Here is a 116265-nt window from a genome sequence, read left to right on the forward strand (position 1 = left end):
ACCGTGACACGGTGATTCAAATAACAACTCGTTTGGCGGCAATTTTTAATTATTATTTTTTTGAAAATAGCATAGCATTTAGATATGTATTTTATCATAAATAGAATACTATAATAAAGTCAATTTTTTTGTTGAAATAAAATAAAAATTATGTTGAAAACCATAAGTGGTAATGGTAATTTTAAAATACAATATAAGGTAAAAGTTTATACAGAAAAAAAACGCATTTAACGAAACCATAAAAGTATTAGCATTAATTATTATTTACTAATGTTGTTAAAAAATAATTAAGTAATTGCTTTTACAATTTGTGTGCCTGTATTTTGTCGCACTCTCAAAAACTGATTAGTAAAATAAAAATAAAATTTTAAACATAACGTTAATAATGCCTTGGTTTTATAAAAGTGGTTTAAAAAAAACAACATATAATTAAAACCTAAAATATTTTAATATATCATAGATAAATAATTAACTTGTCACTGATATCTCTCGAAACATATATATTGCAATGTTTGAAAATAAATATAAAATTTTAAACATACCATTTCATTATTAATATTTCATAGATATATAATTAAATGAGCGCACGTTTGCGAGCTGATATTTCTTATAGCAATGTTTTAAGTTTTTTACTTCACGGCACAACCTAGTCTACAAATTAAAAACAAATTAGCACTATTGTCTTGTTTTCACTTTAATTACTGTTCAGAAAACAACAAATAAAAACAACAATTCCATATATAGTATGTGTATATACAAATGTATACTGCGTAGCGGCTTTGTATCTCTGTGACTTTTTCGTGAGGTGATTGGGCGATTTGATAATAATTGCGAGAAAGTAACAGATACGTATTATATTTCCCACCACTATTTTGGCTAAAATCAGGAAGCGACGCGCCTGCAATTCTCTGGCGAGGTCGGGGCGCGTGAGAAATGTGCAACAAATGCGAAATTATTTAAGCTGCGTTTTAATATAAAAACGATTAAATATTGCGTGTGTGTGTGTATATGTGTTTTACTGCTTTAAGTAAAAATATAACACAAAAACGGAGACGGAGAGATGAGCGACGAGCGCGAAGAGAACGAAAAGTCCGTCGCCGCTGCTGCCACCGCCTTGCCGTCGAAAACTGCATCAACGGTGGCGATGACGTTGGCGTCGGCTGCCTTGGAAACGCACAGTAATGTTGCTGCTGGACAGCAGCAGCAACAACAACATCAGGAGCAGCAGCAGCAGCAACAGCAACAACAAGTACAGCATGAGATGCCAACAACTAGTTACGCTTCAGGTTCGGCGAGGGGGGGATTGGCGCGCTATTTCCAGGACGATATGCGAGAATTGGGAGAAATCCAACAGTTGCTTTGGGGGGACAATGTGCTCGAAGATGTATTCAACCGTTGGTCTCAAGGTGTGTAACTGCGCTTCCAATTGACATCATGCTCTGTGTCTGTATTTGTTTTTTTTTTCCCCTCTCTCTATCTGTGTATGTATGTATATACATACATATATATATATATATATGTGTGTGTGTGCGTTTGTGTAGGTTTCGAGTTCAGCGATGTGGAGCCCTCGGCTTTGGTGCAAAAGCAGGGCGGTCCTTGTGCTGTGATAGCGCCCGTGCAGGCGTACTTGCTTAAAATAATTATCATGGACATGCCAAGCGTCAAGCTGACGGAGGTGAGCTCGAACGAACAGCAATAATAATAATTGAATTATTAATGAAAATATAAATGTGCATTAAGCAGCTAACACCTGACAGATGCCAGAGCCTGCTGATTCAAGCGCTGTGCAACATCTTGAAGAACTGCCGTGCGCCTCGTTATCGTATCGTCACTCTGCTGCGTCGTCGCCTAGCCAGCGAGGGCGGTGAGCCAACCAAAGAGCGTCACCAGTCCGAGGAGACGCCCACTGGCGATGATGCCGCCGTCGATGTGGATGAGGCATCCAATATTGCTGCTGGCGCTGCTGCCCCACCAACTGGCAGTGCCTCCGCTACCGCAGCTGCCGCCGTTGCTGCTGCCAATACGGTCATCGATTTGACCCAAGGAAGCAGCAACAGCGCATCGATTAATTCGGCGGATGTGAGTGGTGGCGCCGGCTTGGATATGGGAATTGGATTGGGATTGGAACTGACGCCCAATGAGTTTCACGATAACCTGCGCACAGTTTACTTTGATGATATTAAAGGAGTGGCCCGGTATTATGACGAGAACTATAGTCAACTATCGAACACATACGGAGTGCTGATATTTATGTATTCCGTCTTCCTGACAAAGGGCATTGAGCAGGTGACGGCAGAGATTTCGGACACATCCGAATCACTGATACATAATACCTATGGCTATGGCGCACAATCCCTAATCAATCTGATGCTGACCGGTCGCGCGGTTGCCCATGTCTGGGACAATGAGCAGGATGTCGGCGGTCTTAAGTTGCGCGGCATTTGCGAGCAGAGCGATATCGGATTTATAACCCTAATGGAGCAAATGCGTTATTGCACTGTCGGCTCCTTCTTCAAGAATCCGCGCTTTCCCGTCTGGGTGATGGGCTCCGACACGCATTTAACTGGTGAGTCACCATCGACTCTTTCTTAAATACTTTGTTATTATTATAATTCTCGTTTTGTGTGCACAGTTCTGTTTAGCAAAGAAAAGAGGCTCGTTTCACCAGAAACACCGTCGGAGACGGGACGTCGCATCTTTAAGTCATTCGATCCCGAGGGCAATAATTTCATATCGAGTTCAGTGCTGCGCGATGTGTTGGCCGCTTTAAATTTGGTCAGCGAGCCGGCCTAGTAAGTACTTTTGAAAAATCTTTGCAGAACACAGAAGAGAGCATAGGAATTATAGGAATTTATTATCTACATCTAATTCATAACTTCACAAGTTCCTTCAAAAACACATCTCATACTGTCTTTTTTCTCCAAACCAATGCTATTGAGTTGATTAGGAACGACTCCTTTTCTTAGAAGACTCGAAAACCAATTAGAACATAACCAGAATTAAGTGAGCTCACCTTTCAGAAGGTTTAGCTTTATAAGAATTTAATATTACCTATTAATTTAATACTAGAAGAATTAAAATTCGAATATCTACATATATTTAAAAAACTTTACAAGTCCACTATAGAGTTTATTTATTTGTATTTCTCAAAAAAATAACTGGAAGAATTTAAGCTTCAATATCTACATCTATTTGAAAACTCTACAATTTATTAGATGTTTTAAAAACGACTATAGAATTGATTGATTCTTACAGCTCAAAATAATCACTCAAAGGAATTTACTCTGACTATTTTTAAAATATCTATAACTTTTTGAACAACCTGTTCCATCATTTCAATATTTCCATATATTGTTTGTTACAAATTAAAATAATGGCATAAATTTCGCTCAACTTAATTAGATGATCTATTTGAAATCCTTAAAACTTCTCAGATCACATCTTTTAACTAAGCCCATATATCATTCCTAAATCACGAAATAAATGCTGGTTTTGATTTTTGTAACTATTTAAAGCATCGCAAATAGTTAAACATTTGAGGGGGTTGGAGTCTTTTCAGTTATTGCTTTAAATTTTGCAATCCCTTCATAATTTGGAATTCCCCATAATTTTCTTAGGGTAAAAACATAGCGAGCGCTGAGACGTATCCTTACTTCTAGAAACTATATAGAAAATCTTTCAATAAAGTGCAGTATCTTTTTAATGTAAGACTTGCCTTTAATGTTGTACATTTTAAGAGTATTTTTATGGCTTTCAATTTTTTATTTAATGCTCCTAGACTCGACTTTATCAATGAAGCGTTATTTAATTACTTGAACTATCTAAAATATTTGAAAATACAAATATTACAATTTTAGACAAAATCTATAATAGGAAGCATCTCTTTTGAAGAAAATCTCAACTCTTAACCTTGCAACTCTTTAAAGGTAGTAATACTTTCTGACTTTTATCTGAAGTGAATTGTTTAAAATACTCTTATTTTTAGGGATAATTTTACAGTCTTACCACTGTTTTCAAATCGAATTGTCTAAAATATTCCTAACCTTACGCAGTCTTTCGACCTTTTTAAAGACTCCGATTAGTGGTTAGAAATATTATAAATTTTTAAAGCATTAGCATTACCATCTGCTTAAAGGAACATTTCCTAAGCATTTCACAGCGTTATCTGGCTGTCATCATTATACTTTTGGCAAAATCTGGATATGTTTTATGATCATGGAAGAATTGAAGAATCTTAGAATCCTTATCCCTGAACAACAGAACTCTATAACACTCTCCGATTGTCAGCGCTTTCGAAAGTAAGGACAGCTTAATGACCAACGAATTGTTCAAAATATATTTATAACTTTTGGCAACATCTGTGGACCTTTTATGATAGAACAGTGTAGAAAATTTAATTTCAGAATTCGGCTACCTGATTCCACTAAAATGGAACATTTTGAGGGTATATATAGACTTTGTAACACTCTCTGACTGTCATCTCTTTCGAAAATAGTGTTAGTTTGATGACGAAACGCTTGGATCCGGAAAATTTGGGCATTATATTGCTGAATGCGTTCATGGACGAGTTCTTTCCACTGGAGCGTCGCTCTACCCCGGACACCTTCGAGCTGATGCACTATAATGGCATTCCCGGCTCGAATGAGAACAACAAGGTATTTCAGATTGGAATATACTGAGCAACCAGCAACCAACCTTCCCTCTCATCTATTACAGGTGCGCTACTATTGTGGCTCGGCCATATTGCTGGAAGGGGATCTCAAGTCGATATGCACCTCAAATCCGATGGTCACCTGTTTGCAGACCAAATGGCCAAACATTGAGATCAATTGGCATGATGCGCATATGCCGTCATTGAATTGACGACGCCATCGCCGCCGCCAGTAAACAACAATAACAACAACAACAGTAGCAACAGCATGCAGTTGAAGATTCAATGCAGAAACAAAGCAGGAGAGGAACCGTAGGAAGCCAAAAGGCGCCGTGCTGCACATTTTTATTTCAAACACAAAATTGTTTAAAAACAAAAAACTGAAATTAATTTATTGAAGATACAGCAACAAACAAAAAAATAATAATAATAAAAAAAAGAAAGAACAAAAAGGAAAAAAGTTTGTAAAACAAAACTAACAAAAGAAAAAACACAACAAATATTACAGAGAGAGACACACACACACACACATTTATGTATCCTACTTTCCAGTTTCAAAAGAGAGACGACGCCAAGCGTGGTCGCCAAAGGCAGGAATGTAATGCCCATTAAATAACATCCAGAAACAAACCCCACACATGCTTCAAAATATGCTTCAATTTTCAATAAAGAACAAAACACAAAACTATACTAAAAACCAGATAAAATAACAATAAAGCAAATAAATAAACAAACACACACATACATATATGTATATATATTTATGTGTAATTATTTTTTGCCATTGTAATTAAACACTGAAATTATTTATAGCATTAAATTTAATTATTGTATTTAACTATCGAATGGAAAACCTAAAATCAACACACAACTTTAAATGCAAAATAAAAACAAAACAACAATTAAAACATAATAATGTTAATTCAAACTGCAACAGCAAAAACAACAGCAAAGGGGCAACAAGAAGAACACTAAATTAGACATTTTCGAGCAAAGAACAAAGAACGGAACAAAATTTGTTTATGGCCTTTTAAAGAGAAAAAAAAAACACAAAAGAAAAACAAAAACAATTACTTGTAGTGTTAAATGAAAAGTAAAACAAAAATGAAAACTATTTAATAAAAACAATACACAAGAATTTAATGCTTAACTTAATTTATGTGTAAAACTATTAGAGCGAGAAAGCAGGCCACATGAAACAGAATGAATGAGAGAGAGAGAGAGAGAGAAGGGAAGAGCAGAGCGAAAGAAAGCAAGAACGAGAATAAAACTATAAATGGAAATTTAATTCAAATATAAAAACAAACAAGCTAGTCTCCTTTTTTGGAACATACAAACAATTCACAGGAAATCAAATCGGGCACGGGATATAGAAACCCATAGCCTTAAACATTTATTTTTAAATAGAAAAAACCTTCTCAGTAAAGCACATTTCCGCAGGCTCTGAAGTTCTACAAAAGAAATTAATTTGTCTGATCTGTTTGGAATATGACTATAGTATACATATATTTGTTTTTTTTTTAGATTTCTATTTCTTGTGAATTACCACAGGGCTTACAATTATAATTTTTTAAAATATATATATGTGGGGCGTATAGTTACTCGGTTGTATTTTCTTGAGACAAGTACTGGGATTTTCGTTTGGAAGCTTGCTGATACAGAATTTGGCTTTGCAAATTGTTGTCAATTCCGCAAAACGATTTCCCTTTTTATAGAGAATTGTAAGCATTTCTATATCGCTTGATTCAATCGAGTTCAAACACGAGATCGAAAAACTGTCTTAAATGAAAACTTTTTCAATTTCGCAAAGAAATTTAGCTTTTTGGGTTTTAAAACCACTTTTGATAGAGAATTGTAAGCATTTCTATATCGCTTGATTCAATCGAGTTGGAAAACGAGAACGAAAAACTGTTTAAAATTAAAACTTTCTGAACTCCGCAAAGAGATTAACCTTTTTTAAACCACTTTTGATAGAGAATTGTAAACATTTCTATACCACTTGATTCAATCGAATTCGAAAACAAAAACTATTTAAAACGAAACCTTACTCAATTCCGCAAAGAGATTTAGCCTTTTGGTTTTTTAATGAAGAATTGCGAACAATTCTATATCGCTTCATTCAATCGAAAACAAGGACGAAAAACAGTTGAAAATAAAAACTTTTCAAAGGCTGAACTATTTCTCTTATCCCGATAAGGAAAATTATGTGCTTACTTACGTTTTAACATATTTCGCACTGTCGCAAGGTCGCAAGAAAGTAAATCCAGGCCGAATATTCTCTTTAAAAAAAAAAAAAAAATGCGAGTCATCTTTCATGGTTGATTCAGTTTTACACATTCTGAACTTCTATTGTATTGCTATTGTAATTCAAATAGTTTTTATTGTGGTATATAGGCGATTTTGATTTAATTCACTTTATATGGTTATTTAAGTGCAGTCTTTTTATTATCCTTTATATCTTGATGGTAATTAGAAATAAATCCATTGTCTCTGCCTTTAAACGCAGATTTACACACTTGCGATTGTTCGTTCTCTTAAGATTGCAGCATTCTTTATCTTAATTTTCAGATCAGCTTGAGCTTTTTGCGTTTTTTAAGACTATGCTTCTAAGTTCTATAACTATTTATATTTTGATTGCAGTCTGTTTATTCTGATTCTGTACGAAATAGAAGATCTCTTAAGTTTGTGGCATTCTTCAGTTAATTTTTAAATTAGCTTGAGGCTTAAAGTATAGAACAATTTATTATCCGCTGAATATGAAGCTCTAGTTTTTGAATCAGATTTAAAAGTAAAAAAATAATTTTTTACATCTGCTCTCGCTGTAGTGTCTTCAGCTTATTACTCAGTTCCATTTTTGTAAAGTTGATTGTCCATTAAACCAAGATGTTCAACTTAAAGCTGTTTCTGTAACAGATCTTTTGAGTTGGCTTTTTGTCCATTGTCTTGTTATTCAGTTGATAGATTCGAGTGAAGAGTATTTATCTCTCTTGTTGTGGAGTCTTGAGCTTTAGTTCTTGGGTCAAGTTAGGTTATCAAAGAACTCTTGAAATAACGCCATTCTGTACCTCAGTTTTGAGATGTTCACCGAGCATATTGTGTAGTTCTTCAGCTGATTGATATTTTACTGATTTATCCAATGAAATAATATTTAATCTTCGTTTCAGAACTAACTTCTCCTCGGCCTAACTCATTTCCGTAACCCAAAATTCCCTGAATGTGTTGAGAAATATGGTTTATTAAGCTAGAGGCGATACATTTTCTTACATATGTACATCTATATATAATTTTATTTAGAACATATTTTTTGTATTAGCGTTCAAAATGGAAATGGAATCGGTGCCTTTTATTCGCATTTTGTTCCTCAACAGCATGTGTGCATATATATGGGGGGAGTTATTGAGTTTTGAGAACATTTTTCAATAACAGATTTAACAATATAGTATATTTAGCAGTTGTATAATTCTGCAGACTATATTGTTTCAATTCTTCAGTTAGCTTTTGATGTCGAGCGAACGCTGAAACATTTGGAGGGAAATACAACGCAGGGTTTCGCTCACGATGGGCAGATTGCGTGGAAAGTCGCATTCGCGAGCGGGCAGGCCGCACAATTGGCGACGCAAGCGCAAATCCTGTCGAGCGCTAAGGGCGCGACTATTCAGGCCGCAGACATTTCCCACCAAACGCTGACGCTCAGCGGCCGTAGTTCGTATGCCGAGCTGGACACAGGCCAGGGGCTCCACATGCTCCGTGGCGAGAATCTCCCGATAGTCGTGGGCCGGCGTCTGCAAGTGGAAGCTTGTCGGAGAGCCACCATTCTGATTTGCATCGCCACAGACATCGCCATTCTGTTCGAGTTGCAGTTGTTGGCGTGCATCCTCGATGAGATGACGTGCGTATTGGGCACCTGCCATCTCAAAGGATATGCCCATGTTCAGGAGGACGCGATGCGGCTGCCAGCGTTGCTTGGCGGAGGTGTTGCGATCCGCGCCCTGTTGTGTGGCGTATTCGGTGGCCTGTTGGCGCGTCTCCGCTATCAGACCCTGCCAGTCCACACCCAGAGCATCGCCTATGCCTGCAAATGGAAGAGAGAGGGAGAGATTACGAGTGTCTGCGTGCAGTTTTGGATGCACCGCTTACTCTTGTGTCGCGCATCCTCTTCCAGCTCGCCATCGGATATCTCTTCAAAGTCCAGCACCTCATCCTCCTCGACTTTTATGGTCGTAGCGGCAGCGCCAGTTTTGTTGCTCTCTGTGCTTTCAGTTTTGATCTCCTCATTGGAGAGCGTATCTGTGGACAGCTCCTGTGTGCCCGCCAACGCGCTCTCCAGCTGCGACTCACACTTGGGCTTCACCTTATCCGTCTTGTTGAGTATGTCGTCATCACTGTCGCTAATCTCGCTCAGCTCACCATTATTATTGACCTTATCATCGTCATCGACGCTTGCGACGACTGCTGTGCCTGTTGCTATGCCCGTTCCCGTGCCCGCTGCCGTTCCCTGATCGGCTACAGTCTCGCTGTTGGCCGTGTCCGGCGCGTTGGCCACCAGCGCCAAGGATTCTTCGGCATTTTCTAGCGCGCCGGGATGGCCACCAGCGGCAGCAGCTGAGCTCGTTATTTTACTGCTGCTTACCTGACCCAATATGCCGGGATTTGTGGTGGCATTGGCGGCGCTTTGAGCTGCCGCCTTAGCTGCAGCCACCGCTGTGGTGGCAGCGGCCACTGCGCTGGCCTGCGCCGCCGCTGTGGGCGGTTTCGGTGTGTGCTGCATTAGGAGTAAGGACGAGTGCTGCTGCGACTGCATTGGGCCGCCATGGCCGCCATGTTTCTTCAGAAAGGAGCCACCACCACCGCCGCCGTAGGGCATGCGCTTGTGTGGGAAGCCACGCGAGCTGCCGGCTCCATGGTACCCACCCGGCGGCTGCACGGGCAGCGTCATCAGAGGCGGCGGATGCTGACGATAAGAGCCGGGACCGCCGCGTTCGCCCATATCGTGAGCACCACCGCCGCGGCGAAAGCCGCGACCGCCACCGCGTTCGCCACGCGGATGCGGATGCAGCGGATGATGGTGTGGCGAGGAGGGATGGTGGTTGGACTCACTGTTGGAGGCACCGGGACCGGGGCGGCCAAAACTCGGCTCTTCGCTGTCGCGCCAGTCGTTGGACGGCTGCCAGGAACGTGGCGGTGGTTTCTCGCGCTGGTCATGTTCCAGCCAAGCGGGCTCGTTTTTGACACCAACGTTGCCGGCAGCCTCCTGTTCGTCCGCGTCCCAGTCGGGCTCTGAGGCCGAATGGTGCTGCTGTGGCGTCTGCTGCTGTTTGTTGGACAGACCCAGACGCTTGGGTCCACCTATGAAGCCGCTGGCGCGTCCGGGCGTGCCGCTAGCACCGCCATTCTCCTCATCCCAGTCGCGTTCCCAATCGCTGCGATACTCACCGCGCCCCACAGGCGGCGGCGGACCGCGCTCTCTGTCCCGCAGCATGCGTTCCCGTTCGTCCGCATAGAGTGCATCTTCGGGATCTAGCTCTCGGTATTCACGACCTTGCAGCTCGCGTTCGCGCAACTCACGCGCTTCCAGCCAAGCCTCACGTTCGCGGGAGGAGTAGCGCGCGTCCAAATAGGCACGTTTGTAGGCTCTACAAGCAGAAAGGCAGCAATTATTCCATTTCTTCTCTTTTTTTTTTAAGTTCAGCACTTACCGTTCACGATCGTCCTCGGCATACAGATCGCGTGGATCACGCATGCGTGGCGTATAATGCTCAGGCAGTGGACTAAGATCGCGTCGTCGATGACCACCATAGCGTCGCATCTCATCCATCATGCCATGTCGGTCCGCCTCTATATATTCCTGCTCTCGATCGTAGACATCGACAATTTCCCTCTTATCGCGCACATGTCGCCCGACGACGCCACGTTCTACCGTCTCTAGCGAACGCTCTCGACTGCCGTACGATCCCATATCCAAGTCCCGTTCGACAACAGCTCCTCGTCCATATTTCTTGTCCTCCTCCTCCTGACGCCGCATCTTTTCGCGCGCCAACCGTTCTCGCTCGCGCTGCCGTTCCTGGCAACGCGCCAACGCCTCTGCTCGCTCCTTATCTCGTGCTGCCTCACGTTCCGCACGCTCACGTTCGCGCTCACGCCGATCGCGATCACGCAAGGAGAGATCATCGTGACGCTGTTGCAGTTTGTGCTCATGTCGTTGATGCTCACGTTCCCGCTCGCGTTCGCGTTCTCTCTCCCGCTCCAATGACGTGGGGGTGCGGCCACGGGTGCGCGTTTGTATGATGATCTTCTCACGGGACATCAGCTGGTGATGCATGCGCGATGAGGAGGCGGAGCTGGAGCCAAGGCCGGGGCCTGGACTCTTTGCTGCCCGCTTGCCCACATCCTGGTGTATGCGTATTTTTGTGGTGGTCGTTGTGGACGACGAGGGCGGTGGCGAACGACTGCCCAAACGATGATGGTCCCGCTCTCGATCCCGCTGCACAGCACGCAGCTTCTCGCGCTCCCTTTGCTCCTTGCTGGTTGCACGCAAATGCTTTCGCTCGGCCAGCTTTTTCAGCTTGGCTTGCGTTGCTGGCGATAATGCACGATGTCCATGGCCACTGAGCGCTGCGGCAGCGGCAGCTGCGCGCTTCTTGAGACGCGCCTCCTTCAGCTTCCGCTTGATGTGATTACGTTTGGCGACCAGTTTCCTTTGGACATGATCGCGTTTGTCGCGCTTTCGACGATCGTCCCCCGACGACGATGCAGCGCGACGGGAACTTTTCTTTTTGCGATGCCGCTCGCTAGAGCGCTGATGATGCTCGCTGTCGGAGCTGGAGTAGCTGCTGGAGGTGCCCGTGTCCGTGTCAGAGCTGGAGCTATCGGTGCTAGAGTGTGCGTGCTGGCGCGACTTTTTGTAGCGACGCAGCGCGTCTTTAGACTTTTTTTCCATGTCCCGTATCTTATGCTACAAATGTGCAGATACCTGCATATACATATAAACCTCTCAATTGATGTCAAAAAATGGTCTCCAGCTAGTTAGAGATGAGCGCATTTCGGCAGCTGTCACGAGTATTGTGCAGCCAGAAGTCACTTAATAATAAATTGCTGTACAGAACTAATCAACACTGTTGATATTAGCTAGAACCATTGTTTAATATTAATAAATGACTTTATTCAAAACACTTGCAGCAAATTAATGAACCAACCAATTACATTAAATTGTCACAGTCACTGCAGTATCCCAATCGCAGTCATCGTGAGAGAACAGTTCGTGCCATTGTCACCGTATTTGTCAGCAGTGAGAAACAGTGCTGCACAACGTTATAGTAGCGCGAATGTGTCCAGCACTGGGTGGACAGTTATTTGAAATAAAATATGATTGAAAATCAAATAATATACACGAACGATGCATTTTTATTTTCAGTTTTGGTTGTTTGTCTTTCTGTTTGTGTGTGTGTGTGTGTGTGTTTGTTGCATTCGTTCGTTCGTTTCTTTATGGTATGCTCATTAATAAACATCTATGTATGTATGTACATAAATACTATGATACAACATTTGTAAAGATGCAATTGCAAAAACATAAGAGATATACTTATGTTGATTTGGTTTAAAGCTTGTTCAACTTGTTGGCAATAACGACCGGATTGGCGCGACGAATCTCATCAGCGCCCATTTCGCGATAATCAAAGGTACAATTATGACGATCGCTATAGCGATGGAAGCCACAGAAGGAGAGGCCACAGCGACATGGATAGCCGCCAATGATGCCCAACTTCTTGTTGCACGTGGCACAGCGATTCTTTTTTGTGGTGTCCGGCATATCCACAGAAGTGTCGACTTTCTTGTCAACAGCTTGTCCCTCCTCCGCCTCCACCTTCCAGGCACCCACTTCGTCGTCCATCGGCTGATTGATGGCAAGTAGTTCATCGCCGCTATTTTTGCTCAGTTGCTCAGTATCCGGACGAGCCGATAGCCCGATGGTGTCCTTATAGTTTTTGATTGCCAGCTCGCTGTGCCGAATGGTGATAGTACTGTTGCTATCGCTGTCGGAGCTGGTGTCGTCGTCAATGCGACTGTCGTAGGGATGTACGGTACAGTTGGGAACGCCGCATCGGCATATTTTCCCAAGTAGAGCCAACTTCATGCGGCACTCGAGACAGATTATCTTTCGTTGTGGTGCTGGCTTCATCTCAGCTTCCACAGTTGCTTTCTGATTGACTGCTGAGCCGCCATTCGAGGGGTTCGGCCCCTCAGTTCCTGGTTCAGCCAGTTTCCTGGAATTCCTGATTGGCAGCCCTAGTTTTGGGGTGTTGCGGTTGTTGTTGGTGCCACTACCGCTGCCACCGCTAGTGCCACTGCTGCTCGCCATCGAGTCCATGGAGTCGTCCTCCGGCTGTGGGTAATCCCTAGTGTTTTTGTCTTTCATCTTTACTTGTGTATCATCAATAACTCTGTATTTTTGTTCTGTTAAATGCGTTAAGTTGTGAGCTCTGAAGTACAAAAAACGGCTGCCTACGATTGACGACAAGCAATGCCTCAGCATTTTGAGGCAAATCTTTAAAACCAGACGGAAAACTAATAACCTAATAATAATCCTTTACCAAATAGTTTTTCAAAATAAATAATCTAAAAAGAATGAATACTCTTTAAATACTACAAGTAATTTAATTGATTAGCATGGATATATATGTACATATACTTGTAGTTAACAGATATGAATGTAACTTTAGATTATGGTGAGGGACTGACTAGGTTCCGGTTCAAAGATTTATTTTTGGACCGATCGTCCCTATGACAGCTATATGATATAGAGCACCGCTTTTGATGAAACTTTATATAATGATGAGAAACTTTACAAAACTCATAAATACCAAATTAGGTTACGATCTTTGTTTTTGGTACTTAGATTGATTATTGCACCGATCGCTAATATGCCAGTTGTATGATATAGTCAACCGAATTCGAGTAAACTTTACAATATTATGAAACATGAGTTTTGACTAGAACTCATAAATACCAGATTAGCTCTAAATATCGAATTATCATACTAAGAGTGATTTTAATACTGAAAACTATATAAAGTAACGAGGCTATATATTGTTTATAATAATAATTCTCTGTTTATCGATGAGACAAGTTTATTGTTCCTGGCTGTTATGGTTCAGAAATAATCGAAGTTCATACAGTCGAACAGTCTACATCAATTCCCCTCGTCATGCTGATCTTTTATGTAGCTACCTGTATGGATTCAGCCGCTCCTGTTTGTGCGTGTTACTAAATTTGACGTTTAGACTACTATACAGTCTAACCCTTTTACACTTTTTTGTTCTTGTTGTTGCTTTAAAAATTTTGTAAAACTTTATATATTGAGCTATACAATTTGTAAGCCCATTACCGTTGATCAGTTGGAAATTAATTTAAGAAGTTGAATCTGAGTTATGGGGAGTTCTATCAGGCGTCGTTGAACTAGAAGCTATGGTCCCCGAGAAATTGATCCAGTTTTCTGCCATGACACCTACGTTACTTTAATAAAACCAAACCGAATTCCATGCTAAATTGTGGAAATTTCTTTTAAACACTTCATACAAATTTGCTTGCAAATTATTTGCATGTCTGACCATAGTTTTAGCCATCACGCGTTGCCATTAAGAACATCAGACATGTAGCGTCGATACCAAACACCGACCGGCGTGCGCAGCACACAGACAAAGGCCTCGTAGCACCATTTTTGTGGTGATGCCACCGTTCGGTTGGAACGGGCACTCGCATTACAGCCGTTAATGGCGGGCACCGCCTGCTCGACATTGACGTGTTCCGGGCCCCCGAACATGTAGACGATGGCCTGGACATTGAAGCCGTGGGCGTCTTGCCACAGATGGAGGCGTGTCCAGAAGCAATGGACATAGCTACGCACATCCGGCCGGTCTGGGAACTCGTGGCGGTCTACGTGCCGGCGCTGCTCCGGACGGAGTCTTCCGCTGCTAAAGCACTGCTCACGAGCCTGCATTACCAGTCGGGACGGACGCCTTTGAGCATCCAGCATCGTTGTCGCCAACAGCTATGGGGATAGAGAGAGAGAGAGAGCGCATGAATGTTAGCAAGTGGGGGAGAAGGCGCCAGTAATCACCATTAGGCAGAGACATCGAACAATGGGCATCATCGTCACTGCACCTACGCAACTGCACTAAGCTGAGAGCAACTGTGGATGGGGCTGTGATTGGGGCTGCTACTTGGACTTGATATTGCGATAAACCAGCTGACAGACGACAAGGGAGATAAGACAGAGTGCTAGATGCTCGAGGTTGGTTCGAAAAGTGGGAAAGCAGCCAATCAAGAACCTTAAGAATCTTAATGAAAAATATCACTGACTCGAAAACTGAGCAATTTCTAAAATACAAGTAATCAACATTATCAAAACAAACTATAATATTTAGTAATAGAAGCGATATAAATATGTACGCCTATTCGTCCGCCTATCTGTTCATCTATTCGACTGTATGAACATCGATTCTTCCCGACCCATAGCAGCTAAAGACAACAAACTTGATAAGTGGGCTTGTCCTATCGATACACAGAGGATGTATTTTACAAACAATATATAGCCCCATTATTTTATATAGCTTCCATAGAACCGATCAGTGTTAAAATCACACTTAGTATGATAGTTCAGTTTGTTTGTAACGATATTTAGAACTAATCTGGTATTTATGAGTTTTGAGTAGATTCTCATTATATTGTAAAGTTTCATAAAAATCGGGGAACTATATCATATGGCTGCCTTTGGAACGATCGATGGAAAAATCAACCTTAGTCCAAAAACATTTTTTTTATAAAGATATCTTAAACAAATGTGGCATTCATAAATTTTCTACAGTGCCTTACCATAGTCTGAAGTTTCATTCAAATCGGTGGACTTTATTATATAGCTGTAGGGGCCTTTGACGTTGTACTTATTCAAGCTCATATTTTGTACACTTTGAACCCATTTAAGAATTCATGAATGCAATCTCGTTTGGGTTTTTAGCTTCTGGAATAACGCTTATCGTAATCATGGGCGTTATAGAGATATCCTAAACAAATCTGGTGTTTATAAATTTTCTGTAGTGACTCACCACATTCCATAGGAACAATGGGATTAGAAATAAATTTTGTTCCTTGTTTGTTTCAGAATATAGCTTAAGGAAACGACTTATTTATGTGTTTCTATAGTGACTCACCATAATCTGAACCATTGCTGCAAGATAGTATATTTTAGTTAAAAATCTGACGTTCCACTTGCTCAAGCTATTAGCTACTAGACTACTATTATTAAAGAGGAAAGATTTGATTGTTGGTTTGTTTGGATTGAATAGGCTCAGAAACAACTGGACCGATTTAAAAATTTCTTTCACTGTTGGAAAGCGGGGATAACCCCCGGGCGAAATATAGGGTTTATTATATTTGCGGGAGATGAAAAATGTAGCAGGCAGAAGTATATATATTCTTGATCAGCATGACAAGTCAAGTCAAGTCCGAGTCAATCTAGCCCTGTCTATCTGTCCGTCCGTCCGTCCGTATGAACACCTGGATCTCAGACTCTATAAGAGCTAGAGACACCAAATTTTGCAGAAACATACCTTATGTGTGTAGGCTATACGAGTTTTTTTTTTTTTTATACCTCTTATCCGATAATAGGGCTTTTTTAGTAACGACGTTCGTATAATCGTATAATCGCCTATATCTCGGAGACTATAAGAGCTAGAGACACCAAATTTGTAATCCAAGATGTCTTATATGATACGCAATTCATTATTTTCCATAACTCCAGTAACTTTTTGACTAAACTTTAGCAAATATATGTATCTAGTTAGTGATTATAAGTCCGTGTTAACAGGATGTTATATATATGACCAAGCACTGCCCGCAATTGTTGCTGCTTTGCACAGACTCACGAGCTGCACACAGACACGCACAAACATGCATAGACACGCACAAACATGCATAGACATGCTTAGAGACGCATAGATACGCACACTATGTTAATGTGCACTTATAAACCGTTAACGTGAGTTCGAAATCGGTAAAATCGATCAAAATTCTTTTTACTGTTTTTTTTTTTTTAATTTTCTTTATTTCCCCTTGTTTCTTTTATAATTTTAAAAATTTTTGTTTTTGTTATTTATGAATTGTTGAATGCCACCTCGTTTGGGTTTCTAGTCTAGTTTCTGGAACAGCGCTTTTATCGTAATCATGGGCGTTGATTGCAATATGCACATTACTCACAATTGTCGAGAGAAGAGCCCCCTCCACCTGCCCCACCTCCAGTCCGCACACCAAGCAGGCCGGCGAGCGAGCAGTTCGGACCGCTTGGCAGAGCTCCAGCAGATCATGGCCAGCCTAATTGGCAGTCACAGCAGCTGCGCGTCATCTGTTTTATGTTAACATAAGTCGTCTGTTCATATTGCATATCGAAACAAGTTGAGAGCATTTGGATTGGCCGAGATTTTCGTAACATTCCACACTTGGGATTTTGTTGTAAACAACAAGGTTTTTTTTTTCTTCCCGTGTGTCCTCCCCACCCAACCACCTCCCTACATGGCCCGATGGTGCTCAACATTTTGGCGAAAATTGCGCAAAAGCCAAATCCAAATCCAAATCCAAATCGAAAAGCAAAGCAAATCAAATCGAATTTGTTTCGACTGGCAACCGAAACCGCTACCGCAACCGCAATAAAATTGATTGCGTTTAAGTTTATTAAAATCAAATAGAATATTCTGGTCGGGACGCAATCAAAGCGTTCAATAATGTCCATGCCGACAGATTCCGAATCAGATTCTAATTCAAATTCAAATTCCGATTCAGATTGCGATTGCGAGCGACATTGAACCAAATGAAGTTTGGCATGGCCAATACTATACGAGTATGTATGTATATAGTATACTTAGTATTCTAGACTGTGCCACATATGCGGGGACTAAAAATAAAAGCACCAGATGCAGATGCGCTCGTACCCCGCACCACCACCACCCACAAATCTTGAGTTCCACATGCTGTTCAGTATGGAGAGCATCAGATATCGGCATCAGAATCTGGAAGTGAGGTCCTAAACCTCAATATACATTCTCGTATGTAAATAACAATTTATGAGAAGCGAAGAGAGGGGCTGCTCTACAAAGCAGCTGAGATCTGAAAAGCTTCTTCCCAGAGCACATCAGCCATGGCTTGAAAATAAAAGAATGTGCCACTTAGTGCCCCATAAAGTCAAGATGGCGTCATAATATCGAACACCTAGAAGTAAACATTTAGAAATTTGCAGCAACCCAAATATCTCATTATTTTAAAGAACCTTAAGGATAGTGGAGTCGAAATAAAGTCGAAAACCCAACAGATTTGAAATAAAAATAATGAGCTGATTTTTTGGACTTGCTTTATAAAGTTATTGGTACATCGGAGGACTGTCCTCGGAGCTGTATTTCTCCACAAACTAATTGTCGATTCTCCTTTCCTATTAGGTCGTCTTCATTTCTCAGTTCCTTTTAGAACGACAAGAAATTATCATCCCCTGCTGCTTGGTAGTACTTTTCGGGTTTTATGCTCAACTTATAACGATTATTTTCACCTGCTCTCAACCGAACTGTCTCTTCCTCTAATAAAAACCGTTCTTTTCAGCCACCTCAGGAATCTCTGACCAGGAATGGCTGTGAGACGGGGCATAGCTTGTCGGACTGGCTAATAAATCTTCCCCCACCCATCGGAAATTCCATTTCTTTTTTGTTTTTTTTTTTTTTCTCTTTCAAAAATTAACTCTTAAGTAATTCTAAAGTTCTTTTCTCTGTTAAATTTTTATTTTCATATACATTGAGTCTGAGTTCCAATCCCCATTTTATTCTGACGATGAATTACAGATGGATGAACGCGACTTAGGATAATCTAAGAGCTTGATAAAATATACGCTGTAGAACCTTTCCAGGAGGCGTATAGTGAAGAAAATTTTAGTCCACACAGATCTAAGTTCCATTCCTCACTTCATTCTAGAGATGAGTTCCATTCCACGCCAAAATAAAAATGGTCAGGAGTCTTATGTTCCTATCTGCTTTGGGTTTTAAAAGCTGATTCGAATCAAGTCGTGGTGGTATGTGAGTTACCAAACGAAAATTCGGGACTCAGTTTATGACACGAAGAGCAAAATGAAGGAGTTGTTTCAAAGCCGAACCAATCCGTTCCAAAAAAAAAGAGCACTTTTTTCTAGCCGCAATGCTTTCGGTACCAAAAGCTATAGCTCACAAATATTTCATAGTTTCCATGGACTCTTCGACTTTTAAATTTGTTTAACAATCTGTAGAAGAATTGAAAAGAGATAAGAGTGCACATAAATCTATCTACTGGCGTTACCCATTAAGAGTAAAATATAATTGATTGAAGGATGATATTGAACCCGTTTCGGCTTCCATAAAGTGCAGAACTTGACTGAAAAACTATATAACATTAAAACGTTTTGAGCCTCAAGACAAAACTAATTACAGATAAGGCTGCTATAAGACTTAATATTTACGACTCTTTGCAAAGTCTTTGCCTATATAATGGGGGACTTGGCCCAACCAGAGATCATTGGGAATACAACTCCTTCAAGGCTTGGAAATGCTAATCAAGTGTTTTCTTCTGCTCTCAGCGATTTGCTGGTGCTCTGCTGACTTGAGGACCTCATGGGGGAGTCGGTATCATGGGAGGAAACGCCATATCCATTGAAGACACGCCCTGGATAGCAGCAATATTAAATGAAAGAGGCAAACAAAACTGTGGCGGTGCGATCTACGACGACAGAGTTATCGTAACAGCTGCACATTGCTTGGAGGGACTTGTGCCTCAAGATCTGCGTGTTCGGATTGGTTCCAGCAACAAGACTGATGGTGGCATTTTATTAAATGTGGATCGGTTCATAATTCACAAGGACTATGATAAAAAAAGTAACTTTTCCGTTGACATTGGAGTTCTTCTTTTGAGCTCATCAATCAATCTGAAGGACAATGCAAACGTGAAACCCATAGAGTTGGCCAAAACCGCACCAGATGTGGGAACCCAGGCATTTCTTTCCGGTTGGGGACGCACTGGATATGGAGAAACGGACGTACTTAAAGGGGTCACCATCGACATTGTAGATATGGCGCTGTGCGAAGAAGAGCATCCTCAGGATAAACTGATCAATGAATTGCTATGCGCTGGACGTCTTGGATCCAAGGATGCGTGTGTGGGTGACTCTGGCAGTCCTTTGGTTGCGAATGGCAAACTCATTGGAGTTGTATCGACGGGCCCGGAGTGCCCGCACAATACAGTTGGAGGTGTGTATGCCAACGTGGCTGTACTTCATGACTGGATTGTTGCTAACGCTAAGGTAATCAGAAATCTCAGAAATTATTAAACGAATAAAGATGTTTAAATGAAGCATAAATGCTCTGGAGATCACTGATTTGAGTTGAAGTTCTAATATCATTTATAAATACGCCTGCCAGTTCAACTATTCAGCATTTTGTGAAGCTTTGCATATGATATTGGCTAAAAAGTTTCAACTTGAATTTCTTATAAAGCAAATGAAAATGTTAAAAAAAAAACACACACACACACAAATCCTACAGCTCTGTATGAACCATTTATCATTTTTTGTATTTAAATAATATTCTAAGCCATAACACACAACTTTAACAAACATAAACGAGAACAATGGACTTGACCTTTGGCGAATTTATAGTAATTACCAACGAGTTGGCGTTTTCCAAACAGGCTCTTTATTATACTCTCTCTTATTGTACGATCTCCCTTCTACTATATCTTGTCGCATTCCTGCAAGCTCATGCTTATGTGAATCCAATAGAAATTTGAAGCTTTGGTGCTAAGTTAACCATTTGCAGCTCAACTGAGATCCTAATTAGTCACTTATTATACTCGTACATGATTTATTAACATTCGCATATCTACTTCCAAATTTATTCCAAATATTGCTTTCTTCTCTACATATCTACCATCGTTAGCAAGGCTAAGGGTGTTCTTGTATTCGTTAAATCAAAATACCATTACATCATCTTAATTTATCAGCACCTTATAGACCAAGATGAAACTTTTCCGGTTTTATAATATCGGTTTTTCGCAGCCTCTATCTTTAAAGACTTGCTGGCCGGATTCTTCAACGATATTGTTGTAATGTTGTTGGACCCTCTCTTAGGCTTTCTTTCCTCGTTTCTTTTCATACATATATGTGTGTATTTAAATACTTTGTGGGACTATGTTTAATTTAAATGCAATGAGACATTTAGTTACAGTTCGTTAGAATCTTAAACTAGCCAACTAATTAACGTAACAGAGAAAACACAAAAAATTTAGGAAAAATTATATTTATTTAGTTTTCTACATAGACTCGATATACCTTTCCCAGCGAGTTAAACTCGTTACCCCGTCTATAGTGAGAAACGTTGAGTTGCAGATGAAAATGGCTTTCTCCTCATTTTTTCAAAATTGAAAAAAGAAAATAATTCGAATATGGTGTGTGAGTAAGCAGTTCGAAACTTGGATGAAATGGTTGGTCTTAATGGAACAACTTTGCTTCGCCAAATGCGATCATTTATTATTATTTATATTCTTAATCAGCATGACGAAACGTCTGTCTGTATGACCGCCGGGATTTCGGAAACGGCTGAGTCCATATTTACCAATCTTTGTATTTGGACTCTTCTAATATTCAAGTAACACGAGTATATTTATTTATTTTATTTTTTCTTTGTTGATCGCAGCAGTTCTGAAGAAATCGAGCCTAGAAAAACTTTAAGATATGCTTTTCAAATTCAAATCTGCTCATCGAAAGGGAACGTTTAAAAAAATAAACCCTGTAATCGAAAAAGAATGAAGCCGGAATAAACCACAAAAAAACAAAAATTTTTTTTTTTTAATACCAATAAAAAGTTACAATATAAATGCCAATCAATCTGTTTAATGTTTAATAGTTTAATATTTGAAACTTGAAGTAACTTTCTGTTCATTTTAAAAATGTTTTGAAAACTTTAATGAACTTAAAGTTTTAGCCTTTGTTGAAATCTAAGAAAACGAGGAATTCTAGGGAGGTAACTCCCCTTGTCAAGGGAGAGCTAGGCCTTCTCTACCATAACTACATATTTGTTCAGACAACTATCAGAGGAACCATACGTCAGGTCGGGTACCCCACAGTATAATATTATTTAAACATATTTTGTGTAGTTTTCATAAATTGTTATTCCTTATTTTTACAGAGAACTGTTTCAGTTGCAATCTGTATACAAGTATATAGTAAGAAAGATTTGATGTGAACTTAAGTTATTTATTAATGTCGAGAATGTGCTAAGAATTTGTTGAATGGCCAAGTCAAGCACTCACACACACACACACATATTACGCACACACGCCTCAGAAGTCAGTCAACGCCAAATTTGTTCCATACACCCATTCGCCTCCCTCCCGCCCACCACCTCCCACCTCCCACCACCCACTCTTCTGCCAGGCGTCTTCGTTGTGACAAAGTCGAGCAAAAATTTTAATTGCAATTTTTCAACGTTTCTTTTTTTTCATTCGTTTGTTTCTATTTTTTTTGGTGCTTGTCGCTTCGTCGTCGTCGTCGTCGTCGTCGCATTGCATTTTGCTTACCTTAAAATTTTAAGTTAAATTTACATTTTTTAATTGACTCTGAAAATTTAGAAAATAATAACAACAGCAACAGCAAATGTGCAACATTCTGGTGGGCTGCAAAATTTGTAGCGCTCGCTTTCTGTGCATTTTTCAGCAAATTTTCACAGATATATGTATGTACACGAACGAGTATTTCGTGTAATAAATTGCAAAAATATTATTTTTATTTTGTAAAATTTGTTGTTTTCGCCTCACGCTTGTTTATTTGGGCATACAGTAGTAGTAGTGTTGTGCCTGCTGTTATTCTTCTTCTTTGGCAAGTGTGTGAACGATGCGCTCACATGGCGTATACTTGATTTTTTGTTGGCATTTCAACATTGCAGGCGGAAGCAATTTTCGCCACTTGGCCAATGGGGCGTATGCGCAACGCGACCAGCCTGGTCACAAAAAATGCCAAAACAACCAAACCACAAGTGATGTGACAAATAACAAAATACTGAAGAATCGAAAAGTTTTTTATAATAGTAATAATAATAAGTTCAACGTCAATCTGAAGCTTTAGAGGCTATGGCCGATTACAAATGTAAATCAGTGCGATTAAGGCAAATAGTTTATGTTTTTAAGAAAGAAGAAATTAACATTTTCCCCTAAAAAGGGTTTAATTTAATGTCAAATGTCAAAAAAAAAATTGGTTTCGTTTTGCCAGTTGTTTGACAATCTTTCAAACAAAATGAATTGACAATGTTATAAAAGTAAATCAATGCGATTAAGGCAAATAGTTTGTGTATAAACACAATGAAAGAAAGGCTGTCTACCTACAAATTAAAATTTTCCCCTAAATAGGGCTTAAGTTACAAATGTCAAAAAATTGGCACGAAACCAATTTACCAGTTATTTGACAATCTTTCAAACAAAATGAATTGACAATGTTAAAAAGATAGAAAGTGTTCGACAATTTTTTATAAAGTAATATATTTAGTTCGAGACAAACATTGGGGACTTCAAACGATCATCGATAGGCGGGGAATACCCATTTCATAACAACTATTTCCCCTAAAAGGGGGCAGCCTTAGAGTCTTATAAAAGTAAATCAATCAGAAAGAAATGACAATGTTAAAAAGAAAAGTTACATACATTGGGGACATCAAGTAATCTAAATAGGCGGTTGAAGGAACACCCTTTTAATTATAACTATTTCCCCTAAAAGGGAGAACAAAGAGTCCTTAGTGTTGTCAGTGTTTGGATATAGCTTAGGAAAGCGTTTTTTTTTATCCCTCAGCCCATTTAGCCGCCTTCTTCTTTTAGTCAAGGATCATTTTCATTAGCTTGCTTCTCTTCTTGGGCGACCCCTGATTTGTATGCCACCTTTTGTCTTTTTAGGGACCCCTTATGTTCCGTCCTGAAGCAGATCAGAATGTGATCGTCGAAACATAATTTTTTGGCTTGCTATCTTTGATCCTATCCTGTCGTAGGACTTGATATACACAGCGTGTAATTTATTGGCGACGAATAACAACAATGTGTTGCCATTATTTTCATACTTTTATTGAAATTCTTTTGGATTTGGACATAGTATGTTTAGGTTCGCCCTAATGTGATGCGTTCCCAGTTCTTGGTTAATATTGTTGAACTAATTATATTGGTTGTTTGTCTAGTTGTTGTCGCCATTGCTTTTGGCATTAGTCAGTCATTAGTTGGGCGCTCATTTGGCAGCTTTTGGCCAATTTATTATTGTTTGGCAACGGCTCACGTGCAAAAATTTGTATACATTTCAACAAAAGGAACAATCAGATGATATATAGTACTAAGTTGAGGCGGCAGGCTCTGTGCATTTTCAATAAGTACGAGCATGTTTATTTTAACTTTGGTTTGGCAAGTCTAGTAAACAATTACAGATCGTATAGATAATTATAATGTTCGTAAGCAGCTTATAATTCAAATATAAATGTTTATGCAAAAATTACAAATAGTACAACAAACCGATCAAAGCCATAAATAATAACCCACTTGGTTCAAAAACGCAATTAACTTTTTTACATTTCGAGCAACGCAAGTACTTGAACTTTTATGATTGATGTAATGCCATGATTTATGAGCACTTTCCACTTCCTCCGACAATCTCAGACATTTCTCGCTTGCACCATAATGCGGCACGGCATGAGGGCAATCATTTGACATGAGGTGTCACGTGTTGTCATGAGATGCGACAGGCGCCTCCCAAAGCACTCACACTACTCGTACACTCGGAAAAGTGTTGGCACAATTTTAGTGACTAAGATTTTTAAATAGTATACAAACAAATAAAACGTTCATTTTAGAATTCTGCAGAATTTCTTGAATTCTTGAACATCCGGTAGCCGCCTCTACACAATCAATTGTTGCTAAGAGTCGTTGCTCTGACATGGATGCATAGTGCACCGATTTTGATGGAACTTCAGATTGGTAAAACACACTTCAATAAATTTATAAATATTGATAAAACTTCAAATTAAGGAAAGGCATTACAAAAGAGAAATAGACGCTTGACTTTATTACGATATTCTGCCAAGAGCGTCTGTTCAACCGATCGTTCCTATGGCAACTATATAAAATATTGAAGATAATTATGATTTCTAATAAACTTGCTTTGCGCATAAGTAAGACAAGTCTTCGTGCCCAGTTTGGTATTTCTAGCGACCAAAGTGCAAAAATTGTAGGCGTTCATACGGACAGAATATACTATTAAAATAGGAAATCCTTTCACCCGCCTTCGAGTTCAGTCGCTAATAAAAGGGAAAAACGGAATTCTATGCAATCAAACTTAAAGAGGCGTATATGGTGGTGGTTATTCTTCCAGTGTACATTTTAGGCATTGGGTGTGACGATGTCTTCTCCTGTTCGGTCAACTGTTTCACCTGTGATGGGACATCAGTTGGCTAAGTCGTGTCACAGCTAATACCACCGAACAGCAGCAACAACAACAACAAAATTTAAGTCATTTAGGTGTCTGCCTGCCACAGCCCAACCCCAACCCCACACTCATCTCTCCATCGGCCCTTCCCCCAGTGCAGAACGCCTCTCTGCGTTTTAGATGCGCGGCATTCTTGGCGCAACTCCAGCGTGCTGTCAAGAAAATGCACAAATCCATGCGTCCGTTTCTCGATTCGGTCGTCGGACCGTTCATCCATTCAGTCACCCGGTTTCCCGTCCCCTCCCCTCACCTCACCATACACCTACGTGCGTTTCTTCGAGCGGCATTCATTCAGTGTTTCTCCTCCACACCGTCGTGGCAGTGGCGATCGCTCGATCAGCCGTACATACGAGTACAAACGGAGAGACCGACAGACAGACCGACAGACAGACAGACAGACAAGCAAACATACTCGTACATACATATGTGTGTACGTTCAACGGACCGTGCGTTTGCTCCCGTAGACATTGCCCGTATTCCAATCCGTTCGTCATCATCCGCCCATCCAAGCGTCTAGGCGATCAGGCGGCCAGGCGAGAACTCGAAACATTGTAGACAACCGTGCAGTCCCATCCCAGTCAGCCGTGCAGCTTACACGAAGCGGAATTGGAGATGGTCGCGTGACCAAAAAGTTGAAGCATTTTTCTGAAATATCATATCCGTATTAGGCAGACTAAAGCCGTATAACAACATTCTTCAAACTTACACTGTTCGATCGAACTTGAAATTATAAATGGACTTGAATATAGTTAATGTATTAGTTCTTCATTTAATAATAATAGAAATAATAATAATAAAAAAATGATAATAATTTTAAATGTGTATTAAAGAAAAATATCAAAGATTTATGCAAGAAGAAAATTATGATTAAATAAGTTCGACGTTTGAACAGAAGAATCATATTATACTACAATTCCGATTATTATGACAATAGTTGTACTTTTCTTCTAATTTCGAAAAGTTCAAAATTTTTTTTTTTTTTCTGTTTTTATTACAATAACTTTCTGTAATGTGTTTACAAATAATTAGGACTGGAGGACTCTTTTTTTTTGTAAAATAATACTATGGTGCAAAATAAATAGGAAACATTACACCAAAAGGTGTTTTTCTCTTGTTTTGCAAAGATTGAACAACCCTTGTATGGAAGAATCAGCTTTATACTGCTCTTTATACCCAGTAGTCTAAGCTTTCTAAGGTATACTAGAAAATACACAAGTCAAATGTGGGAACATGACGAAACGAACCGATATAGACATATTCATTTGTGCGCCTTGCCGTTTGTCCATCTGTTTGACTGTATGAACACCGAGAAAATTTGATCTATAAGAGATACGGATACCAAACTTGGTATTTATTTTGATTTTATCCATATGCAGATCACGTGTATTACAAATAATAAATAATGATTTCATAAAGCTGTCATGGGACCGATAGTCGTAATAATCACTCTTTGTAAAATAACCTTTTGGCTTATGAAAATATCTTAAGAGTTTTGTGTAGTGCCTATTAAAATTCTGAAATTTCCTTGAAATCAGTGAAGTATATCACATAGCTGCCATAGAAAAGATCGGTGCTAAAATCGCTCTTAGGATGATAACTGATTTATTTATAAAGATATTTTGGAAAATTCGAGCTCCAAAGGAGGAAAACAGGCTCTAATGTTTGTATGGAAAATCTACAATTTCATCTGATTAACTTTAAACTCAGTTTGTACACTCCCAGAAATTTCTCTTGGGGACTGAAATATTCGTAAAAAATTTTGGGGCACTAAAGGAAACACAACAGCCCACAGCCCCAACGCGTTCCCATCATAATGTAGATGCGCGGAAAATTCGAGCTCCAAAGGGGGAAAACGAGCTCCAAAATTTGTTTGAAAAACCTTCAGTTTTCCACCGATGAACTTCATATTTGGTTTGTGATCTATAAAAGAATACATATAAAACTGCATAGTTGGTTTTTTGAAATTAGTCTTGGAGCTTGAATTATTGGAGTTTTAATATTTCTTCAACTTTTTTCAAATGAAAAGTTTGTGTTACAAATGTTGTCCGATCGATTTCAAACTTGGGCTCCGTAATCAACATAACCATATCTACAAATGGGCATTCAACGATTTTCAAAATATAGAAACACGTTTTTCACTTTACAAATGCAGCAAACGGTTTCGACAGCTAACAACAAATGTATTCTGAAGAATTCTGTTAGTCATTTAGCGTAAAGCCCAACATTCATATTTAAAATTGAAAACTATTGAAATATATTATATAGATGTCGTAGAAACAATCATTGTAATTGAATTAAATTTGTATAACTCTTTATTTTAGTTGATGAACTGAGGGCATGAAAACGCTCTTCTTCTTTTATTTATCACGCGCCCATCTCTAGCCTGGCTGATGTTTTTGTTTTTCTCTATCCATTTCGCACAAATCTTTGCGTTTAACACTTGTAATCTCCCCGTTGCCATCTCCCAAAACAACTAACCCAACCCAACCCAAGCTAACCCAAGCCAACCCATCCATCCAATGACCCACCTACGAATGCAAGGTGTCCATGGCAAGTGGGGCTGACAGTCAGTTGTTGTTATTGCTGTTTTAGATGCACTTTCGAAAAGCGGTTCGCACTTGTTCAATATTCCCACCCCAACAACAACAACAACAACAAAAATCGAAAGCACAGACACAGAAAATCTGTAGAAATCGCCACCACCATCACCACCACCGCCGCCTCATAAAAAAAAATCAACCGCTCGTCCACGCTTTTCACGCCCACATCGAGTTGCGTTTCGATCGTGTTGGGATCTTCGTGATCGTCGTGCTCGGGCGGTTCGGCTTTTTCAACATTTCGACCGAATCGAATAATTCAGCGTGAATTTTTCAAATAAAAATCATGTAAGGCTGGAAAACGGCGACAGTTTGCGAACGGCAGTCGCGATAGACGCGCAGGCAAAAGCAAAACCAAAGAAAAGGAAACACAAAAACAAGAAGAAAGAAATTGATAATTAATAATAATAATACAAATAATTATTAATACTATCTGTATTGAGAGTAAATATATTAATTGGAAGCGTGTCGGGCGAGCTATTGTGCGAGAAAATTTCATTGAAAGAAATACACTTTTTTTTGTCCGATTTCAATTTAGAAATTAAAAAAAAAAAAAAACAAAAGAAACGAAACTTTTTTTTTGGCTATTGTGCAGCAGAGTGTTTTTGTTGTTGTTGTTGTGTTTTTTGATATTTCGTGTTAATTGTGTCCGACGTCTCAAAATGATTTGTCCGAAACGCACCTCCGAGCTGCTCGATCTCCATCTAGCCCCATTCAAGGATAAGGATCCCGCCTGGGAAATTGGAGTCTCAAAGATAGCGGGACGGGGCGTTATGGCCACCCGTGCTTTGAAACGCGGTGAGATTATCTTCACGGACAGTCCCCTGCTGATTGGATTGGCCGCCCTCGAGGAGGACTCCCTGAACGCCTGCTCTGTGTGCTTCAAGGCTCTGCCCGATACGCGATTCATGTGCCGGCAGGGATGCGGCCTGCCAGTTTGCAATTTGTGTGGCAAGAAGAAGCAGCATAAGACGGACTGTGATTTGTTCAAGTCGTGGGCCCCCAACGAACCGGATGTGGCCAACTCTGTGATCATACGACTGTTGTGCGTGGCCCGAGCCATCAATCTGACCAAGGATCAGCGCGATCTCATCTACTGTTTGCAGGCCAATCTGGACAACAATCATCGGACCGAGGTGCGGAATGCGGCCAAATGCTTCAAGAGCTTCCCCACCGACAAGAAGGTGATCGAGATCATGAATCGAACTGTCGCCGTCCTGCGCACCGATGGCTTCGATAAGACCACCGATCGCACCAACGACAATCAGGAGTTCTTCTACCGTGCTCTCTTCCCGCTGTTCGCCGTCATGAATCACGACTGCATTCCCAACTCGTACTACACCTTCGATGAGAAGACCAACAACATGATTGTCCGTGCCGCCGTAGATATTGCCGAGGGGGCCGAAATCACCACCACCTACACCAAACTCTTCACCGGCAACATTGCCCGACACTTGTTTCTCAAAATGAAGAAGGGCTTCTCATGCAAATGTCCACGCTGTTCCGATCCGACGGTGAGTGTGAAATTGTGAAATCAATTGCGAGCGAATAATTATCGATGATCAGTTCCTCTTTAAGTCGAATTCTCAAGACAACCAAATACTTGTAAATTGAAAACAAATTCGATGCACTTTATTAAGTACTCGTAAATCCCGAAAACTTTTCTTCTTATAGCAAAATGTCTTTGTTGATGTACTAGTCTCTCAACACTAGGCATAAATTTTGTTCTTAATGTCGGCGTCCATTAATGTTGCACACAATTCCATTGCCAAGTGCGATTTAAAGAGCGAGCTACATAACGCGCATATAATTTCATAGAATTGTGCTTTTAAATGATTTAATTTACATGTGTTGTTTAATTCCCCCATTTGGGGGTCGAATTTATCAAGACAGAAAATGCAAATATGTTGAATACTTGTAATGAATAACAGCAATTACTTTTTTATTTGAAATAACAAGTATTTACTTTGATGCAAAAGTTACAAACAAATTTAATTAAATTTTAAAAAATTTTCTTTTTCTATTTTAAAATATCTCACATAATTAAATCGATTCAATGAATTACTGATTATAAGTAAACATTGATTTTTGCTCTCAACATGTGCCCAAATTCTAGGCTTTAAGCGAGCAATACGTTCACCTTTAAAAAAGGTTTGGAAAACTAATTAATTAGTTAAAAAGGTGTAAAACGATATATTGGATCAAAGTAAGGTTGAAAACTACTTTCATAGTCATAGAAGAAATCTACTTATTAAGCATATATACGAATAATTACTTCGGAATGTTTAAGTAGAAAGATTTTGAATAACAAACTAGTTTCGAAAGACACAATTTTATAAATTCGAGTAGTGGCTTTTAGTTTCTGCTTCTTTTCAGTAAAAGTTGCGCTAAATAATGTAAGAAATATAAATAAAATGCTTTAAGCAATGGTCTATTCTCACTTAATACGTGTATTCAGATCAGGGCTAAGTTGTGGGTTTCGGAGATATAGGAAGTATTTGATATTATTTTATCTACAGGTGCGGTGCAAGAAAATAGCACTATTATAAAAATTTGTCTTTGACAAACTAAAATAGGTCTCTGAAATATCATTATTTTTTGTACGAAACATTATTATTCGACAAAACAGCACCCGATCATGTTAACTTCGGCATGGGGGTTTCCCTCTAGATTTTATTTGGGGGTCGAATTTATCAACAAGCAAACAACAGAAGGCGTGCATTGAGCAGAAACTGTGCCTCTTCTCTTTTCATACTCCTCCCAAAGTTACAAAGTATATGTCAGAGTGAAAAGCAAATCTTAAAAGCTAACTACATACGATAATAGCTCCTGATTAGGCAAAGTTTCAAAATAATGAGAGAAAGACACTTTTTCCAGAGAATAAGCATTTAACATATTACAGTGCTATTTTTTTCTGTCGCTAGTGTTAGTGTTAATGCAGTTCAGATAGCAGAAGAAGTTATATACAACTAATTCTGTTTTTACACGGTAGATTGGTTCCAGAAAAAGTCGTGTAAAAAAGACATCGATCAGATGTTATTTTGAATCGTGCTAAATGGAATTAACTCGTGTAACCATATATGCAATTTTTAATTTTCAAACCATGTAAAAACAGAATTAGGTGTACTTAGATAAAAATTTATTTATTTTTGTATACTGCATTTTATTCCAGTTGTCAAAGCTCTAATTGATTGCTTTTCTTAAGCTACGACGGAACGGTCAGACATACAAATTATTTGCTCAACAATTTGTGTTTTGTTTGAAGAAACTTTACAACAAATTTTCAATGCTGATCAGACATAAAATATGAAAGCAGGCTACCGTGAAGAGGAACTGCTTGGATACTGTTTGAATAAAAATAATTACAAAATTAGCACCAACATTTCATAAATGTATTTTTGTTTGTTAGTATTTTTATTTTGAACTACAAATTAGTGAATTGAAAGTATTCGTATAAGTCTAGAAAGGAAGATAGAAATTCACATGAACTGCTTGGAAGAAGAAAATTATCTTAGTTATGGCCATCATTCTATACTTATTTTTGTAAGTACTATTTTGTACTGCAAATTATTGAATTGGAAATATTTGTTTAAGTCTTCGAAGAAGATAGAAAATAAACAAGAATAGACTTTGGTTTTTAAGCCAAATCGTATTGCAAAAAAAAAACACACAAGCAATTAATAAAAAGATAATGTTATTAATTATTCTTAAGAGTAAAGTCTATTCATTCTATTCTGTCAAAAAAAAACATTTTCTTTAGTTTTGCTGGCATTTTAAGAATTTAAAGTCTGCCTTAAAATATGTTTAGTAGAACTATTCCAAATATTTGTATCAAATGTTCACACAATTAATAAAAAGCGAAGACAATGTTATTAATTATTCTCAAAAGTTAAGTCTATTCATTCTATTCTGTTTCCAAGTCAATCAATTGTATAAGAAATCTCTCAAAAAACGAAAAAGCATTGAGTATAATATTATATCTTGTTCGATTGTACAGTTTTGTAGAACTAATCATTAATATTGGTTTCCAAACCAAAAATTGTAAACATTTTATAGCGAAATCTTCACACGGTAAAAAAAAAACATTTTCTTTAGTTTTGCTGGCATTTTAAGAATTTGAAGTCTGCCTTAAAATATGTTCACACAATGAATAAAAAGCGAAGCTAATGTTAATTTTTATTGCATTCAAATACATTTTGTTCAGTTTGGCGGGCACTATACGAATTCAAAAGTATGTCTGTGGATCATAAATTCAGCACATTATGCGAAAACTGCGATCCATCAAAGACAAAGCGTTTTTGATCGAAACAAACAAACAAAAAAAAGGGAAAAGAAATCTCATTAAGGATTTCCTGTGCGCAGCGTTTTCATCCGAAAACAATTAAACAACTTTTTGCACGCACATTGTTTTTGTTATTGCAGGCTGTTGTTGCTCCATTTTTGTTATTGTTGGCCACAAATAAGTGGCACAAACAATAATGTGGGCTAACAACAAGTGGTGGCTGAGCCCAGACCCTGCTCGCTGCCTGCCCCTCCTGATTGGTTGCAACTGTGAAAAACGCGCCTCTCTTTTTTTATTAAAAAAAAAAAAAACAATAAATTAAGCAGCAACAAATAACGACAAAACATATTTATTATTTATGAACATCTGTAGAAACAAAATCATAACTTTGGAGCGCAGCAGGCGGGACGGCAATCACAACAATTTTCCGGCACGTTTACCACACCTCGTTGTTTATTCAAATCGCGCGAAAATAAATAAATAAAATATTTTTGTATTTAAAAAAAAGGGCGAACAGAAAGGAAAGAAATTTAATTAAATCAAAACTAAATATATTCAAGAGATTTGAACAGTTTTTAATTAAATGAGCGCCACACAGCCAGTAGCTATAGAACACATATATAGCAAGATATATGAATGCTTAGATATATTAATATGCAACCCATATATATATATATATATATATTTATACCAAGTATATATATAGATAGATTTAGTTTGCACATATATTTTGCACTCGCCGTTTATGATTTTTCGACTTCGACGGACTGAACATCAACAGCAGATTTGTCGCGCTTTTATTATTATTTTATGTATAAACATATATGTCTATATATATGTATATAAGTACTAAATGCATATACATATATACAATTCGTATTGTATAAACATTTTCTTGGCCATGGCCACGCATTTTCTGGTATGTTGGCGGCGCCCATTATTTTCCGTTTGACATCAGCTTCTCAGATATTAGATATAGAAAGTGTACCGACAAGTGGCCAACTAGCCGGGCCGTCAAGTAGCCGGGCGATCCAATCATAAAAGCCACTTAATTCACTTGAAAATGTTGCGAACGATGCTAATCAGATACAGCTATATAGTGTGTATACATATCTCTACATATATCGCACAAATGGGCGCAAATATTTCAAATTGTCAGCAAGTTCACTGGCCTTTGACAATGTCTAAGGGCCAATGGGCGACTATAAATACTCAAGAGTATAGTGTGTATATTCATAATCATCCACATATATGTATCTTTCAGATAGTTGCAATTTTTTAAAACACTTTATTGCATTGCCTTTCAAATCGGACAAGGACTGACACTTTTAAATCCAAGTATCGCTTTCGTCATTGTCACAAAATTCGATTTTCTGCGAGACTTCGAACAGCGAATTATTTCGAAAACACTTGGAAACATTTCTCAGCTAATCATCATGTCTAATGTTTTCGAAAAGTACGACTAACACTTACGTATACAAGTAGTATACGAAATACTTAGAAAACACAAAAACAAATATGACACCAAATAAATGCATACATTAGAAAGCTCGCTAAAGTCAAACTGAAAATACTATATATCTGAAATATTAATATATAGTATATATTTTTCAAAATTTGTAGTAGAAGCAAGTTTTTTTTTTCATATCTAATTAAAAAATGAACAAACATTTTGTAATTATACATATATAGTTCTGTAGTTGCTTGGTTTTAAAGCAAGGGCTTTATCTTCTAGTTGTATCTGCTCCCTAGAGTTCAATGCGTGTTTTAAATAATTTGAACCACTTAGGAGGCCTATCTAAGATAGTCATGTAGGTGTTGAGATCTTATCTCGATTGTACATATAGTGATGAAAAGTGCAATATTTTCTGCGCCTTCAAGATTAAGGAAACATACTATATAGTTCAAGGGCCATATTTCAGATTAGGGATATCTCTGGATATATTATTCCATGATAATAGTTTGCCTCTTCAAGATATGTATCTAGCATTCTATATATCCATGTCTTTGGACTGAGTTTTAGAGAGTCAGATATCAGATATCTCCAAGTAGTTTGGAAAAAGTTTGCCTCTTCAAAATATTTATCTAGTATTTTACATATCCATGTCTTTGGATTGAGTTTTAGAGAGTCAGATATCAGATATCTCCAAGTAGTTTGGAAATAGTTTGCCTCTTAAAGATATTTATCTAGTATTCTACATATCCATGTCTTTGGATTGAGTTTTAGAGAGTCAGATATCAGATATCTCCAAGTAGTTTGGAAAAAGTTTGCCTCTTCAAAATATTTATCTAGTATTTTACATATCCATGTCTTTGGATTGAGTTTTAGAGAGTCAGATATCAGATATCTCCAAGTAGTTTGGAAATAGTTTGCCTCTTAAAGATATTTATCTAGTATTCTACATATCCATGTCTTTGGATTGAGTTTTAGAGAGTCAGATATCAGATATCTCCAAGTAGTTTGGAAAAAGTTTGCCTCTTCAAAATATTTATCTAGTATTCTACATATCCATGTCTTTGGATTGAGTTTTAAAGAGTCAGATATCAGATATCTCCAAGTAGTTTGGAAATAGTTTGCCTCTTCAAAATATTTATCTAGCATTCTATATATCCATGTCTTTGGACTGAGTATTGGAGAGTCAGATATCAGATATCTCCAAGTAGTTTGGAAATAGTTTGCCTCTTAAAGATATTTATCTAGTATTCTACATATCCATGTCTTTGGATTGAGTTTTAAAGAGTCAGATATCAGATATCTCCAAGTAGTTTGGAAATAGTTTGCCTCTTAAAGATATTTATCTAGTATTCTACATATCTATTTGGATTGAGTTTTAGAGAGTCAGATATCAGATATCTCCAAGTAGTTTGGAAATAGTTTGCCTCTTCAAGATATGTATCTAGCATTCTATATATCCATGTCTTTGGATTGAGTTTTAAAGAGTCAGATATCAGATATCTCCAAGTAGTTTGGAAATAGTTTGCCTCTTCAAAATATTTATCTAGTATTTTACATATCCATGTCTTTGGATTGAGTTTTAGAGAGTCAGATATCAGATATCTCCAAGTAGTTTGGAAATAGTTTGCCTCTTAAAGATATTTATCTAGTATTCTACATATCCATGTCTTTGGATTGAGTTTTAAAGAGTCAGATATCAGATATCTCCAAGTAGTTTGGAAATAGTTTGCCTCTTAAAGATATTTATCTAGTATTCTACATATCTATTTGGATTGAGTTTTAGAGAGTCAGATATCAGATATCTCCAAGTAGTTTGGAAATAGTTTGCCTCTTCAAGATATGTATCTAGCATTCTATATATCCATGTCTTTGGACTGAGTATTGGAGAGTCAGATATGAGATATCGCCATTAGTTTGGAAATAGTTTGCCTCTTCAAGATATTTATCTACTATTCTAAATATCTATTTGGATTGAGTTTTAGAGAGTCAGATATCAGATATCTCCAAGTAGTTTGGAAATAGATTGCCTCTTAAAGATATTTATCTAGTATTCTACATATCCATGTCTTTGGATTGAGTTTTAGAGAGCCAGATATCAGATATCTCCATTAGTTTGGAAAAAGTTTGCCTCTTCAAAATATTTATCTAGTATTCTATATATCCATGTCTTTGGACTGAGTATTGGAGAATCAGATATGAGATATCTCCATTAGTTTGGAAATAGTTTGCCTCTTCAAGATATTTATCTAGTATTCTACATATCTATTTGGATTGAGTTTTAGAGAGTCAGATATGAGATATCTCCATTAGTTTGGAAATAGTTTGCCTCTTCAAGATATTTATCTAGTATTCTACATATGTATTTGGATTGAGTTTTAGAGAGTCAGATATCAGATATCTCCAAAGCGACACTATATTCATTGGCCAGGCTCTGGCATTTAAAAAAAATGGCTTGATTCAAGCTTCTGCAGAAATAATAATTTGTAACAAAAATCGGCATAAGCATGATTTAGGCGTTATGGTGCAATTTTTTAACTTCTTCCCAATACGTGTGTTCTAAAAAGGTTGAGGCTTTTACTTTCAAAGAAATTTCATTGCTAACTGCTGTTCAAGTCTTTTTTGAGTCAGTGTATGCCAAAAATAAACCATTACAACCATAATTTGTATTTATTATTTGTATTATTTATTGTAAACAATTTTATTAATACTATTTATGGAAATAAATGCAAGCTTTAATCTTATCTGATTTGCAAGAATTGCTGAAGTTTCTAATTGTATTTTTCTTTTGTTTTCTAAATATTATGAAAACCAGCAGTATTTATAAATATTTACAATTTAAATTTCATTTTATTTTTTTTGATTAGAATTAATCGAAATTAATCATTAAAATGGTACAAACTTCCTAACCTAATAAAGTCCAGTTCAATCCAAACTTTGCGGATGCTGGAGTTAGATTTTAACATCCTTACAATTATTCTCTGCCTATTTATGAAAATGTATTTTGTATATTCTCTTATATGCCGGGTTGGAAAGCTATAGGGTTCCTATAATAAACATAGCTTTTCAAGAAACTATCATAATTGGTGAATGTTCTTAAGAGATGACAGCACAGCAATGCATTAAATAGTTGTTAAATATTTATTTATTTTTATTTATTATTTATTATAAATTTAAAATGAATTATCAAAGAGAAGGCAAGAAAATAAACATTTGGAGGATGCCACAACAAAATAACAAATCAATATTATAATTACATCTCCTTTGAGTTGATAACAACTATATTATTTTCACCAGATATCCTTTCTTCGCTATTGATTCTACACAGATTGGATGATTCACAATTTATATGTCTAATTAGTGTAAACTATAAAAAATATGCAACTAATTCTTTTGTGGCCAAAGCTTTTGCATTTGGGATATATGTAAATATATATTTTCGAGAAATCAAAGAATTGTTTATTCTACAGTGGATAACAACTATGAATATTCACATTTAATATCCTTTGATTGCGATATCTAATTTCCAAATCGAAACAGATCTCTCTCGCTCTCTGTCTGTCTGTCGGTCTGTCGGTCTGTCTCTCTCGGGTATGCCCTCATCATTGGGGCCCATTTATTTATGAGTACAATATCTGGCACTGAAATTTATGGCAAACAAATTAGTCGAATTCCAAACAGTCGACAAGTCGACCACGAGTCGATATGGCTATGAGGCTATGCGGCTATGAGCCAACAATGACGGCACGAGCCATGGGTAACAACGACAACAACAACAATAAGAACAACCACAACCACAACAACAACGACAGCACTTGCTTCCCGCTGCCTGTTGCCAACACTCTCCCATTGGTATTTAAGAGCTGTCAGATATACAAGTATTCGCATAATCCGGCCGATTGTTAGTCATCTTATTTATCGATCGTTGAGCGAAACGCGCCTATGTTAGAGCGACTACGGGAAGGGGGAGGAGTGACGGCATAAAGTTAATTAAAGAAATATTTTTATATGTGTCAATTTATTTACGATTTCTTCTCTATATGCATTGCGTATTTTTAGACAGCGCTTCCAACGCATTTTTCTTGTCTTCTCTGCAGAAACAACAAACAACAATAACAACAACAACAACAAAAAGTATGCCAAGAATTTCGGGAGGTGAGGAGGAGGCTTTTATCGTCTTAAGTTCAGTCATTCGAGGCAACGATTCTTACGCCTCCCTAACTAATTGAAATACATTTTAATGATGGATTTTCTATTTCAAATAGTTTAATCATTTAATTGTTTTATAAACTCCATTTGAAGTCGGTAGGGATCGTCACATGTGATCTTTCTTTTAGTGACCCCGATGCCTGCTAAGCTAATTGGAATAACATGATGGATTTCAATTCATTGTAATATTTATGTACATTTCAGACGACTTCTATTTTAGTGATCCCGACCCCTGATAGACTACTTGGTATTCAAATTAGCACTAAGTGATGTTTTCAATAAAATTATTGAAGTAGGGATCGTCACATGTGATCTTTTTTTAGTGACCCCGACGCCTGCTAAGCTAATTGGAATAACATGATGGATTTCAATTCATTGTAATATTTATGTACATTTCAGACGACTTCTATTTTAGTGATCCCGACCCCTGATAGACTACTTGGTATTCAAATTAGCACTAAGTGATGTTTTCAATCAAATTATTGAAGTGAGTCTTCTTATGTTAGGGTTTTGAATGCTAGATCGGCAACCTTTTCTGTGACGGCAGCAATAGCACGGCAGCAATAGCACGCACATAAATGACCAGCAAGTAGCCTAGCTGGCGAAATTGAAATTATGAATGTAAACAAAAATCAGCTGTGGTTTGAAGATGCGTGCATGAACCTTACGGTACAATCTGAAATGTAAACAAACTTGGAGTTCTGGTAGGTCTTGATTTTTAAGTTCTTGCAGGTCTTGCGGTTTTCGCGGGAATACAGGAATATTTTTAATAGAAATAGAATAGCGTTTTCTGAGGCTCTTAAAAGCTGGATCGGCAACTATCAGTGACCGCGGGTTCTCTATCTGTTTTCTAGCGGGTCTTATAAATATTTATTGCGGTGTTTCTATAAATTTCTAGCGGTTCTTTTATTTTTCAATTTCTAGCATATTCTACCCATTTTTGGCTGGGTTTCTAACAATTTTTAGTGCGTTTTTTTGCCTTTCTCGGACTTTTTTGCTATTTATATCGGATTTTTTTTAGAGATTTTCTGGCTGGTTTCTACCTACATATCTTCGATAACCGACAGCGATCGAAGATCAACAAAAATTAACTCAAATTAAATTACTCTAATATAATCACTTTTACTTCGCCCTGACACATAATTTTATATATATAGAAACAGCTAAGCTACGTAGAATATCATTTAGTGCTAGTTTTCATTTTATAGTATTGTTGCATCTAAATGAATTTCCAATTTCTTTTGCTTGTTTTTTAGGAGCGTAATGCGTTCATCTCGGCTCTCTATTGTCGCGATACAAACTGCAGTGGTCTGGTAGTGCCAGAGATTACCGGTCTGCCCCATCCCAATTGGAACTGCCTGGCCTGCAAGCAGAAGTCTACGCATGCGCAGATGATGAAGTCGCAGGACTTTGCGAGCGGCGCCATTAATGCCAAAGTCAACTCAAACTCTTTGCGCACACTGGTCCAGTATTTGAATGAGAAGAGCGACAGCTTTATACCGAACAGCAATTACGTGATCATTGATGCCAAAATGGCGGTTCTCAATCGCCTTAACCAGGGTCGCGAGGACTGCAGTCTCGATCTGGCCAATGAGACGCGTGTGCGGTACAGTCGCGACATCATGGAGATTATGGATAAGCTGGGTCTGGGCGACTCTATATTGCGCAGCCAGTTGGAGACAAAGCTGCGTCAGGCCGAGGAGAAACAGGCCAAGAAGCTGCAGGCCGAGGCCGAAAAACAGGCCAAAAAGCTGGCCGCCGAACAGCAGAAGAAGCAGCAGGCAAATGGCCAAGCGGAAGCAGGAGAGGCGGCATCAGAGGCAGCATCAGAGGCGACACCAGCGACCTCCGAGCCATCAGGGGGACCAGCACCTACGCCGCCTGCAGCCTCAGCCGCTGCAGCAACGGAACAGGCTTAGGTCTATAATAGATGATCAATCTAATATGTTCTGATTTAGTCAAATTGTGTTAGCAGCCAGCTTACAACTTGGATAGCAACTGGAATTTTGTTTGTAACTATCAAAATATTTTGAGATAATATTTGAGAATAGTCAGTTATAAAAGAATCTTTATCGCCAATATACACAAGACATGAGACCCAATTTTCAGTTCTGAGCCCAATAATATGTGATTGTAAAAACCATTAGAAGTTTTAATAAAAACCAAAAAACAAATCTTTGACTGATGTGTGGGTCTGAGAAACTCTTCTGATTGCAAAATCAGAATATCCATTAGAAGTTTTTTTAACAACAACAAAGAAGAAGAAGAATAGAATGACTAATTAGTTGCATTCTGTGCCCAAAGTTTTTCTACATAAGTGACTCGTTTCATAAGTATTTCTTTTTCAAAGAATCTTTCCATCTATCGATCGGAGCTCTAAGAGTTTTTAAAATTAAAAAAATTCATGTAATCTTCTTAATCACAATATCGTTTAGAGTTTCATAAACAACATGTTTGGAAAAACAGAACATCCATTAAAAGTTTTGTTAACCACAAAGCCAGTCTATGATTGATGTAAAGATCAGAGAAACGTATTCGATTGGAAGACCAGAATAACTAATTAGTTGCATTCTGTGGCCAAAGTCTTTCTACATAAATGATAGCTTTTTTGGGTGCTCTAAGGGTTTGCTTTGCAACGAAAGAATTCTAATTTTTTCGTAGAACCTCTCCATCTATCATTCGGAACTCATAAAATTCGAAATACAAAAAGTATTGAATCTATTGCCCAAAATTATTCTAAAAATTGTTGGTTTTTTAATCACAATATTGTTTATAGTCTGAAAACAATAAATCCATCTGAAAGTTAGTGTAAAAAATGAATTTTGAACGATTCTAGCCGCTATCCAGGCCAATAGTCCCCCTTAGAAGTGGTTGCACTCCATACACAAATCTGACGCTCTCTGTACTAAATGTAATTGTATTTGTATTTATTTAAAATAAATTAAAAATATATCTATAAAAAAAAAACAAAAATGTTTCGAGCATTTGCCAACTTATTTCTACAGAATGAATATCCAAACATTCCTAAGTATATGGACTCATAGATATACTTGTATAAGCGTATGGTGGTATTATGGCTGGCTTTACGGCCGATTTGTCAAATGATCTACAAACGTTTTTAACAACAACAACAATGTGTCGCAAGGTTCATTGGTTTCTAATCCCGGTGCTGAAATAAATTCGTTCAGCTCGTGAAGAACAGAACATTATCATTTTGGAGATAGCGCATAAATTATTTTTGAATATCAACAGTATTCAGTTGTCTGAATTTTTCTACGCTTTGTTGATTTTTCGCTATTCTTATTATATCTGTATCGTCTCGGCATTTATTTTATTTGCCATAAAAAGATTCGGTCGTAAACTTCGCAAGGCTTTTCTGAACAACATTTGACCATTTGGCAGCTTATAAGTTCCAATGAGTTATTCATATACAATATTTACATATAATTGCTTTGCTGAATTGTTTATTAATTTCGACTCTACATGTGCGTGCATCGTAATACCCATTGAAGGAGAACGAATTGTGCTAACATCTGGCGCATAAAACTCGTGGCTGAACCAAGAAAATGTCGGGCAATGTCGAATCTATAGACAGAATTATTGAAATAAAAAATAATAATAGAATAGACAAAAATTGAATGTATAGTTAAGTAGTTAAGTTAAGTTATGTAAGCTATATTAAGAGGAGTAAATGAAATAGAATAGAATATAATGATATGGAACAAAATGAATAGAATAGAATTATGTAGTAGAATAGACAAAACTATGTAAATAAAATATGAAACAATGCAATAAAATGGAGTAGTGCATAATATAAAGAGAAATTAGAACAGACTTGAAAGAAATAGAATAGAATTGAATGAAAAGAACAAAATGGAACAGAAAGGAATATATGCTCTCTTCAAATAGAATAGAAATAAAAGGAATAGAATGGAATAGAACAAAATGAAACAGAAAGAAATAAAGTTGTGTAGAATAAAAGAGAATGGAATGATAAAGAATGATACAGAAAAGACAGGATTAGAGGATATTAGAACACTAAATAAGATATTTGAAAATAGAATAGTAGTAATATATTTAAATGTAATAGTTGTAAGGAAACGGTAACCAGACAACTATTACATTCATACTCTACGTGTATGTAAAGGTTCTGATAATAATAATTGAATGTGTGGCGACCACAAAATTCTTCTTCCACTATTTGAATAATTAAAAAATATTTAGTATGTAAATAATATGAAATAAAATTTTAGATATTTAAGGGAGCTACGTAGCTTGTAATAAACTTGATCTGTGTATGGATGACTCAAGTCTGCGTACCAAGTTTGCTGTCCTAGCTGCTATGGAAAAAGTTCTCGATGTTCATACAGTCGAACAGATGGACAAGCGGTTAGACGGGGAAACTGATATGTCTTTCTCAATTCGTCTCGCCACGCATTTCATATACACATACATCTGTTAAATCTTGGCATCTTACTAATTTCTAATTTAATCAATTTTAATCTTCAAATTAATAATCAATTTTTTGTTATAATATTAAAACAACATTTCAGAAATAGATAAAACAATTAATAAATAACAAAATTTGGATATGTCCTCAATATTATTTTCATTTTACAGGTTTGTGTGTGACGCGATAATCCGAAATTTTCGGTCCACTGAACACTAATTGTCCGAATTATCGAGGTTAAACTATCTATAGATAGATAAATAGATATGCGGAGCAAATCCGTCAGATAGACGCGGTCATAAACGAGGTGGCCAGCGATTTGCCGATTCGCCAATCCACCAATAGATATATACTATATGTATATATGAACACTTGTATATTATGTTAATTTATTGAAATGTTTATTGTAGTTTTATTTATGCTAAGCTACTTAAGCGATCCTATGTTGACACCTTTCGCTTCTTCTTCAACTACTGCTTCTTAACAAAATCATTTGAACTTTTATAGTATATAGCTTCTCTGGATAAGTTGTACAATTATAGGTATTAATATTAGTATACTATTAGTATTAGTATTAGCTAGTTCTCATAACGTTCAACATTGTCTAATTTATTGATTCATTTTCAATGTTAATCCTCTTATTCTTCTTCGCCTCGCCCACTATTTTCTTTAACAATTCCTCTCCCTTCTCTGTTCTCGTTCCTATCCATCCATCAGCCAAGTGCCTGGCTTTGCAAGCACAGTCACACACCGTAATTAATTGCCTGTCTTTTGTTAGTACATATTTTTAAAATATAATGAGCATATTATGCATACACCGCGATACAAACTTGTGGTGACCCCGCCGCTTGGTAAAGTATTGCATTCATTAAAAACAGACTTCGAGTACAGCAAATAAATTTGAATATCTGTAGTATTTATTAAACAAGAATGGAATGGTAGAGTGGAGCAGACCCAATACCATATAGCCACGTTTCAAGAAATACGGGAGCTTAAAAAAAAAACGTTTCTCGAATATTAAAAAACCTGTATATCAAATCTGGATAATCTAGCTCTTGTACTTTCCGAGATTCGTGCGTGCATACTGTCAGGCAGAAGGACATGGCTGTATCGACTCGTCTTGTCATGCTGATCAAAAATATATTATATACGTATATACTTTGTGGAGGCCTGCCACGTTTCTTCCTGGATGCAAAAATATAAACTACAAAGAATTGTTGATCATTCTTCAGTAGTCGACTAACAAAAGTATATTATTTCCCAATTAAGTAATTAATGAATTCTTTGGAATAAGAAATTAAATGCAAAGGAAAAAGAATATGATCTGGATTTTTTTCATCAAAAACATATAAATTGTGTTCCACTTCAGATGATTTTTAATGATTTTTGCTTCGAACATTGGTCTCATAATTTGCGATAAAAAACATAAATGTATTACAAAGGAAATTTAGAGAAGTGATAATTTCGAAAAAAAGGCGATGATAGCTTTTTATTATTTTTGTCACTGTGTAGACTATATCTAATGGAATGAGTCTAAATCTCAGGCCAGTGTTCCACAATGCGTCATTGTTGTTGTCGTCGTTTGTATTACAAATGTACATACATATGTCTACAATTTTCACGGCATATGTGTATGTTTTGAAATTTTTGTGAAAATTTCCGAAAAGTGTCTGCATTTTCTATGTTTTCAGCTAAGATATCTGTTTGAGGGAAAATGTAAATCTGAATGAATATGAATTTAAATACCGACAAATTACCCTTCCCCTCCAGGCTACTAATACAGCCCTGAGGCAAAAAGACACTACTGCCTAGAGGGACGTATCTAAATAGCTTGGAAGGTTACTTCGCCTTGAGTGTGAAGCCCTGATTTACACGTAGTAATATCTTACGCCAGAAATACCAACTGAGAAACAGTAGACGGCGAAAACTTATTCAAGACAAGAAGACACTTGATTCTTCAGAATAACGACAAGGACAGAATCGATATGCCATTCGTTTCCTTTAGTCCTGGGAAAGTACAAGCCTGGGCGTTCGACATAAGGATCGCAACACAGAAACACCATCAGACTTGGTATTCAGCAGAAGCTGTGAAGCCGAGTAAGAGGATCAAAAGACTGATCTTTCGATAAATGATCTTAGCAGCATAGAGCTGTTATGGTCCAGTCTAATCCAAAATGATCTCACAATTCTCCAGCCATCCCAACATACAAGCCAAACATCTTGTTTAGCTCTCCTTGGTACAATTTTTAAATTATTCGATATTTTCATTTAATATTCAAAATGATGATTGTAAGAATAAGTGTGGGGGAGGGGGGACGGACGGGGTCCGATCATTAGCCATCTGTCGGCAGCGGTTGGCGCCCTCGTGTCGTCTCACAGTTGTTGTTTTTGTTGCTGTTTTTGTTGTCTTCATTGTCGCTAACAATTCAATTTTTGGTGCCGACTTGTGTCGCAAATTGAAAGTGAAATTGTTCAAAAGCGATTTGCAAATTGGGTTGCTCGCTCATTTTCATTTTCATTTTGATTTTCATTTTATCTGAATGCTTTTTTTGCCAGAATTTATGTTGATGGCGCAGGATTGTAATGAGGTCCGTCAATTTTGCACGCGCCTTTTCACTGAGTTACTTGATTAACTGCCTTGTTTGTTCACCATCTTGTCATTGCTTTAAGACGCTTTCTCCCCTCCCCTCTGGTTGACTAAAATTTATGCATTTTTAATGAACGACCGCCAAAATGGGAATGTTTTCATATATTTTGACATTGCACTGCCAGCGACGCAAAACCCCAGTGCCTTGGCTCGGGATCGTTGTCTACACATCTCCGCATCACCGATTTCTGTTGATGTCGCTGTCTCTGAGAATTTTGGGCAACTAACTAAGCGTTTAGTGCCACATTTTATCTGCCATAAGCAATTAAATGTTGCATCTGCACTTTATGGCCCGACAAGTTCAATTTCAATTTGGCCTTCCGTTCCCATATATAGATATATGTATATTCTACCACATAAGCCTCTGTGTGTCTTTCATTTTGCAGATATTAAAAAACTGAACTTAAGTGAGATATCCACTATTCAAAAGATATTATATTATAAATGATTAAAATTGGAAATATAAATATATTTCGTACTCGTACATGCTATAAAAAACTCATAAATTAAAAATGTTTTCAGATATACTTATATTACTAAGACGGATTTTTCACCGATCGGTGCTACTTCAACTAAATAAAATAATAATACTATATATGTATGGATGAGACAAGTCTGCAGAAAAAGTTTGGTGTATCTAGGCGTTACGGTTCAAAAGTTCACGACGTTCATACAGTCGAACACACGAACAGACTAAAAGACGAATAAATAAGCATGTCCAATTTTTTAATATTTATTATATGCTTTCTATTAATCTAGACTTAGCATAAAACATTTGTTGAAAACGTTTTTAAAATTTCTTATTAGATGTGAGGCCCTTAATTCATTTATGGTTATAAGAATTATGGGTGGAATTATTGTGTTAAATATAAAATAAATTCTATGAGTCTTAGTTTTAGTCTTATTTCATCATTCTGCAGTTACGTTCTGATGTTAAGCCCAAGTCTAGTGCAATATTTTTGAAAATCCACAAATAGTACAAGCGTATCTGAGAACTTTGTCGAATAAAGCTTTTAGTTTTTCCATTCACTTTGCAATTTAGTTTCTTAAAAAATTCTTCCAGTTTGAAAGCTTCGTGTGCTTTGCAACATACTTTTTAAAACCAAAAGCATATCTGCTAAAGATAGATGGCGCTAGCAAAAACATTTGTAAATATTGCCAACTAACGACCTTTTCCTTAATTTACGAAAGTCGCCAATTGGTTCTATAATTTCCCAACTCCTCTCCACTTCTTAATTAATGTTGATATGATATTCAAGTTTCTAATAGATAAATATTTGTAAGTTTATCGCGACTATATAATAATATATGTATGTTGAATACTGAAGCCGAATTTTAAATTTGAAAAAAAAAATAGCCTTAATAAAAACGATTGACTTCAAATCCAATACAAAATACAAACATTCTCTCTTCTTCTTTTCCGAACTTCATCAATCAAATTTTAACCTTTTTTTTAAATTGTTATATTTATATATAAAATGAAAGGATTAAAGTGGAATAAAGCTATCAATGTAATATGCCAAAAGTGGTAAGTATTTCCATTCCACATGAAAATCCTGCACTCGTACTATGAATTCAAATATACAAGTTTCATAATTTTCCGCATATTGAAGGTTCACTGTGGTTCTAGTACGATAAGTAGTTATGTACTGTAAATATGTAATTATATATGCACTGAGCACAATGTTGACTAAGCTAAGCTATGGATACCCAGTAGGATTTTTTTTGAAGATAAGCCTTTTGCTTTTTATACAAACTACAATATAATTTTCTTATTTACAGGAATGAATATTTGCATCGGTGTCACCTTCTATATCCGGTACTATAAAAATTAAACGAAACTTGTGTGTACGGACTGGATTATTCCAAACGTTTTTCAATCTTGCAATCTTCATTGGGGGTCTTATTGGCAACAATGTGTCAAGAATGTTTAGAATAATACGAGATAAAATTTAAAATTGTTTAATATTGTACTATACATATTGTAATAAAGAAAATAGTTGTTGCTACTAAAAATTATTTTCTCGCCGATGGTTTCTATGGCAGGCTGATAAAATAATGAGATTATGTTTAACACAAACAAACTTGATGTGCGCATGGGTCGGACAAGTCTGCATGACTAGTTGTTATGGAATAAGAGTTCATGACGGATAGTCGGACAAAAGAACAGACTGACATAGCTAATGAGTGGTATTGTGCTGATAAGCAAAAGTTTTAGAAATAATTGTATTTATGTAACGCCTGTTTCTTCATAAAATACCACTACGCCCATTGGATTTGTGACCGCCATGTTCCTACTGGGTATGCATGTCTGTGTGTTTGGCTGTGTTGTATGTGTGTTTGCAGATAACCCAACCAGCGACGTTGACGTCGACGTCGGCGCTGCGATCACTTCATGATCTGGACAGTTCATGAGCGCGAAAATAAATGTTTATTCTGTATTTGGCGTTTCCAGTGTGAAGACCAAGTTTTTTTTTGTGTATTGTGCGGTTTTCCAGCAGACGGTTTTTTTTGCTACTTTTTGTCTTTAGTTTGGTGTTTGGTTTCGAGTGTGTGCAGCATTCAAAGAAATGCTTAGCTAAATCAATTTGTTGCTATTGGAAAACAAGCTCAAGCAAATAAACCAGAATATTGCAATAGTTATTGAACAAGTTTAACAATAGACATCTCTTTTGGCTTCGCGAAAAAAAAAAACCATCAACAAGTCAAGTAAGAAATACACATACTTAGGTACAAGTTTATCTACAAATTTGTATGTTTAATTAAGTTATCATAATCGCATTAAAAAATTGCGCTAATCACGCACTTGGTGGCATCGAATCGAATCGAATTCCGGGACCACACCCCAAGGGGTATAGAAATATCGACAGCTGAGCAAGAAACTCGCACTGAGGGCTATCAATAATAACAGCAGCTGATGCTTAACTGAATAGGGCATTTGCTGTTGTTGCACAGTGGGCCGAATACCCATTGGAAATGGTGCAAAAAAATATATTTAATTCCAATTTGTAAATTAATATTTTAGTTTTAAGTACATATATAAACATTTCATAATACATAGAATATTCAATAAATAAGTACAATAAAAAAGTCATAGCTTCACGAGGCTGTTATATCCGTACTTGTTGATTAGAAAAACGAAATAAAATAAAATAATATACATCGATATTAGCGCTCTGAATAAATAATAAATATTAATAGTAAAATAATAATAAAAAATACTAATAAATAAAAATAATAAGTAATAACAAAACATACAACTAATAAATAAATAAAAAATGATAAAAAATAGAAGTATTAATAAATAGTTAGTGCTCATAAATACAAATAAATATTAATAAATGATAATGAAAATTAGTAGGAAATATATGATAAAAAAAATGAATAAATAAGAAAAATAATTATAAATACTTGTAACAAATACAAGCAAAAAAAATAGAAATAAATAATAAAAAAGTAATAAATAAAAATATATCATAAACAAATTATAAGAATTTAAAAAAAATAATAATAAAAACAATGATAACCAATATAATAATACAAATTAATTTTAATAATTTTAATATATTTTTTTTTGGTTGAGGATAAGAAATGGTTTATGAGTTTTATACATAATATGAGTCTCGCACCCACAAAAGCCCTTCCTCATCGCGGACGTACCACCAGTTCGGGAAATCTTTCGCAATTCAAATGGAAACAAATAGAAAGGTCTTAAACCATCCCATAATATGCTTAGGCACGTACTCCTAAAGTTTGAAATTGTGTTTCTAAATTAAATTAATAATAATAATGATATTATATGGATGTAAAATATAATACATATATTATTATAAGTTGCTGAAACTGCTTCCTTCCATTTTTCAGTAAAATGTTATATTCGTTACCTATAACCTGATCATCAGGTTTTTATAGAAATTCATATATTGATGGTTGAAAAAGATTGCCGAATATTTCAAAATTATATGCGGGAAGTATTGCAAACATTGCTTTTGAGATTTCACTTTCAAATCTTTATTTAAATAAACTATAGTATGAGTCAGCATTAGGATTCACACAAACAAAAATGATTTGTAAAGAGATACATATTATGTGTTGGATATGAATCAGTGTGACAAAGTTCATAGTTTCTTATACTATAGGTGTGTGTCTCACATTCTATGTGTTAATAATACTGCGCATTACATTCAATAATAATAATAATAATAATACGAAGAAGAAGAATTACAAAACCAACAGGCCACACATGTGTCAAGAAAATTGCCATGCATAAGCAGCAATAAATTTTTTTTTTTTTTTTTGTTACATTGTAAGTGCTTAAGTATATATACTTAGTATACATATGTAAAAATATACACAGACGAGTATACTAGATGTTAATATGAACAAAAATTGGACTTGATTGGATTTAAAGAGATGTGGGGGGAGAGTGCGTGACTTTAAGACGCATTCGCATAGGTCAGGTCGTGTCTAATAATTGCTTTAATTGAAATAAAACGACTGTTGTATACCCTGTACCCATTCTTTTTCCCGCTAAAACTTTTCAATTATATTATATAGCTGTTTGATTTTTATTTTGTGATTTCTAATTGTCGTGGGGCATTGAAAAAACTCATAAAGACCAAATTTGTTTACGTTTTGAAAAACATAAAAGTTTTTTAGGTACTAAGTAGCTATATTATATAGTTATCCGATTATGATGAAACTTCAGATTTTTGAGACACTGTACTAGATGCAAAAAAATACTCATTTCAAGAACGATATAGAAATAAGCAGAAAAGTTGTAAACACTAAGATTGATTTTAAAACCGATCATTTCTATGGCAGGTATACGATATAGTGCACCGATTCTAATGAAGCTTCTGAATGTAGTTAAATGCTAAACCTTCTTAAAAAACAAAAAAGCTATTTCCTTAAAGGTTATTTCCACTCCGATAGTTCCTATGGCAACTATATATAATGAGCCTAAACATAGTTTTAATTAAACCTCATCGGTGTATGGATAAGAGAAGTCTATGTATAAAGCTTTCTGATCCTAGCTGATATGGTTTTAATTTTCTTGATGCTCATATAGACGGACAGATGGACAAACGTTCGAACCGGTCATGAAATATAAAGCTCATGAAGTAAATAAATAAAGAATCTCGAGTGTAATATAAGATATTACCTATTTTTGAAGGCAGTTAGATCATAAAACGGTTGAAAATATTTAGGAGTATTTCAGTATAATGTGAAGAGTTAAAAATTTCCCGACATAAAAGTCATTCCAATCATTTACTAATACTTTGGGCTCAATACAGGAAGGCTAGGGAAATAATCATAAAATATACAAAGAAGAAGAATTCAAATATTTTAAAAATAATAATATACTATATTTCAGAGCTAAAGTATATTCTTAGCTCAAATAAGAAAAAAGTACTATCAAGAACATCATAAGCTTTCATTCAAAACATTTTTTCAACATCAATTTCCTATATATAATGTACATTATACGGTACATTATAGTTACGTCAGATCAACTGTTTTGCCAATCATTAATTTTTTTTTTTTTTTTTTGCGACAACAGCCACATTTCCATCCATGTGGGGGGCAAAGCTCTTAATTATAGTATTGTATAGTTCACATGTACATATGCGTGTACTTTTTGTATTTTAGTCCAAAACATGTGGGGCTATGGCCTAACAGCAGCGACAACTACCGCTACAACCTTGACTGATAGTGATAAGGAGTCGGCCGAAAATCCAACAAAATCCCGCACTTAGACAAACATATATACCGCTGATAAGTTAAATAACAAATTTGGACTGTCGTGGCCTAACTTTTTGTATAGTATAAATATGTTTCGAGCCGATTAATAATTTTTCTTCAATACAAAAATTAAGTACTTCTCCATTGAATCGATTTACTTTTTAAACATTATATCATTACATCATTATTTGTATGATGTTCTTGATAAGCTGGGTGTGGTGGACGTATCGCTCTCGGTATATACACGCCAGGGTTGATCAAAACTAATTGTGTTAGGTATTATATTTTTACTCTCATACTCTTTCTTTTAAAAAAAGGCACATTGGAAAACATAAAGAAGAGGTTTTCCCTTTCCTCGATTTCTAATCATATTAAATCTCTCTGTGATCTTTCATTCGTTCTGCAAATAGTCGTTGCTTCACTATCTGGCCTACAATAAGATATCTTGGTAGGTTATACGTTGCCGACTCTCAGCATCAAGGTTTTGTCGTTACCATTGGATCAGCAGACCATAACTGGAGAGCAACTTGAGTCCCCCCTGGACAGAATCTCAGTTTATATTAATCTATTATTATTCTAGAAAGAAACTCTGCTTCTCTTCATATCCCTATTTTCTTGAGAAATCCCCCTTTTGATATAGTCTGAGAACTGTGCCCTAATTAGGTACAATACGCAGTCCTCTCGTCTATGCAACGCAGCTGATAGATACAAGTATACCCTCGTACTTACATACTACCTATGTATGTGTAGTGTATACTCTCCATATATGATGTATGTATGAGTGTAGATACTGCTGTTCTATATATACGCACAGCTACAATATTTAGCAGTAGTGCTCAGGGTTATGCGCGATGGCTGTAAAAGCGAGCGTGTGTCCATGTGTCGGTGGGCTAGGAAGGGGGAGGTGTAGCCGATAGGAAGCTGAAGTTTTGAGTACCGCTGATAAGGCGTGTTGTCAACGCCTTCCAACGGGCCGTAAGCAACATATAAACATGTGTATAAACAAACAATCGAAGCCCTTACTTGTGAACACTTGTCCATAAATTCAATTTATTGGCGCACGTTCAACGATTAGATGAGAATTTGTGTGTGGCCATTAAAGCGGCGGATAACCGTTTCGAATTGCGCAGTTTTAAGACCCGGAAAATATTAAGTACGATCAATTTCTTGAGAAAGATGTGAAGAACTTTTAAGAAATACATTGAATATAGAATTGGGAATCCCCGAGTAGGAACGCAAGATTATTGTAAGTATGTATTTGAGCTGCTCGCATATTCTATAAGGCGCTTCATTTGTATACCCTACGAGTACAGGGTATAACAAGAGAGAACGCTACAGTCGAGCAAGCCCGACAGTGTAATACCCTGTACCCAGGTAAACTTCCGTCACAGAGTTATATGCGCCCATAGCAGCAGCAAAAAGAGGAAGAAGAAGAGCGAACTTGTTGCGACAGTTTGGGGGGGTTGTACTGGCGAGAATTTGTTTTGCTAATAACTTTATTTAAAATTGACCGAATTGAATAAAATTTTTAACAACAGTAGACAATTATATATAAATTATGTGTGCAAAGTTTGGTTTAGGTAGCATTTGAAATGTGGACGCTATTGACGAAATTCTTTAGCGGGGGAAGGGGGGGGGGGGGGGGGGGGGGAATTAAAAAAAATAAAATAAACTCGTCCTTACTCGGACCTAAAAGAATCTGGATGCCAACTTTGGTTATTCTAGCTTTTATAGTTTCTGAGATCTTTGCGTTCATCCAGACGGACAGACGGACGGACAGACGGACGGACATGTCTAGATCGATTTCTCTCGTCATGCTGATCAAGAATATATATACTTTATGGGGTCGGAGATGCTTCCTTCTGCATGTTACATACTTTGCACAAACCTAATATACCCTTTTTACCCTACGAGTACAGGGTATAAAAAGACTAGACATGCCCGTCCGTCCATCCGTCTGGATGAGCTATCATTAACCAAACTTGGTATGTAGACGCTCCTTGTTCCTAGTTAATGCGTGTTCATTTTATTTTTTTATACATATACATACTCAGTGCCGGAAGTTTGTCCCGATACAGGGTTTTTCACTGTCGGGCTTGGTCAACTGTAGCGTTATCTCTTGTTCTGTTTTTTAGAAACAACATCTTCGAATAGTGATATCACTCAATGAACCTAGAATGTTATTCGACTGTCTCCCCTTACTCTTTACAGGCTTTGAGGTTTAAGGAGACCAGCCCTCTACACAGCCTTCACGATGAGTCCACCGGCTTTGCTTAGCAAAGATTCACCCGACATTGAGGTTGGTCCAAGCCTGCGCCTAGTATTCCTTAAGCTTAACTAATTCGTCTTGCAGGATCTGCTGTCGCTGAATCCACGCGTCAAGACCCAATGTACCGTCTTACCTACGCAACAGACGAAGGTAAATAAGAAGCACTGGAAGCGCAATGCCGATCATATGGCTACGCCCTGCACCACGCTCTCCAACAACTTTGCGGACATCAAGCACACTACTTTGTCGGAGCGTGGAGCCCTCCTGGAGGCCCAACGTTGTCTGAAGTGCGTCGATGCGCCCTGTCAGAAATCGTGTCCCACACAACTGGACATCAAGAGCTTTATTACGAGCATTTCCAATAAAAATTTCTACGGAGCGGCGAAGGCAATTTTTTCGGACAACCCCTTGGGCCTTACCTGCGGCATGGTCTGTCCCACTAGCGACCTGTGTGTGGGTGGCTGCAATTTACAAGCCTCCGAGGAGGGCCCCATAAATATTGGAGGTCTGCAGCAGTTTGCAACGGAGGTGTTTAAGCAGATGGGAGTGCGCCAGTGTGTCTCACCGGATGCGAAGCCATTGGCGAAGCCGAATAAGAAGATCGCTTTGTTAGGCGGTGGACCGGCCTCGTTGTCTTGCGCCACCTTCCTGGCTCGATTAGGTTACACTGATATTACCATCTATGAGAAACGTAGTTATTTGGGAGGCCTGAGCTCTGCGGAAATTCCGCAATATCGCCTGCCCATCGATGTGGTTAATTTTGAGATTGGACTAGTTAAAGATCTTGGCGTGAAGATTGAAACGGGACGAGCGCTTAGCACCAAAGACGTAACTGTGAAGGTGAGTCCGTCCTAGAGGGGAATGTCCCTGAATTCTTTCATCTCCTTTTTTTGTTGCTGCGTTATTAGGGTCTTCTAGGCTCCGGTCACGATGCCGTCTTTATAGGCATTGGTCTGCCGGAACCTAAGTTGGACCCAATCTTCGATGGTCTAGATGTGTCTGCAGGCTTCTATACCTCCAAGAACTTTTTGCCACTGGTATCTGATGGATCAAAGCCAGGGCTATGTGCCTGCAAGTCCCAGCAGGCATTGCCTAAACTCTATGGCAACGTAATCGTGCTGGGGGCCGGGGACACGGCCTTCGACTGCGCCACCTCTGCTCTACGCTGCGGTGCCCGACGTGTCTATGTTGTCTTTCGCAAGGGCACGACGGGTGTACGTGCCGTGCCCGAGGAGGTGGAGCTTGCACGTGAAGAGCGTTGCGAGCTGATGCCCTACTTGACGCCCCGTAAGGTTATTGTTAACGATGAAAATAAGGTGCGTGCCAATCAAATAGCGACATCTCTTTGTCATGTAAGCATTATGTTTCATTTTAGATCACAGCAGTAGAGTTTTGCCGCACCGAACAGAACGAGAAGGACGAGTGGATAGAGGATGAAGAACAAACGACGCGTCTGAAGGCCAACTTTGTTATCTCGGCCTTCGGGTCGGGGTTGTCCGACAAAGACGTACGTGAAGCTATGGCCCCATTGAACTTCCGAGGCGAACTGCCCATTGTAGATCGTGCGACTCTGCAGAGCAGTGATCCGCGAGTTTTTTGCGGAGGTGATTTGGCCGGTGTGGCCAACACCACAGTGGAGTCGGTGAATGATGGCAAGGTGGCTGCCTGGAGCATTCACTGTCAATTGCAAGAATTACCGCTGGACACGCCTGCCGAACTACCTTTGTTCCATACCGAAATCGACAATGTGGACATATCGGTGGAGATGTGCGGCCTTAAGTTCGAAAACCCCTTCGGCCTGGCTTCAGCCCCACCCACAACGAGTGCGGCGATGATACGACGCGCTTTTGAGCAAGGCTGGGGATTTGTGGTCACTAAGACATTTGGCCTGGACAAGGACATGGTTACCAATGTGTCGCCGCGCATCGTGCGCGGCACCACCTCCGGCTATAGGCATGGACCGCAACAGAATTGCTTTTTGAACATCGAATTGATTTCGGAAAAGTGTGCCGAATACTGGTGCCGTTCCATTGGCGAGCTAAAGCGCGATTTTCCCGAAAAGATCATCATTGCAAGCATTATGTGCAGCTATAACGAGGCGGATTGGACCGAGTTAGCCACCAAGGCGGAACAGTCTGGCGCCGATGCCCTGGAGCTGAATTTGTCTTGTCCCCACGGCATGGGTGAGTCCGGCATGGGTTTGGCCTGTGGTCAAGATCCCCAACTTGTCGAGGATATTTCTCGATGGGTGCGCAAGGCCGTCAAGGTGCCTTTCTTCATCAAACTGACACCGAACATTACGGATATTGTGTCCATTGCCCAGGCGGCCAAACGTGGTGGTGCCGACGGTGGTTCAGCCATTAATACGGTCCAAGGACTGATGAGCCTTAAAGCAGATGGCACGCCATGGCCAGCCGTGGGCAAAGAGCAGAAAACGACATACGGCGGTGTGTCTGGCAATGCGACACGACCAATTGGTTTACGTGCTGTCTCCGAGATAGCTCGCAAGGTTCCGGACTTTGCCATACTCGGCATTGGCGGCATCGATTCCGGTGAGGTGGCACTTCAATTTCTGCAAGCCGGTGCCACAGTGGTACAGATTTGCTCCTCGGTTCAAAACCAGGACTTCACCCTCATCGATGACTACTGCACCAGTCTAAAGGCACTGCTGTACTTGAAAGCCAATCCGCCGCCAGTCAATGGACAGTTCTGGGACGGTCAGTCGCCGCCAACGCCAGTGCATCAGAAGGGCAAGCCGGTGGTGCACTTGACCGGGGAGGGTAATAAATCGCTTGGTTTCTTTGGTCCCTATCAGCAGCAACGCGATATTAAGCTCGCCGAAATACGCAGCAAGGAGGGTGCCTTCTGGGATGCAGAGAAAAGTGCAACCGCCAACGTAGTGCCAGCCAATGCCATTAATAAAGCGCCTAGAGTGGCCGATGTTGTGGGTCGCGCTCTACCCTACATTAGCAGCTATAAGGAGCTGGACAACAAGCAGCAGAAGGTGGCGCTCATCGATGACGTAAGTAGTTTCGTTTCTAATATCCATCGTAATCAGCATCTTAAGCAATAATTTATATACTCCCTAGGACATGTGCATCAATTGCGGCAAATGCTACATGACCTGCGCTGACTCTGGCTACCAGGCCATCGAGTTCGACAAGGACACCCATTTGCCGCACATTAACGACGACTGCACCGGTTGCACGCTCTGCGTATCCGTCTGTCCCATTATTGACTGCATTCGGTAAGGATTTATATACAAGTAAACATCCTCACATAGGTACTTATTTGGATTCTTATTGCTTCACAGCATGGTGCCCAAACAAATTCCGCATGTTATTAAACGTGGTGGAATCGAGGATAAAACTTTCTACACACATGCCCTCAGCCAGTAATCAATGATGTTATACGCAAGTTGAGTTTTTGGTGTATTGTGATTAGTAGAAGTTCTCAGAAATAAAACGGCATAAAATTAATTAACAAGCAGTAATGGCTAATGGCTATGGAAGGGTATCTGCATGGTATTATGAAATGATTGTTTTCTTATTGCAGCAAAAATAAGACGTAAGATGTTCCACAAAGTTCATAAGTTTTTCAACATCTTTCACACTATGTTGGAAACACCGAACAGTGTTGCCAATTTGGTTTTTTCCCTTCAAATTTGGTTGCGGGAAAAATTCGAAATTGCGGGTAGCGGGAATTCTGGCTTTTTAAAAATACATTTAGTTTTTTTCACACTTTTTGTAATTTTTCGAACATTTATGTTTAAAAATAAGGGAAACGTGGCATATTTATTATTTTTACACCCTGTACCCAAAGGGTAAAAGGGTATATTAGTTTTGTGCGAGTGTACATGGAACACACAGAAGGAGGCGTGGCAGGCCCCACAAAGTATGAGATAAAGATGACTAAAATAGTGATATCATTGGAAAATATTGATAAAAAAAAAAAACAAGAAAGGAATGCTAAAGTAGAGAGGGCTCAACTCTTAAATACCCTGTACTACCAGTACAGCAGAATGTTTACATTTCGGTTGTGGTTAGTTAGGACACTGCTGTGGCCTAAACTATTCAATTCATCGTATTCTTGGACAAAGAGGCTGCGAAACTGCATTTTAGATGGCGATTGTGTACGATTTACTGAACGACGACCCGATCTTACAAAGCTGCAACGAAGTCCAGAGCATTTACTGGAACTGTCGGAGATTATCAATTCAGCGGTGCAGGAACTGGTCATTGTCAATGGAAAATTGGAACACTTGCGACCATGGAGGAAGCATAGTTTTTCCAGCATTCGTACGTTGGAGTGCACGCTGGACGACTACGAAGATCGAGCAGGGGGTGTCGGACTACTGGTGGAACTCTTCCCGCTCTTCGCTCTTCTTTCCGTCAAAAACTGTTTTTTTTTTTCATTCTAAAAATTTGGCCAAACTTAAACTGAAGGACAATGTGGCAGACCCCATAAACATTATTATGCTATGTCCGTCTGTATGACGGATCTAACCTGCATTGACTAAACTTATCTAATCTCTTAATAAAGCGTCCTTGTTTTTCCTTCCTCTTTCCACACTACAGAAATTCGTCAATAGATGCTGTTCACAATTCCAAAGCTTCACAAATAAAATAATCTTTATCTTTTTTTTGAACACAAAATTGCAGCAAATTTACACACTTATAAATGCTATTTTATCTGTAAATTAGTTTTATTTCACTAATCTGCTGATGTGTAAGTATTCGATCAAATTCAGATTCGACCAAATCAATTAAAAAAGAGGGAAAGTTTAGTACATTGCTTAGTTTCTATTCAAAATTATAAAACAATAAGTTTGTTTACCTTTTGTGAGATATTTCACTGGCGATAACTTTTATGTGCCAGTAGATCCTTGGCATTAATTTCCATATTTATTGTATACATGTGTATTTAAATGCCTGTTGTGTAAGGTAATGCTAGGAATTCTCGTATAACACTTTATCACGTGGCCTCCTCGTAGTTCTCGGTTTTCATATCGTTCAGGCCCAATTCCTCATTGTGTTCGAATGTGCGATCGTACTTTTCAACCTCCAGTCTATTATCTGGCTCAGCATCGTCATCGCTGAGTGATTGGACATATGTATTTCCAGCGGGATCGTCCAGCACTAGCGTTATGACGTGCTCTAATTTCATAACCAGCTCAAAAGTTTCCAGAAAGCGATGCATCTGCGTCTTGGAAGTATCATCAGCCGAATCGTGAAAAAAGGCGCCATCCAACTGATCGCGCATGGCCACCAGCAGACCTTCGACGGTGGTAAAGCGGCCGCACAGGGCATGCGGGCCAACATCCAGATCCAGTTCAGGTATTGAGAGGCTGCACGTCTCCGACTTAAGTACATCGCGTGTCAGATCCTCCTTGTCGACAATGCGGACCTTGAATCGCACACCCTGCGGCTCAATGCCGCCGCCCGACTTCACCTCGTTCGTCTTGTGACCACAGCTGCCGCATACTGTGGCCATAATGACGACTTCCTTGAAGTGGGGTATATTCGTCAGCTTCATGTTGGTCTCACATGGAGCATTACAGTTTGGACAATTCGTTTTGAACTGCAACACCTCTCCGTGTAAGTTCTCAATGGGCCACTCATCCTCGGCAATGGGCTTTAGCAAGTGAGAATCTTCGTGATTCTGTTCATAGAGCCCTGTAAAGAACATTGTTCGCATCATAATATTATGGAATGTACTTAGTATCTATGGATGACTTACCCAATTGCTCATTTTGCTCTTTTGTGCGCGTAAAATGTTTTGTCTTCAGCTGGGGATCTGTGGTAAGCCCGAATGGGTTTTCAATGAAACTATTGCCGGATATATCCTCTAGTTGCAGATGAAAGGGCACCTCCATCTCCTTCAGCTTCCGCAAACGCTCAATGTATGCATCAATAGACGCTGCTTCCGTGGGATGATCTATGCGCCGTTTCTCCTGATCCTGTGACAATCCGGTAATTGTACGTTCAATAATACCTTCCACTGTCGTGACTTCACCCTTTTGTGACTGCACCGGTATCTCAAGCTCCACCTCGGGTATCGTCAAACTAGAAAAGTCGGAGCGCACCACGCGCCGATTCAGGTCCGACACACTCTTTACCAATAACTCAATGCGTATGCCGGATTTTTGTATCTCCGATGCCGATTGCAGTTCGTTGTTCGTGGCGCCACAGTGGTCGCATTTGAAAGACATAAGCACAACTTCACGGAAGAACGGTATTTTCGTGGGCAGGAGCCGAGTAGTGCCTGTCTTAAAGCAACTCAGACATGCGGATTCAATTTCGACAACTTCGTCCGTCTGATCGGCGTTGATTTCTTTAAAAATTGGTTGCGCAGACGCTGGCGTCTCTTCGCCATCCATCGGCGCGGAGCTGGACATATTTATTTCTAACTTTTTTAGCTTACGTTTCCACAGAATTTGCCGCACACAACGTGCGATGGTGCTTCTTATTTCTCGCCGTGTCAGCTCTAATTGACAAGTAGTGTTGACTAACTACGGCCATAAGACAGCTGTTCCATTTAAAAAAAATAAATGTTAGGCGTGATATTTAAGCTTGTATTTAGTTTCAAAATACTGAAAACATTCATACAAATAAAAAAAAAAAAAAACAATTAAAATTCTGTCAATTATGCTGTTAATTGTCAATATAAATGTTTGAATACTACGGATCAGAGTTGGTCTTATGCAGCACTGTCACACAATTTACCTTTGCTCCCTAGGCGATTGCATAGTTTAGGAATGTGCACTCCATTTTCAACCACCTTCTCGGTGTACTCGGCGTTTATTTCTTTGAAAATTGTTTGCACAGTAGTACAGAGCCGGACATGTTTATTTCCATTTTCGCAGAGTGGAGAAGCTAAAGGCGGGTGTCCCGAATTTGAAATACTCTATGGGGGCGTATCAACAAAATAAAACAAACTCGTATAGCGTACACACAGGGCATCTGTGGGGTCTACAATATATTAAAAAGTAAATGATTTTTTCATTTAAAATATTATAGAAAACATCAACTGAACGAATAATGTGTGTGCGTAAAAAAATGTCAATTTTTATGTTCTCAGCAGCTCATGATATTTTAATTGACAGTAAAATATATTTTCATTTACTTTATTTCATTATAGGAACGCACAAGTTTAACGGAAAAGAAATCTATAAAAAAAAGTTTAAAATGGCAAATAACGAGAAAAAAAAAACCAGCACCAACTCCAGGAAGCACACCAGGACTCACACCCACACCAGGACCCACACACACACCAAGACCCACGCCCACCAACACCCACACCCACCAACGCCCACACTAGGACCCCCATCCACACCAGGACCCACACCCACACCAACTGCAGCACCACGACGCCCAAGGTTTGAGCCTCATTGGCTAATACTTTTTCCCAGGTGGCTGCAAAGAACGGGAAATAATGAAGCATACTGCCCATTATGCCAGAGGCTATTATATCCATCCGAATATAGTTTGATGAGACACCAGGCGAGGCAGAAACATAGACGAAACATGCAATTAGCAGAATGCCGTCAACAATAAGGTACGTAAGTTTCCGTTCACCGATAACACCATCTCCTCCAATAAACTAAATCATTCCATTTTCGTCCGAAATTGTCTGTTCTGAAGATCCGTTTTTAATCGAGTTTATATGGTGTCTCTAGCTCTTACAGTCTCTGGGTCCAGGTGTTCATACGGTCAGACAGACAGACATAGATCGACTCCTATTGTCATACTGATCAAGAATATATATACACTCGCGCTCATAAAAAAAGCCGATTTTATTTTGCAATGCTGTCATCATGTTCATTGCAAAAAATATTCTAATAATATTTAAAAATTTCACTCAAACGTTAATATTAAGTATATTGAAATTATATATTATTGAAATGACTTAAGAGATTTTTGAGTTCTGCAAATAATATTTTTATTTTAAAAGGTTTTATTATAGGGTTGAGGTTTGGGCTGTTTCCAGGCCAAGAAAGGGACTCTATTCCTAATATATCTTTATATTCTATTACCTACGCCAAGAAAAATAGTTAATTAATGATAAAATCTTTGGAAAAATTGAATGAAAAGGTCCACGTTTGAATATGTCCACGCAGTTTTTACCGATTTCGAATGAGGGTATGGTGCACAATCGTCTTGAAAAAACCCTTTTTAAACGTGTTCAGTTAGAACCTCGATTGTACGCAAAACACCCATTTCTATTATTTCCACACATGTTGCAGAGTTGATAATACCTTCCAGTTCGTGTGGCCTTCAAATTATTTTTCTTTAAATGCCATTTGACAGTTTATTAAACAGCTAATTCAAAGTGACTGGTATCTTTAAGTTCTGCTGCAATATCTGGAGCCGGTTTAAAACGGTTACGAAGAAATATTCGGACTAAATTCCTGTCCTGTTGCTACCAGGCTGGTGCCCTCTCGGTTTTTTTATATTGTACCTAAAATCTCCATAAAGATGATTTACGTTACCCATTACTTGCTCAGATTGCAAATTGACTTATTTAAGCACACAATTCTCTAATTCTAACCCAAAGAACAACCTTACAAAGTACCGTTACATAACTGTTCTTCGCGACAAATTCAAAAGAAAAACGTACATACTTGTATGTGTCAAAAAATTACTCGGCTTTTTTTATGAGCGCGAGCTTACTTTGTGGGGTCTTCCACGCATCTTTTTGTCTGTTACATTTTTCAGCTCGTGCAAACCTAATATACTCTTGTACATTTTATGTATAACAGTATAACTAAAACGCTGCCAATAAAGTAGCTATTTGTTAATAAAAGTTCATAAATACATACTTCAAAATTAAATGAACTGTTGGCTTTACACTTTACATAACACTGGTTTACACAACACTGTCTCGCATCTAAACTCTGCTGGCTGGGCCATCAAGAACTATTGCGCGGCCCTCTCTCTTTCATTCGCTCACTTGAGTGGACCGAGTGTTATTGTGTGCTGCTCGTTGCGCTCGACTCGCAGTCGCCGTCGTGACTTTTTGTGTGTGTGTAGTCTGCGTTTGCCATTCCAAATAAAGTGAAGAAGTTTACTATACAATAATTAAATTTAAATGTGTAATGGCAAAGGTAAGCGTGCGTTTGTAACTGTAATTCTAAACAAAGAACTTGCAAATGCTATACGGCGTGGAACGTTTTTAGTTTTAACTACATATCTACGTACATGCATACATATATACCTATGTATGATGTAGGCATATACATATAAACGTATCATGTGCGAAAAGTAGAAATGTAGGTAGAGCAGCAGCCTTAACCTGCAAGAGGAAGAAAATTTGCTGCAAAAATCAGCAGTACTATAGAGGGAAAGAGCGAGAGAGCTGAAGAGCGCAAGAGCGGTGCTTGCTTTTTTTGTTGAACTTTTTTGCAGGCAACGGCCACTATTGCTGTGCGTGGTTGTGTGTGTGTGCGCGACGAAAAAATTTAAATCGTAACTAGCAGAAAAAAACGTGTAAAAAATTTATTAAAAGGTCGGTACCAACAAATCTATAGAAATGCAATAAAGTAATAAGAGGGCTATTGCAAAATGCAGTGTGTCGTTAGTAGAGGTATCGTGGGTGGGAGCGAATCTCCTGCAATACGTAAGGATAACTGTTATTGTTGTTGTATGTCGTTGCCCAGCCAGCAGCACATTCAAGTGGAAATTTGCGTTCAAGGACAGGTTTATAACAGTGAATGAGGTGACCCCTAGTGCCAAATTGGATCCCAGCTCCCCCTCTAGCAATTTCGAAAGACACTAAGCCAAAAAATACGTACATACATATGTATGTACATACATGCAGACATTCTCGAAGTGTGCTCTAGGATCGAATAATAATGGTCGAAAGTACCATAATCTAAAAGCAAATGATTTGTGTGTGCCATAACAACAGCAACAACAACACCAATTGGGCAGTTAGAATAAAAGCATCAGAACACAAGCACATTAATTTTATTTGCAGCGCGAAATGTTTGTAATATGCACATAAATAGTGTAAAAAAGAGCGCGTTTTAAAATAGAATTTCATATATTTCAAAAGAAATTAAATTTTCAACGATTCGTCGTTGGTCTGCAATTGTGTGTGCGTGTGAGTGTGGCAGCGGCTGATATTTTATTTTATTTTTGCCGCGAGAATGAGTATGCGCACTCGCAAGCTCTCTCGCTCAAAATAACTGTCGCGATTGACTAGGATTTTGATGAGTTGGTGAAGGAGGAGAGTGAGAGACGGAACGGTGGGTCGCGTGCATGGTACAAAGTAGCTAGAAGGTATAACTTTGCGCAGATCTGTTATTCAGTGTTCTCTTCATGCGACGTCACAATACGCCATTGCGTGGCAATTATGTTAAATTGAAGTAGTTTTAACTCGACTTTATGCATACACAGTTTTCGTACGAAAACGTACGTATTTTGTGTTGACAGATTATGAACATGATTTTATTTAGTGCAAGATCAGTGTATGCACTTATGCATGTAAGGGCTTGCATGCAATGGTATCTGCGCAGTGAGAGTAAAAAAGTTGCAGGTTTTATTGCTATACCAAGTCTCGTTTTACCACGAGTCGCGTGAGAATTTTACGTTTAATAAAATAGTATGTCGGTACGCAAGGAAATGAAATGAAAAAAAAAAAAAACAGCTGCGCAGCGGTACCACAGAATTGACAAAGTCGTGATAGGAGGTTAGTGTTTAGTTCGCGTTGTGTTGCAAAAACAATCTCCTCGCCTGACGTCTGGTCCGAGGCGTAAACAAAACGTTTTGATTTGGCTCTACCACGTGTGTCTGATGAAGCGTGTGTGTTTGCATGTATGTATGTAAGTACATATGTATGTATGTGTGTTGAGTGTTACATTTAGCTTATTCTATTACATTGTTGCATAAAGCTATAGCAATGACGATTATGTATGTACATATATTTATATTAGTACTTACATGTGCATACATATGCATGAATTTTGTTTAGGGGCCTGCCTAATCGTACTTAAATTTGTGGAATTTCCGCTACATCTACAATTTTTTCTGGAAAAAATAAATCACATTTCTGCTTTTTCTTAACAAAGCCGCGTAAGTCGCACTGTTGCTGTATCCTGATACAAATCCATGTGCGCGTGGCTGTGTCTGTGCGTGCGTGTGGCCGTGGCCTAACTCACAGCTGTTGGGCTGCCATTTAGGTTAGACGACACCATGACACCCCCTCTCAATTGCCCACTAAAAAATAAAACCAACAAAAAGCGAGGAAAGAAATTATTTTCATCTGCTCCGAAGCTATATTACTCTTACATTTACAAATATTCCTACCTGATCATGGTCTGCGAACTGTGTACATAAAATACCATCTAAATTCTCATTTCATTGGAAAGTATTTTGTTACTCTTTTTTCGCATTTCGTCTTCAATCCAAAAATAATATCGTAATATCCAATTAAGTTTCATCTTTCTAAATCATGTAACTTGTATGACAGCTTTATTATAGTCTGATCAGGCATTTTTATCTTTCCAACGTCAAATAGAAGCTTCGTTGCATAGTTTCAACGCGATAGTTCTAGAAGTGTGGAAGAAACAGAGATTAAGTGACCGTCACACCAAAAGCAATACACTCTTGCACTTGTCAGGTCATGCGAAAAATAGGCGTCTATGCATCCAAAACGTTTTAAAAATTTGTTCAAGGATTTTCGTGTAATGTCCTTGCTGGCTCAAGCTCCAAATGTGGTCGTGTGGTGGGCGGGCGGTCATGACGTATGGTGGGGGGGGGGGGGGGGGAGGCGTATATAGACAGACAACAAATGTGGGCGTGTGAGACAAACCATGTGCAGCGACGGTGACGACACTTGGCAACAGAAACGTCGATTAATTTGGTAATAAAAAAAAATAGCCAAATTGTTGAATACTACTCCTATGCAAATGACATTGGCGAAGCTTGCAGCGACGCCTAACGTTGCGGCTGTTATTGCTACGCAGGCGTCGGCGCACGCGCCTCTCGTTCGTTATTTTTTCAAAGATGGACTCGTAAAATTTTCAAAATTCAATGAAAACTTCTCTTCATATACACGTATAGAACAATTTATTAGGTTTTGAAAAAAGTGATTTATAAAAATAAAAATTAAAATAAAAAAAAACATTTTAAAAAGAGAAAAAGGAAAGATTCTGACTACTAAATTAAATTTGTGTGGAGAATTGTGTACATAGTTATTAAAAACCTCTGAGCGAGGTAAGAAAGAAAGAATTAAGTCTGGTCAATTATATTAGCATGAATTAAGCTAACCGCTTAATGGGGAACCGATGGGGAAAATATATATTTATTTCTTTTATTTTAAATTTAGTTGGAGTCTTAGACATAAAAATGCGTTTCTCCCACTAAATAATAAATAAAAAATTGTTTGAAATAGTAATAAAACGTGCACCATTATAAATGTATGAAAGAATTTCGCTTTGTGTCGTGCCGCGCTGTAAAATAAACAGTCCTAAGTCCACCTCTAATGTAGTGTTGTAAAGCTATTACTCTGCTCCAGCTGCTGTCGTCGTCCAGCCTGCACCGCTCTCGTTCGTTTTTGCGCCACGCGTATGTTTGTATGTGTGCTTGCATGTATTTGTGTGTCTGTGTATGAATGTGACAGTATTGGGCGTTTACTTGGGACTGGCTCAAGTGGTCGGTCGTCGTCGTCGTCCGCTAACGGCTCTAATGGCACGCGTCTTCAACGTAAATTGTTAAATGTACACTGGAATACCATTAGTGTCTGGTTTGGGGGCGACGGCTTGTTGGTAACATTTTTGGAAATGCCTAAAAGTATTCATTTCCTATCAACAAATAAAAGAGCTTGCGTATGTGTGTACGTGCGTAGGAAACTGCTCCTATTGCATAAGCCTTGGCGTCCTACCTGTTCAATACAACAACTCAAGAAGGGGGGAACTTTTGAGCACAAACATAAGTAAATACATACATACAGTAAATATCAGCTTTGTGAAACAGTCGCATGGTCTTATAAGGATATATATGTATATATATATTTAAATCAAATAATTTAAATATAAATAAATAGTAATGGTGAAAAAAAGTAATCACAGTATTTGAGCAAGCCAATTTTGGTTACGAAAAAATTGATCGAATGAAAATACAATAATGACATTATTATGTGAAGGACCTTTTTAAAGATTGTTCCAATCGTATTAAAAATGAAATTTCATATTCCAGTAAGAGTTGCGCTTACGCCAACACAACTTTCACAACTTATATAAAAGAAATGAAAATGATCATATATCCTTCTCCTAACTGTTAATATACGAATATGTATTTATATATAATATGAATGTAATTAGTTACAGCCATTAGCCGATATACACTGTATGTGTGAATATGTATGTATGAATGCCTCCCCTTTCCCAAACATTTTATCATTTACTTAGTATTCAAAACATTTGCATTCGTTCGAAACATTTAGTTATTTCTGTTTATTTTTAGACATATATATGTAAATATTTACGTATATATATTTTTAGGGATTAGGAAATTCGTTTGCGCGTGCATTTCGGCTTAGGGATTCGGTCTTAGGGGTTATGTAGTTGTAATAGTAATAGTAGTCGTTAGTCGTTCCGTTCTATTTTAAGCAATTGCAAGTTTTTTACAGCGTTGCCAGATTGGCAAAAAGTTTATATATCGTTATTTTTTACTGTATTTTTTTGTTTGCAAAAAATTTAAAAACATTAACAAACTAAAACACGTGCACCTTTTTTAACAAAATTATATTTTCAATCTTTTTTAAAAAAAAATTTCGCGTAGAGCGTTTTCGTCGTCGTTTTTTCGTCGTCGTCTATGTCAGGGTCATCACTTATTATTAAATCGGATTGCGAGCCCACACAAAAGTATAAAGACCTCCAGCAGCAGAAGCAAAATTAACAAAGAGAGCAACAACTGCAAGAACAGGAACAACAACAACAGTAAGTGGCAAAGCAGCGAGAAGCGACAGCGAATTATCTTCTAGTCCAGGATTTTTGATCAAAATCAAAAGCAGCAGCAACAAACAACAAAAATTTGATATTTTTGGCCTCTTCGTTTGACGAAGAATAAAAGAATGCAGATAGAGTCGCAGTTATATTTTGCTTGTATATGTGTGTGAGAGCGCGGGAGCGACGAAGCAGGAGGAGCGATAATAATAAACGTATGTGTGGTCTGTAATTATTATTATTATTATTGTAATAATATAATCGTCACAAGCGGTTGTTGTTTGCTGTACGTTGAGAGAAGAGCATCATTCAAAATTGCTTGTGGCATAAAAAACACCAAAAAAACAACAACAACAAGAACACTCAACAGACAAACTCAACAGTTACTTTTGAAATGATAACGACAGCAGTATCGCAAACAATGCAACGAGGATAATAATAAAGTGGAATACAAAACTAAACGCAATAAATAATACAACAGAACCAAACCAAAACAACAACAAAATTATTATTAGCGTAAGCATAAAGTATTGAAAAGTTTTAAGAGAATAAGTAAAAAGGAGGGGAAAAAACAAACAAACAATAAAAAACACAGAAAAGTGAGAGCGAGCCGCGGTCGCAGACGCTGGCAGAAAAAAATCAGCGAGCTTCAAAATTCCATGGTATTATTATTATTATGTGTCGTATAAACATAAATGTACATGCATAATTTTTAAAAATTGCAATACAACACACGCATACAACCACAAATTGTTTTTGTCCATTGTCCCGTTATAATTGTTGGCAAGCGACTAAATCAGCGACAGTTTCAACGAATTTTCCCACCACACCAACTCACAAAATAATAAGAAAATCACATCTACATTCACACACACACACATATAGTCTCACACACAACCGATCAACAGTCAACTCACTACTCGCACAACGAAAACCGCAATAGTAAAGAAAAGAAGAACGAGAAGAATAGTAATTGAGAGCAAGAATAACAACAAATAAGAAGAAAGAAGTAAAGAAAGCAGAGCCACAGTCAGAGCCGCAGTCGATATACAATTTGCTGTTGTTAATATTATTATTAATTGTTGGTTGTTGTTTGAGACAAACAAATAAACGCTGCGAGTGCCAACAATTGGCGAAATGACCACAATGGATGAACACGCCAGCGCTGCTGGCGGCGGCGTCAACATTGGCGTTAGCAAATTGGCGGCTTCTCAAGCAGAAGAGCAGCAGCCGCAGCAGCAGCAACAACAACAACAACTGCCGCAGCAGCATCGAACTTCTTTGACAACGCTATGCGACGATTCAACATCGTCTTCGGTGCTCCTCGAGGATTCCGATTTGAGCAATACGAGCAGCACAAGCAGCACCAGCAGCAATTCATCCTCGGCAATAGACTCCGATACGGGCAAGGGGAGCACGGTGGGCAGCATCGATGTGGCCAATGTTTCATCATCTAGCATTGGATCTGCCGCATCGATTACCTCATCTGTCTCAACGGCACCATCGACGGCTAATTCGACCTCATCGGGCCTAGGTTTGGTGATCGATGTCGATAGCAGCAGCTGCAGCCAGGAATTAAATCATACATTCGATGGAAAGAGCGCCACTGAGCTGGACTCGCTGGAGGACTCGTGCGCATCCATTAAGGATGCCGATAAGCTGTGCAAACTATGCAAGTGAGTGGACCATTAATTAACTAGAGATAACTGTAAACACAACACTCGGCGATGCATTGAAGGGTTGTTACACGAATCTATTGCCATTAAATATGATTTATTTTCGAATTCAAGCTCATTTATTCCAGTCACAAATATTTCCATCTGGTCGATAACAATTTAGTTTTCTCTTTAAATATTTTCATCAACTTTTCCACAGCACATGTATTAAAAAAAAAAAAAGAAAACCAACTGCATAGCGTAATTTAGGAATGGAAGAAAAGTAATATATTAAATTTGATAGTGGGAATATTTTTCATGATATTAATGATAAAGAAAGTTTGAAATTCATTTATCAATTTGGAAATGTTGAAGATTCTAGAAACTCTTACAACTTTGTTTTTCAGAAGTTTCTTTTTGAGTTTTCGAAATACAACTTTTTAAACGCTAGAATAAAATCAAATGAGCAGCTAAATACATAAACATATGTATATTCTACAGGAAAGCCCAAGAAAAGTTAAAAAAAACTGCAAATGCAGTATTGTTACTTAGAATACAAAAACCAAGTTTGACTATAATCGCATGTAAAATATTAATTTGTTTAATTGAAAGTATAAAAACATGTTATTGTTTGAATTAAAAACAAGACAGAACGCTAAAGTCGAGCGAGCTTCTTTTAAATACCCTGTACTCTCCACAAAAAAGGAAAATGAAAAAAAAAACTCAAATTCGCACAAAACTAGTATAGCCTTTTACCCTCTGGATTGGATTGAATATTTATTATTTAATTAAATTAATTCATTTCATGTTTTTTTTAATAACTTTTTTTAGTTTTGAAGGGAAGTTTTCTAAAATGTTCAATTAATAAGCGATTTTGTAAGTTACAGAAATAAAAAAGGATTTACATTTTGTTGGTGTTAACTGTTTCGAAAAATAACGGTTTATTGGAGTCTAATTGCTAAATATTAATATTATATTTGATATTTTGTTTAAGCTCTCGTTTGGTTATGCCGCGCATACTCGCGTGCCTGCACGTCTTCTGCGAAGACTGTCTACAGAGCTTGCTGGCCAAGGATGCAATGATGGGGCATGGAACGCGCGGCTCCAATTCGCCGGCTGCTTCGCTCTCCTCGGCCGCCTCGTCGGCCTCATTCGATGGCAGTGAGCATCAACAGCGTTTGCATTCAACAGCATCGACAGGTAATGGATGTAACGGAAATGGAGGCGCTTCCAGTTTGCTAGAGTGTCCTGCTTGCAAGCAACCAACACAGCTGGGGCCGCGTGGCATTAAGGGTCTGACCTGTGACTACATTTTAACAAACATACTTGACCTATCGAATCTGGAATCGGAGCATATACCCTGCACATCGTGCAAGAGCAAGGAGGATGCCATTTCCCGTTGCAATGATTGCGCTAATTTTTTGTGCAACGGCTGCGATAATGCCCACAAATATATGTGTTGTTTCGAAAATCATCAGGTGGTGCGCATCGAGGATCTGCAGAAGAATGTGCAGGATAAGCTAATCATACACAAACCCATCTGCTGCCGCACGCACATCAATGAGAATCTCAAATACTACTGCTTCACCTGCCAGGTTCCCACCTGCAATGATTGCTTGCTTAGCGAGCATAAAGGGAACGATCACCACTATGATACGGCCTGTGTGGCCGAGCAATCAGTGCGCGCCGATATGGAGCAGACGATCCGTGAAACAATGAAGAAGGCTCTTTATTGTAACGATGCCGGCTCCAACCTAACCAGTGCTTTAACGGAACTGCAGAGCCAACACGACAACGTCCGTCAACAGATCGATGAAGCGTATGTTAACTATAAACGATTGCTGGAGACCATACGAGATGAATTGCTGACCGAGCTGGGTCGTCTTCATTCGGAACGGGAGCTCAAGATTATGGATATGATGCAGGGATTGGAGAACAATATGGGCCGGCTGGAGGATGCTGCAAAATTTGGTCAGCGTGCCGTTGACAAGGCCAATGCCGTTGAGTTTCTGCTCATGAAACCAGTCATTAGTTCCCAGTGTCAATATCTGATGGAACACACGCCCCGTTGCGATGTCAACTATATGCTTGAGTTCGACACGAAACCAGAGAAATTTGAACAATTTGCGCGCGATGTGTTTGGAAAATTTCGCACTGAGGCCGTAATACAAAAGGAGTACCAACTACCGCCGAATCTGCCACCGAATCTGGCGCATAGTGGTTTACTTTTAAACCGCAGTGCTGCTAGTGCAGCGGCGGCAGCAGCGTCGTCCGCCTCCGGGGGCAACAATTCAGTACAAGGTCGTCTCAGTTCGGCCGCCGGCTTCAGTCCCATCTCGTTGCCCTCATCGCTGCAGAGCTCCTTTGACGGTGACACGTCAGTTATGACCAACTACTCCATGATGAGCACATTGCCACCAGATTCGCCGCAGCAGGCACAGATGCCGCAGGTACAGCCACAGCCCTCCATACCGCAGCCGCAGCAGGTGCCGGCACAGGCCCACCCTCAAGTTCAGGCACTGCAGAAGCAGCAACACCAACAGCAGCAACAACATCAGCAACAACAGCAGCAAGTCCAACAACAAAAGCATCAGCAGCAACAACAACACCAGCAGCAGCAACAACAGCAACAGCAGCAGGCATTGCAATCCCATGCTGGTGGCCCACTTACCGTGCAACAACAGCCACAACAGCAGCCGGTGCCACAACAAATTGCACAAATCGTGACCGCCCAGGGCATTGTACAGGTCCAGCAGCAAGCTGGACACGTTAATCTTCAGACTGGGCAGGCGGGTGCGCTGCATCCGGCCGCTGCTGTTGCGGCTGCAGCAGCCGCTGCCGCTGCTTCCGGCAATACTGCTGGCATATCTGGCCTCAACGGGCTCAACAATCTGGCCAATATGGGCGGCAGTGGCATGAATGGTGCGCTGGCCATCAATGGTAGCAATTCTGTCGGTGGTCCGCCGCCTCCATTCAGCATGCTTGAGTATAATTTGTCCCGTCTGGCCAGTCTCAATGAGAACTCCATCCCTGATACACTGAACGATGCCCTCGCCGTCGGCAGTCCCAATCAGGTGGCCAACAGCGGTACTGCCGCTCATCATCAGAATGCTGTCATGCCGGCCTCGGCAGTTACGCCCACACAACCGATTACACTGGCCGACATACTATCCGGTGACCAGCGAGCGCTCAACAATCTGCAGGCTCTGGCCAAGCTCGGCCTTAACAATAATGGTGAGTAGAAAATAAATTTAAATCTGTAGCTTTTTTAAAGCTGATTAGTCACCGTTTGGATACATACTCCACAACCTCTTGAGTTGTATATAAATCTATTTGTCCTCACTGACTAGCTAACAGATTGAACATTTTAATTAGTGAACAATTCGACTTCAATGTGGGTGTAAATACTATCAAAGTTTACTGTTCAGCAACATTCTGGTATTCTTTATATAATATATATATCTTCTACAAAGTATAAATTAAAGATAATCAAAAGTTCATTTGCAAATTTCGACTCCAAAGTGGGTGAAAAGTCCGATCAATACTCTAATGGTGGGAAATCATTTTTACCTAAAAGCGAAAGCTAATCAGCGTTGTTATGGGAAAATAATCTGTTAATTATTGACGTGAAAATTAATTTATTTTTCTATAGTTTCTGAACACCCTTATACGCAATAAATCATAGCAATATTATTTTCATATATTGAATGCTCTTGTACAAATTTGTACAAATTCTCGATTAAAATAGGTGAAAATTGGGGTCCACATATTTTTGAATTGGTCAACAGTTCAGTAATGATTTCTGTGAGTAAACATGTTAAGAACTCTCTTTCTATCTTTGGAAAGATATTAAGTATGATTTTTAATATCCCTTCCAATAAATGAAATGTATATTGAAAAATTTATCCACCAAATGGGTAAATACTTCATTCGAACGGGATATGCAAAAATGATTGCTTTAATCTTTTTTGTTCTCGTTCCTAATTGTGCTTTCAGTAAGTTTTAGGTCAGTTTTCGATTTTCCAGTAGTTAGAGTTCTTTTGGAAATAAACTCTAGTGAGTGATATAATTGCTTAATATTTCATTAATAAGTTTGTTTCTTGAAATACAAATATGCAACTCTTGAGACAATTATGCTGTTATTAAAGATAGGATTGTCATATTTTAAAGTTGCTTAGCCTAGTATACTTAACCATTAATGATTATAAAGCTAATCTAGATTATTGTATGGAAGATAATGTGACTCTAAAATACATACTATATATATTATTCGGCATGCCGAAGTAAGAACTTATATTTTTGTGGTTTTTATTTGAAATGTATGATTTATTTTTTATTTTGTTCGTTATTTTATTTATTTATTCTTTTATATATATTTTTGTAACCACAAAATTCAACACCCAAACGACAACGACGACAACAACAACGACTTCTTCCTTCAACAATCATGACAACACAACACACCACCCAACAACCACTCACCACTAAACCACAGACGACCTCAATAACGATGACGGCTCATCGTGCATTGATTGTATTTTGACAGATTTCTGTATGCCGGCGGCCACATCGCCCAATCTACAGACTCTCAATCCGATTGTAGGTGGTGTCGAGGATATGGGCCTTAATAATTTCCATGCTGTAGCACCACCGGGCACCACCAGTGTTGTTACCGGTCGCAACAAAGCCACACCGATGCAAATACGCTGCAAATTTGGCTCTCTGGGCACAGCGAAAGGTCAATTCAATTCACCGCATGGCTTTTGTCTGGGCGTGGATGAGGAAATCATTGTCGCCGATACGAATAATCATCGCATCGAGGTGTTCGATAAGATGGGTGCTCTTAAGTTTCAGTTCGGTGTCGCCGGCAAGGAGGAGGGCCAACTCTGGTATCCCCGCAAGGTGGCTGTCATGCACAACAATGGAAAATTCGTGGTTTGTGATCGCGGCAATGAGCGCTCCCGTATGCAAATATTTTCCAAGTGCGGCCACTTCATGCGTAAGATAGCCATAAGGTATGTGGAGAGATTGGCATATTTTTGAGGTCTTTCACATACATACTATACTATATTCCACCTTTGCAGATACATCGATATTGTGGCTGGATTAGCGGTCACCGCCAAGGGCCATATTGTTGCCGTCGATAGCGTTTCGCCCACTGTTTTTGTGATCTCCGAGGAGGGTGAATTGGTGCGTTGGTTCGATTGCAGCGACTATATGCGTGAACCATCTGATATAGCCATACGCGGTATGTTCTAGTTTTCCTTTTCCAATGTTGAATAGATATTAATATTTCTTCTTGTTGTGCTGCTGCAGACAACGATTTCTATGTGTGCGACTTTAAGGGCCATTGTGTGGCCGTTTTCCAGGAGGATGGCACCTTCCTCTACCGCATTGGGAACGAAAAGGTCACCTGTTTCCCCAATGGCATCGACATATCGAATGCTGGCGATGTGCTCATCGGCGACTCCCATGGCAATCGCTTCCATGTTGCCTGCTATTCGCGCGAGGGCGCCCTCCAGTCCGAGTTCGAGTGTCCACATGTTAAGGTATGTGGCGCATGCTATCTTTCTCATTCTTTTATAACGTGTATTTCTATCCTGCTCACACAAAATAGTAGAACATTTTATGTACACATATGTCTATAATGTCATTTAAAGTATTTTGGAAATTGAATCGCGTATTAATTAAAGTGTGGCAGTGCTCTGAGCCCAGTATGAGATCAGAAGTATTTCAAATATATAATCGTATCGGTTACTTATATATAGATTAATTGATTGTTGACATATAATACAACTTTTTGCTTCTACCGATTGTAGAAAACTATTGGACTGAAATATTTATACACCCAGTTAGTAATTAAAAGGAAAGAAATATGTATATACAGACTCAAATATGTATACACCCAGTCAGTAATTAAAAGGTGAACGAATATCAAGTAGAAGATGCGTGGCTGAGTCCATTTAGTCATAGCTATGTGTGTTCGATTTTAAAAATACGCCCACAAGCTATAAAAAGTATATATATGGAGATATATAAATATAACAAATACCTGTTAAGCGGAAAAATACTAGAAAAGCCGAGAGAGGTGTGTCAGAACCCATTTATTTCGTTACTCCAATGTATGTCCGTCTGTATGAACGTCAACTTTTGAATTATTATAATAGCTAGGGCTTTCAAATTTGGCAAGCTGGGTTGTATTATCGACATGCACATCAAGTTTAGTACAAACCATATATAGCTGCATTATTTTATATAGCCGCCATAGGAACTATCGCTGGGAAAATCAGTTTCAGTACCAAACAAATTTAGTTTCTATTAGTATTATGCAATGTCAGACTATATATTAAAGTTACAATGAAATCGGTGCACTCTTTGTGAGGACATCGTAAATAAAGGTTGTATTTACAAGTTTTTTAAAGTGTCACTATATAGCTAGATGCCATATGGGAACGATTGCACCAATAATGTTGAATTTAGTTTGAAAATTAGTACATTTGTTATTATTTTTTTGGATTGATAAATATGTTTGTTGTTACAGGTTTCACGATGTTGCGGTTTGAAAATCACCTCCGAAGGCTATGTGGTAACCCTGGCTAAGAACAATCATCATGTATTAGTTTTGAATACCCTCTATGTTCACTGATTGCAAATCAAAGCGCGAAACAATCGTCCAGCTGTCGATATGAACAAATATAATTACAAATACTCATCGGGTAAAATTTATGGTTGCCGTCGGCAGCAACAACATCAACAACAACAACAACAGCAGCAACAGAAAACAAGTGAAGTCAACAATGGCAATAGCTATAGGATTGCGCATAGCAGCCGATGCATCAACGGACTCTCATGCAGGAAACAAAACAACAACAATAACAGCAGTTTCGAAAGCAGCAGCAACAACAACAATAGCAATAATTCCAGCAACAACATCAACAACAATAGCAGCAATAATAATAATGATGCCGATTTGCCCAACAGCAACAACAAAGCCGAGACGCCGCCGCCATTGTAAATGAGAAACTAGAGTAACAACAACATCAATAACAACAAGAACAACAACTACGGTGTGCAAAACAAACATCAACAAAACAGAAAGAAAAGAATAACAGGCAATTGAAAAATGTCGTATTATTTAGAGAAATATTGCGACAACAATTGCCAACAACGTTGCTTTCTAAATAACAACAAGAACAACAACTTCGGTGTGCACAACATACATCAACAAAACAGAAAGAAAATAATAACAAGCAATTGAAAAGTGTCGTATTATTTAGAGAAATATTGCGACAACAATTGCCAACAACGTTGTTTTGTAAATAACAACAAGAACAACAACCACGGTGTGCAAAACAAACATCAACAAAACAGAAAGAAAATAATAACAAGCAGTTGAAAAATGTCGCATTATTTAGGGAAATATTGCGACAACAATTACCAACAACGTTGTCTTGTAAATAACACACATTAATTTATAATTTTAAATTTATAATTAATAAAAAGTAAAAACAATTTTCCGTAGTAAGCAAGAGAAAGGCAAAGAAAGTGTTAAGAATCTCAAAAACCACCAAAACGTTAAAGCTGTGCCGCGAGACAACAACAAAACAACAACAAAACAACATCATCATCAACAACAACAACAAGAAATTGCAACTCTACTATTCTTGATCTCCAATTTAAACAACAAACAAACAACAACAACCTTGTAAAAACTAAAATGAAAATTTTACAAGAGTAGAGAAATCTTGATATATACATACCATATATTTTCAACAAGTTTTTTAACTTCTTTGAATTGTTTGTATTTATGTTCTTTGTTAAAACTGTCATACACTAGACACACACACAAAAAAAAAAAAAAAAACACACACATACACAGACACCACATGTTACTTATTAACTATATATATAGACATATACAATGTTATATCGACCGATTAGCTTTTTGTGCATACCCTTCCAGTCTCGATTTTTCTTTTTTTTTATATACATATATATAGTATATAAAACAAAAATAACGAAGCACGCATATATATGCGCGGATATATATCTATATAAGTATACAAGTCTATATATGTGTATATATATAGGAATGTAAAAGTTGCGCCTTTTGTGCACATTTACATCGATTGAGGAGGAAATCTTAAATATAAACAAGAAATGTAATCATAACTGAAACTTTCAAAAATTGTGGACAATTTGTTGAGGCGTCGTTGCAAAAAACAAAATAGGCAATAATAATTAACAACACGTAGTTTATAAAAACAAAAAACTGTTTAGGTTTTCTTAATGCTGCTATTGTAAGGTGATATCTATTTATACATACATATAAATCAATGAATATATATGTGTATATGTATATATTTAAATATCTTAAACATATGTGTGAAAAATGAAAATGAATTTTGCCATATATATATACATATATATATATATATATATATGTATATACCTACCTACCTACATACGAACAATACACATAAAAAGCATATACATATATATTGGTATATACATATATGTATATATAAAGCAGCGATCAGTGTATATAGGCAGTCTTTTTTTCCATCGCTGTGCATAATAACTAAATAAACGAATATATATACATAATATGTTAATAATAATAATAATAACACTCTTAGATATGTGTATGCATATATGTGTATACCATATATATAAATAATATGCTTTCAATGCGTTCAACAACACATTTTATAAAGCTAACAAACCAAATGCAAACAAAAACACACACGATAATATTAATAACAAAAAGCAAAGCAAGAGCATTTGGCAAAACTAAAAATAATAATAAATAATGAAGGAAAAGTAATAACTATAATAAACAAATAATATCGTAAAGTTCTATATATTTACAATGTTAAACGATATTCCTTTTGCTTATATACAACAAAACACACATAGATGTGTATATGTATGCAACATATATATATATATATATATATCTGCAAACATACATATATATATATATATATAATTCTTTCCCGTTGTAATACAATATAAGGCTGGTTTACTCCCAAGACATTATATTTTATAACAGTTTTAACTGTTTATATGATTATTATGACTATTATCATTATTATTATTGCTATTAATTCTTGTAATTAGAACTATTCTTATTTTTGTTGTTCTCTTTTGTGAATTTTTATGTGTAAATGGCAATTTATTTTTGAGCTACAAACATTATGTGAACTACATATTATTTTTAACATTAGGCTATAATACATGCCCATACACACACACAAACACACCCACACACATTAACATTACATTACAGTTTTGCGTATTTACTTTCGAAAAAACAAGAAGAAGAAAACTATACAATAATAACAACGAATATTTTTAGTAAGAGCAAACGACGCTAAATGAAGATTAATGCGATACATATAAACATATAGTTCTATAACACTTCATAAAACACATTTTAGCAATTAATGTATCATTTAACTACAACTATAACGTTTATGTCCGACATAAGCCATTTAATTGAAGTTTTACCGACATTTCTGTGGTTTTTTTTTGTGTTTTGTTACTCACATATGTTGTTGCGAAGCGAAAATTCTTGAAAACCGTTTTAATCTTGTCATTTATATATAGTATACTTTTTTTTATAGTTTAGATTTTAATTATACGTTTTAGTGCGTCGGCCGAGCCCCGCACATCATCGACACCCACAGAGTAACTTGTTTAGTTTTAACAATGTTTGCAATTTTGTATTTTAGCCATTTAAGTTGAAAAATCTTTTCATAGTTGAAACGTGAAGTTAATTTGTCAACGCTGTGTAATCATTATTTTCTCTTCTGTTTTTATTTTGTCACGTGCGAGGCTACACACATATTTTTATAAATCTATACATGTATACATACATTATATATTACGCTACCTACGCTCTTATACATACAAACCAACAAACAAACATTTAACTACTATATACAAAAGAAAAGCCTATATAAGTTTTAAAAGAAAGAAAGCGCTTTTGATTTTGTTGTCTAACTACAAAACTTAAATGTGTATTTAAAAAAAAAAAGAAAATCAAACTATTAATTTAAAAAAAAAAAACAAAAAACACTTGAAATCCCCAAAGTTGTTTTAAGAGAATGAAAGAGAAAGAGAGAAAGAAAAAATGCAATTTTTTGTGAACAATTTGGCTGTTGAAATATAATTTTTAGTTTTATCATTAAACTATAATACATCATTTATTTTTTTGTTTGTTTACCACTCGCTGTAACCACCTAAGAGTAATAATTATGTTATAATTATGTAATTAATAATTGCCGCTTTATTTGTATTTGTAATTTCTATTGAGCGCGCCAAAGAAGAGCCTCAAGTTCTGTGCTTAGTGAATTTACTTAGAGTTTTGTTTTCTCCTCATTTATGTACACATTTTTTTTTTCTGTCTATATATATATATATTTATACATATAGATTATATTCCTACTTTGTTTTCTACTTATTTGTTTTGTGTCAACAAGAAAGTATTAAAACAACACAACACAATGATGAGAACACATTTCGAACATGTTGTTTTCTCTGCACCTATGCCTCTTTGTGAAATCTCTGTTTACAAAAACTCTGTTATACAAATCATGAAAATTCAAGAAAATTATGAAAAAAATGCCAAATTTTTAAAAAAAATTATATTTTACATTTGTTTCTAGTGTTTAAAAGAAGCCTTCAAGATGAAATTGTAATTCCACACGCTTTTATTTTTAACATTTATTATTGTTATTATTATTATTATCAGTACGATTATGATTTTGTTTTTAGTTCTGCGACAATGTTCTAAACAATATACATATATATACGTTTTCAAATCAATTTAGCAGTTAATGAGAGACCGAACACGATATTAAACAATAATATGATGATGATGTAATGCGTTTATAAAATCATTTTTCCAAAAACAAACAAAACAAAACAAAAAACAAAAACAAACAAATTTTCTCTTATTGCATACAAATTTTTAAAATGTGCTTAAGTTTAAATGAAATTTACAATTTAGTTGAGATTATTATCTAAAAAAAAAAAAACAAATAAAATATAAAAAGCGATATGAATTCATAGTTTTAAAGAAAAAAAACAGTTAGCAAAAATATATACATTATGTAGTTAACTATTTACGAAACTTATGTTTAGCTAAATGGCATGCAATGGTGGCGAGGTGGCTAGCAAAAAAGGGGGGTGTTCTGGCGGGCCAAATAACTCAAAATAACAATAAATGCACACAAGCTTCCATAGCTGTAAAAAAGTGTATAACAGCTTGCCCGTACTAGTTTCTATAGCACAGTGTATTACAGCTTATATAGCACTGCGCACAGTTTGCAAAGGACAGTAGATAATCGTCTGTATAACAGATAAATTTCTAAAAAAAAATTTCAAAAACAATATCTTTTTTCAAAGCCATATGCCAGTTGCTAGTCAACTTAGATCGAAAAAAAACAAACGCCCGCACACACCCACAAATACACAGTTTTATATACATGTGTGTGTATGCAATTAATAGAAATATAACAGTTGCCACCTGCCCCTCCCCCTACATTTGCTTGGCACTGCAGCCGCTTTTGTGTTCACCTTCTACCTTTTGAGTTCGTTATTGTGGCTTAAAGCTGCAAGAAGCAATAAACAAAAGCAGAAGAAAAAGAAACAAAATGGAGAATGAAACGAATTGAAAGCAAGAATAAAAAGGCATATTATTTTGTAATTTTAAACAATTATTCTATACCATTGTTGCGTATAACAATTGATAACGCTTTCCACCTATTTCTTCTTTTTATTGATTTCTATCCTATTTTACTTTGTTTAGCTTTTAAATAAATTTTGACAAACTTTATACACAAATCACACACACTTACACACCTACACTCACACACCCACCACCACCCACACTCCTCTATTCAACACACTCAAGTTTCTCGGCAAAAAGTCCAATGAAAATCAGTAGAAATTGGTAAAAAAAAAAGAAGAAAGAAATGAAACATGAAGATGCTGCCAAAGATTTTTTATATATACAACAAACAAACAATTATTATTATAAATGCATAACTTATTAACAACAACAAAAGCAACAACAACTACAAACCAACTACGTACTGTAAAAATGCAAATGGGAAGAAGTGTATTTATTTGTTTACTAAAAGAAACCACACACAAACCTAAGTAAATGCATATTTTTAAAACCCATTTTAATGGAAAACAAAAACAAAATTTAAAATAACGAACAAGCAGCAAAACCTTTTACTAAACCTTAATATTAATAATAATAATAAAAAGAAAAACAAACAACAAACATTTCTAATTGAATTTGTTAATAATTTGTTCCTCAATGCCGACGCTTACGATGTACATTAAAACAAAACACTACAAAATGAGAAAATTGTTAAAAGTTTAAATTTAAACAAAACGAAAAAATAGGAATTATGAAGAAAAAAAGCACATAACACTATACATATACGATATACATATTAACATGTGAACACGAGGTTATATACAAAATGAAAATATATATATATATATTGAAAAGGATCCCTCAAATAAATTTCATGTGCAAGAAGGGGGCATTAAATGAGCGCCAACTAGTAAACTACATTTTAATTAACAAATCCATATATATTTAGAAACAAAACACACAATACATACACAAATAGTGATCGGATTTATTGAGAACAACATCCAATTATATCCACCATTATCTACTGATCGTTCTATTTGATCTTCAAACTATGATTCCTTCTATGTGTCTATAGTGCTGCAAAATAAATATTCAATCGCAAGCTGCTGCGTATTGATGTCTTTAAAGATCACTTCCTTAATCATAAATCAATCAAATAATCGATAATTACACTCAACTTTTGGTTCTACTGATCGTTCTATTTAGTCTAAACTGTGACGCTTCTATATGTTGCATAACATGAAACACATCTCACCTCACAAACTCTCAATGGATCAGTTCTTATGGCATTACAAACATAGTAGAATTCATTCAGTGAACAGTGTTAAGCCATCGATATGTCGAACGCGTCCAAAATATCAATGACTATCGCATTACTATAACATTTTGTTCAAAGGTTCAAATATTAAGATCACCGATCCACTTTTGAGAAATCAATGATTATAATCAATGCCAAAACAATGCCAGCGCATTCAAGGTCACCTTAATCGAACTGCTGCTCAACACTGAAGTGTGATCACAAACTATTCAAACTCGCTGACCGTTCATTTAAAACTGAGTAGAAGTAGTGATCACGATTATTTGGCCATTTTAAGCCATTCTGAACCCCAGTGTTGGATAAGACCTGCTCCGATAAATTGTAATCACATGCATACATGGACTTGCACACACATCCAAGCAGTCGCCTTATACCCGAGTTTTTGTTTGTTTCTGCCAGGATTTGTTTTACAAACCAATAATAAATTCCAATGTTCTTTGCGTTCTCAGCCCTTTTCACAGTGCTACTTTCTGTATCTATATATATATATTTGTTTATGTGCATTTAGTTTAGTATTTTGTTATTTAAAAAAAAAACCAACAAAAAAATTCAAAATGAAAAAAAAAAATAAAACAAAAACCAAACGCTTTATACATCAAATTATTTTAATAAAAATGTATTAAGATATTGAAGAAGGAGATGAAATGACAACAAAACCATATATCTATATATACATATACAACATATACAACAAAACGACAACAACAAATATTAAGTATTTTATTTAAAAAAAAACAAAAAAAAAAACAAATGAATAGTTGAACCATACACCCAAGATAACATAATGGTAAAAGGATAATGGATATGGCTAACTGCTGAGAGGCGAGTTCGATTTCCCGGAAACAAATTTACTAAGCATGTGAAAAACCAAATAATATATACATATAGACAAACAATAACAACAACAATCTAGTGTACGTCAATTTTTTGATGATATTTTTCGCCTTATTATAGACAAAGAAAAACGATAAAAAAAAAAACAAAAACAAAAAAAGTATATTATATATATTTATATTTTAAGCAGACAAGTGGTGTGTAAACATATTCACGGAGAATTATGATGATATATAGAAGTATACAGGCATATAAAAAAATAACTTATATACTATATATATATATATAAATATATAGACCTATGCTAGATGCCATCAAGGAAGTGTGTTGTGTGAATGCTGCTTATGTTTTTTTTTTTGTTGGGAAATTGACATTTTTTTGATAAGGCTAGCGGGGTCGTCAACAAACTATATACATAATATACATATATATACATACTTTATATGCCTACATATGCATATATGATATACATAATAATGTATATACATATATATGTAGGTATGTAAATGTTGAAAAACCAAAACTTTAACGAGAAGCAATCAATTACCGAAACCTACATAAATGTAAATTTTTTAAGCCGTACAGCAACAACAGCTATATAGTACGGGTATGTGTAATCAAAAGTGTGTGTTTATACAATACCAGACGACATTGTTGTTTTAAATATAAACAAAAAAAAAAAAAGAAGAACAACATTATCAAAACTTTTAAAACTATGTAAGCAAGCAAAAATCAATTTCAATAAAAGAAACCAAGCAAGCAAATTTCCATAACACCAACAACAAAACCACAACAATAAAAAAAGAAGCGCAAAAAATATGCCATTTATTACTTAAATTTTATAGGAAAAAAACTATAATTATATTTACTTGTGAAACCAAAACAAAACAATACTTACTAAAAAAAAAATTATGTAAAAAAATAAAACAAAGCCTAAGCAATAATAGCGAAAAAGTGTAAAGAAAATGTAAATCAAAAGTATTTCTTCATATTTTTATTTAACAGACTTTTGTGCGCTCCCAAAACAACAATAACAAATATTTAATAATAAAAACAAAAAATTATTATATTTGTAAGAAATCATGCAATGCTCCTCCTACTTAAGCGAACCAAAAAAAAAAAAAAACTCCTGTAGCGAATTGTTTTTTCAAACAGCAACAAAAGCGAGCAAACAATAATAACAACATCAACACACACACATACACACATATATATATATAATATAATTAGCATTAGCAACAAGTTCCTCAAGTCAATTTGAATTTCACTGAAAGGCAAAAAAATTAACTGCTGCTTTAATTTTGGATTCTACTTTTACGAAACTGCATTTGTTAGGCAATTGAGAGTTGATTTTTTTTATTATTTAAATGTATTTGTTTTTTATGCTTTTTGTTTTTGTGCAACTACTTACTACATATACATACATATAACTAGTATATAGACGATCTATACAAACATACATATACTATATATATATATATACACACATATGCCTATTTACGAGTCTTAATCTTACATGTGAAGGAAACGAAGGCAAACGAAGATTGAAGAAACAAAACAAAACAATAACAATGTTGATAATATTGAGTTGTGTTCAGCTTTTATGAATTATTATTATTATTATTATATACTTGAAAAGAAAATATGATACAAATGTGCATGTTTTATTTTTTATTAAAATATGAAACATAATTTCATTTGCTGACTTTTTATTTATTTGGTTGCAGTACACTACTCTTCTTTTCCATGCGTTTTCAAGTGCTGCGTGTGTGATTCAATTGATTTGTTTATGTTACATTTCATATGTATTCATAGCGCTGTGAAGTCAATTTGAATCAATACTATTGTTAAAACGCTTCGTTATGGCCATGCGTATTAGAGTGCTGCGTGGGTGTGAATGGCTCATTGATTCATTTTATTTGTTGTTTACATATGAAGATTGTGCAGCAATGTGAAACCGATTTGAGTCAATATTGTTTAACTGCATATGCCAGGAATCGTATTAGAGCGCTGCATGAACGTGAAAAATTTGCTTATATTGTATATAAATTGTGCTACACTATGAACTGAATTTGAGTAAATACTCGTATAGTTGAAACGGTTCGTCATGGCAATGCGTATTAGAGTGCTGCATGAGTGTGAAGGACTGATTGATGCAAATTATTTGTTCACATATATAAATTGTACAGAACTGAACTCAATTTGAGTCAATATCGCTAAATTGCATATGCAAGGAATCGTATTAGAGCGCAGCATGGGTGTGAAGAGCTCTTCACTTGATGCACTTGATTTGGCCACATACAAGTATGTATGTAAATTGCACAATTTAACTCAATTTTGTTAAATCGCTTCTTCATGACAATCCATATTTTTTACACATTTAAATTATGCATCGAGCTATTAAGTGATGAAAAAAAACAAACATCTATATGGAACGAATAGCTCAGCATAGCTGTTTCACTTTCATGCCTCATATCTAATACGAGTAATTGAGTTTTTTATGAAAAGTTGTCAGTTTTGTTTATTTTGGGATTATTTTCGAACATATTGCCACATTTAAGAGAAACTATTCAAATGATTATATAATGGAGCTTTGGGGGCTAGGAATGGAACTCACTCTATCGAGTCGTTGTATTACATTTGCGTACATATCAGTGAGAATTATTTACAAATAGTACTTATACACGAGTATAATATATTTAATGATAATTGATTGTGAATTAATTTGATTGCATGATTTCTATGCTTTTATTTATTGAAAATGAATGCTTTCGTGTATGTGTGTGTGTGTGTGTGTGTGTCCAGTATGTGTGTGTGTGAATATAAGAATTGAAAATAACTAGTGCCATCATGAATATGAAGCTAAAGATGTTTATTTAGTGAGTCTTACAATACAATTACATGAAACTAGTTTAAGGTTGAGGAGCGAGCCCATAGAAAATGTTGTTGGTCGATGATCGGTGGTTGGTGATTGGTGGTTGGTGGTTGGGGAGGTGGTGGACAGACGAAACATATGAAAACAGAAGCAATGCAAAAGCTTTTATTTTTCTAGAATTTTAATAATACTATTACTATAATAATAATGACGATGATGAAGAAATGTGACAGAGAAGCAGAAAACAAAACCTTAGCAAGTGACAAAGAAAACGAAACTAAACTAAACTAAAAACTTCCTAATTTCTCTCAGTGTATCACACAGAAACATATAACATATATAGTATATATACATATATATATATATACGTGTATATGTCAACTAGTAGCGCATGCATATACATACACATATATATATATATATATATACAAACAAACATTTATATATACATATACCTATCTACATATAGAATACCTTTCGATTTATATAGCAAAGCATGCAATTTAAATGAATAATGTCTCTGGGTTGTTCGAAGCAAACATTTTTACGTGTACGAAAAAGCAAATTGTATACAAATGGCATAAAAGGCATTAAGTGTATAATTAAATGGATCGATAATAATAATAATTAATGAAACAAACTTCAAACAACAACTTATATTGTAATTCTTAAGAATTGACCAAAATATTTGCAACAAAAAAACAACAACAACAAAATGGCGTTGCTATTAATATATATAGTATATATACTATATATTGTACAAGTATATATATAAATATATGTTATTATTATTCTTTATATATTACGTAAAACAGTGTTGTAAAGTTTTGCAAACATATTTGCGCTTGCCACTTTTACACTTCCACTTTTGGCCAGTTTTTTAACAAAGTTTTTATTTTAAGTTTTACTACAAAAACCGAAAACTAATGGCATATATATAGTACTTATACTTATATATATATATAGGGATAATGAAAAACTGTATTGCATGTATTGTGTATTTGTTTGTGTGAAATTTATTGAGTAATAACAACGATGCAAATGATGGTACAACAACAAAATACATAAATACAAGTACTACGAATACTACGAGTGCTACGATTACGATTTGGTGAGCGGATCACTCCTCTCTCTGTTTTGGCCAACGAATCCGTTTGCCTGCTTTGGGGCGACAAAAACACAAAAAGAAAAAAAATAAAAAATAAAATGAAAAACAAAACTCCAAAGTTGATGCATATTTAAGCACATTCTGCTTAAAGAGTTAACAATTGTTACGTGTTTTGTGTGTGTGGGAAACATTCGCAACACTTACCCGTTCACTCTGCCACAAAGCTCACCACAACTTTCCAATGAAATAACCAAGAACTGCCTGAATTTTGCAATTTCAGCAAATCCTGATTTTAAATTAAATATAAATATTAAAACATAAAAAGCGATTAATTGCTGAAGAGAAAGCAAATCAAACATTAGTTGAGTTTGTTTTCCTGCTTAAATATTGAAATTTTCATAACACACTATTTTTTAGTAACAATTTAGAACACAAATTGGATCAATATTAAATTCATCATTCATTTTGAGCCATTTATTTTCACTCATTCATTTTATTCGAGACATATTTATTATTCATGATCATTGATTTATGATTTGACTAAACTGTATTCGTTTACTTTCAGCAATAGTTATTATATTTTCATCAAGCACTTGAATCTGTTTAATCATTTCCATTTTTTTATTCATCTCCAATTATTATCTTTAAATTATTAATTTTAACTCATTCATTTCAACCAATGATTCGTTTTAATCAATCAAATGTCATTTATTTATTTTTAACAATTCCGAAATTTTCTTGAAGTTGTGGCGAACCTTGTGAAGAAGAGAGTGTTGAAACCGATTTTTGAGTTTGGGTATAGTCTTTAAGCGATTGGAATGAAATCAATAAATAAATCGAAGCTTAGACGATTAAAGTTAAGAGCAAACTATGAACCGAATCATTCTTGAGAATCCAATGATAATAGTAACTGAAAGAGAGAAAACCAAAAACAAAAACAATTAATATTTAAACGTAATTCCCTGTGTTGTCAAAAGGCTTTAAACAAATTGTAATTGAGCATAGTTTTTGCAAATATGACATAAATAAGAAAACCGAATTAGTATTTAGAAGTGTGTCTTAACTTTCGGACACAGTTTGCGAACAGTTGTCGGAGGATAGGGGAAGTACCTACTTTGGTACTCACGCCACAGGACATGGCAGGACAGGCAGACAGCAACAATATTTTTGGGCACCAAATATACCTATATATATATATATATGTGTCTATATATATATATATATATATATATATATATATATATATATATATATATATATATATATATATATATATATATATATGTAAGATTTATTAGGTTTATAAATCGTTTAATAAAGTATATCGAGTATTTGACAAACAATAAGAATAGTATTATATAATAACATAAGACTTAAAAATATGTTTAGACGCCGACTTTTGCAACTTCTGACCAACTTTAGTGACTGTTGTACAACTTTACTACTGACGACTGAATGCCACGACTGCTGCTTACGACTGTTGAAAAACGACTATCCCACGACTTCTTCTTAATTACACCTTCGCCTGATCGGGGGTGCCAACTGATGATAATGGCACAAGGATGCCACTTTACACTCGGCCATCCTGCTCATCATCTGTCTCAGATGATTCTCCAGCTTCATCGTCTTCGTCTTGACCCATGTAACGCCACAGTTTCATAGAATCAGTACAAGTTGAAGTCTGATTCGGACCCTGGAACTCTGCAACTTTCTTCACGTCGAACCTTCCATTACGTTTTATTTTGGTAACCTCGTATGGCCCGATATATTTCGGAGCCAGCTTTTTACCATTTACAAACTGTGTTACTTTAATGGCTACTAAGTCTGCTAATTGGTAACCACTATGCTTACGTCGCTTTTTGTCAAAATTCTTCTTGTAGCAACTTTGAGCTTTTTCAATCTGTACTCTGGCATCAGCTCTGATTTGGTTGCGTTCATCCTGCAAGCCTTCCAGTAGCTCGTCCTGAAGAATTTTCACCACTTCCAGATCAGATTCATTACGCATTTTGACGCCGAACATAATTTCAAACGGAGTGTACTTCGTAGATGAGTGGACATGTGTATTAATAGATCGTTGCACCTGTGATGTATATTTATACCATTTTGACGGCTCGGCTGCAGACATTTTTGACAAAACAGACAGAATAACTCGGTTGACTCTCTCTATCTGCCCATTTCCTCTTGGGATCCCTGTAGTAGTCTCGATGTGCTCTATTTTGTGTTCCTCACAAAAATCTTTAAACTGCTTCGATATAAATGCTGCTCCTTTGTCGCTGATAATACGCCGTGGATTCCCAAAGATAGCTACCCACGAGCTGATATGTTTAACAACTTCTTGCGCATCGGTAGACTTTGTTGGATACAACCATGTGTATTTTGAAAACCCGTCAACAGCAGCGAATATGTATTTGTACTTCTTTGCAGTCAGGTCCAATGATCCCAAATGATCTACATGGAGTGTACTCAGCGGCTGATCTTCTTTGTCGATACAATGCAAAAAATCATCTTGTTTACCCAGCTTTCTGTTATGTGTTATACACTCAATGCAATTCGCGATAAATTCCACAACTTTTTTCTCTAAGTGTGCTATAAAATAGTCCTGCTGAATGTGATGCATGGTTTTCTTCACACCCATATGACCAAAGTTATGAGCATTCCTGATAACTTCTTTTTCCATGCATTTCGGTACGGCTAGCAAATCAATACCATCTACTTGTTTATAAATCAGCTGATTTCTGACCTTGTAGTTTGCGTATGGTTTCAGTTTTAAAATTTCTGCAACTGCAACTAAGGTTTCATCTTTGCGTTGGGCCTTTAAAAATTGTGCCTGAACTTCTGTGCTTACGATCATGACTGGGAATCGACTGAGGCTGTCGACATGCTTCATCCTTATACCAGCGCGATGTTCTATGGTATACGTAAAATCTTGCAGATACATTAACCACTGCACTACTTCTCTGGGAATTTCTTTTTTCGTTGATGTCATCTTAAACGCTGCGCAATCAGTAACGAGAACAAATTCAATGCCCATTAAATAATGTCGTAGCTTTTTTGTTGCTAAATATGCTGCTTTCACTTCCAAAAAATAGCTATGCAACTTTTCTTCTTGAGGTGTCGTTTTTTTACTCCAGTACAGAATAGGATGCCACTTGCCATCATGCTGCTGGAGAAGAGTAGCACCAAACCCATCTTTTGACGCATCAACATGTAACTGTGTTGCCGCATTCTGCATAAATATCTTCAATACTGGTTCATTCGTCAAAGCATTCTTTAATTGTTCTATCGCCTGTACATGTAACCCTTCAATTTTGAATTCGGCTTCTTTTCTCAACAATTGTGTCAACGGTCTGGCTAGTAATGCATAATCTTTAACGAACTTTCGAAAATACCCCGTTAGTCCAAGAAAGGCCTGTACTCCCCGTATGTTTTTGGGAAGAGGAAAATTCTTCACAGCTTTTACCTTTTCTTGACCTGGCCAAACACGTCCGTTTTCTACTTCATGACCCAGAAAATTTATTTTCTTCTTTAAGAACTGACACTTGGCCCATTTTATATCAAGCCCATACATTTCTGCCTGCTTCAGTACAATTCGCATATTTTCCAAACATTGACCAGCTGAATCTCCGAAAATAACTATGTCGTCAACATACATCTCCATTATGCCTTTGTTAATCAATGTTTGAAATATGTAATTAACGTATCGTACGAACACTGCTGGGGAGTTGCAAAATCCAAAGGGTGCCCTATTAAATTCATACAACCCTTCCTTGGTAACAAACGCTGTATACTTTCGACTTTGCTCCTCTACCTGCACATGAAAAAAGCCATTTCGCAAATCCATAACAGTAAAATATTTCGCATTTTGCATCTTCTCGAGTACTTCTTCGACAACTGGTACTGGGAACCTATCCTTAAGTACGAGGGTATTCAGCTTACGATAGTCCACACATAATCGGTAGGTCCTATCTTTCTTTTTGGCCAACACCACCTTGCTTGCAACGTTTGACGACGACTCTCTGATAATGCCACAGTGAAGCCATTCATCCACCTGTTTTCGTACAAATTCACGTTCTGTTGTAGACAATCGGCTTGGACTTTCGCGAAAAGCGATGCTTGGAACATTCGGTATGATGGTCATTTTTATTGGGCATTCTACTGCATTGTCCACCGGCTTGTAATTGGCGATCATTTGTTTGACTGGTTCGGCATACTGGGATTCAACATTTAAATCGATCTCGCTTGCTGGACTTACCACGTTAAAAACATTCAACTCAGACTGCTCATCATCAGCTTTTGTTTGCGCCTGTACGAACGTGTAACCATTGGAATTTAGTGTGACAGTAAACTTCTGTAAAAAGTCATAGCCAACAATTATTTCAACTTTTAGACTTGCATCTGGTACAACAAGAAATGTATGATTTGTCACAAAACCATCGACCTCAACTGTTTCTGTAAATTCACCCAACACGACAGTGGCAATATTGCCTAAGCCAAACAGTTTAGTAAAATTCTTTTGCAACTTTTGGTCACCGAAAATGTTTTCATATTTTTGTTTTCGCATAAGTGAAACATCCGCGCCAGTGTCAATCAAACACGATACAACTGCTTTCCCGATTTTTATTTCTTTAACGCGATTTTCCTTTAATACAATGTTAACGCTTTGTTTGCTTGCCACGCACTGCTTCGCTATGTGACCGACACCGTTACACTTAAAACATTTTGTTTCTCGTTTACATTCTGCCCGCTTATGTTCTGTTGAACCGCAATTGTAGCAATGCTGCTGTTGTTGTTGTTTGTCTCCTACTTTATCAACGTTTTCGCGACGTTTGTTATACGAACTGCTCTTTGCCACTAATTCAGTAAGCTCATACCGACTTCGAAGTTCTTTGTACGTGGGCGCACTGTACAACGGAAATTTTAGATCGTCACGCACGTCTAAGCCATCAACTATATAATTTATAACCGACTGATCTTCAACTTGTCCAAGTGATGCTATTTTTCGCATCTGGAGCACATAATCATGAAAATTTTCCGACACACGCTTTTTCCGCTTTTGCAACATTTTATGTACTTCGGCACTGCTCAGCTGTTTATCAAATTCTTCTATTAAGGCTGCACATAACATTTCATAATTTGATACAGTAATAGTTTCCACAAATAATTTGGCCGTGCCAACCATTTTATTTCTTGCATTCACATACTTTTGTTTTTCACTTAATTCGTATGCCTCGGCGTTTTCGTCGAAATTATTTACCCACTGCTTAACTGGTATAGCTATGCCATCGAAATCAGGGACTACTTTTGCAAAGCTTTCCACCGACACACTGTTCTTGTTTGGGTTAGAATCGTTCTTTTCACTCAGCATTTTAATTAAAATTGACAAATCGTGGTTTTGTATACATGTGTGTGTCTCCTCAGAATACATTCTTTTCTCGGTATTTTCAACTGCGCAATTATCATGTAGTTCGACGTTCGCACCTTTTTCTTTTATTCCTGCCGTTGTGCCTTGTTCGCACTTGTATATATTTATCTCTTTTTCGCACGTATGATTTACACTTTGTTCATCATTTACCACTGCTCTGCTTTCCTCTACCATTTCAAACGTTAGATCGAGATCGTCTACACTTTGTGATGTCTTTCCATTTTCCATGCGCGCCACCGGCAACAGATTTTTCTTGCTTGGTGCGCCATTTTTATTTTTTCTGCTTGAGCGTATCATTTTTAAGCACTGCAACTTTTAGATGTATTATTTCAACTGACTGCGTATGAAAATTTATGCGGCTGAGCCCTTATGTAAGAATCATTTTTTATGAATGCTTCACTTAAAAACTTTGAACTGTTCTGAATATTTGTCCGGCTGCTCGACACGGTTGAGCCCCCATGTAAGATTTATTAGGTTTATAAATCGTTTAATAAAGTATATCGAGTATTTGACAAACAATAAGAATAGTATTATATAATAACATAAGACTTAAAAATATGTTTAGACGCCGACTTTTGCAACTTCTGACCAACTTTAGTGACTGTTGTACAACTTTACTACTGACGACTGAATGCCACGACTGCTGCTTACGACTGTTGAAAAACGACTATCCCACGACTTCTTCTTAATTACACCTTCGCCTGATCGGGGGTGCCAACTGATGATAATGGCACAAGGATGCCACTTTACATATATATATATATATATATACATAGATACATACATACACATATATATACAGCATATATACAAAAGTCAACTTATTGTATTACATTATTGTATTATACATACGAATACATATAAAAATATATATTATATATACATATACTATATATGTATTTAAGTGAAAAACAATGCGAATTTTGTGTGTGCTTCAAAAAAAAAAACTTATATATATATATATATCAAAACCAAAAAAACTTAAAACACATTTTAATGTCTCAAAAGAATTCTAAAGAAAGCAAAGAGCAAACAAATTACAGCGTAACGGTTTTCCAGCATTAAACAACAACAAACATATTGTAATTAGAATGTTTTATGAATTATATACACCGCATATATATAATTATATGTATATATGTACTAACATCTAGTATATATATAGCAAACTAAATTTTACCTAAAATGTTGATGAACTTATTGTGAGTTATTTTTGATGTTGTATAGTTACAAAAAAAAAAAAAAAATACAAAAACAAAACTAAAAAAAAAAAACAAATAAACAAATTCCAAAGCTGCATTAAAAAAAAACAAAAACAAAGTGTTGTTGAAAAAGAATGAACCAAAAAGAAAGCAAATCAATTGTTAGGCATTTTAATTATTAAAAACCCAACAAACTATTTCAAGTGCAATACAATAACAAAATGGCACAATATAATAAAAATCATTGAATGTATTTAACATTTAATAAAATTATTAATAATAATACTAACAAATGTGCAATGTGAACCAAAAGAATATAAGAAAAATATTGAATTCTTCACCCGCTGGCAGATTCAAAACATTTTGCACTTTCCTACGAATGCTGTTATGTATACTGGAACATTAATTTATTTGTAAGTTCCAACACAGAGACATACTCGTCTTAATACTTAATACAATATATACACACATACACACACACACACACACACACACACACACACACACACACACACATACACATATATACATATATATATATATAGCCTAAAAGAAATTAGATTTAATTTATATTTGTTTTGTATTTGTAATTGTTTTTCAATACAAAACACCAAACCAAAACGTATAGAACTCAAGAAGCTGCCTCAAAACAAAATTTCAAAAACAAAAATAACCAAACTATAGAAAAACCAAAAATGAAAAAATTAATGATATTATACAAATTATATAAATTTACATACATTTAGAGATATTTGCCGAGCAGTGTGTATGAAGATGACAAAGAGATGCAGATGTAGCTGTAGTAGCAGAGAATTGCTAACCTAGTTCTAAGTATCTAAGCTACTTGGCCACTTACAAATTCAAAGAACTAAAGTGAACTTAAGAAACTGAACTAATTTTCATAGCAAAGAAAACATAATTTAGGCACAAACAAACAAGCAAGCAAAAGAAAACTCAATGGATTTTACTAATAGAGAAGCAAAACACCAAAGTAAACATAAAAAGAACAAAAACAAAGAACAAAGAAATGAAAATGAAACAAAAAGCAACTAAACAAGCAAGTTTTCAAAGTTAACAATTCAAAATATTTTCTCTCCTTTAATTAAGTCGAAATAGCTGAAGCTGTCAGTCAGTGACATGTGAATTGTGTTATCGATAACGATAGCTTTGTGTAAGCTAAGACTTTGAACAGAAACTAGCACGACGCGTCACGTTGCTGCTTGCTCCAAACAAACAAAATAGAAAGCAATAACTACATTCAATTTGTTCGCTTACGCAAGAAATTTTAAACAAGAACTGGCAGTAGAGAAAACAAACAGAAGAAGAAGAAGCAGAAGAAGAATATGTTAACCGAATAAGAAATACTATACTTGTATATGTGTCCTTGCAAGATGTGTTTCAAGTATAAAAATGAACAATTTGTTAGTTCAAATAGCAGAAATGGGGTTGCTATCAGACATCGATACATCGGCAATCGATATATAGCTGAAGTAGACCGATCCATTTTAGATGTTTCTCGATTTCATGCTTGCATACAACATTGAATATTATTTTATTGTGCTTGAGGAATTTATTTTGGGGTGATTTCCCCACCTGGTTCAGAAGTATACGCCCATTGTAGTTGAAGCAGAGACGGCAACATTCATCGGAGTGTCCATTGTTGCGTTTCAGAGCAATATAAAAACACCAAAACACGTATGCTTACCTCTTTTCTATATCTACATGTTATGTCATTCGAATTGCCTTCAACTTGAGCCATTTTTTGATTATTTCTTTTTATTTTGAGCAGCTCAAGTCTTTACAAGTCTTAAGGATATGGACATCTTATGTACCTCTAAAATGAAATTTTGACTTGTATACCCTGTAAATTAAAGGTTATACTAGAAAGCGTTAATGCCAAATATAAGTATGTATCAGGCAGAAGGATAGATACATATGTGAATGATCAACATGACGATTAAGATCGATATTGGTTGTACAGTTTGCTCTTGAGCATCGATAACTTTGGAATTATAGCAGCTTGGTCCGTAGATTTGTCTTACCCTTGCCTAAAGCAAGTTATTACAAATAATGTATGGCCTCCCTATTTTATATAGCTGCCATAGGACTGATCAGCCGTGATTCATTTTTTTAGGGCAACTAAAGTTTCATCAAAATCCGGGCGCTATATCATATATACATAGGTGCCATAGGTGCGTTAGAGAGAGAAGTGTAGGTACAGGGTATACGAGAGTCGGGCTGGCGCAAATTTAACGTTTTATTACTTCATTTTTTCAGCTTCTTCTACTTTACTACTTTTTCTCTAACTGCCGTTAGACCTTGTATGTGTGGGCGAGAAAGCCAATGCCAAATAAAAGTTAAATAAATAACAATTCAACGTTCCACAAATGAAGAAAATGAAAATACTTACCTACTGTACTTATTCCAAAAAGTATGTTACTTAAACAAAAAAAAAAGGATATATATACTATATTTAAGTCATTTACATATACATACATACAACTATTTACAAACTCTATATACACAAGACAAACATATAAATAGATACGACATATGTACATACATACGAAAATGCAAGAACACGAAAACAACTTATATAACATTTGCTGACTGTACTCCTTAGGCTTTTTACACCTTTTACCATTATAACTCGCAAGTGGAGACTTTTTCACAACTTTGCATGCGACATAAACCAATATTTGAATTTGAATTGAGATTTGTATTTAAATTTACATTTAGCATTAACATTTACATTTAAATTTAAATACGTACTTACTATAAAGTCAACTCAACTCAACTCAACTCGATACATATACACATAATTAAACAAATATTTAATGTAAATTATATATAATTATATAATAACACTCAAAAGAGAAAAGCGCAAGAGGACAGCAGAGAACATATTAACAATTTTATTATGATTATTAATTTTACACTAGACAGCTTCATTTGTTGTTGTGCGAGCCAACGAATCATCAGTCACAATGAATCAAAATGAATCACTGCTACCAAACAGAACAAAACTGAAACAAAAATTCAAGAAATCTCTTTGGTTATACATACATACCAATCTATATACATACATACATACAAACATATGTATTGAACATTTTACATATATACGATGTTATTTTAATCCCCCGCCTGTGATAGTGTTGAAAAAATGAGTCATTTACGAATAGTTTTCAGCGTTTTTTGATTCAATTTTTTCTTTTGGAAAAATTATTTAGATAATTCATTTATACAAAAATTATTATAAAAACGAAACGAAGACGTACTCGTACTAACGACATTTTATGGTTGCGTTTTGCAACATCTGATATGAATAATTTTTGCAAATAATTTTGAATACTTAGCAATTAGAAAATCTACAAATGGCAAAACAAAAATACAAATACTAAATAAAACAATCTAAGCATTAAATTGATGATAAACAAACCGCTAACTAAAAACTACTTACAACAAAATGACAATATTTATTTGTTGAAAAATCGATGACGATTATGAAAATTGATATGAAAATTCAGATGATGAAAACTTTGATGAAGATGATGAACAACAAACAACAGATGATAGTTATTCTTATGAAGAACATGAACAACATACAACAGATGATGAAAATGCAAATAAAGATGACGTATAACAAACAACATATGATGGAGCAAAACGTGATGGATATTCAAATGAAGATCATGAACAGCAAAAATAGCAAAAAATATATGACGAACAAACAGATTGTGAAAATTAATATAAAGATGATGAATAATAAGCTACAGATGATGAATATTCAGACGAAGATGATGAAAAATAAAACAAGAAGCAACTCTTGCAACATATCCGACTCTTACATAATGGGGAATAAAAGCTTGAATACCTACCTAACTACCTAAATTGGGGAGAAGGTATTTGGTTTGTTTTTTGGCAGACAAATTTTTAGTGAATTGTATGCAATTATTTTTACAAATGTATCATATATAGATTTATTAAGTAGTGCTTTAAAATTATTGAACACATACCGACGTGTTTTCGAAGTCTTTTGAATGCATCCGATTTCCAAAGCTGAGCTTTTCAAAACCTCCTGTTGTCTCTCTCTGTCACAGTGAAAATAAATTTAAATCCTTAATCGAAAGAAATACTTACAAATGCTTTCAATTTTAAACATGAATCATTCAGTAATTCATTAATTTAAAGCAAAACCAAATAGAATCAATCACAAAACTAAATGAATCACTAAGGAGAGTCAAATAAAACGGCAACGGAAAAAAACCTAAAATTATTTGAAGCCTTGAATTCATTTAAAAAAATTAGCCTTGTTGTTGAATGCGTTGATTTATGAACTAAATTTAAATTGACTTCAAACCGCATATGTTTAGATTTTGAATTTGAAAAATTCGTATTAGTGATTCGTGTGACATGCATAGAGGTAAACGTCCATCTCTAGCTTAGTTAAGTTCAAAACTTAAAAAATGTTCATTTGTATTTAGTCATATGATTCGACTGATCCTGAATTAATGGTTCGATCTTAGAATTTTTCTTATAAACATTTTATCTTGTTAGATTTAAAACTGGCAGATTACTTGTAGTTCTTATAGGCTATACATAAACAAATATACTATATGCTATATATAGGGTTCGAGACGCTTTACTATTCGACCTTTATTAATTCATTTTTTTTTTTTTGGTTTTGTCTATTCTGTACGTTGGAATATTTATTATTTTCAAACAGAAAATCAAATCGAAATGTAGTTGAAACGAAAACAATTCGGTAGTGAAACGATATGAGATAGAGAACACCGATGCGGAAACGAAATAAAATTAGAAACGAAACTTCGCAGTATTGAAATGCAGTTGCAACGGAACCGAAACGTTTCCTTGAGGTAATGAAATAGAACAGAACTGAAAATGATCAAAATTTTGGAAATGTTCAAATTACATTTTGAACGCAAAATGGTTGGGAAATGGAATGAAAATACAACAGAACTAAAAAGAGAGTCCATCAACAAACAAAACTAAAAAAGAGCAATTTGCAAACTTAGCTGTAGAAATGTTTTCGAAACATTCGTTTAGTTCTAAAGCCTAACTGGTTCTGAAACAAAATGAAAATAGTACAGAACTTAAGGAAGCGATAAAATGAAAACGAAACAGAAGTCAACAGTACAGAAGTAAAAAGTTATTAAAATGTTTTCGAAACATTCTTTCAATTTTAAAAACGAAGGTAGTAATTGAACTTGAAACTAACCTTTGAATGCTCAAAAGCTGTTCCATAAAAATCAAGTAAAAAATTCGGTACTAAGCATAATGCTTCCCTTTTCGAATCATTTCGATTTGATGGCCTGTTCCCAATAGAAGAGACAATATTTTTTATTGAATACCACATGCCACGTACACTGAGCAGTGCTGAGTAGAAAAATTCGTATAGCAATAATAAGTATCGAGATTCTAAAATCTAATAGAAACCAAAATCGAAACCGTAAACGAAACTGAAATCCTTTTAGTCCCTAATTAAGTTGTAGTGTGTATTTTTCCACGGGAAATTATTCGAAAATGGTTTCATTTTTAGCCTAACTAATGTACTCGTACTCGTATATGATGGTAGCAGCAGTAGCAGCAGCAAGAGAACAACAACAGCAACAACATCAGCAATTCTATAGATATTTTTATACATACACCAATCAATCCTATTGATAAAGAAAGTTAAGCAAACAAAAATTGTTGAATACTATTTTTTTGGGTGCGAAAGTGGAAGAGGAAGCAACATTTTTTGTCCGCAAACAAAGAAATCACATTCAAAAAAAAAAAAAAAAAAAAAAACAACAAACATACTAACTATATATACAAAAAAGAATAAACACTTAAATATATATATATATATATATACATATATGTAATAATAGTGCGTGTAATAACTAGTATTACATAATTCCATCCACTTTTGATATTTTAAAATAATACTGAATATGAATGATGATCCAGATTATAAGTATGTATACAGAAGCAAGAACCTATTTATAACAAAACGTATTGTATAATTAATGTATCTTAAATGTTTAAATGTTGTCTCTAACCCCGCATATAAATATATATATCTATATGTGTATGAATCATATTTGTGAATAGCAACAAAAAACAAAAACAACCACAACAGCAATTGTAAGCAACAGTGTTGTGCATTTCGTTGTGCTTTTGCACGAAAATGTTAAAAAAAAACGAGGAAAATAAATTATATATATATATATAATAATTAATTTAAAAAGCAAAACCAAAAGGCCAACTATTAAGTTAAGCACACACTTACACTCACACACACACACATACATCAAGCATACACACTCACTACCAAAAAACAATTTATATATACATACGTATTTGTATACATCTAAACTACATACCATATAGTGGCACCAAAATCCAAACAATATACGCAACTATATTGTCTTATTGTAGTGGTTTAACTAGTTACAAGAATTATATATTGATATTTACAAAAAAAAAAAAAAAAAAACAAAAAACAACAAAAACAAAACCAAAAACTAAATAAATACTACATATTATAAGTATTAAGCGAATGAGAAGCGCAGAGAAGCGACGACGCGCCCTGTGAAGCGCAGAAAAGGTATGAGGGAAGAGGAAAACCAATACAAAACGCTTTAATTATATTCAGAAAAATATATATACATACATACTTATACATACATACATATATATATATATATATATATATGATAACAATTATTGTACCACAAATTAGTTAAGAACCTTTTCTAGAATGTTATGTCTTCCCTTTGAATCAATTAAATAACAACAACAGCAACAGCAACAACAAATTTACTAAAACAAACAAACAAATTAACACACTTACTCACACACACACACACACCCAAACGCAGACGACACCAAATAAATGTTTAATGCAAAATAATAATTACTTGTGAGTTAGATAATTTCCGGTCTGTTTTGCTGCATGTGCGAGTGACCGTCTTATATACATAGCACAAATCAATGTTGAAAGCTCAGTTCGTGCCAACATTGTGCTGTCGTATGTGCATCCCGCTCGCCTGCTAACATAGCACAATACAATTTGCAAGCAATACTACATTAATTGAACAAGAAAAAAAACAATAATAAATAAAAGAGAAACAAAACAAATACAATAATATTTTCAAAGAAGCAACAAAAAGGAAAAAATAACACGTCTATAGAAGAACACGCCACAGAAGCAAGGAAAAGTTTACAAATCATCGATGCAGAGACAAAAGCAAATAAACCTTACACCAATTACAATAAGAAAAGTAAAAACATTTGTGAAAATGAAAAACAAAACAAAAAACAAAAAGAACACCAAAAAAAAAAAAAAAAAGAAAAACATGGACAACTACAATAAGATCGCAACAATTACTAACTGTGTACAATTAACAAAGCATTAACTGCAACTACTAATTCTATTTCTAATTCGAAACCTGTTTCAACGAAACTGCAATACAAAAACAACAAAACAAAAATCGTATATAGCCTAAATGTTGTGCACAAATCAACAACAACAAGAACAAATTTTCCTATAGTTTTCTGCTGTTACACTGATAAGAAGCAAAACTCATAATCTAAACAATATGTGAAGCAATGTTAAGAAATCAGTTTGCTGTGCGAGCGAGAGTCAAAAATTTGTCGGAAAATGGAATTGAAGTTTCTTAAATATTTGTAATTATTCGATTTAATAAACTCTATTTTTAGATTGAGATAAGAGTCTCAACTTGTTTAGTGGAGTTTTTCACTCTGTTTTAGGCTAGCAGGTATGAGTTTAAGGTTCTTCCTCAATCTTTGTTTCATAATTATTAGATTTAACAAAATTATGGCATCATAGACAGACTAAGCATATTACAATTTTTGTTTGGAATCTTCTCTAAAGGTTCTCGATTAGAGCCATCGAGTCGCTAAGCCATAAGATAACTTATTTTATAGATAAAAACTCCAAAATTCTTCTTAAGATTGAGTCTTTTGAAAATCAACAACCTAAACCTCGCTTTTAGATTGATTCTTCTACTTATTTTAGAGACATGCAGGAATGAGGTGAAGATTTTGTTTCATAATTATTAGATACTTGTATAACAAATTTCGAAACCGTTGTGTCACTAAGCAAACATATAAATCGTTTTCTGTTGAGTCTTCTGCTGATTCTTTCGAAATTGGTTTAACAGTTGTTCAGAAAGATTTTCAAGCTGCGTATAATTTGGAACAATAACATATTTATTCAGTTGAAAGGATTGGATACGGAGTTAAATATTTATGTGCCTAAATAGCGGCTTGTTTAGGCATACTTAGCAAAAACCCAAAAAACAAAGGCTTTCGTTGAGTGATCTTCCTTCAAATTACAAATTCTTATTGGCTTTGAATAGTGTTGCCAACTCTCAAAAGAGCTTGTGTCGAGTGTCATGCTGGCCAGCTTTTGCACAATTGCTGACTCCTTCCGCTTCCCGTTTTCGACAACTTTTTTGACAATCTGCTCGCACAGACAGACACACATATACATACTTGTACATACAAGTATATACTCGCAATTGAATTTTGGATTCCATTAATTATTAAATTCCTCGCCCACACACACAAACACACACACACACAGACACAATCACACACTTATTGAGCAAACGATTATACATACACGTACATACGAACACACTGATATATTACTACTAATATGATGACAAAGCGAAGCAAATGAGAAATGTTATATATACCTATATACATACATGCATACATATATAAATGTAATGTGTATCTTTAAAAGCAGACTACTCAGTGCAACAGAAAAGACTAGAAATTTATTACCTGAACCTTGAGAACAAAGTTTGAGTTTTCTTACTTTATGTGCAAACACACCTAAAAATATAAAAAAAAACAAAACAAAATCAACAACAAAACAAACGAACAAACAAAAGAAGCAATTACAACTACAACAAATGCGAGCCGCAGTACCACAAACTAAAAAAAAATGAAACGAAAAAGAAATACGAAATTGTTAGATATACTACATACTATACATGTCTGTGTATGTACATCAATCAGTATGTACTTGTATTTGAATTATTATTGGAAGAGTTTATTTAGTTTTAGTGAGTTGATAGGCTTTTTTCCACACTAACATAATAATACAAATAATAATTCTTGGAGATAAACGAAAGCGAACCCCATGCAGTCTTTTAGTAAATAGCATTTAAAAAAATAATTTCATTTTTAAGATCAAACATTTATTATACTTATATACGAGTACTATAAGCATATGGACCATTTGGGTTCCTAACTTTGCCTTCAAAATAGAACCCTAAAAACGAAGAGCAAGCAAATAAACAAAGAAAAAGGAGAAAATGGCTTTTTATCACCTACTTTCTTGTGTTGACTACTTTAAATGGTTGTGAATTTTGTAACGAGTTTTCGTTTACGTTTTAGCCAACCACAGACCAAAATGCTTACCCCCTACCCTCGTAAAGCTCACCCCTCCAAAAAAAAAACCCCACACACATAATAAATCTAGTAGGAATCTTGTGCTGTTCCGTTTCAAAATCAATCAATATATGTCACGTATATATTTGAAACTACAGTAACTGGAATGGGAAAGAAAACTATTTAGCATTTTGTCATTATCATTTCTCTCAATGGACAAAGTGAAGAAGAAGAAGAAGAAGCAGAAATAGAAGCAAAATCAGAAGTAGAAGCAGAAGAAAAAACAAAAAAATCAGCAACCCAGAATTAAACAAATGTGTACTCATTCGTGTGCCCTCCTTCGATATTTTATATTGATATGTTTCGTATTATATACACATACATACATATATATATATATATATATATATATGATATATATATATATATATATATATATATATATATATATATATATATATATATACATATATACACATACATTGGTAAATAAAATAAATATATGTACATTGTGGCGACGAATACATACGAGTACTTACGAGTATATTTACATACATACATTATTATTAAAAGTATTGTAGTTGAGTATTATGATGAGATGAAAAAGAAAACTTCAAAACTCGAATATGTCCTAGATATTTTGCTCATTGTTTTTAAAGCGTAGCGATATTTAACAAAATTGTACTATATATATATATATATATATATATATATAATATATATAGATATATTATATATATATATATATATATATATATATATATATATATATATATATATATATATATATATATATATATATATATATATATATATATATATATATATATATATATATGCATATATATATATAGCTAATTGTGTGTATTTACATATTACAGTTTACAAACAAAACCATAGCAAGTATGTCGTAGCATTTTTTGAAGAGAGTTTTCAATATTAAAGCAAAAATAAATTCTTGCATAATGTATGCCATACAAGTATATGTAATGATAATGAGAATACCAATAATTATAACTAACTAACCAACTAACTAACTAATTAATTAACAACAACAACAACAACAATGAAAGTGTCTGTTTTGAGAACAAAAAACCTTGCAATCAGGTATTTAAATCAAAATTTTTAACATAATATATAAAATATCATTTGAATTTTCAACTATTTTCAAATTATTATTTGGGATTGAAAAGTTTTTTGTTTGTTGTTGCCAAACTGAAACATTTTGGCCTAGACTTTTCATGAGGTAGTGATAGATATATATATATATATGTATATATATTTATATATATATGTATGTATATTTTAAATTTTTACCTAAGTACGTACATACATGTTTATACAGAAAAGAGGCATACAACTAAGCGACATATACAATGTCCACATATTCAACGAAACAAAATGCAATATTTAATTATTCAACTGTTCAAAATGTTTTTCTTTTTCTTTTTTTTGTTGTGTTTTTTGGTTTTCCATGCCCTGTACCCGAAAAAGTTTAAAAGCCAAATAATTGGTAAGCACGCCAAGACAAAACAATATGGAGATATCCGCCTATCCGTTCGTCAGTCTGTTCGTCTGTTTGGCTGTTTGAACACCTAGAACATGTGAATCATAACAGCTAGGGACACCAAGCTCGGTATATACATGTACACTTGTCTTATGTATATACAGAGCAAGTTTTTTTCAAATCATACGTGGCTATTTTATATAGCTGTCGTATCGGCTGGAGGTGGGATAACTTTTCTGTTAATAAAGATATCTTAAAAATTTGGTATTTACGCGTTTTGTATAGCCATATATATTCACCATATTCCGAAAATTAAGGATTTAAAATGTTATCAAAATCGGCTGTCTATATAATATAGATATGATCGGTGCAGATATCAAGTTTATTAGGGAAAACTTTCTTTCCCAACAAATTTGAAACATATAAGATTTTAAAATTGTCCCACAACAACCTAAAGCTCTATTAAAATAGAAATGATTGGTAGAACAAAGTTGGGAAAGCTTGGGTACGGAGTATAGAAGAGTCGTGATGGCACGACTTTAACGTTCTACTCGTTTATATATATACAATTAATGAGTTGATGTATTTGTTAACATTTGAAATGCTTTTCTAACATTTATACTCTTGCCACTAATTTTTTTGAGCTAAGTACTTACATATATTTCTAGTTTAAACTGAACCCAAATACAAAAAGGAAATTGAGCCAAAAAAAATTGTATACATGTTTCCAGAAGGGAGAAAATTATGAGATATATACACCACACTACATATTAGTGATAACCATAAGCAAAGACCAAAACAAAACAAAAAAAACAGAGACTTTTTTGAATTCAATTCCTCCTCGCGCCAGGAAGGAGTTCAAGTTAAAGGGATCTAACAATTGTGTAATGTTATATATGCATATACATATGTATGTATATATGTGTATATGAATATATAATTATAATAATAATAATGACAACAACAACAAAGACAAAATAGCCTTACAAGAATCTCTAAAATCAATCGTAAAAAATCAATAATTCCATCGTACATATATTTTTATGTTTTTAACAACAAGGGGAAAACCAAATTTATAAAGACGAAATATTTTTACAGTACACAGATTTGAGCAGTTTTTAATACCAGCAAACAAAAATACAAAAAATGAGAGATTTAAGGAAAAACAAAAACAAAAAAATCACTAAACAATTATTAAAAATGAAATGCAAAACGCTTCCGACAATAAGCTTTGGCCACACTAAAGTATATTAAACAAAAAAAAAAAAAAAAAAAAAAAAAAAAAAAATTACGTTTTACAAGCAAGCTTTTTGCGTTCGTGAAACAAAAAATAAATACAAAACAAAAATTATAAAAATTATATAACACATCGTACGTTTGCCCAACTTAATGTATGCGTTATAACTTACATACATACACACACATACATACATCAATATATATTTATGGAGTTGTATTTCAAGCAAATGCAATAAATGCATCAACAGAGGCGATATTGTACTTATTTTCATGATACGCATTTGAAGCGAACATATCAAAACAAAATTTAGCATTAAAGTGAAGAACAAAACAAAACAAAAATACCAGAAAGTTGACTCCTAAATAGTCGTGTGTGTTAAAGGGGTATTCGAATAATAAGCTCTGAACACAGCGACAACTAAAACATATACTCTCACAAAAAACACACACATAAATATCTATAATTATAGGTCAATGTAGAGCCGTATAATACCAGAAATCAAGTTATATAGCTGTTCCAAAAAGGCGCCATAGTGTGAAAGAAAATTACTAAAACAAAGGAAGTTGAACAAAAAAGAAAAGAAAACAACAAAATTACAACTGAAACATAAATTAAGCATGAATATTTTTTGCTGTGTCTTAGTCCATGTGTCGTAACGAATTTATTGAATTAAATACAAATAAAGAAAAAATGAATGAAAAATTTTAAGAAATTTAAAACTTAGATTTTTGATTTGTTTTTAACAAGAAAAACAAAAGCAAAATAAAAAAAAACGCATGCGAAAAATTTCTAAAAGTAAAACAAACAAAATGCACAAATGTTTTCAACTACAAAATTGCCTTTTACTTGTATTTTATTTTATACTACTACAACAAAAAAATACGAAAAAAGAAAAAAAAAATTAAATTTAATAATCATGCAAAAAGAAAACACGCTGAATGTTTTGTTTGAATGTTTTGCAATGCGCCTAAAAAAAACTGTGACTAACACTTGAAAGAAGGAGGGGAAGATGTTGAAGAAGTGGATGAAAAAATACCAAAAGTAAAACTCCAATAAAATAACTAAAATACTAAAAACTAGGTTACTAACTGAAAAGTTATTCTTAGGGCAAGAATTTAAAGAAATGCTAAATGAAAACAAACACACACCTACACAGACAGACAGACATACAGACACATAGTTAAGCTAAACTATATAGTATATAGTATATGCTATATACCTATGTACACACACACACACATACACATGCACACATACATACATATATGCAACGGCATGGCTACGGTACATACATTCTACATATGTGCCGCGCAGGCGCGCCAACGAGGACGTGCTAGTTACACACATATTACGATAAGTATTTATTTACACATACTTAAGCATATGCAGCTACATATATACATACATATATACTACATCACCCACACATACACACATTAATACATAAATGCATACATATGTATTCCAAATGTGTACATATTCGTAGCGAGAGGTCTACACATCACTAATTAGAAACGATGTAAAGGCTACTTTTACTAAAAATTATATAAATATACACAGCATGTATGTATATCTATATATATCGATAGTATATATACACTGACATTTGATGAATGCTAAACCAAAACAGCAATTTACTTATATGAACAAGTTTCTTTAAAAATAATTCATATGAAAAACACAAAAAAATGAAAAGCAAACAAGGAAAACCGAAGCAAAAAAAAAAAAAAAAAAACAAAAACAAATCACACAATAAATATACACTTATTTAAATATTTAATGAAAACAAACGATTTATATATATACATACATATATAAATACACATATGTATATAAAAATAATGATATATGCGTATATATATACACACATATATATATATACATACCACTACATAGTTTAAATGTTTATTTATTGTATTTGAGCCAGATGGATGATAAATTTAAATAAAAATTATAATAACAAGAAATGCAAGTGGATTCTATTTTCTTTTTTTGTTTTTTTCTTTGCGATTTCAGATTTTTATGTGCTATAGCCCTAGTACTCGATCGAAACAATATGAAAGGCAATGCAATTTCATGCTGATTCTTCTGATATTGCCATGGATGGCCAAATGACGCGACGTTTTAATTTTAAACCAATATTTTGTAGAGTGGGCAGCTTATCATCATTTAATCTATATAAGTACTTATGTTGGTAAAAGTATATGTGCATATTTATTATTTGTTTAATTTAAGTCAATTGGGTGACATAAAAAGCTAAATCGAGGTGCAAAATATAATTGTAATCGTAGAAAAAAACACTCTAAATTGTTAATGCCTCTCACACTCATTGGCCACAGATCTCTCAAGGCGTTCGAGGTGTGACCGCTGTCTATATAGTGGACATTTTTCAGCAGACGTTCATCTTCATTGGGTCTTATTGGTCTAAAAAATCTATTATTTTTTTTTTTTTTGGAAATGCGATGAGTCAAAGCATAAGTTTTCTGCTCACAATCTTAATTACTTGTATTAAGGCGAACGATCTGAAATTGTCACCATTTGGTCACCATTTGTAATAAAATTCGACTCTAAAGTGGGGACAAGTGGAGTCAATTCTAACTCTGGCTTATTTCTAAAAGAATAACTGCATTAATAATCAACTCACAACCTATATGTACTATTAAAGCTTAATAGCTAAAAATGTCTCGCAACTTACTATTTGCAAAAAAATTGACTTTAAAGCGGGGAAAGAAGTTTCTAAAGCTCCAACGGGTTAATCATTCTACTCTGTCGATAGCACACGATAGTATATCGTTATCATATTTGATATTGCGTTCTACAGATTCTACAGTAAAAGGATTTATTTTTTTTTCATAGATGGGCTAAATTATTGGGGGCTACATTTTTTGATTCAGACATTTATTGATTTGAACCTGCAATTAATGCTTACTAGTGGCAAACTTTTTTGGGCAGCCCTAGAAATGTCTTAACATGAACTGTCGGCCGACCGATAAACCTCAGCTATATTAAGCTAACTTTATGGGTAGCCATTGTGGCTGCCAAAAGCAATAAAGATTGTCATTGTTGAACCATAGGTAGCGCGTTTATATCATGTAATTGGTAATTCAAATCGAATCTTAATGGTACCCTAATTATGTAGATAGTGCAATATAATTTATGAGTGCACTAAACTGGAGCAGATTAGAAATAATGCGGGAAGTGCCCCAGTCATAATATCAAAACATACTAATACAATCTATTAGTATTGTCGTGCGGAACACAGTCAGATTTCTGGTCAGTTCATCAAGTTTGAGGTACTAAGAAGGCTGATTAGAAGGCGGTTTCCAATTATGTAGAGAACAAAGCAAAAATTTTAGCTTAGGCGAATGCTTTATATTTTATAATTTGCGAATTGTTTCTCAGATTTTTTAATTAAAATGAAAGAGTCTTGTGCACAATTTATTTAAGATTGTCTTAAAGATGCAACTTTTTTTTTGGTCTGGCAACGATGCACTGCCAGGGAAATAGTAGCAAACGAGTAAAGATACCAGAAGAGCTGTTCTTCAGCAGATGAGTGCTTGGAAAAGGGTTTAAAGAACTAAACTAGTTGTGTTGGAAACTCTTTTTCTTTTGTGAAGAACCTAATTTGTGAGCAATATATTAAGAATTACTTGAAAGAGATAAAATGTGAGTAGTGATAGTTGTTTCTCTGGGCATAGTTCACTTAATTCACAGATTCCTGCTCCAAACAGCTCGTTCCCCAAATACATCGAGAAGATTTGAGAATTGTCGGCGGATAACTTTTGCTAATGGATCAATTCATGAATAATATTGCTATTAATAATCGGCGATAGCAGGGACAACGTTGGCGAGGATTTCTTACCGCGGCCAAAACCGACAACCGATTATATTGGCCTAAAAAGAAAAGAAAAAAGAATGGCATGGTGGTGGCTGGGAATTCTACATTTCTCGCTAAACTTTCTATTTTTTAAAATTTCAATGAAAAACAGATCTGGGTCCTTAGATTTGGCTTCTCTGTAAACATATTTAATTGCACAGATAAAAATATTTGAAAGTAAAAACAAGTTTGAAACAAGACAAACGTAAAATACTTTGTTCGTTCTTTCTGCATTCTATTTTAATTTTTGATTGTGAAATTTATTTTGGTGGTTTAAAAGTAATTTTGGTGCCCAAGGAGCAATAGAGCTTAAGAAAGTACCCTGTAGTTATGCGGACTGGTACTGATCCTGCCAGTTCTTCAGTAAGCACGACGATGCAAAGTGTTGCTGTGTTTTATACAAATTTCGGGATCATACTGTTATTGTCTAATCTATCTAAAATTGTCAAAAGGTATATAATTTTTTATGTTTTCTTTAAATTTTAAATAAAAAAAACCATTTAATTGATGGTAATTTATCAATTAAATTAATAAATAGTTGGGCGAGTTTAGTTTGTTTTTCTTCTGCGGTATTCAAGAGGTGGTTCAAAATGAATTCACTTCATTGGCATTTAAGTTATAACAAGTTTTGCATTAACTGGTACTGGTACTGATCATGCAGGGCGCTGGCACCATAGTAGTGTATGCAACTAAAAGGGTAGGTGGAGGTGGAGACTGGGTAAATAAAGATAGCCCTTTTTCCACTTTTGATGGAGGTGGAAATGCGGGCTTGCTGGTCTCCACTCCTATTACTTAATAAGAGTATCATATGGAGAGAATACTGTCAGCCTTTACCGCACTAACTGAAGATAGGTAAGCAACGCGTTTTCTCTTTAGATTTCTATTGGATTTCGATAGAACATCCTTTGTAGTTATATCGAAGTATGTCAGAAGCTAGATCAGGAGTCGAAGATATTGGCAGATTCGATATACTTGTCTACCAGCTAGGTATACGAGTTTATCGGTAGCTAGTTAGTTGGGTATTCGGAGGTTCAAAGTAAACACTCACTTGCATTTTAAAACACGTTTTTATTAAACATCATGGGGGATAAAAAAAAAAGAAACTAATATACAATGACGTCCATTTAATGGCGGAGCTTCTTGGCCACACAGACATCGATGGAGCGGTTCACCTCATTGAGGCCGTTGACAGCCTCATCGGCGGCGTTGTGGGTGCAGACATTGCCTTCGACGAAGACGGCGGGAATGCGTTCGTTGGTGCTCTGCTTGATGGTCTTGATGGAGGAGCGAGCCTGGACCAGATAAACGGTGGCCTGTATGTAGAACTTGGCCATGCATGACTGCTTTAGCACGGAGTTCTTGTAGTTCTGGCACTTGTTATAGGTGCGTCCCAGACTCAGGCCGCCGAACACCAATTGCTGGGTGGCTTGGTTCACATCGGTGGCGATCTCAGCGGAGGTGTGTGCGGCAACCACAGTGCAGTCGTGCATCTCCTCGTGGACAGTATCCAGAATAGCATTGATTTCATCATCTTGGGAGGCCACACATTGGGGGCTCTCGGCGCGACGCGCCTCAATATTGTCGATGGCCTCCTCGAGTTGCTGATGAGGCTCCACAACGATCTCCTCATATTGGTGCACCAAAGCCTTGGCCGTCTCCTCGCCCAGATGGATCATATCCTCGACAACGGTGAAGACCTGAGCCTGGAATGGGGCAGGCAGGGAGGCGAATCCGTGGGCGGGTGCCGGTCCGGCATTAATGCCGGCCAAACAGCTCACGGCCAGAACAATTGCGGCAATAATTAGCTTCATGTTGTGCGATCCTTTCTTTATGGTTAGCTTGCAGAAATGTTGGGTATTTATAAGTAAATCGCTATGCGCTTTTCTTATCAAAAGCAGCGATACGTTCCTATCTTAATTGGCCTAACCAAGTTGGGCGCAATTGTTCTGCCAATGTACCAAGCTTGTAAATCAAAAGCGGATTTACGAGCCTCAGCTATTTTGGTCTTTATTTTTGGTCCGACATCGCCATCGCCATTCTTGGGGCGACAGACATCACAACAATTTGGAGCAGCTGTGCATTACACAATGAACAAAGCCAATAAACATAATAATTATTAATATTATGAGAGCTTACTTATTTATGCATTTAGAGAACGGCAAATTAGCAAAATACTAGGCATCATTAAATTGACCAAGAAGCAGCCAATTGAAGTGGCTTTATCGCCAATGGCGGATAGCCTTGAAACGCTTTACTTTTAATTACAGTCGGGTTACATTTTATAATTATTGGACTATGAATGTCTTAGCCGCGTTAGTATCACTCTTTTTGGCCAAGCTTAGTTTTGTGGTTTTTTCGTGGTTCGCATTGAACTTAAAAATGCACAGAACACTTCCACGATATTTGAGTTGCGGTCATAAAACCAGCGAGGGCGCAGCGTAGGCGCTGCACAGTGGTACAAAATATACATCCCCCAAAAATGTTCAGTAATTTTGAAAAGGGCAGTGCCTAATGGCTGTTCATATAAAGCAGCGAAGTGAAGCCAATAAAATGTAAAAAATCAGGCCAACAAAATAGTTGTTTTATATTTAAAGTAAGAAAGAGTCTTAAGCGATACAATTTGGTGACCCCGACGTTGCTTTGTCCTGAACTGGAGAGTTGAATGTAAAATTTGAGTGTTATTCAATTAATTTATACCTTGGTATTTTCCCTCAATAAATATGTGTATTAAAATAGCATAATTGGTTGCACTCTTTGCACACAAGTCTACGACTTCTAGCTTCAGCTCCATCTGCTCCAGGGTATACCCCTCATCGTGTCAAGCTATTCAGATCCAGGTTTCAAGGCTTCCAACTATTGGGTACCAGCACCTCCAAGCTTTTAGCCATTCAGTACTGGCGGCTCCAAGCTTCTCGGCACACCCTCGTCCCAGCTACTTGGCTTTTAGCTAATAAGTGTGCTCTAGTCCAAGAAGATTAGGACCTACAAAGATTCCTCGCTGACTTACAGAATTTGTAAAAGGTGAGTCTTCTGGCCAGATGCTTGGACTAGACTAAGATTTTTCTCAGACTAACAGCAGATATGGAAAGACGAGTCTTCTGGCAAAAATTGTAGATTGGACCGATTAAGAATTTTAAAGAGGCAAGATTTTTCTCAGATTAACAGCAGATATGGAAAGACAAAAACTGTAGTTTGAACCTAAAAATAACTTTAAAAAGTCAAGCAGGGCTGGTATATATGTATATAAAAACGTTTGAATATAGTGTCGGACGTTTTTCATCTTTTTGTTTTGGTAGCCACCGAGTAAGGCACCACCTTTAAGTGGCAAAGAAGTGGTTGTCTCTCTGTGGCATTCGCTGCTCAAGCACCACTGTGCGCCGTTGGAAACGCTCCAAAATGCTGGCCAGCAATGCATCTTGTCGATTGACGTGAGCTGCATTTGATGGCTGCGGCAACAACTAAGTGGCACTGGCAACAACAATAATAACAATAGCAACAGCAACAGCAAGCTGTTCACTTTTGATCGTTGCGCTGCTTGAGCGCGTTTCAAGGGCGACTTTTGTCGCTGGAAAAGTGCAGCTAGTTGGCAGAGAGAACAAAAAGAAACAACAACTAACGGCTAACTGGGCTGTAACACGACACCTACGAAACATTTGATTCTGTACACTAAAAGTTGTACAAGAATATACATATATAGTATTAATTGATATATATATATATATATATATATATATATATATATATATATATATACAAGTATATTAGAACTTTGCGTGCGAATCGAAAAGAAAACTTTTTGTTCATTTTTGTGACTGGCGTGGTGTTTTTAATATGGTTCTGAAACCAATGGAAACAGCCGGATGAGTCAAAACCGCACAAAATTCGTTTGAAGAAGTTAAATGGAATTATTCATCGGAAATTCCTTTCATCGGGCCAAAGGCTGTTGCATCGATTTAGCCGTATTTGGAAGGAAGTTGTCAGTCGCGTCTTGTGAGTGATGTATTGATAAGAATCGTTTTCCATTTCCATATTCGTCCGATGTGGAATATTGCTGGCCCAAAGTACTCGCTCGAAATTCTTTGTGTTGCACTTTTGGTGATGAAACCCCTCAAGTTCCATGAAGATACTCAAGGACAAGTCCATTGATAAGGAACTTCTTATTCTGAGCACTTCCATGATTCCAACTGATACGCCATTCAGTAGAGTACATTCTGCATTCTCTCATGCGCTGACCAAATAAAAGAGTCACATAAAAACGGCAAAAGCTTAAAAGCAAATTACATTTGTTTCAATCTAATTAAAAAGTCGATTTTATGTTTATTTATTTATTTTGCTTTTTTGCAAAAAATTTAATTACAAGAAAAAAGGCTACAGTCGGGGTCCAACTTGTCCAACTTGAAATATCCTGTACCTAGGAAGTTCAATATTAATGTAAGGCATCTTGGACTACAAATTTGGCTCTATGTCTCTAGCTTTTATAGTCATCAAGATATAGATGATTTTGCAAACGGCGTTTTCAAAAAAAAAAAAAAACAATCTCGTATAGCGTAAATACATAGGGCCTCTGAGTACAAAGTTTTGTGTCTCTATCTTTTATAGCCTCTGAGATCCAGGTGTTCATACAGGCGAACGGACAGACTGTCTAGTCATGCTGATCTAGAATTTACACGTATATACTTTTTGGGGTCTGCCACGCCTCCCCTTGCCTGTTACATTTTTTCATGTCTCTTGTCATGCTGATTAAGAATAATTCTTAACATTTTTCATTTTCAAACCGTGTTAAATCAATCTGTGTAAAAAAAGATCGTGTAAAAACAGAATTAGGTGTATTTTTATGGGGTCGGAGATGCTTTCTTCCGCCTCTTACATACGATACTTTTACCAAACCTAATACCCTTAATATATAGGGGAAAATTTCGTTCCAAAAGGCACTTTAAAGCAAATGCCCTGCTGCCTCATGAATTATACTTGTATTCATTTCAATGTAATTAAAATACATTTTATACCTATTGTTGTTCATTTTGTTGAACTCAATGCACTTTGAGTATTCATTTCTAGTTCAGCTAATAAGCTAAAACAAAGCATTGAGTGATTCTGAGGCGGTACGAAGTTTGTACACTGATAAAAAAAAAACCACGGAAATTTCAATATCTACACTTAGAACTAACTACAAGTATTTAAATATTGAAATATTAAATTTAAAGTATGGCGATATTAAATCACAAGTGATGATGTGGCGACGTGGGTTTGATTCAAGCCAAAGGTTTATTTTTTATAAATAATATATAATATTTTTTCCACTTTTTTGTCTACTCTACTGGTTTTTCCATTTATATATTTATTTTTGTGTAGAACCATTTCTAGCAGAAAGTAATTTTAAAATTCTCTTATTATGGAATTAATTTTCTTGATATATTATATGCATTTTAGTACGGATATAGTTTGGATCAATATTAATATTAAAGTGAAGGAGCAGCTGATAGAATAACACTTACTTGATACATACATACCTAACGACTATATATGCATGTCAAGCGGTTACACTTTGTATTTATACCACACAACCGCTGAAAACCGACTTGAGAATTCTAGTCAATTAAAATTTAATATATTTATAGTATATTTAAATCGACTACAAAAAACTTCAAATTACAGTTGAGAATATTTAATATGGTTCAACATTAAACTGAATATGACACACTTAATAACGAAGTTTTACACTTTGTTTTGAAAATTATTCATATTAAAATCACTAATTGAATATGTTTTGAGTAAAATTTAAGATGTTTACATTTGATTTGAATATGAAATAGGAGAACATTAAATTTAATATGTAAATATTCATCAGTACTATGCAACTTTTTTCAGTGTAGAACATTAAATTTAATATGAAAATATTCATCTGTACTATGTTTTACACTTTGTTTTGAATATTATTCATATTAAAATCACGAATTGAATATGTTTTTAGTAAAATTTATTTGATTTGAATATGAAATAGTAGAACATTAAATTTAATATGTAAATATTCATCAGTACTATGCAACTTTTTTCAGTGTAGAACATTAAATTTAATATGAAAATATTCATCTGTACTATGTTTTACACTTTGTTTTGAATATTATTCATATTAAAATCACGAATTGAATATGTTTTTAGTAAATTTATTTGATTTGAATATGAAATAGTAGAACATTAAATTTAATATGTAAATATTCATCAGTACTATGCAACTTTTTTCAGTGTAGAACATTAAATTTAATATGAAACAAGAGAGAACGCTACAGTCGAGCAAGCCCGACAGTGTAATACCCTGTACCCAGGTAAACTTCCGTCACTGAGTTATATGCGCCCATAGCAGCAGCAAAAAGAGGAAGAAGAAGAGCGAACTTGTTGCTGCAGTTTGTGGGGGTTGTACTGTAGAGAATTTGTTTCGCTAATAACTTTGCTCAGAATTGACCGAATTGGATAAAATTTTAAACAACTGTAGACAATTATATATTAATTATGTGTGCAAAGTTTGGTTTAGGTAGCATTTGAAATGTGGACGCTATTGACGAAATTCTGTAGCGGGGGAAGGGGGGGAAAATTAAAAAAAAAAAAATAAACTCGTCCTTACTCGGACCTAGGAGAATCTGGATGCCAACTTTGGTTATTCTAGCTTTTATAGTTTCTGAGATCCTCGCGTTCATCCAGACGGACAGACGGACGGACAGACGGACGGACATGTCTAGATCGATTTCTCTCGTCATGCTGATTCAGAATATATATACTTTATGGGGTCGGAGATGCTTCCTTCTGTATGTTACATACTTTGCACAAACCTAATATACCCTTTTTACCCTACGGGTACAGGGTATAAATATTCATCTGTACTATGTTTTACACTTTGTTTTGAATATTATTCATATTAAAATCACGAATTGAATATGTTTTTAGTAAAATTTATTTGATTTGAATATGAAATAGGAGAACATTAAATTTGGTATGTAAATATTCATCAGTACTATGCAACTTTTTTCAGTGTAGAACATTAAATTTAATATGAAAATATTCATCTGTACTATGTTTTACACTTTGTTTTGAATATTATTCATATTAAAATCACGAATTGAATATGTTTTTAGTAAAATTTATTTGATTTGAATATGAAATAGGAGAACATTAAATTTAATATGTAAATATTCATCAGTACTATGCAACTTTTTTATCAGTGTGGTGTTGGTTTAAATAGCAATTTTGTGTTCCTATGTATTTTGAAAGACTCTCACGTATATCACTTACACTACAAATTA

At 35.9% G+C, this 116265-nt stretch overlaps 10 protein-coding genes across 12 annotated transcripts; 5 read left to right on the plus strand and 5 right to left on the minus strand.

Annotated features, from left to right (window-relative positions):
- The first annotated feature begins 896 nt into the window (after positions 1-896).
- LOC115630195 (ubiquitin carboxyl-terminal hydrolase MINDY-3 homolog) lies at positions 897-5688 on the plus strand. The gene is made up of 6 exons (XM_030526762.1): positions 897-1406; positions 1542-1675; positions 1744-2566; positions 2633-2792; positions 4496-4655; positions 4717-5688. Exons 1-6 carry the CDS (start codon positions 1061-1063, stop codon positions 4861-4863), a joined length of 1770 nt encoding a protein of 589 aa, XP_030382622.1. The 5' UTR covers positions 897-1060; the 3' UTR covers positions 4864-5688.
- Positions 5689-7866: 2178 nt separating this feature from the next.
- Positions 7867-11701, minus strand: LOC115630194 (fl(2)d-associated complex component). The gene is made up of 3 exons (XM_030526761.1): positions 10348-11701; positions 8789-10284; positions 7867-8723 (listed from the first exon to the last, which is right to left on the minus strand). The coding sequence occupies exons 1-3, from the start codon at positions 11586-11588 to the stop codon at positions 8143-8145; spliced, it is 3318 nt and encodes a 1105-aa protein (XP_030382621.1). The 5' UTR covers positions 11589-11701; the 3' UTR covers positions 7867-8142.
- Positions 11702-12064: 363 nt separating this feature from the next.
- On the minus strand, positions 12065-13090 carry LOC115630207 (AN1-type zinc finger protein 5). The gene has a single exon (XM_030526776.1). The coding sequence runs from the start codon at positions 13062-13064 to the stop codon at positions 12246-12248; it is 819 nt and encodes a 272-aa protein (XP_030382636.1). The 5' UTR covers positions 13065-13090; the 3' UTR covers positions 12065-12245.
- Positions 13091-14270: 1180 nt separating this feature from the next.
- LOC115630197 lies at positions 14271-15870 on the minus strand. The gene is made up of 2 exons (XM_030526765.1): positions 15856-15870; positions 14271-14696 (listed from the first exon to the last, which is right to left on the minus strand). Exons 1-2 carry the CDS (start codon positions 15868-15870, stop codon positions 14271-14273), a joined length of 441 nt encoding a protein of 146 aa, XP_030382625.1.
- Positions 15871-19242: 3372 nt separating this feature from the next.
- LOC115630204 (trypsin beta-like) lies at positions 19243-20063 on the plus strand. Its single transcript, XM_030526772.1, has one exon. The coding sequence runs from the start codon at positions 19338-19340 to the stop codon at positions 20031-20033; it is 696 nt and encodes a 231-aa protein (XP_030382632.1). The 5' UTR covers positions 19243-19337; the 3' UTR covers positions 20034-20063.
- Positions 20064-28134: 8071 nt separating this feature from the next.
- On the plus strand, positions 28135-39926 carry LOC115630196 (SET domain-containing protein SmydA-8). The gene is made up of 2 exons (XM_030526763.1): positions 28135-29322; positions 39009-39926. Exons 1-2 carry the CDS (start codon positions 28471-28473, stop codon positions 39669-39671), a joined length of 1515 nt encoding a protein of 504 aa, XP_030382623.1. The 5' UTR covers positions 28135-28470; the 3' UTR covers positions 39672-39926.
- Positions 39927-47319: 7393 nt separating this feature from the next.
- Positions 47320-56356, plus strand: LOC115630201 (dihydropyrimidine dehydrogenase [NADP(+)]). Its single transcript, XM_030526769.1, has 7 exons — positions 47320-47558; positions 52806-52893; positions 52948-53703; positions 53772-54179; positions 54239-55885; positions 55953-56110; positions 56177-56356. The coding sequence occupies exons 2-7, from the start codon at positions 52849-52851 to the stop codon at positions 56259-56261; spliced, it is 3099 nt and encodes a 1032-aa protein (XP_030382629.1). The 5' UTR covers positions 47320-47558; positions 52806-52848; the 3' UTR covers positions 56262-56356.
- Positions 56357-57690: 1334 nt separating this feature from the next.
- Positions 57691-59357, minus strand: LOC115630198 (zinc finger protein ZPR1). Its single transcript, XM_030526766.1, has 2 exons — positions 58603-59357; positions 57691-58538 (listed from the first exon to the last, which is right to left on the minus strand). Exons 1-2 carry the CDS (start codon positions 59258-59260, stop codon positions 57838-57840), a joined length of 1359 nt encoding a protein of 452 aa, XP_030382626.1. The 5' UTR covers positions 59261-59357; the 3' UTR covers positions 57691-57837.
- A 2475-nt stretch (positions 59358-61832) lies between these two features.
- Positions 61833-75978, plus strand: LOC115630192 (B-box type zinc finger protein ncl-1). 3 transcript variants are annotated; one of them, XM_030526758.1, is made up of 8 exons: positions 61833-61969; positions 66648-67026; positions 67083-68487; positions 69461-71700; positions 72962-73481; positions 73551-73714; positions 73783-74015; positions 75008-75978. In XM_030526758.1, exons 3-8 carry the CDS (start codon positions 67949-67951, stop codon positions 75110-75112), a joined length of 3801 nt encoding a protein of 1266 aa, XP_030382618.1. In that variant the 5' UTR covers positions 61833-61969; positions 66648-67026; positions 67083-67948; the 3' UTR covers positions 75113-75978. The 3 variants fall into 3 exon arrangements, with proteins under 3 accessions (XP_030382618.1, XP_030382617.1, XP_030382619.1); XM_030526757.1 differs by having other exon boundaries at positions 66648-68487; XM_030526759.1 differs by having other exon boundaries at positions 66648-68487; positions 73013-73481.
- A 34040-nt stretch (positions 75979-110018) lies between these two features.
- On the minus strand, positions 110019-110786 carry LOC115630200. Its single transcript, XM_030526768.1, has one exon. It carries the CDS (start codon positions 110779-110781, stop codon positions 110095-110097), a length of 687 nt encoding a protein of 228 aa, XP_030382628.1. The 5' UTR covers positions 110782-110786; the 3' UTR covers positions 110019-110094.
- Between the last annotated feature and the right edge of the window lie 5479 nt (positions 110787-116265).

Source organism: Scaptodrosophila lebanonensis, unplaced genomic scaffold (assembly GCF_003285725.1).
Source record: "Scaptodrosophila lebanonensis strain 11010-0011.00,11010-0021.00 unplaced genomic scaffold, SlebRS2 tig00000359-arrow-arrow-pilon, whole genome shotgun sequence".
NCBI classification, from domain to species: domain Eukaryota; kingdom Metazoa; phylum Arthropoda; class Insecta; order Diptera; family Drosophilidae; genus Scaptodrosophila; species Scaptodrosophila lebanonensis.

Coding starts and splice junctions, on each gene's coding strand:
- LOC115630192 (XM_030526757.1), top strand. CDS start 67,949: ATGACCACAATGGATGAACACGCCAGCGCTGCTGGCGGCGGCGTCAAC. Junction 73,482..73,550: donor ATGCGTAAGATAGCCATAAG/GTATGTGGAGAG, acceptor CCACCTTTGCAG/ATACATCGATATTGTGGCTG. Junction 73,715..73,782: donor ATCTGATATAGCCATACGCG/GTATGTTCTAGT, acceptor GTGCTGCTGCAG/ACAACGATTTCTATGTGTGC.
- LOC115630207 (XM_030526776.1), bottom strand. CDS start 13,064: ATGAAAGACAAAAACACTAGGGATTACCCACAGCCGGAGGACGACTCC.
- LOC115630194 (XM_030526761.1), bottom strand. CDS start 11,588: ATGGAAAAAAAGTCTAAAGACGCGCTGCGTCGCTACAAAAAGTCGCGC. Junction 10,285..10,347: donor GCCGAGGACGATCGTGAACG/GTAAGTGCTGAA, acceptor TTCTGCTTGTAG/AGCCTACAAACGTGCCTATT. Junction 8,724..8,788: donor AGAGGATGCGCGACACAAGA/GTAAGCGGTGCA, acceptor TTCCATTTGCAG/GCATAGGCGATGCTCTGGGT.
- LOC115630195 (XM_030526762.1), top strand. CDS start 1,061: ATGAGCGACGAGCGCGAAGAGAACGAAAAGTCCGTCGCCGCTGCTGCC. Junction 1,676..1,743: donor CAAGCGTCAAGCTGACGGAG/GTGAGCTCGAAC, acceptor TGCATTAAGCAG/CTAACACCTGACAGATGCCA. Junction 2,567..2,632: donor CTCCGACACGCATTTAACTG/GTGAGTCACCAT, acceptor TTGTGTGCACAG/TTCTGTTTAGCAAAGAAAAG.
- LOC115630198 (XM_030526766.1), bottom strand. CDS start 59,260: ATGTCCAGCTCCGCGCCGATGGATGGCGAAGAGACGCCAGCGTCTGCG. Junction 58,539..58,602: donor AGAGCAAAATGAGCAATTGG/GTAAGTCATCCA, acceptor TGTTCTTTACAG/GGCTCTATGAACAGAATCAC.
- LOC115630196 (XM_030526763.1), top strand. CDS start 28,471: ATGATTTGTCCGAAACGCACCTCCGAGCTGCTCGATCTCCATCTAGCC. Junction 29,323..39,008: donor CACGCTGTTCCGATCCGACG/GTGAGTGTGAAA, acceptor CTTGTTTTTTAG/GAGCGTAATGCGTTCATCTC.
- LOC115630201 (XM_030526769.1), top strand. CDS start 52,849: ATGAGTCCACCGGCTTTGCTTAGCAAAGATTCACCCGACATTGAG. Junction 53,704..53,771: donor CCAAAGACGTAACTGTGAAG/GTGAGTCCGTCC, acceptor CTGCGTTATTAG/GGTCTTCTAGGCTCCGGTCA. Junction 55,886..55,952: donor AGGTGGCGCTCATCGATGAC/GTAAGTAGTTTC, acceptor TATACTCCCTAG/GACATGTGCATCAATTGCGG.
- LOC115630204 (XM_030526772.1), top strand. CDS start 19,338: ATGGGAGGAAACGCCATATCCATTGAAGACACGCCCTGGATAGCAGCA.
- LOC115630200 (XM_030526768.1), bottom strand. CDS start 110,781: ATGAAGCTAATTATTGCCGCAATTGTTCTGGCCGTGAGCTGTTTGGCC.